At 44.5% G+C, this 136,258-nt stretch overlaps 2 protein-coding genes, 1 long non-coding RNA gene and 8 other non-coding genes across 12 annotated transcripts; 5 read left to right on the top strand and 6 right to left on the bottom strand.

Moving 5' to 3' along the window:
• Positions 1 to 47,481: 47,481 nt before the first annotated feature.
• LOC139748672 (uncharacterized) lies at positions 47,482 to 92,959 on the top strand. Of its 2 annotated transcripts, none has more exons than XM_071661953.1 (8): positions 47,482 to 47,634; positions 54,594 to 54,760; positions 60,538 to 60,592; positions 62,652 to 62,735; positions 63,009 to 64,126; positions 89,201 to 89,321; positions 89,781 to 90,176; positions 90,742 to 92,959. In XM_071661953.1, the coding sequence occupies exons 5-8, from the start codon at positions 63,900 to 63,902 to the stop codon at positions 90,922 to 90,924; spliced, it is 927 nt and encodes a 308-aa protein (XP_071518054.1). In that variant the 5' UTR covers positions 47,482 to 47,634; positions 54,594 to 54,760; positions 60,538 to 60,592; positions 62,652 to 62,735; positions 63,009 to 63,899; the 3' UTR covers positions 90,925 to 92,959. The 2 variants fall into 2 exon arrangements, with proteins under 2 accessions (XP_071518054.1, XP_071518056.1); XM_071661955.1 differs by having other exon boundaries at positions 89,204 to 89,321; positions 90,742 to 92,958.
• Positions 90,059 to 136,051, bottom strand: LOC139748673 (uncharacterized). Its single transcript, XR_011712791.1, has 3 exons — positions 135,904 to 136,051; positions 134,727 to 134,955; positions 90,059 to 90,323 (listed from the first exon to the last, which is right to left on the bottom strand). It is a non-coding gene; the product is annotated as an uncharacterized lncRNA (long non-coding RNA).
• LOC139748671 (uncharacterized) lies at positions 101,050 to 107,674 on the top strand. Its single transcript, XM_071661952.1, has 7 exons — positions 101,050 to 101,244; positions 102,895 to 103,114; positions 103,621 to 103,746; positions 104,766 to 104,855; positions 105,913 to 105,998; positions 106,516 to 106,979; positions 107,022 to 107,674. The coding sequence occupies exons 2-7, from the start codon at positions 102,920 to 102,922 to the stop codon at positions 107,162 to 107,164; spliced, it is 1,104 nt and encodes a 367-aa protein (XP_071518053.1). The 5' UTR covers positions 101,050 to 101,244; positions 102,895 to 102,919; the 3' UTR covers positions 107,165 to 107,674.
• Positions 110,226 to 110,388, bottom strand: LOC139748817 (U1 spliceosomal RNA). Its single transcript, XR_011712826.1, has one exon. It is a non-coding gene; the product is annotated as a U1 spliceosomal RNA (small nuclear RNA).
• On the top strand, positions 112,205 to 112,368 carry LOC139748823 (U1 spliceosomal RNA). The gene has a single exon (XR_011712832.1). It is a non-coding gene; the product is annotated as a U1 spliceosomal RNA (small nuclear RNA).
• Positions 115,663 to 115,825, bottom strand: LOC139748825 (U1 spliceosomal RNA). The gene has a single exon (XR_011712833.1). It is a non-coding gene; the product is annotated as a U1 spliceosomal RNA (small nuclear RNA).
• Positions 116,980 to 117,142, bottom strand: LOC139748819 (U1 spliceosomal RNA). The gene has a single exon (XR_011712828.1). It is a non-coding gene; the product is annotated as a U1 spliceosomal RNA (small nuclear RNA).
• On the top strand, positions 120,197 to 120,359 carry LOC139748821 (U1 spliceosomal RNA). Its single transcript, XR_011712830.1, has one exon. It is a non-coding gene; the product is annotated as a U1 spliceosomal RNA (small nuclear RNA).
• On the bottom strand, positions 126,953 to 127,115 carry LOC139748820 (U1 spliceosomal RNA). Its single transcript, XR_011712829.1, has one exon. It is a non-coding gene; the product is annotated as a U1 spliceosomal RNA (small nuclear RNA).
• Positions 129,105 to 129,222, top strand: LOC139748832 (U5 spliceosomal RNA). The gene has a single exon (XR_011712840.1). It is a non-coding gene; the product is annotated as a U5 spliceosomal RNA (small nuclear RNA).
• Positions 130,270 to 130,432, bottom strand: LOC139748818 (U1 spliceosomal RNA). Its single transcript, XR_011712827.1, has one exon. It is a non-coding gene; the product is annotated as a U1 spliceosomal RNA (small nuclear RNA).
• Positions 136,052 to 136,258: the final 207 nt, after the last annotated feature.

Below are 136,258 nucleotides of genomic sequence, written 5' to 3'. Positions count from 1 at the left end.
CATTCAACACATGAATATGATAATAATCCAAAGAATGAAGAATAAAATCACATTGTCATATAGATCTGCTCGAATAATGAAATGCTCTTTTGATAATACTTTACATAATTAACTTTTTAATCATGTGAGCAAAACATATGAGAAGCTGCTTAGGAAATTAGGTTGTCAGACAGCTCACTATCTCACAAGGAGAGACAAAATATCTTTAAAAGACTTTTTCCTCAGAAGAAGAATTAAACCTTATCTATATTCATGTCAAGACGTGTATAATAAATGTGGTGACTCCACAGAATGAATAATCAATGAATTATCGTGAAGTTACAGTATGATATTAATCTTGACTTATGGCAGACTCAAGTGGGTGATAACATTGCTGAGGAAGGAGTTTCTTGTTTTTTGTTTCAAGTTATAACTTGCAGTAATGTTTCCTCTCATGTAACTGGTTCCGCACTGGAAGAAAAAAATCATGTAAATATTATCTGTCGACAGAAATGACCCTCAACACACAAGGGTTTGGTCCGTTAGCTGTACAGACTGGCGGCCTTAATGCTAACGAGCTTCTCTGGCCTTGTTACAGAGAGAGAGAGAGAGAGAGAGAGAGAGAGAGAGTAGCATCAGTGATCGTGAGGACAATACCTGCCCCTGACACAGGTCAACCCGACAGCCAGGGTCAGGCAGTCACTACATACACCAGGAGGAGGAGCAGGTGGAGGAGCAGGAGGAGGAGCAGGAGGAGGAGCAGGAGGAGGAGCAGGTGGAGGAGCAGGAGGAGGAGCAGGAGGAGGAGCAGGAGCAAGAGGTCCTCATGTGTCGCCAGTGGGGAGGGAGACTCCTTCTATATGTCGCCAGGGAGATGGAAACGCCCTCTATATGTCGCCAGGAAGATGGAGGCGCCTTCTATCTGTCACGAGAGGATGGGATAAGCTTCCAAATGGTCGACATAGAAGGATGTATTCCTTCCAGACACATCTGGTCGTCCATCCTGGCTGGCAGATCCTGACGAAGGACGCGTCCTCCACTCTAGGATAAGAGGGACGCCTGAAGGAGAGGATCCTTCAGTGTACTGTGGTCACAAGATAACTGGCTCAGGTTCAACACATGACCTGAACACATGACCTCCGGTTCAACACATGACCTCCGGTTCAACACATGACCTGAGGTGATCATCAATGTTTCTAATGTGTATGACGAGTCGTCACACCAGCCACATACAACTCCACCAAGCAACGTCTCTGTAAACTGATGAATATTTCAGAAACATTGTTACTTTATCTTCATTGTATGTTTAGAAACTTGTAATAGATCATAAATCTACAACTCACAACCTCCCACTACACGACCTGGAGGATCGTAAACTAATACAGAGATCATTAAGCTGTTCCTGCCTGTAACTATGGGGGAACATCCCAGTAAATAACACGAGACAAACAATTCATAAAAGACGTTGTTAAGGAAACCACGTCAGTAGAGCCCCTGGCGGCCCACCTGCCCGAAACACTTGATGATGACTGAACCAAATATGATAGAAAGCTTCTCCTCCACCACTCTGGCCTAGCACATCTATATTGACTTGGGCTTATAACATATTTTCAGTTGATCATATGATCTTTAGGCCTATGGAACTGTGAGGGCTCGCCTCACTCCTTACACCCCAGTGAGGGTTTACCTTCCCTTCCACACCCCAGTGAGGGTTTACCTCCCCTTCCACACCCCAGTGAGGGTTTACCTCCCCTTCCACACCCCAGTGAGGGTTTACCTCCCCTTCCACACCCCAGTGAGGGTTTACCTCCCCTTCCACACCCCAGTGAGGGCTCCTCTCACTAAGGGAAAAAATGTCCATGAAAGTGTAATTAAAACAATTTCATGACAGCAAACAATGTGACATATGGTTCACAACACCAGAAGCTGTGCTGAGGAGTGACACACACACACACACACACACACACACACACACCCCACACACACACACCCCACACACACATACACATACACACCCCACACACACACACCCCACACACACACACACACACACACACACACACCCCACACACACACACCCCACACACACACATCCCACACACACACACCCCACACACACACACACACACACACACACAGTCAACATACCATATACCGTGTGTCTATATGAGATTCTCTTATTACAAAGACATGTAAAAGCGTCTGTTGTGTACGTTCCTGGTCTTTGTTAAGAGCAGGTCTGGCTGGTGCCTCGTCCGACTGAATATTGATCTGCCCACAAACTCCCACCCCACTGAATACTAATATTCCGCGGGGTCTCTGTCCCCTTGAATATTGACGTCACACAGTCCCCTCTGCTCGACGGAATTTTAACATACAAAAGACATTTGTTCTTTTATTTACCGCCTTGCATGAGATCCAGGCCTACTTAAGTGTTGACAGTGAGATGGATCCCGCTGAACACAGACCTGTGATGGCGTCTTAACGTCACTGAATATTGTCTCTTGTAATCCTCTTGACCACGACCACACGACCCTTGACCACGACCATACGACCCTTGACCACGACGACACGACCCTTGACAACGACCATACGACCCTTGACCACGACCACACGACCCTTGACCACGACCACACGACCCTTGACCACGACCATACGATCCTTGACCACGACGACACGACCCTTGACCACGACCACACGACCCTTGACCACTACCACACGACCCTTGACCACGACCATACGATCCTTGACCACGACGACACGACCCTTGACCACGACCATACGACCCTTGAGTATAGATGGCACGGCCCTTGAGCACGGAAGACATAGTAAAGAGTAGAGAGAGAAGATTAGAACTAATGAGAGAAGAATGGAAGAGAGAAGAGTAAGAATATATGATAATAAAGGAGACAATGGGTGGGTGAAGGGAATAAGTGAAGTGCGAAAGATGACGAAGAGAGACGAAAATCATAAGAAAGTTGAGAGTGTAGAAGTGGAGAACGACACGAGAGGGGAGAAGGTAGAGAGATATGTTGGAAGATGAGACTCGTGAGAAGACATGGCAGAGGGTGAAGGATAACAGTGGGGGAACCAGACAAGACCCACGTACGAGAAGACGAGGACCAGACACACGCTGAACTGACAGGTCATCATTAGGTTCTAGACCTGTATAAGACCAATACAGGTCCCTACAGATAACCAGGTCATCATTAGGTTCTGAACTTGTTATAGACCAAGATAAAGCCAGGTCATCTTCACACGAGTTATATAATGTATCCCAACACTGGAGAAGGTCGATGTATCCTTGACTACAGTATGGTAACCCATCATATCTCTAGTGTTGGGACCATGATGATAACCCGACGAGCGAGCTACATTGCTGGCTCTCCAGTGACCTAAAGTGACCAGAGATGTGGTTATCCAGCTGGTTCTGGCCTCTGTAGCTCGTGGTTGTGATATACGAACCAACTACAGCATCTATGTCTCGTCCAATGATCCATTCTAGTCTATGTCAATTTTGGGTATACGAGGGAAAGCTCTGAGTCTTTACATACATATTATATAAAATGTCTTCATAGATGTATTATGGAAAATGATTTTTCTATGATAATTTCTAGACTTGTTATTGTTTATTTCTAGTTTGATATTATCATATTGTTTGCTGATGCTAGTGAGGCTCTGTTGTTTGTTTGATGAGATAATTCCCAAATATTGAATATGTTTACTATTCTTAACATAAGAGTAAATATTTGTGCAATAAAAGATCAAGAATCTTTTGTGCTTCTGAAGTATACAGACTGTGGCCATCACAGCGGGAGACCCGCATCACAACTTTAGCCAAACTTAGCAAGAAAAATTGTTGAAAATATGATTGATGAAGAAGTGAGTATAGTGGTATGAGGAGGAACACGGAAGGTCCACTCATCTATCATCTTGTGAAGAGGATTTCATCCTTAACTTATGTGATACATAAGTTCACTTAACGTTTACAGGAACTCATAATACAATATAACATAGTATAACACAATACAATATAATGTTACTATGATACATAACATATCTAAGATAAACAGATTCATATAACTGTTCTATCTTGTATTCTAATTTCTTAAATATATGTTCTTTATTATCATACATTTGTCAGACATGTGTTCGTACATAAAGATTCGTCTGTTGTCAATTAAATATGATTTTAACATTGGAAGTCGTGTTAATGTGGCCACATTGTTACCTCCAGCACCTGGGTTCGACTCTTCCCGTTGATGTTTAAATAATTTTGTTTCAATCATTTACTTTATTTTCATTTTTTCTTACTAATTCAGATGCAAGAAAAAGTAATTTTTCTTTATATTTGTCATTATTTGAAATTTAATGTTTGAATTTTTCTTTCCAGCATTCTTAATTGCTGAGTCAAATTAGCAATTAAACTCTGAATGGAATTCTTACAAGTTAATTCATTGGAGCAATTTATCCTTTCTGAATATCGCTACTTAAACAATATAAGTGAATGAAAAGTATGATCATAATGCAAATTATATTTGAAAGTTTTTAGAGAAAATCACAGTAATTTGCACAAAATATCAACGAAGTCAAGACTTATGAAACATTTCATTTAACAATACATATAACTACACACTTAGAAAACGAAAAGTGGCTAAAAGATTGTAGTTTATATATATATATATATATATATATATATATATATATATATATATATATATATATATATATATATATATATGTATATATATATATATATATATATATATATATATATATATACATATATATATATATACATGACTGCACTTCTAAAATCAAGATAAGATTGGTAAATGACCTTTGGGTGACGTATGGCATTGCCTTGGCCCAAAAACCTTACTTAGAGTCTATTACCAGATCATTAACGTCGACTTTCAGGCTAATAAGGCTAGATAATAACCTCTCCTGAGGTATGGCAACAAGGGCGCAAGCCACGGAAGAAAGATTAATCCTCTATATGATAATAAATCCTTCTGGTAATCCATCCACTTCACATCGGCCTGATTTATGGACCATTTAAATCCAATACATAACTTGTTGCAGTGCGAGCCTCTTGGTGGATTACATAAGCAAGATGGTCAGGATTACATCTGGTGGATTACATAAGCAAGATGGTCAGGATTACATCTGGTGGATTACATAAGCAAGATGGTCAGGATTACATCTGGTGGATTACATAAGAAAGATGGTCAGGATTACATCTGGTGGATTACATAAGCAAGATGGTCAGGATTACATCTGGTGGATTACATAAGCAAGATGGTCAGGATTACATCTGGTGGATTACATAAGCAAGATGGTCAGGATTACATCTGGTGGATTACATAAGCAAGATGGTCAGGATTACATCTGGTGGATTACATAAGCAAGATGGTCAGGATTACATCTGGTGGATTACATAAGCAAGATGGTCAGGATTACATCTGGTGGATTACATAAGAAAGATGGTCAGGATTACACTTGTGAATGACGTATTTATATATATGATGAGCATTACTTATATATAAATGACAAGTGATAGTGGTGAGAGGAGGTAAGAAAGCATTATATATCCGCCCTTACGTCTGCCAGAACGTATCACCAACCATTGTGGAACCTACATTGCTGGGTCCAGCAACAAAGGCTAAATTTCCTTTGTGAATATTAATGTTATTTCTTCGTCTGTCTGGCTGGCGGACAGACACGAACATACCACACAGCAAGGAAATATTGCTTGATATCCTATACACGGTTTTTCATGGCCAACCATCCTTATATATATATATATATATATATATATATATATATATATATATATATATATATATATATATATATATATATATATATATACACTTGCCCTGATATGATAGGAAAGGTTACATCACGTTTGTGCAATACGATGATAAAATCGAGATTCCAATATTCTGCTCCTGAGGGATATGGGCGTAATGCCCTTGTTGCACTGGAATGGATTGGCAAGGTATGTATGAGGATCTTATTGAGGGGGGGGGAGGGGGGTGGATAGTTGGAGGGGGGGGGGGGTGGATAGATAGAAGGAAAGTGGATAGGAAAGAAAAGTGAATCATCACTCTCTTCAAGTGGAAGGTTTCCATATCTATCTCTCCAGCAGCAGACATATCTATCGCTCCAGCAGCAGACATATCTATCGCTCCAGCAGCAGACATATCTATCGCTCCAGCAGCAGACATATCTATCGCTCCAGCAGCAGACATATCTATTGCTCCAGCAGAAGACATATCTATCGCTCCAGCAGCAGACATGTCTATCCCACAAGGAGGGAGACAGAGACACACAATCTATCCCTGGCCTTACCTTTGATCTGCCTGAGTGAGACAACAACAAACATGGAATATAGGAATTATGTTATGAGGATGCAAGGTCTTGTGTGTGATGGTGAGCCATAGCCCGACCATCTGTTGCATACCACGTCTGTTCCCTACGTCTGTGTCTTCTGTGTTCCTATTCACGTAAGGCATTTCCTGGTCGTTGGCGAGGTGTGTTTAAACATCGTCTTAAACAACAGAAAGACAAGAAGTTAATGGTTTCTATGTCATGTGTTTCTGTTACCCAACAAGGTCTATGTCCTCCCTCGTCTGCTTCCTTGCTGTGATGAGCAACAGATCACCCAAAAGCAGAAATAGTCAACAGACCGAGAATGTCTGTTGTCCAGAGATGACACATTATCTGTCGCTTTATGTACGAATACACTGCATCATACTGTGCTACCCACCATCTGGCAGACCCACAGTCTGGTCGACCCACCATCTGGCAGACCCACCATCTGGCAGACCCACCATCTGGCAGACCCACCATCTGGTCGACCCACCATCTGGCAGACCCACCATCTGGCAGACCCACCATCTGGCAGACCCACGATCCGGTAGACCCACCATCTGGTAGACACACAGTTTGGTAGACCCACACTCTGGTAGACCCACTATCTGGCAGACCCACAGTCTGGCAGACCTACAGTCTGGTAGACCCACCGTCTGGTCGACCCACAGTCTGGTAGGTCGACCCACAAACGTGACCATAATGTAACTTCGCCAGTCCAGTGTATCAGCAAGTTAGCCACGTCTACATTAATAATGCTTCATGCATCTTAATTACTGTAACTCACTATCGCGTTAAAGGAACTTTGGTCGATGATTACGAAGCACTTTTAATGAGTGTCATTTTTAGTTTGACCTTCCAGGACACGTGCTCAGACACGTGGACACGCGTGTGTGTTGAGACTCCCTCACAACGCACTGCAGGACAACCAACCTCCCACGGCAGGTCAGGTCCTGCTGCACGACCCATCCTGCAGCTCCTACGAAGGATCTCACACACCCCAGACGGTCAGGTCAGCTGACACAGGTCACAGCTGGACTGGGTCAGGTCAGCCGACACAGGTCATAGCTGGACTGGGTCAGGTCAGCCGACACAGGTCATAGCTGGACTGGGTCAGGTCAGCCGACACAGGTCACAGCTGGACTGGGTCAGGTCAGCCGACACAGGTCACAGCTGGACTGGGTCAGGTCAGTCTTTTACTGGTAATGTTCTTGTGGAGGATCACCAAATGACGAGGACAACCCTTGACCTGGCCCTAACCCCTGGCCCTAACCCCTGGCCCTAACCCCTGGCCCTAACCCCTGGCCCTAACCCCTGGCCCTAACCCCTGGCCCTAACCCCTGGCCCTAACCCCTGGCCCTAACCCCTGGCCCTAACCCCTGGCCCTAACCCCTGGCCCTAACCCCTAACCCTAGCCCCTGGCCTTAACCCCTAACCCTAGCCCCTGGCCCTAACCCCTGGCCCTAACCCCTGGCCCTAACCCTACTCAGTCAAGGTCCAAAACTCCTTCTCTCGCTCTCGTCACAAGCGCAGGATATTATGTGTATTTCCCTCTGTCGCTGGCCACCGGAATCACGACCATACTGTAGTACTGCATAAGGTCGAGAAAGCTGTGTGTGGAGTGCCAGCCTTGTGTCATTATTCCATACAAGCATCACCAATAAAGGTGAAAGTCGCATGAACCTTTTTTTAATGTCAAAGACCATTTTTCCTGCGAACGAAACATCTTTTTTTTTTATTAATGGCCAACTGTAGTTCACATTGCCTCCCAGTGAATGACTCTTAATGACACAAGAATACTGCCATGCTATCATGTTCCTATATCAATGGTTATATATATATATATATATATATATATATATATATATATATATATATATATATATATATATATATATATATATATATATATATATATATATATATATATATATATATATATATATATATATATATATATATATATATATATATATATATATATATATATATATATATATATATATATATATATATATATATAAAACACACACGTGTAAACATACATATATATATCCACAGTAATTTCCTTTACCAAACCATTGAATAATTTCATACGTTTAAGAAATGATAAAGTGTCGAAACTGGCAATTAGTCATTCCACATTTCCCAGTCAGATTAACAGGTCTGGCACATGTTACTCTCCAGATGAAGCCAATACACAAGCCCTGGCCTAGGTTAGGTGGGGAGGGGGGGAGTAGAAAGGGAGATGGAAGAGAGAGAGAAGAGCTGCTGGTGGAATGGGAGGATGAGAGACAGTGAAGACTCATGATGATATACTTGTGATAAGGACAAGATGGTAAAGCAGGAGGCTCCTCCTCACCCACCAGAAGGCTCCTCTTTACCCACCAGATACCTCCCTCACCCACCAGATACCTCCCTCACCCACCAGATACCTCCCTCACCCAGCAGACGGCTCCTCCCCCATCCTCCACTGGGACATGTTTCGAGAGCATTATTTCAGATCTCCGGGTTTCTCCATGAGACTTGTTTGTCATCGAAGAAATTAGTTTTTTCTCTTCTCTACATTCCTTCTATCTATCTTATCTATCAAGAAAGAGAGAGGGGTGGAAAGGTGGATTGGGGGATCTGGAAGGGAAAAGGAGATATGAAAAGGGTGACAGAAAGATATGGATGGGAAAGAAAGAGGTTGTAGGAGAGGTGATGGGAAGGAATGATGATGTAAGACGACCCTGGAACCATATCTGGATCCTCTCTCATCACACACCGCCCATTCCATCACACCATCCCTTCCATCACACCATCCCATTAAGTCCCTCCCATTCTCCCTGCTCTTCTGTGCTCCGTCCCATCAATCTTCTTCACTGACAAACTCTCCCGAGTTCAACTTCCAACAAGCTGTGAAAATCCGCTTATCTTGTGGTGTCTCACGCCTTCCAGCTTGCTGCCCTTATCAGCTTGATGCCAGAGAAGCTAAGCTGGCGTGGGGCTTGAGGGGAAACAGGGTAATATCCTGCAATATCCTAGGAGACAAGATCGGTCCAGGACCCCACTTAGAAGCGGTATCGCCAGATGCTCTGCCTCCACTCACACAGCTCTGTGATCCACTGCTTCATCTCCCTCCACTCATACAACTGTATGCTCCACTGGCCGTCTACCTCCACTCATACAACTGTATGCTCCACTGGCCGTCTACCTCCACTCATACAACTGTATGCTCCACTGGCTGTCTACCTCCACTCATGCAACTCTATGATCCACTCGTCCCTGCTTCCACACATATATTCACCTCACACATCGGTTCATGAACTCTAAGGACTTCCAAAGACCTTTCCAGCTAAAGCTGGTGGAGGAGTCTTCATAAACTGTTGACCTCTGGAAACTTGCCCCTGGAGCACTCTTCGTGGAGAGTCCAGAGACACTTCCAGCAGGAACTCCTGGAAAGTCAACATTCACGACAGACTACGAGACGTCCTCTCGGAAACCTTCTTCAAACACCTTCCAGAGACCCTTCCAGAGATCCTTCCAGAGACCCTTCTAGAAGACCCTTCAGAGACCCTTTAAGAGACCCTTCCAGAAGCCCTTCCAGAAACCCTTCAAGAGGCCACTTCCAAGGTCCTTCAAGAAGCCTTTCCAAACTCACTTCCAGGTAAATCTTGAGGCATTACTGACCTTTCGGGAGTTTCTTTAGAGACTTGTTAAGGCACGTTCCAGGGACATGTTTCCAGTCCTCTTCCACGAAGTTTGAAAACTCCAGCTGAGTCAATTGAAATTACGTTTATTTACAAAACCGTAAAAGGTGCGTCTTACCAAGGGAAAAAATAACTGGGTAAGAGCTGACGTCATACGAAAAAAATCCATCATATTCTAGAGCAAAATGATCACCATTCTGGAAACATACAAACAGGAATTTTGATACCGACCAAAACCATTTTCTAACCTGAACAAGAACTGGCTGTTGACCACCAACATGTATGGATCTGGAACGATACAACAAGATCCGGAAATTAACCAAATTTGGTTTTTTTCCAGGCTGACCATGTCAGTCTGTACTGACTCATCCTGGCATTAACAACGAAATGGATCTCTCGTCGAAGTTCTACGTCAAAGGTCAGAGGTCAGAGGTCAGCTGCCATCGTCTTCGGTGTCAAAGGTCATCACTTCCTTGTAAACAGCCTCATTCCATGATATTCAGCAAGACTCATTACAGGTCAGAGTTTCGTGTGAGAAGTCAAATCAAGATATGAGAGGTCAACTACTTTTATCAAAGGTAAATCAGTTATTCTTCTTCAGTCAATAACAATAACCTTCAACTGATGAACAGTAACGTAAAGTTTTATAGTCAACACCAGATCTGATCATGACATAAATGTGCACATGTGAGGTCACGGCATCACACTGGTGAAGGTCACACTGGTGGAGATCACACTGGTGGAGGTCACACGGTGGAGGGAAGGAAGAGGTAAACTTGATATATCTTATACCAGATATGTCACATGTCTGTATAACATTAATTGTGTTACTTCTACTAATGATATAGTAACACTGATAATAATGACAATAATGATGACGACAATAATGATAATGATAATAATAATAATAATAATAATAATAATAATAATAATAATAATAATAATAATAATAATAATAATAATAATGATAATAATAATAATAAGACAATTTGCGAAAGACGTATAGGAAGTCCTATAAGTTGACAAGAAAACTCTCTCTCTCTCTCTCTCTCTCTCTCTCTCTCTCTCTCTCTCTCTCTCTCTCTCTCTCTCTCTCTCTCTCTCTCTCTCTCTCTCTCTCTCTCAGGATGGAATGTCCTGGTCTCCTCCAGTGAAGATTTCCTCTGGCTTGGAATGTGGGAACGAGGAAATCCGGGAATTTTGGAATGTTGGAATGTACTCGTTGGTAAGACAGCGGTCGACGACTCAGTGTGTCTTGAATAATGGCAAGTCTTGCTCACTTAGAGAGAGAGAGAGAGAGAGAGAGAGAGAGAGAGAGAGAGAGAGAGAGAGAGAGAGAGAGAGAGAGAGAGAGAGAGAGAGAGAGAGAGAGAGAGAGAGAGAGAGAGAGAGATCATAACCACAGGTACTTAGTAATGTTAGTTTTCACTCTCGTTGTGAACGTGTTTCATGTAGTTAATGAGGAAGTTGGTTGTTGTGACCCGGTCATGACCTGGTCATCATGCTGGAGGCCGCTGTTGACCCACTTCATCATGGTGATCTCGGCCAGACTTTGAGGGATAATTGACAGGTTAAACTCCCCAGTGAGAGAGTGGAATAAACCTGACCCACCACGTAGCCAGGCAGGCCGTCAACAGTGCCACACAACAGTGCCACACAACAGTGCCACACAACAGTGCCACACAACAGTGCCACACAACATTGCCACACAACAGTGCCACACAACAGTGCCACACAACAGTGCCACATAACAGTGCTACACAACAGTGCCATTCTTAATGAGGCAATCTGTGAGGTCAGCCGGGGGTGGGGGGGGGGAAGATCATTATCATTCAATTTAAGAAACAATATTCCTTTTGAATTGACCCCCAGTGTTGTGACCCCCAGCACTGTGACCTAGCACTGTGACCCCACTATGACCCCAGCACTGTGACCCCACTATGACCCCAGTACTGTGACCCCACTATGACCCCAGTACTGTGACCCCACTATGACCCCAATACTGTGACCCCACTATGACCCCACTATGACCCCAGCACTGTGACCCCACTATGACCCAGCACTGTGACCCCACTATGACCCCAGTACTGTGACCCCACTATGACCCCAGTACTGTGACCCCACTATGACCCCAGCACTGTGACCCCACTATGACCCCAGTACTGTGACCCCACTATGACCCCAGTACTGTGACCCCACTATGACCCCAGTACTGTGACCCCACTATGACCCCAGTACTGTGACCCCACTATGACCCCAGTACTGTGACCCCAGGAATGTTTTCGCTGGAAAATCATTAATCCAGGCCACACTCATTTTCCAGGTGTGTTCATTTTACTGCTTTAATTATCAGATTATTACCTTCATGTTTGATGTGCAGGTAATTAATGTGTGTGTGTGTGTGTGTGTATGTGTGTGTGTGTGTGTGTGTGTGTGTGTGTGTGTGTGTGTGTGTGTGTGTGTGTGTGTGTGTGTACCACACAACCAGGGATATTTAGCTTCACGTGCCATAATCCACGTTCCTTTATATTATCATATCAGGTCGGGAGAGTTTAGTGAGGAAGGTCTGTGTGAGAGGAGTGAGAGTGGGAGAGCATACCCGGGTGGGTGGGGGGGTGGGGGGTGTTAGAGTGAGGGGGGGGGGGTGAAAAGTTTCTCCAAGACTTGTTCATTACAAACTTGTTCCTGGTTGGTCAATATTGTCATCAAGGTGAGAGGCTCTCCCTCCCTCCCTCCCTCACTCCCTGCCTACTCTCACTCACTCTCCCTCGCTCTCATTCTCTAACCCTCCCTCCCCCCTCCCCCTCCACCACCACTAACTCCCTGGAACGACAGGTCAGAGGTCAGGTCATCATCCCCCAAGAGTCACCTCATCATGTTTGAGGGTCGTACCGTCGTGTTCAAGGGTCGTACCGTCGTGTTCAAGGGTCGTACCGTCGTGTTCAAGGGTCGTACCGTCGTGTTCAAGGGTCGTACCGTCGTGTTCAAGGGTCGTACCGTCGTGCTCAAGGGTCGTACCGTCGTGCTCAAGGGTCGTACCGTCGTGCTCAAGGATCGTACCGTCGTGCTCAAGGATCGTACCGTCGTGCTCAAGGGTCGTACCGTCGTGTAACGCATCTGGTCACACTAATGACCTAATTAGCTGGTTGATGTGATTAGCGGTGAGTCTTGATGACGTCTGGGATTCATGTCATCTTTACTCATATTTTCCATACATTTATTTTGACCACAACTCACTGAACTAACCACACATATATGATACCTAGGTATACATACATCCACACATGATAACATGGGATGTATAGCTATGTAAAGGTCGAGTATACAGAAGGACACGTATGTATACAGAAGGACACGTATGTATACAGAAGGACACGTACGTATACAGAAGGACACGTACGTATACAGAAGGACACGTATGTATACAGAAGGACACGTATGTATACAGAAGGACACGTAAATCCTACAAGAGAAATGATGTCAGAAAACATGTTATAAAGAACAGAGTGAGGGGTGAGTGCTTCACTGATGTGAGCAAGACATGGGAGTTTTAATGATGTGGTTCACAGAAACGTCACATCTTGCTCTTTGACGTGGAGCCATCTTGTCCTGCTGGGATCAGACACAAACCAGAAGAGAGGTCATTCATGCTACCGTCCAACATGACGTTCTTTTACGTATTAACTCATGAAATCTGTCGTTCCTTTACCATTTTAAGATTTTTTTTGTTGTCCCAAATAAAATCGTATCATCATTTGTGGTTCTTTTATAATCATTGAGATTTTTGTGCGCGTTTGTTGGGACTGAAATTGAATTTCAGTCCCTGTAATTGATATGCAAATTACTTTATTACAAGAGTATGGACGGAAAAATGATTATAAACTCGTACATACATAAACACACACACACACACACACACACACACACACACACACACACACACACACACACACACACACACACACAGAAACACATCATGTACACACACATTGTTATGTGAATGTTGTGTGTGTGTGTTAGTGTGTGTGTGTGTGTGTGTGTGTGTGTGTGTGTGTTCCCCACCACAGACTGGACCTCCCTCCATCATCCACTAACCTGGATGATGGAGGGAGATTAAAGAAAAAAATGTGTTGGAGAGAAACAAGAGAGAGATAGTGTAGCGGAGATATAACCTTCCTACTGTCTCCCAGCTGGTACCATAGGTCTCCACCTGCAGTAACCATCCTTGGAGAGACCTTGTGTGTGTGTGTGTGTGTCTCGCAGCTGGTACCATAGGTCTCCACCTGCAGTAACCATCCTTGGAGAGACCTTGTGTGTGTGTGTCTCGCAGCTGGTACCATAGGTCTCCACCTGCAGTAACCATCCTTGGAGAGACCTTGTGTGTGTGTGTCTCGCAGCTGGTGCTGGGACCAACATAGTGAACCACCTGCCTGTACGTACAACCTGACCTATCATGGAGACACATCAGCCCCGGCAGGTCACGCCACACCTCGAACTTCCTCTCCCACCTACCCCTTGTCTCAAGACGCCTCCTCGTATATGTTCTCACGACGCCTCGTATGTGTCTCACGACGCCTCGTATATGTCTCACGACGCCTCGTATGTGTCTCACGACGCCTCGTATGTGTCTCACGACGCCTCGTATGTCTCACGACGCCTCGTATCTCGTATTTACACCTTATTATAATTTATTTTTCTAATAAGATACTGATTTTGGGGACGAGACTTTTGTGATCTTTAACATCTGTTTTGCTTGCTTCCCTCTCTCTCTCTCTCTCTCTCTCTCTCTCTCTCTCTCTCTCTCTCTCTCTCTCTCTCTCTCTCTCTCTCTCTCTTGTTTGAGATAATTCCTTTAAGCGGAGAAAACTTTCGTTGCACAAAGAAAAATTTGCTTCTAAACTTTTGGTTGGGAATATTTGTTTTGTTAATTTTACCAGTGAACCTGTGTGTGTGTGTGTGTGTGTGTGTGTGTGTGTGTGTGTGTGTGTGTGTGTGTGTGTGTGTGTGTGTAGATGGTCTTGTATGTCTGAGTGTACATCTGCTGCTCTATGTACGTTTTACATATGTATACGTGTGTCGTGTGTACATACAAGTATTTTTCCCCACATACACTATGTGCACCAGCTTTACTTAGACGCACATGTGCGTATATCTTTCCTCACACACACACACACACACACACACACACACACACACACACACACACACACACACATTGCTGTTCAAGGATAATAACCATTTAGAAAATTAGTTTGTGGGCAACATGCAATAAAGGCATCCACCCTGTTCTCTGTTCTTCAATATCCAGTGTTTGTTCTTCGCTGTTCGCTTGACCAAACACCCTTCCCATCACGGAAGGGAGAGAACAGGGAGGAAGCTAAATAAGGAACAGAGAGAGAGAGAGAGAGAGAGAGAGAGAGAGAGAGAGAGAGAGAGAGAGAGAGAGAGAGAGAGAGAGAGAGGGAGAGTCTTGAACCGCCAGTGTGGGAAGCCAGCAGATGGATTCCTGGAAATTAAGGCAGGATTTTCGAGCTATATATATATATGGTGGGGAGAGGGGAGAGTGGGGGGAGAGGGGAGAATAGGTATATATATGTATATATATATATATATATATATATATATATATATATATATATATATATATATATATATATATATATATATATATATATATATATATATATATATATATATATATATATATATGACATAAGAAGAAAATGGATTAAGATAAAGATGGATAGAAAATGAGATACTTGGTCCACTCTTACGTGTGGGAGAGCAGAAGATCCTCAGACAGACCTTTAAACTTTCACACATGACCTTTGAACCTGAATGACAAATGACCTTTGTGAGAGGTGTGACCCCAGCCTTCTGAATATTTTACTTCTTTGCTTTTTCTTTCTTTGTTCCTCATATTTGTACCACAATCTTTCAGCTGCAGCTTTTTCAGAGTTTGGAATACTGAATTCTTACAGGAATATTATATGAATGATGATGATGATGATGATGATGATGATGATGATGATGATGATGATAATGATAATGATGATGATGATGATGATGATGATAGCGATAATATTAATGTTGATAATGATAATACTGATAATAACGATAGTACTATTAGTAGTTGTAGTACCTAATAGGATATATGTAAGTATTATTCTACGTTTAAGTATATTCAGTCATGAATCAACTTGCCTCTGTGTACATACATGTGTTCACACGTATTTGTTTGTGTGTATGTAAAGCTGTGTGTATGTGAAGCTGTGTGTATGTGAAGCTGTGTGTATGTGAAGCTGTGTGTATGTGAAGCTGTGTGTATGTGAAGCTGTGTGTATGGCAGTAAAGTGTTAGAGAATCATACATACACAGTGTAGGAGTCTCGTGTTCGCTGATGTGTACCAACTTGGCAGAGATCAAACGTGAGGTAATATCCTGAGCCAGGGCTGGAGTGACGTCATCATGACAGTGAGATGTAAACATGTATCCATGTAGGCATGTATCCATGTAGGGGGTTGTAACATCCATGTAGGGGGTTGTGACATCCATGTAGGGAGTTGTGATATCCATGTAGGGGGTTGTGATGCTCATGTAGGAGGTTGTGACATCCATGTAGGAGGTTGTGATATCCATGTAGGGGGTTGTGATGCTCATGTAGGGGGTTGTGACATCCATGTAGGAGGTTGTGATATCCATTAGTTAAACATTTCTCATATTTTCGTCATTATATGAATGATTCTATGGCCCATTAGTAACCTTGGAAACACTCTATGTAATTCCATTCTCTAAGCAATGAATGATCCTATCATGGAAGTCTTACTGTAAGTGTTAGTTATCGTCTTTATATCTAAAGTGTTTTTGTTATTATCTTACAACTCTGAATAACAATAACTGCTGGTTCTCACGGGAGAAAAGTTAGCTCTGATGTGTGTGTGTGTCTGACACATGATTTATATCACTTCTTAAAAATGCTTCACTTATAATACAATATCAATAATGATTCTCTGTACAAATAAACAAACAATAGATCTATTCATAATATAAACATTTATAGTATCTGTCATCTGCCAAGATATAAAGAGAACCTCATATATACCACAACATATAAGCCATAAACATGTCCAGTTCTATTCATTTCTTTAGTGTACATCAAACTCGCCTTTAGTAAATACAACATCGTTCTTGAAACCTTAGCCGGATCATCTGTTTAGTCTCGCCTCACGAACGCTACATCAATCCGTCTTCACGGTATGTTTGCAGCTCACGAGGTCAAATGTGGCTCTGTCTCCAAGACTTGAAGCTTCACAGGTTCGGGAAATTGTTGAAGACGTTCCATGCGATTGAGTGTCAGTTGTTTTGTGACATATTGATAGCCGGAGGTTCGAACACCAGATTCTGACGGAAAAAATGTTGTTCCTTCAGGTATGTAGAGCAACACATGAAGCTTCAGGTATGTAGAGCAACACGTGAAGCTTCAAGTATGTAGAGCAACACATGAAGCTTCAGGTATGTAGATATGTAGAGCAACACATGAAGCTTCAGGTATGTAGAGCAACACATGAAGCTTCAAGTATGTAGAGGAACACATGAAACTTCAGGTATGTAGAGGAACACATGAAGCTTCAGGTATGTAGAGCAACACATGAAGCTTCAGGTATGTAGAGCAACACATGAAGCTTCAGGTATGTAGAGCAACACATGAAGCTTCAGGTATGTAGAGCAACACATGAAGCTTCAGGTATGTAGAGCAACACATGAAGCTTCAGGTATGTAGAGCAACACATGAAGCTTCAGGATAAATCTGCTTCGGGATAACTGCAACGTAGAGAGTAGATCCGTTTTAGTGATGACATGTCATAACAAACATTACAATTAGCAGGAAATGTCTCTGATGGAGCCAGATATTGTCTCTACCTTGACAATATTCACCACAATAAAGATATATATTTGATATCAACTGATGACATGGACTTTTACAAATGTGTATATATAGGTATATATGTTCTGAATCTATCCAAACAAGACTATAAGAAACGTACATTACAGAAGACGAAAATGAAATACAAAATGTATGACGACCACATATTCATGTTTCCCAGATGTTACAACTGCTAGTGTGGAGGTCAGTGTTGTGTACAAGGTCAGTGTTGTGTACTGGGTCATGTGTGGTGTACAGGGTCATGTGTGGTGTACAGGGTCATGTGTGGTGTACAGGGTCATGTGTGGTGTACAGGGTCATGTGTGGTGTACAGGGTCGTGTGTGGTGTACAGGGTCATGTGTGGTGTACAGGGTCATGTGTGGTGTACAGGGTCATGTGTGGTGTACAGGGTCGTGTGTGGTGTACAGGGTCATGTGTGGTGTACAGGGTCATGTGTGGTGTACAGGGTCATGTGTGGTGTACAGGGTCGTGTGTGGTGTACAGGGTCATGTGTGGTGTACAGGGTCATGTGTGGTGTACAGGGTCATGTGTGGTGTACAGGGTCATGTGTGGTGTACAGGGTCATGTCGAAGATGAGTCTTGGAATATAACAATGAAAATCCCTGAGAATCCTGGTGAGAGTTCCTCACTTGTGTGGTGTTGGGAGGGACCTGTGATGGAACGCTGGCCAGGCTGTTCCACCCACCCCGCCACCACCCCCTTCATGTTGAATTAGCCCAAGTGATTATTTCATGTTAATCTTGTGATGTGATTAATTCATGTTAGTCATATGAAGTGATTAATTCCATGGAATTCCAGGATTTCCCAAACTCATCCAATAACACAACAATCAAGTTGGTATTTACATGATAATCATCTTCATTATAATCGAACTAGTTGTCGCAATTATCATGATAATCTGTCATTATCTTGTGATGTCATGGAGTCATCGTAAATGACGTAAAGATCAGATATGGAACTCATAGACGACCTCCAAAAGTTCTATTCTTAACCTCCAAACTCCTCGTTAATGGATTCCTGGTTTATTACTCAGAAAAAGCCACGTTTGTGGCCTCTTTATGCCCTCATTAATGGCCTCCAAATGTTCTTGTTTATGGACTACAAACGTGGTAGAATATTGGGTCATCTTTGAGTGAAACACATTATCATAATTTGATTATCTGATTCCTTAATGATCACATTTCGAACAGTGTATAATGAAGTCAATGAATACGAAAATGAAAAAAGAAGTTGTAAACAGTTGTCATAAAATGAATAATGCAGTTGTCATTATGAATGCCATACATCTGCATAGTGAGGTGGACGCTAGAAACTCCCTCTGTTTACTACACTTTCTATTTCCTGTGAATACACTGGTCATGATGACGTCAGGGGTAAGGTAACTCACCTCACACAGGTGCTGTTCATGTAGGAAGGAGACGGGCAAGAAGAGAAGAAACATGATGGTAGACAGATAGACAGATGGACAGACAGACAGACAAATAGACAGGGAAACAGACAAACGGATTAATAGAAACTTGAACCGAAGCTTCTGACGATAGTTCATGTCTTAGACAACTTACTCGATAATCTCTTCCATGTTAGAGGACATCTTCCAGGTTCCAGGAAATCTTCCATAATCCAGGTCATCTTCCATGTTCCAGGTCATCTTCCATGTTACAGGACATCTTCCAGGTTTCAGGAAATCTTCCATGTTTCATGACCTCATCCAGTGTTCCAGAACCTCCTCCAGTGTTCCAGAACCCCATCCAGTGTTACCAGAACCTCTTCCAGTGTTCCAGAACCTCATCCAGTGTTACCAGAACCTCTTCCAGTGTTCCAGAACCTCTTCCAGTGTTACCAGAACCTCTTCCAGTGTTCCAGAACCTCATCCAGTATTACCAGAACCTCTTCCAGTGTTCCAGAACCTCTTCCAGTGTTCCAGAACCTCTTCCAGTGTTACCAGAACCTCTTCCAGTGTTCCAGAACCTCATCCAGTGTTACCAGAACCTCTTCCAGTGTTCCAGAACCTCATCCAGTATTACCAGAACCTCTTCCAGTGTTCCAGAACCTCTTCCAGTGTTACCAGAACCTCTTCCAGTGTTCCAGAACCTCATCCAGTGTTACCAGAACCTCTTCCAGTGTTCCAGAACCTCTTCCAGTGTTACCAGAACCTCTTCCAGTGTTCCAGAACCTCATCCAGTATTACCAGAACCTCTTCCAGTGTTCCAGAACCTCTTCCAGTGTTACCAGAACCTCTTCCAGTGTTCCAGAACCTCATCCAGTGTTACCAGAACCTCTTCCAGTGTTCCAGAACCTCATCCAGTATTACCAGAACCTCTTCCAGTGTTCCAGAACCTCTTCCAGTGTTACCAGAACCTCTTCCAGTGTTCCAGAACCTCTTCCAGTGTTCCAGAACCTCATCCAGTGTTACCAGAACCTCTTCCAGTGTTCCAGAACCTCTTCCAGTGTTACCAGAACCTCTTCCAGTGTTAGTTCTCTGCTACCACCACCAGGAGCTGATGTAGGGAGGAACAGCATAGGTCATCATCATGAAGGAGATTGATGTAGTGATGGAGGGAATCATCAGTGTCAAGCTGGGTCAAATTGATGACCTCACCCAGTGTTGATGTACACACACACACACACACACACACACACACACACACACACACACACACACACACACACAGACAAAATACAAACAAGTAAACAATAATTACAGTAGGAAGATTAATAGTATAACACATCAACAAGACGTAAACCCTGGCAGTATACACAGAGTTTACATATGTATTCATATTGATCCATACACACACAAGGCTTATCTTGAGATATGTATAAATAGTGATCTATATGAATACCGTAATATAAAGAATGTATATTTTTTAACTTTGCAGAAGTATAAAGATATAATTCGTCCAAAATGTTTTTGTAAAGGTTAATGAAGAAAAGAATTAATCTTCTCTGGTCTCCTGCTTCATTAAGAATGAGTGTCACTCCAAAGTGCACAGAGCACTTTGGAGGGAAGGGAGAGGCGACTGCGAGGTCCTCCAAACCTCACTCCAAACCAGAGGCTTTTGAGGAAGATTTGTATCCTACTCCAAGTTGTTGAAGGATCCAGTACCAGGACTGCTCTTGTTCATGTCTCTCTCTCTCTCTCTCTCTCTCTCTCTCTCTCTCTCTCTCTCTCTCTCTCTCTCTCTCTCTCTCTCTCTCTCTCTACTTATCTAAACTTCCTTTCTTTACATTTTCTAACTAGATACCAGATGGTAAAACGCCAGATAATCAGATCATAATATCCTTCTAATCATTTATATAAACAGTAGATAATTTAGCAACATATTATTTACACACATGATCTTGTGGTTTACGATTATCTTGCCACAACAGTCAAAGAAAAACAATTTTCTCTCAACCAAAAATATAACAAGCTGATGCAATTTTGGGACCGTAGGGACGCTCATTTACCTTTTTATGTACGGAAAATGACCTTAAATGACAGAGAATAAGGTCCTTATTGGCATCCTGGTGCTGGAGTTGCCAGGTGGGTTTAGTAACAACAATTCTAAGTTATTTCAGCCAAGAAAGTGTTCAAGGGTCGTACCGTCGTGGTCAAGGGTCGTACCGTCGTGGTCAAGGGTCGTACCGTCGTGTTCAAGGGTCGTACCGTCGTGTTCAAGGATCGTACTGTCATGCTCAAGGGTCGTACCGTCGTGTTCAAGGGTCGTACCGTCGTGGTCAAGGGTCGTACCGTCGTGTTCAAGGGTCGTACTGTCGTGCTCAAGGGTCGTACCGTCGTGTTCAAGGGTCGTACCGTCGTGTTCAAGGGTCGTACTGTCGTGCTCAAGGGTCGTACCGTCGTGTTCAAGGGTCGTACTGTCATGCTCAAGGGTCGTACCGTCGTGTTCAAGGGTCGTACTGTCATGCTCAAGGGTCGCACCGTCGTGTTCAAGGGTCGTATCGTCGTGTTCAAGGGTCGTACCGTCGAGTTCAAGGGTCGTACTGTCGTGTTCAAGGGTCGTACCGTAGTGTTCAAGGGTCGTACCGTCGTGTTCAAGGGTCGTACCGTCGTGTTCAAGGGTCGCACCGTCGTGTTCAAGGGTCGTACTGTCGTGTTCAAGGGTCGTACCGTCGTGTTCAAGGGTCGTACCGTCGTATTCAAGGGTCGTACCGTCGTGTTCAAGGGTCGTACCGTCGTATTCAAGGGTCGTACCGTCGTGTTCAAGGGTCGTACCGTCGTGTTCAAGGGTCGTACCGTCGTGTTCAAGGGTCGTACTGTCGTGTTCAAGGGTCGTACCGTCATGCTCAAGGGTCGTACCGTCATGCTCAAGGGTCGTACCGTCGTGTTCAAGGGTCGTACCGTCGTGTTCAAGGGTCGTACCGTCGTGTTCAAGGGTCGTACTGTCGTGTTCAAGGGTCGTACCGTCATGCTCAAGGGTCGTACCGTCATGCTCAAGGGTCGTACCGTCGTGTTCAAGGGTCGTACCGTCGTGTGATGCAAACTTTCCTCAAGAAAAAGCCTGAAGCTTACCTGATCATGTGATGGGTAGGTAAGCTGATGCCAAGCTTTTTAATTCCCGTCTTGCTCGAAAACTCGACATACGTTTCACATGAAGTTTCTCGAATATGTCAGTCTTCCATATATATATATATATATATATATATATATATATATATATATATATATATATATATATATATATATATATATATATGTATGTATATATATATATAATGTGTGTGTGGCTGGAGTTTAAATCTTGCTATATCATTTTCATTATAACATGATAATCACTTGGGTTGTGAGTAATGAGGAGGTTGAATTGTGTCAGTTAAGTTGTAGGTGAATTATGAGGATAATCTCATTAAAATTGATGAGTGTGATGAAGACAATGCTATGATGATTATCACGGGTGATGACAATGATAAGGTCAACACCATCTACTCCTCCTCATACTTCCCCCTCATACCTCCTCCTCATACCTCCTCCTCATACCTCCCCCTCATACCTCCTCCTCATACCTCCCCCTCATACCTCCTCCTCATACCTCCTCCTCATACGTCCTCCTCATACCTCCCCCTCATACCTCCTCCTCATACCTCCTCCTCATACGTCCTCCTCATACCTCCCCCTCATACCTCCTCCTCATACCTCCTCCTCTTACGTCCTCCTCATACCTCCTCCTCATACCTCCTCCTCATACCTCCTAGTATCCCTTCCTTTCCTTTATATGAGAACGCGTCATTATCCACCCTTCCATCATTTCCTGCCTCGTAAACATTGTCTCTTCCTTCTACAAACTCTTCTTTCATTCTTGCTTCATTCTTGCCTTCTTCTGTCTTCCTTCCTTCGTCTTTATGGTCATGACCCTCGTTTTCTGCGCACTCTTATCCCGCTCTTCCCATGTTCACTATTCTTAATGTCCTCCTGCCCCATAAACACTGCTCGCACAGTAAAGTAAGTTGTGAGTGGATTACTTAAGTGAAATATACTACAACAAAAGTCTTTCAAGTGAGTAAAAATGGGTTTATGCAAATGTATATCTTCAAGAAACTGGAAAGATTAAGACAATGTGTCGTGTTTTGTACTCTTGAATATTTATTGAAAAATATTACCTGAAGTTACATATGTCATATTGATATAAAGATCATCATAAATGTAATTATTCATAACGATGAAGGTCAGGTCAGGTCAAAGGTCAATTAACAAAAAAGGTGTTAGAGGTTAATGAAACATATGTATCACCAACACGTATCATTCACTCCAGACTTGTTTCATACATGTACACAATCTAAATGTCTTCAATATAAATCTGAAGATAATATAAATCTGAAGACAATATAAATCTGAAGACAATATAAATCTGAAGACAATATAAATCTTCTGTGTTATTTTCACTGTTGTCTCGACACCGTTGAGGAGCGGGTCCATGTTTACCTCACGTGTGTGTGTGTGTGTGTTCTCACTCAGCCTCGTGTGTGGGTAAGTGTAAGTGTAGTTGTCTCGTTGTATCGTACAGGGAGGGAGTGCTACACTCGTGTGTGTGTGTGTGTGTGTGTGTTCTCACTCAGCCTCGTGTGTGGGTAAGTGTAAGTGTAGTTGTCTCGTTGTGTCGTACAGGGAGGGAGTGCTACACTCGTGTGTGTGTGTGTGTGTGTGTTCCTGGGCTAATGGTCGGCTGTGCTGGTCATCAACTGACACCATTCTCCCACCAGGAGCTTCTACCCTCACCCCGGGAGGCTAGCAGCCACGAACTACCAGCCAAACTCTCCTTGCTATCAGATATATATATATATATATATATATATATATATATATATATATATATATATATAGTTAGTGCAGTTGTAGGGGTGAGGATTGTTGACCGTCCTGGTGTATTGGTTGTTACTCGAACGTGTTCGAGACATCATCCGGATCAGCGAACCCCACTAACGAACCCGTGAGCCCTGAGGCTTTCCCGGCAGCCCAGACCCGGGCCTGCTGCTGGCGGCCCTGGGGGAGCGGGGGGGGGGACTCCCGGTGACCCTGGGGGATTCCTGGGGGCATGAGCTGGTGGGGGGAGGAGGGGGGATCACGGCAACCCCTGAGGGAACCACACAAGGTAGTGAACAATGAAATGAACCCTAGTGTCCATGTTGCCCAGGCCCACCACACAGGCCCACCACCACCACACAGGCCCACCACACAATACCCCAGCTCCCAGGGGACATGTCACCAATATTTACAGTATTTTTTCCCAGCCACAAAGTCCCAGTGGCCGCCATGTTCGCCCAGATGAGATGGTTTAGATGTGTTTCATGTGTGTTCCTCGATGACTCAAATTGTTGTTTTGAAATTATCTGGAATAGTTCCGTCAAGGGTTTCCAGCTGTTATTCCAGGCCTGTGGTTCCAGCCGACGGGAAAATAACGAAACTTAGAGAAATTATGAAGCAAAAGTTGAGGAAAAAATCAACTGGAAGTTATGTTCGTGGGTAAATAATTTTTGGTTCAGCTGAGAATTAATGGTTGTAAAACCTTATGTGTTAATATGTTTATGGTCAGGGCTCAGTTAGGGCTGAGAGCATACAAGCGGGAGGCATGTGGGGCTGGAGGAGAGAGAGAGAGGATGGCAGGCGATGGTTGGGATGGGGTCACATTGTGATGGGGTCAGCAGTAACAACCCTTCGGTCACACGCTTGTCAGCAACACGAGCAACGGTTTTCAAAGACGAGGTGCTGGTGTGATATTGTGGAGATCTTGTGCCGATGTTGTGCCGATCTTGTGGAGATCTTGTGCCGATCTTTTCTGTATTTTATTTCACTACAATAGTGGCGGTGGTCGTGCGTCATGACTGAGGATTAGAGAGGGATTGGGTCGTGTTTGGGAGGATTGGGGTTTAGATTTGGATTCATTGAGGTTTGCAGAAGAACTTGGGGTCAGGTTTGCAGAGGATTGGACTGGGAATAGAGGAAGGATTGGGTGGAATGTACAGTAAGTAGGATTGGGTGGAATGTACAGTAAGTAGGATTGGGTGGAATGTACAGTAAGTAGGATTTGTAACGTTACACAAAGATATTATCTCTGGTGACGTCATGCACCTGACCCCCTCCCCTGGTGATGTGCCCCCCCCGGGTCAGTGGGTCCCCTCCCCCCCCTGGGCCACATGCCAGCTTGCCCAGGCATCTTGCCATATCTGGCAACTCTCCCAGCGTTGGCCGTCGCCGGAGGGACTTGTAAGTTTCTCTTCTTCCTTACACAATGTGATGATGAAGACGGAGGCGGGTCCACTTGCAACGAGCAGTTGAGTCGTTACGCACTTGATGATCAGTGATGACGTCAGCTCCAGTGTGTCTGCCTGGCTGTCACGATGACAACACACGAGGACCAGGGATCGAACCCCTCATGGTAGCGTTGCCAGAACTTCTGCCTTTTTCTCTTATATATAAGTAGTGTCTCAGACCCCCGGGTGAACTAGGACAAACCCATATATTAACTCTGGCTTGAGCTATGCACAAGACACTCCCAGACGTTGGCCAATCCTTAAAACACACCCCTCCCCCCTGCCAACACACACATACTACCCGTGCCAACACACACTCCACCCCTGCCAACACATAGGTTAAAGTAGACTACACTATACACCTGGACACCCCCGACGTCACCAACCCCTACATCGTCCACAGAAATCATATCATGATGATAAGAGACGTATCACCCTGTAGCGTGGCCAGCCATGTGACGACCTTAACTACACGACCCTTACAGGTAACACATTGCCTCAGCTCCGTCCATCGTAGGGAACATTAAAGTCTGTCCAGTGAGGAAACCTCCTCACAACGTCCAACATTCTGACCCCGAACTGTCTCACAGACACTTCACCAAGACAAACGCCCAGTCAAACACCATTAAACCCGATTTAGATTAAAACTTATCTCTTAAACCATGGCATGGTACACTGTGCTGGCTAGGGCCCAGATACCAGCCGGGCCTTCTGGTGCCACACACCACTGAGGCTGGAGGAACCTCCAGACTGTACCGGGTCTCACATGGACAAATAGACAGGTGGATGAATAGATAGATAGATAGGTAGACACAGAAAGACAGATATATAGATGGACAGACAGACCCAGACGGGTACATAGATCCTCAGCATCTGACGTCTACCGTGTTCATGTTGTTTCAGATTCCAAACTTATTTACAATCAACATTGTCGAATGTAGAAGCTGCTAGACGAGGTATTATGTGTTGCTTGCCTAGACTACGAGGGGTGTCGCTCTGCTGGTTTGTCTGTATGTTTACTTTGTCACTTACAGTGTGTGTGTGTGTGTGTGTGTGTGTGACCCCGGGACACCAGTGTTGACCACACGGGGTCAACATTATCACAGGAACATAATGAATTTCTCAGGTGAGCCACAATGACGCCTGACATCTGACCCACATTAGAGAGAAGTTTGGGCTATCACACAGTCAGACACACGTCCCAGAACACTGAACCCCCCACCTCTCACGTCATCACAGGAAACACCAACTTTTATAACTGTAAAGTTTTCCAATACATTAGTCATATACTTTTTTTTTATTCAAACGCAATAAATTTCTTATGAAACGAGAAAAGCTTTAGAATCAGAATAATTCATATCGTGGAGAGAAACTTTGCATATAAAACTGTATTTTCTCGGTCCATATCAAATATATGGAGTGCTGTCCTTGTCTCGAGATTTAAGGATTCCATAAACCCGGTCAAAATAATTCCTTTGTTTGTCTGCTGTGAAAAATAATGTTATTTTTTCCGCCGTAAGGTATGTCCCTAAGTTGAGCTGAGGCTCGACGGATAGCTAGACGCTCCTGGCAGAGCTAAACGAGTCTCCCCTTGTTTATCTTGATGGCAGCTTGCCCATAATAGTTACACATAACTATAATCAAATTTCGTGAGTATCCATACATTCTCTTGAATGTATTTTATGATTATATTCACCCTAACGATAACTGAGATCTTGATATATATCTGGGGTTTGTCAACGTCTGACGTAGGTGTGTGTGTGTGTGTGTGTGGCTCGCTGTGCCAAATGAATCAATCGTCAACCATATGGGACCTGGTTAATACGTTCTGATGTGTGTGTGAGAGAGAGAGAGAGAGAGAGAGAGAGAGAGAGAGAGAGAGAGAGAGAGAGAGAGAGAACAATAAGATTATCATGGTCGACAATAACATGTCACACACGAGGGCAGGAAGACCTCCCACAACACGGTTGCCAACATATGCAGGAAATGCTCAATCATTCTGTCATGTACGGACCACCCAGCCCAAGGACCAGGATCTACCTGACGCAGCAGGAGATCCTTCCTTGTGTTGTAGGATATCGTCATGGCTGCAGGACTGAGCCTCTGACGCCGGCCTTTGAAAAGCAAGACAAAATATGTTGCAAACTATCAAGGCCAGAGAACATCGTGTGTGTGATTGTGTGTGTGTGAGTGTTGCGGGGGTTTGTAGCTTGTGTTGACCCGTCACAACTGTGTACATACACCGTGTCTCAACCTTAGGTACACACACACACTCACACACACTCACACACACACACACAGACACACACACACACACACACACCAGCTTAACTCAGGTATCCAATGTCGATCATTCTCAAAGGAGAGGATGAACACCTGGGTTGCCTGTGGGCTGGCTGACTTCTGTTCAGTCCTGGACTCGAACCTTGACCTGACCTGACATATAAAAGGTCGACGGGTCACAGAACCTTGACCTGACTTGACATATGGAAAGTCTGACAATTGAGGTCAGAAAGGGGTCAGCCATCCCCCTGGCTCCTCCCACTACAGGATCATGGAGGACGAAAAGTTTCCTTCACACAGAAGGATTGTGAGACACGGGCGCTCCCCCCCCCCCCTCCTGCTGCAGGATGTAGCCTGCAGCGGGGGGGGGGTTAGGGGGCGGGGGGGTATATCCTACTGAAGCTGACATTTTGAAGAGGATTACTGGCGTCCTGGCGGTGGGAGAGGGACGGGGAGAGGAGAAGGATGGCGTTGTGAGAGGAGAACCAAAGGTTAGGAAGGAGGGAGAGGAAGAGGGAGAGGAAGAGGGAGAGGAAGAGGGAGAGGAAGGAGGGAGAGGAAGAGGGAGAGGAAGGAGGGAGAAGGAAGACGATGATAACAACAGAGAAGCCATTATACACAACAGCTGAAAACCTGATCAATTATTATCATTATTGTCATCATTACCAGCCAAGGCTGAAGATAAATGCAGGATAGAGACAACAAAACACGTTGGACTGTAACAAGGATATGGGAACTCCAACACGTCTTTATACAGACATTTGGGTAGTTGAGAGTGGTTACGATGGGACTGTTCCAGTAGCCGTCTATACCAGCTGGGATGTACAGTTGTGGTGCCGAACTGCAACCTGGGAACGAAGGATCTCTGGTGGCAGGAGGTGATGGTGGCGAGAATGGTGTAGTACCTTCTTCCTGACTGTAGGACGAGGTGCAGGTGATGGCTGGAGAGACCAGTGTGTGAGGGGACGAGCATGACCAGGTATACTACTGCTGACCTAACTACCTGGTTGACCAGTTGTGTGTTGGACTGGGAGGAAGATCAGGCAAGGGAGACATAGCTGAGTCCAGGAGGAGTTATCATACACATTCTCCTGTCTCCCTCAGTATGTATACTGTCTCCCTCAGTATGTATACTGTCTCCCTCAGTATGTGTACTGTCTCCCTCAGTATGTGTACTGTCTCCCTCAGTATGTGTACTGTCTCCCTCAGTATGTATACTGTCTCCCTCAGTATGTGTACTGTCTCCCTCAGTATGTGTACTGTCTCCCTCAGTATGTATACTGTCTCCCTCAGTATGTATACTGTCTCCCTCAGTATGTATACTGTCTCCCTCAGTATGTGTACTGTCTCCCTCAGTATGTATACTGTCTCCCTCAGTATGTATACTCCCTGCAGATTCTGTCTCCTCCAGTATGTATACTGTCTCCCTCAGTATGTATACTGTCTCCCTCAGTATGTGTACTGTCTCCCTCAGTATGTATACTGTCTCCCTCAGTATGTATACTCCCTGCAGATTCTGTCTCCTCCAGTATGTATACTCTCAGTAGATCTTTCATTCTTACTGGTACAAAATTCTCCTGATCATACATGACTTATATATGTATACATAACCTTTCTCATCATCATCTGACTTTCTAATCAGTCTGACATTACCTTTTGATTGAAGTTTTAATTAATCTATCAATCAAACAATTTAACCCTTTCCCGCGAAATGATTCCCTCTGGCAACACCATAATTGGCAGTTGATCTTGTTAATGTGATGGAGTTCCATCATTGGGATGAACTTTCATTAGAGTTAGCAAATTGCGTCTACCTAGCTGATAGGAATGCAAATTTGATCCATAAGTTACGAGTCACTAACGATCACATTCGTCTATCCATGGTTGGAGGTTCAGACACGCTAAGTTGACTTCGATACTGCTTCGAACTATTGAAACATGAGACTCTGATACCTATACTATGGTTCACGAAAGACTAGACTCGCTCACTCTGTTGACAAACTTTGAACTGGTAGAGAATTTAACCTGCTTCACTACAACTTCGAAACTGTTCCTAAACATGAATTACATCTGTTTAGCCTCAAAAGTTCACATTACTTTCGAATTCAAAAAGGTTTATCACGGCTCCACGAGGCTTCGAAAATGTTCGAACACTCGTGTTTATCTCGTTCATACACACATTCCAGAACCTGACCTGACCCCATGTTCAGAGGTACAGATGAACATGTTTGCAGCAGTCAGTGGTGCGTCAGGAGAGTGAGGGAGAGACTCTCCAACGCACAGTCTCGAATCTCTTCAGTTTATCTCTCTATCTCTCGCTAATCCCCTGCGTAATCCCCTCCTAAATACTTGGTAAATCCCCGCGTCTTGGATTCAATCCCTTGTAATCCCCTTACCCCCCCCCCCCCCCCCCCCCCCCCCCCCCCCCGCCGGGTATCGTCATATAATTGCTGCCATGACGAGGATTATTTCCATTTATAGAATTATCATTTGTCTCAGAATTATCACTTCGTTTAGATGATCAAATCTTACACATGAATTAACGTGATTATCACAAGATTTTCAAACGTGGTGGCGTTAATTATTATACTGACTTCATAGATTATCACAGAGGCAATACGATTCATGAAAATGATTGCAAGGTTTTATATTGATAATCGGATTAGTGTAATTGGTTCTTAACTAATACCCAGTTATCATAAGAATTATCAAGTCTTATTACAACAAACATAAGATTACCGAAATGGTCAGAAAAATTACCATAAGTATTTCATATTATTTCGGAGAATTATCACAATTACCACAGAGATTATTGCAGTAGTTGCGGGAATTATTAGAGCAGCTTTGAGAATTATGACACAACAGAAAATGTCATGTTGGTGACGTACCGAATTATCATTAATGATAATCACTTTATCATTATCATCAATGTTTCGTATATCGAGTTCCCTTCCCTAGCCCCAAAGGTAAATAACAGCCTTTTTTATTGTTAATATGAACCTGATGTAGTAAATAATAACTAATAAATGACACAACAAAGATCAATGGATAAAATGTGACGGAAGAAAAATGAATCAAAGTCTGGTTTATATGTGGGTCAGACTGATCAACCACCACCGTATGACACCTCAAACATAATATGAATAAAACAGAAATATTAATAAAAATCTTTAACAAAACAGAAAATAAACGTTTTATTTCAGCTAAAGCTTCCCTATGTACGAGAGACCAATACAGACATTTAGAAATGAAGCTTTGTGTGGTTGAAGCTGTGCACAGTGTCAGGTCTGCTCACGACTCGAGACAATGAAAACAAAACAAGATGAGTCAGATACTCGGTTTATCTTGCATTATTCACTGTATTGCTGCCTTTGGCTGTGGGAAGATCTGCGTGTTGGTTCACTTGCACCGAAGCGTTTCATCCACTGGTACAGTTGCCTGTGATTTTAATGCTTCAGTCTGGTTCGTAAGGAACTGTGAAGCAGATCATTCGAGGCAACGAGCTTCATGTGTTTGGTTCACATCTCCATATATATCAAATAATTCATAGGATGAATTAAAAGACTCTCTCTCTCTCTCTCTCTCTCTCTCTCTCTCTCTCTCTCTCTCTCTCTCTCTCTCTCTCTCTCTCTCTCTCAGCAGACATACAAGACACAGACCAACAGACACACAGACCTAAGACCTACCACACACCTGGCCAGGTCTCTGCCACACAAGCAGTGTGTGTGTACACCAACACAACGCGTGTTTCATCTGATTCTAACTTGAGTGTTACGTCCACCATCATCTGTGTTGCTGTACAGCATCAAACATAATCATTTTATTTTCGTTGATATAGATAAGTGTAGATAGTTGGCAGTTTTCTCATCTATCACAAGGCAAACAACACTGCAGGTGTTGTGTTGTTAGTGTTTCCACTCCTCTCTACACCTTCCATCAGCCTATAACCCCCCCTCACCCCCAACCCACCCCCAGAGAGCTCAACTTGAGCCCCACTAGACCCTCCCCCCCCCACGTGAGACCTGGGGCTTAAATACCCCGCCCCCAGACAACATAATCCCAACTCCCATCTTTGTTCGGCTCTTGGCTGAGTCGCGCAACAAACAGGGTAGCCAAGGAAAATCCTCCTTCTTGACACGAACCTCGATGCTCTTGCCTCTATCTCCCCTAACGTTGGGATCTGATCCTAAGTATAGCATCAGACGCCACACAGGACTGTTCCCTTGTGATCCTGTGAGACAACTACACTCCAGGTTGCTCTGTGAGATTGTGTCATCGTCAATGAACGTATAGAAGTACACTCTCGTCTGGGGTCCTTCATTTCCCTGCTCCTGCGTGGAGTGCAGCCTTGCAGCCTCACAAGACTCATAATCAGAGATCCAGGGGTTAGGTTAGGTTAGGTTAGATTAGGTTAGATGTGAGTAATCAGAACATATGATCAACTCCACTTGTGGAAGCCAGACGTATCAAACAAACAATTACACCACAAACACAAACAAAAACATTATATTTGACAAAAAGAATAAACAAATCGTAAGATAAATGATCCTAGGAACATAAAACAAATAGAGTTTCACAAAAAAAAGCCTCAACAAACATGCAAAACAATCAATCAATTATTTTCTTTGTTCTAAAACCATAAGTTTCTTGCTGTGTCCAGCCCATGATGAGCGAGCACTAGGGTCGTGGCCTTACCTACAACGAAGGAACGTTATATCTTTCACACAATGTAATTAAATCTTCAATAATTACATCATTAACAAGAAATCATTTCCAAAAAGGCGATATGATTAATTTTCGTGGATGATGAATAATTGTTGGAAACATGGATACGGTAGGGTTTAATACCATCAAAAAATAGCCAACTTAAAGACTAATTAACCAAATTATTAATGAGTGTTGGACAATTGGTAGAAAAATGAAAAGCCAGGTTAAAAAAGTCAAAGTTAATGACCTAAATAGATGATTAAGGAAATATTAATTAACGCCTCCATTACTGCACGTGATTGGTGGCCCTGGATCTTGTTAAATATTTATAATGATTATATTGTTCGTACATTGATAATGATAGTTAACAGACTGGTTTACTGGTATTATCAAAAATGATTGGTTACCTGTTACTTCTAGCAGAGGAGTTGAGTTGATGTTGTAGTGGGATGGAAGACATCAACGGCTTCTAACAGTAGAGACAGTGGATGTATATAGATCTTGAACTCAGCAACCGATATCTACACCAAAGTAGGTTGATGTCAGAACTGAAACACGTCAGTTGATTCCGGCAGTGAGGAGAGAGTGTTGACGTCATCAAGGCTAGGAGACATCAGCTGTTGGTGGCCACACTAGGGAGACTGAAGGTGAGGCTGTAGATATGAACTGATGATAAGACTAGACACAGTTACTGCCACTGTGAGCAGATGTCACTCAGTTCTGACCTTAAGTTCACGTCAGGATAGAGAAAGTTCACTCAGCTCTTAGAGGAAGTTTTCTGGTAACACTGCCACGTAGGTACGTTCACTTCACCCACACATACATACACATGATCTAACTACTTACCATTGATCAGAAAACTGTAGATATCTTACACACGTGATGTGTTGTCTTATGTAGTTTCTACATGAAGTCCGGGTCTGAAGGTTTAAGATGTCCCAATAATCATCATAGTTGATGAGTCTGACACCAGAACATCACCTTGTGGAAACACGTAGTTTAGGATTCGATAGATTGTCAACAGTTTATCTTGTAATTACTGACGAACTAAACAGTGAAGTGCCAGTGAGACAGAGACTCTCGCCTGGGGAGAAAAATCAACATTGGCAACAAAGTTTTGTTGCCTCAATAACGTTAAAAATAACAGCAAAACGTAATGTAAACAATTGACCACTGGAAGACCGGGATTCGAACCCGGGTCGATTGAAATGAGGACCCAGTCAACAGAATGTTAAAGTAGGAATGTAGGTAAATAAATACATGACTGGAGGAGAAGGTTGAACGATCAGTAAAGGAAATGATATAATGTTTACATTTCTACAAGAAGCGTTGATCATCACTTTACGACATACATCAAACCTTTAGGAAATAAATACGAGAAAACTGATTATATTATCCATCTAGACATCTTCAGCTTTTCCATCAGCAGCTGAGACAGACAAGAGAAGGTGATCTCTCCCATATCAACAACGTATGGAAGGGAAACTCCTACAGCCGCCTCTTCCATGAAGAACAAATTATCCAATTCCTTTGTAATATCTTAATTAAAAACTTTCATCCAAAGAAAAATGTAGAACAAATTAAGTTTTACAAGTTTTATGAAACTGAAAGTCTTCTTTCATCACCTGATACGGAGATAAGATGTACTTACAGTAAAGTTGGCAATTTTTTATTATTGTAATTATCTTTATTGAATTACGAATAACGTGCAATATTGTGGTAGGTTTTCCTTGAGGAAACACAGACTAACACACAGACACAGACACACAGGCCCACACACACACACACGCGCTCACATCATGTCTTCCTGATTATGCAAAGTTTAAGTATACATAGGATCATACATATACATAGGATCATACATATTCCTGTATACCGACATACACTTCCTCCTTACCCGTGGCTGTCGCTGGCAGACACATCTCCTCCTTTCTTGTGAGGATTTGTGGTACATTAAGCTGGTGGCCGGGGGAGCTTCTGCCAACAGCCACCAGAGGGAAGCACCTCCTTGACTCGTTGTCTGTCTTGGACAATCACATGTTTACCAAATGGCGTCCTACCTACGTCTCTTCCATGTATATCAACTGACTGTTATATTTCTCCCTTGTGTCCTCCTCATGATGATGTGATTATTACACGAAAGTGCACTAGGGAACTTATCCTGTTTCATTTTCCCCGTGGGCTCATAGGAATATCTTGATCACGCGCAAAATTGTGGCCCTTTCCAACGCATATATATATATATATATATATATATATATATATATATATATATATATATATATATATATATATATATATGGTCGAAATAAACTATGATTAGAATAAATTTCATTGGGTAAATCCCTCCACTTCATAGAAAATAAATAGAAAAAACACATTACATCCATATGTCAAGTATGTATCGTATATCCTGAAAATCAAATTAAACTCTTAATTGAAAATTATTCATCTGGAATGTGGATTAGGCAATCTATTCCCAGGGCGAGCGTGGGTCCAGCTCGACTACTGACACGTTCAACCTAGGAGGAAAAAAAACGAAATATTTGGCGAATATTATGTTTCACGGGAATGGTATTGGTAGCGTATATATTACGCGATCTGTGAACTTCGTGAACCTGTAAATGATAACGAAGTGTGTGACGAGAAAACACTAATAGTGATAACAAATGAAAACAGACACCGGCTGCCTGTACAGTTTAGTAACTAGTTAACAAATACATGTTTATAGAGGAATGAAAGACTCTCTCTCTCTCTCTCTCTCTCTCTCTCTCTCTCTCTCTCTCTCTCTCTCTCTCTCTCTCTCTCTCTCTCTCTCTCTCTCTCAGCCACAGGTCAGCTGGGTCGTCTCATGTGTTCATGGTCGTGTTTGCTTTACGTAATGAGACCTTCTAATTAGCTTACATCATTTCCCAACTTGCCACGTGATGGGTGACTGGCCACACAGGTGAGGCTGTCAATTATGTTGTGTGGAAACCCAGGCAGACACAACACTGGACCACAACACTGGACCACAACACTGGACCTGGCGAGATGGTCCAGCTTCCAGTGTGATGCGGTCCATTGTTTTGTTTCTCACAAATTGGTTTGGTAGTCATCAGGAAATTCCCGAACAGTTCAACCATCGCAGGTTGGGTGGAAGCCTCCATAGTTCCCGGGGATGGTTCGTGAAGCCCACACGGACCACAGTCTCCCACACGGACCACAGTCTCCCTCACGGACCACAGTCTCCCACACGGACCACAGTCTCCCTGGAAACCCTCCTGGTGCTGGAGGGAGGGTGAGGGGGGGACAGGGTCGGCCGGAAGCCCCCCCCTCCCCCCCGGGCCTGGCACTGCTCCAGACACACTCAAGTGCAACAAACTGCTGTCTCTTCAACCCCCCCCCCCCCCTCCCCAGGACACCCCCTCCCCCCGTTGCATTATTCATCCCACGTTCATCACCTCTATGGAACATATGCCATTCTGGCTCTCAGCTCCCGTAAGAAATGGGCCCTTCTTACAATACCTCCGTGGAGAATGGTCCCATCTTGCAATCACCTCCCTGGGGACTGTGCCGATTTTACACCAGAAACATTACTTTCACTGGTGCTTGAATCCGTTCACTGGGTCCTGGGTCCCGTTCACTGGGGTCTGGGCCCCGTTCACTGGGTCCTGGGCCCCGTTCACTGGGGTATGAGCCCCGTTTACTGGGGCCTGGGTCCCTTCACTGGGATGGTAGATACATAAGGTCTCTACATCTCTAGATAGACATATAGATGAGATATACACAATAGATGGAAGAGTTGATATGAAAATATGACTGAATATTATCATCACAAGATGGAAAGTTCGTTATGGAGTCAGACGAGAGAGAGGACATGATTGAGGCTCTCATGATCATATTCCAGACACCATGAACATCATGACCTGCATACCAGGCCAGGGAGGAAATGTGCCACAAGTGAGGAGGAATGTCCAGCCAACTCGATAGAAATTAGTGAGGTTGTGAAATGGCTTCCAGGAAATTGGAGGTCAGGAGCATCAGCCCGCGCAGAGAAAAGCGGAAATTTGATCTACCGAGCGAGGCTGATGTGGCCAGGGAAGTGTGTGTTCTGGAAGGTCAGGACAGGTCAACATTCCTCCAACTGCTGAGAAAGACGGTCTGGAAGCTGAGGGGTCAAGTCCTGGATCATCTGTGCCCTGGAGGCTTCTCACTAGTAAACAATCTGCACTTCACCTAACCTGATGAACGGCTTCCTGCAGTCGAGCAGTTTGTGCTCACAAAAGGTGCGACGATATTATCCTCTGAGGCAAATGTATATATGCTCACTGGCATGTACATCTGTGTGGGGGGGGGGGGAGGTAATATATGTTTATGATGTGCGTGTGTGTGTGTGTATGTGTGTGTGTGTGTGTGTGTGTGTGTGTGTGTATGTGTGTGTGTGTGTGTGTGTGTGTGTATGTGTGTGTGTGTGTGTGTGTGTGTGTGTGTGTGCCACTTGGGAAATTCCGCAACTCTGCCCCAAACTTTACAAATGACCCTCGCTTAACTTTCAAAGGAGTAAATTAAAAACTTTTTAACACTTTCTGAAACAACGAACCATTTGAGCTTTTAGATATATTTTGAACTATTCGTCTTTATCATCTAGAGGAAAACGTGGATGGTTATGCTCATCATTGTGGGTGATGACCCACACTCCAGCATCTCTCCATCACCCGCACTTCCATTTCTTCTGCAATAAACAACTTATGTGCAGCCATGGTTTATGTTAATGACCATAGGGAAGATTAACTACGTCATTAAGCCTCTGTCTCGTGAGTTGAAGTTCATTTAAGTTCATTTAGGTGTACATTATCATATATATTACGAAGGAGAATAACAGATGTGGGGTGGCCTCCTTACCTCATTAAGGCAACATAACTACTGAATAAAATAATCACATAAAAGAAGGTAATTAAACGCCATATTCCAGGGTGTTGTATCAGTTCCATACATTATTTACTCCTGCTTTTTTCCAAGTGACACATAATTTCCCCAACTTTCTGCAAGGATTTCATAAATGCTTTTTCTCTGACCTTTTCTAAGTCAGGGATTCTGTACTGCCGTCGTATATATGTACGTACGTATGTACGTCACAATGACAATCAGTAACTGTTGACCACATGACACTATACAGACACACGTACGTTATATACGACACACATACTACACGAAGTTTGTCGTCCACCACCAACACCAGGCCACACATACAACGTGATTCTTGTCTTTATCTTAACATAAATGTGGAGAGAAATTAAGCTTATGTTCATCATTAGGTTCTCAACTTGCCACATACACGACTGTGTATAGTGTATACAACATACAGGTGTGTATGCGTGTGTGTAGGTTTCACTACGTAATTACGAAATATTGTTTTACCTTCCTCAGTCAACCCTGGTACTGCTACATTGTACTGGGAATCTATTGTTTTTTTTTTTTATTTATTTATATCCTGGACGAACGTGTCTACCAATCAGGTGTCAGAGCAACAGTGGTTTAAGAATATGTAAAAGATCATTGGTGGTGGCGCCACTGTTCCGTCACGTGACCACCGTGCGTGTGTGTGTGTGTGCGTGTGTGTGTGTGTGTGTTCTATAATGCCTCCAGGGGTGCCAGGCAGCAAGGTGAGGTCTGCTCACTCCAGTGTTCATGTCTGGCTCTCCATCATCGTCCCAGCGGGTCACACTGCCGTCTGAGACTCCTTCATCCTTGTCAGGCGCCCTACTCCATCACCCTTCCTACCTCTGACCTTTGACCTAACCCTTCAGGGCCGGGTGAAAGACCAGGGTGGCGCCCTGTATTGACGTGTTCAGGGGGTCAAGTTTCTCTGTGCCTGTGAGCCCTCACAACCCCTGGAGCCCTCACAACCCTTGTCCTCCCCTCGTTGCATGACTCTCCCAGTGCCTCTGTGAGCCCGACCACTCCCTCTCATATGAGCCGTGTTCAAAGCCCTCACAAGTATAGTACTCAGCCAGACCCCCAGCCCACCAACAACCCTCATACGAACCCAGGATCTCATATATTATCCTGACAACATAATCCACTGTGCCATCTTTACCTCCCGTCTCCAGGGACGCCACCCTGGCCAACCAACAATCCAGGTGGCCTCGTTCCCTTGTGATCTTCATTTGTTTCGCTCCTCAACCACGGCGGTTCCTGGGGCCTAATCCTTCTTGCCACATATTTTTTTCCTTCCAGATTTCTGCTGTTTTCTGGAATTTGGAATAAACTAGTGTTTTCCCTGATACCCCCAGGGTGAGGTGAGGAGTGGCCAGGGTAAACTGTTGTTTGCGTTTCTTGTTCTTATCTTTATTAAGGGTTGTGTCTGGTACGTTTCTTGTTCTTATCTTTATCAAGGGTTGTGTCTTGTTCTTATCTTTATCAAGGGTTGTGTCTGGTACTTATCTTTATCAAGGGTTGTGTCTTGTACTTATCTTTATCAAGGGTTGTGTCTTGTTCTTTATCAAGGGTTGTGTCTCAGACCAGGATCTTGGTTGATAGCATTTGTTTTTCTCACGTTAGGTTCACGTGTCTTGACGCCCCCCCACCACAACCTACCCATCCCCAGTATCTTACTTTACTCACAAGAAATACAACATATTTTCATGTCATCTTTATGTGATTATTTCCTATCTATAGAGACACATTTGTACCGTTCGGGGGTGGGTTTTTTTTATACTCGTGGGGCCACATCCTTTGTACATTTTCCTCTGTCATACAATTTCTGTATACTGTGTGTGTGTGTGTGTGTGTGTGTGTTCCTATTCGTTATGACAAATACAGCGTCAATCACAAACCATTATTTCTTGTCCAAAACATAACAGTAATCATATCGAAAACAAACATAGAAAACCTCTTCCTTATTGTTTCGTGTTCCTTATGTTTAGTTCGTTAAAACCACTATTTGTTATGACAGTTAATTCTCGAATATGAAAGCCTTTACCTTGTGCATTTTGCTGAGTTATATGTCAAGAGAAAACCACGCTGGCACAAATATAATACAACGGTGATGATTGGCATCATAACCAGATGTCAGTGTAGGTCAGGACCACACTCTGCCACTGAAGGTGGTACAACATCTCCTGGTCTTTATGAAGGAAGGATTACATCTTACAATCAGTTGTGACCAAGTAAGAAGGACGTGAGCCACTTAGTTGTGAGAGAGAACAACCATGGCCAGACTAGTAGGCCACAACATTAGGTGACACCAATAGAACACACCACACAGGCCACAACACTGGCCACAACACCTCAGACTATGGTTCTCAAGTTTGGTCACCACACTTGTACAAGCACAAACAAATAACACAGAAGGAGGACAATAAAAATGCCACTAGAATTGATGGAGCTCATTTATCAGGTAAGGTTAGAAACTACAAGTTTGCTCTTTGTGGAAGAGAGAAGACTTAGGGATGACTTCATCACAACAGTTCAGTTGTTAACCAGTCTGATGACGTCAATAGTGAACAGTTCTTCGAGAGACGCAAACATAGAACAACTGGAGGATGTAACATGTTAGAAAGACGTAAACGCATATCTGTATTGCCCAAGATGGTAGAAGAATGTTATAGAATTGTCACTGTAAACAACAGATAGTAGTTTAAAATGGTGTATGATAGGCGAGAATACTGGCCGCCACGAAATTACAACTCCCTACCCATACAGTATCAATACATAATGATAAACAGTTCATTACAGACGTGGACCTACACACAAACACAAATATATGGATACAACTCCAGACATATACCTTCTTGACTTATCTAATTAATAATCTTCTCTAAAACACAAAACATTACTATCGACCACAATGGAGGCATTGTATTTACATAGAAATGTCTTATTATATTCATGCAGGTTTATCAAAGGTCGTCTGCAACTGCTAATGTTGGTGCTAGCTAGCGAGCCTCAGTAAGGGGCAGGCAAGGTAAACTCACTTTGTCTTGGTGAATAATTATAATTTGTACGTCAGGCAGCGCCGTCACTGTTTTGTCGCCGGGATCAAACTTTAGAAAATAGGTTCGAAATAGTTTCGGAACACAAGTGAGTCATGAGGCGGAAGGTGAGGTGGAAGTCATACGTTGTCTGTCTCGTATTTTTCGTGGATCACTCGAGGACGTCACAAGGGCCTGCTCTGGTGCTCGCTACACAACAAGGGAAGGAGCAGAGGTGTGCTGCACAGGTCGACCCGTCACTACAACAACGCCAAGTAGAGACGACACGAGTGTCGGGCAACATCACAACCGACGCCGGAGGAGGAGGAGGAGGAGGAGACACGTGTTTTGTGAGGAACCTCGGGAGTGCAGGGTAAGCATTTTGATGATTGCTTGTGTGTGTATTGCTGTGGTTTGTGAAGTAGTTCGTGTTTATGAAGGGTGTCAGGCAAGTGTGTCATCGTCCACCAACGATTCACAATTTGATTTTGACTTTGTGTAACGTGTAGACTGAGCCATGTGGTCCATCCTCCCAGTCTGATGGTGGAACTGACAAGGTTAAAGAGAGATTTACATTCTCTGTGGTTTTTCCTCTTTATGTTTTTTTCTCGGTCATGTAATTAGTGTTGAAATAAGGTTTAGAATTGACTGTGATTATGAGGTCTGGTTATCACTAATGATCTAATTAATCCATCAAGGTGAAACTTGTTCTTATAACATGAAATATTCCAATCATTATCCGACGTTTTCATTGATTTTCAAACATTTTTTGACGCGTAGGAAGGGTTTTACTCCTGCCAGTCCTTCGTTCGGATGACTGAATTCCCCTAATGGCCTTGTTCAACCATCGTTACTCACACAGTCTTCATTATTTCCCCAAGTCTTCACTCAACACCAGCAACAACCCTCACATTGTCTTTGTAGTATGTACAGTGAGCAACCGAGAATGAAATACCTTAGTTTGGTGTTGAGTTAATTGATGTATTGCTTGTTGTGTATTGCTAATAAGGTAGTTACCTCAGTCGTTGGATATGTTTACTTGATTATTATGACGCATTTTCCACTGTAACCAACCACCCAAACCCCACCCCACGCCCTGCCGTCCTGCACTACCCCACACGACCTACCGTCCTACACTACCCCACACGCCCTGCCGTCCTACACTACCCCACACGCCCTGCCGTCCTACACTACCCCACACGCCCTGCCGTCCTACACTACCCGACACGCCCTGCCGTCCTACACTACCCCACACGACCTGCCGTCCTACACTACCCGACACTCCCTGCCGTCCTACACTACCCCACACGACCTGCCGTCCTACACTACCCCACACGCCCTGCCGTCCTACACTACCCCACACGCCCTGCCGTATTACACTACCCCACACGCCCTGCCGTATTACACTACCCCACACGCCCTGCCGTATTACACTACCCCACACGCCCTGCCGTATTACACTACCCCACACGCCCTGCCGTCCTGCACTACCCCACACGCCCTGCCGTCCTGCACTACCCCACACGCCCTGCCGTCCTGCACTACCCCACACGACCTGCCGTCCTACACTACCCCACACGCCCTGCCGTCCTACACTACCCCACACGCCCTGCCGTCCTACACTACCCCACACGCCCTGCCGTCCTACGCTACCCCACACGCCCTGCCGTCCTACGCTACCCCACACGCCCTGCCGTCCTGCACTACCCCACACGCCCTGCCGTCCTGCACTACCCCACACGCCCTGCCGTCCTGCACTACCCCACACGCCCTGCCGTCCTGCACTACCCCACACGCCCTGCCGTCCTACGCTACCCCACACGCCCTGCCGTCCTGCACTACCCCACACGCCCTGCCGTCCTGCACTACCCCACACGCCCTGCCGTCCTGCACTACCCCACACGCCCTGCCGTCCTACACTACCCCACACGCCCTGCCGTCCTACACTACCCCACACGACCTGCCGTCCTACACTACCCCACACGACCTGCCGTCCTACACTACCCCACACGACCTGCCGTCCTACACTACCCCACACGACTTGCCGTCCTACACTACCCCACACGACCTGCCGTCCTACACTACCCCACACGACCTGCCGTCCTACACTACCCCACACGCCCTGCCGTCCTGCACTACCCCACACGCCCTGCCGTCCTGCACTACCCCACACGACCTGCCGTCCTACACTACCCCACACGACCTGCCGTCCTGCACTAACCTTTATTTTGGCTACGTGACAAAATTCGATTATGTGGAGCCCAACGCAAACTTTCCCAGGCCACGCCGTGGCCAGTCCTCCCAGGTCACGCCGTGGCCAGTCCTCCCAGGTCACGCCGTGGCCAGTCCTCCCAGGTCACGCCGTGGCCAGTCCCCCCAGGTCACGCCGTAGCCAATCCCCCCAGGTCACACTGTGGCCAATCCCCCAGGTCACACTGTGGCCAATCCCCCAGGTCACACTGTGGCCAATCCCCCAGGTCACACTGTGGCCAATCCCCTCAGGCCACGCCGTGGCCAATCCCCCCAGGTCACACCGTGGCCAATCCCCCCAGGTCACACCGTGGCCAATCCCCCCAGGTCACATTGTGGCCAATCCCCCCAGGTCACACCGTGGCCAATCCCCCCAGGCCACACCGTGGCCAATCCCCCCAGGCCACACCGTGGCCAATCCCCCCAGGCCACACCGTGGCCAATCCCCCCAGGCCACACCGTGGCCAATCCCCCCAGGCCACATTGTGGCCAATCCCCCCAGGCCACACCGTGGCCAATCCCCCCAGGCCACACCGTGGCCAATCCCCCCAGGCCACACCGTGGCCAATCCCCCCAGGTCACATTGTGGCCAATCCCCCCAGGCCACACTGTGGCCAATCCCCCCAGGCCACACTGTGGCCAATCCTCCTAGCCAATAATGTAACGTGAGGTGGCGTTTGTTTACATGTGACGTCATAACTGGATTTTCCTGTGCGCCAGAGTGCTCTGGAGAGGAAGTGGTTCACCCGCTGGCAACACTGGGCCTGGTCTGTGCCACACGGCACAGAACACGTTGGTCATGTCTACTTATCATACGAGCAATAACATGCGTTATACTGCTATATCTGAAACTCTGGCCAACCTTCCACTGAAGCCAACAAGGCGAGGTTTTCAGTAGTGTTCAGATGTTTCCTTGCTGCTCGAAGCATCTGCAACTGAAGCAGTGAACTTTCACTTCGAACATGTAGAAGTGAAGGCGTAAAAAAGACATTCATTTAACTTTTTGAAGTAAGTGAACTTTCTCAAGCTATTAGATCCATAGTACTGAAACTATTCTCAAACATATAGAAATGAAGTAGCGAACTTCTGCTAGTTTCTAGCACTGAAGCAAGGAATCTTTCCTTCGAGCTTTTGAAAATGAGACGGTGAAACTGTACCCGAGCTTTCAGAAATGAAGCAAAGAATCTTCGAGTATTTGAATCCTGGAGCGATACTTTTATTCGAGCTTTTAGAAATGAAGCAGTGACCATTTTTTTAACGTTCAAATGGAAAACTGTTAGAACTATACTGGAATAAATCATATAAACCTTTACTACAACTGTTTCGAAATCAATTTCGGTCTGCTTCACGATGACACTATCAGCTGTCTACTTATAGTAAACGTGTTGACATAACTGTAGCAATTATGATTTATATGTTCGTGTTAAAGATTCATTCATAGTTGATATTCGACTCTTGTAAGTGTCGAACACATTGTGAGATGAACACACAAATCTCAGTCTCTGTCCTCGTGGAACATCAACACTGGGTTTTGATTGGAGATGTTTCGGGGAAATGCTCTTACTCAACCATTCTGAACATTCGTCTTTTTATATATGTATACACTTCACATATATATGTATACATTTCGCATATATATGAGTTATTGTAGAGCGTATTATGCCTACACTAAGGATAATAATGCTTATTGTAAACAAGTAAAGATTTACATATGTTTTGTTATATTTGTTTATGGTAAATACATCAATACATGTTTATATCCGCCTCAGTACAAGTCTGGCTGTAGTGTTGAGAGGCACAAGATATGTAAACAGTTTAGGTCAAACACGATTCTTGGCCTGTACATGGGAGGCGCACTTTTATTTTGTCTGAAATATTTCGCAGTCACAGCTGGGTAAAGTGATATATATATATATATATATATATATATATATATATATATATATATATATATATATATATATATATATGTATGTATATAATATACAGAGGACGTCATTTCCCCATTCAGAGAATTTTACTGTATAATATAATGAAGGCACAACACACGTATTCAATATAAAAAATAACATTAACAGACCATATGAAGGAAATATTCCTCGTCTAATAATGAAAGGTTCTCAGAGTCAGGTAATCAAGTCATTATTATTATTAAACTCGTCACAGTTTGTGGGTTATGGTTGTAAATGTTTCTTCACGAGGCCAGGTTGTGCTGTGCTAACTGTCGTCTGATTAATGACATCACATCCCCTGAAGTGGGAACCCCTTACTCTGGGGCTGCTGTCGCCCCCTCACTCTGTGGGGGCAGTAAAAATTACAATAAATGAAACGGCAACAGAAAATGAGGACCATTAGTCTTTATGTGAGGGGGGGAGTTAACAGGAAATGGGGGGAGGGACAGAGAGAGAGAGTAAAAGGGAAGAGAATGTGTGTGTGTGTGTGTGTGTGTGTGTGGTGTGTGTGTGTGTACACCCATGAAAGCCAATAATTATAGTACAACCTTCACTTCTGCTAAAGAGAAGCCCCCCCCCCCCCCCCCCCGCACCCCCAGCTTACCTCATGACAGAGATAAGCCTTATCACACACAGTCCCTAAGACACAAACGTACATTGAACCACAACAAGGATATCGCCCTTGAGGAAGACAGGCTTATTACTATCTTCTCGTGTGCCTTTGAAGCCACTTGGGAATGATATTGTGAAACCCCAGTTATTGACCCATCCTGCTGGGTCGTACCAGTCGTTCCCAGGTCGTACCAGTCGTCCCCCAGGTCGTATCAATAGTTCCCCAGGTCGTCTTGGGGGTCTCTTTTGATCTTAGACGACCCCACCTACATGTGGATCAGGGGACGACCCCATCCACATGTGGACGAAGATGCACGTCCATATGTGTGTGTGTGGGGGAAGGACGACCTCACGTGTGTGGGGCGGGTACGACTGTTTCAAATCCCGGCCATTAAACTGTATCCTACAGGATTTAACGGGTCGTTTCCTGTCCTACAGCAATATAAGCCTTAATGGGTTTCGATTCCCAACATGTAGGTTAAAGGGAATTGAACTCGACACTGAAGACAACAGAACATATGTGCTCGTGCTGAACTCCCTCACCTACCATGACTGAACGCTGCTCCTGGTTAGGTTTGAACCTTGTGTTGCTCATGGATGGTAGAGCGCCGGTCCCAGGGATGGTGGAATGATGGTCATTAAAGAAACTTAAACTGTTCCTCAGAGATGATTGGACGCTGTTCTTTAGGATTGACTGATGACTGGCTGTGTTGGAGGTAGATAGGTCAGTATGTAGACACCAGGACTGAGAAGTAGATACGGGTATGTGAAGAAATAGAAATACGCAACATCATCAAACAACACCTAACCTGACTACACTCCTGGGCCACACACACGACCAGTGCCACACACATGACCAGTGACACACACACACGACCACTAGTGTCACACACACGACCACTAGTGTCACACACACGACCACTAGTGTCACACACACACGACCACTAGTGTCACACACACACGACCACTAGTGTCACACACACACGACCACTAGTGTCACACACACACGACCACTAGTGTCACACACACGACCACTAGTGTCACACACACGACCACTAGTGTCACACACACGACCACTAGTGTCACACACACGACCACTAGTGTCACACACACGACCACCAGTGCCCCACACACACGACCACCAGTGCCCCACACACACGACCACAGTCGACCACAGGAAGTGTGACCAACATTTTCATCATCTCGTGAAGGAAGACAAATTAAGTTGGTATTAGTGTTTTTGTAAGCGACTTTTGGCTACGTTTGTTGGCAACGTTGGTGGGGCTATCCTGACGGAAACGTTTGTCAGGTCTGGCCAGGAAGGGAGAGACGTTTGTTGCGCATCCGTGGGAGGGGAGGAGGGGGTAGTGCCAGGGACATCAACCGTGGGGGGGGGGAGGGGAGGAGGGGGTAGTGCCAGGGACATCAATAGTCATCAACTGTTGATGAGTCACTCGGGACTCCGGCCAAACGATACTTCATAAAAACTGAAATTGGAAGAAAAATTGAAGATGTATCCTGGCGTCGGTCCTGGTGCCGTCTACCTGATCACTCCCTCCGCCATATTGTGACATGTTTATCGTATCTTCTCTTCCCATTTTTCATTTAATTCCTCAACTTCTTGAATGTTTTTCAACTGATGTTTTCCTTTCATTTTTGTACAGCTAACACAATCTCCAACGGTACAAGTGTGTTCTTAGCCTGAGAGTTGCATTGACTTAGATTACATTATATTACAGTAAGATTACATTATACGACAATGAAATCTCATTAGAATTATATATTTCAACTCGTCGTACATGCATTCAGAATTGATGTAATTGTTCTAACTATCAGTCAGGCCTTTCTTGGAAACTGTCGACTGATTCTATTGTTTACATACAAAATATTTATTAGACTATAATCCAATGATTACAAGATGTGATCATTATTAATGTATGTTATTAAACAGGTCCCAGTTTGACTTCTTGATCACGACGGTACGGCCACTGAGCACAACGGTACGACCACTGAGCACAACGGTACGACCACTGAGCGCAACGGTACGACCCTAGAGCACAACGGTACGACCACTGAGCACAACGGTACGACCCTAGAGCACGATGTTAAGACCCTTGAGCCTCGACCTGTTAAGGTAAGTCGTTGTGGTGTCTTCCTTCCTTCCTTACATGGCTAAACTTTGGAACTGTTTACCTTCTCGTGTCTTTCCTCACACCGACCACCTGACACTGTGTCAACACATGTTTTCTTCTGCTTCAGTAACTTATAGATTACTGTGTTAAGACAAACAAATAACATACATAAAGATAAGATTATAACGCAATTATTTTCATAGATCTGGCCCTCATCCCATTTCCTTCACATACAGGAAAACGTAGGAGGATTTGCCACATTTTGAGAGATATAAAATGTTTCTCACCCCCAAAATATCGTTTGTATGCCTCCCGCTGTCATTAATAAGACACGTCCACGCCTCCAGATTAATTAGCCATGTTTTAATTAGTTATGGTGTTTTCTAAATAGTTTCGGCTTGACTAATGAGGTGTTAGTGTAGGGGAATTCCACGGTGCCATGTTCAAGTGTTGGCAAGGTGAATGTCGACATGACTCAAATATCTTGTATATTAAAGACAGAGAGACAGACAGGGAGGACTCGTTACAAAATTATCAAGTTTTATTATTCCATAAACTCAATTTTTCACACACATATCCTTCTCAAGTCCTGCATGTAGCGAGGAGGTAAATGATAACACACCTCAGTGTACGTTACCTTAGCAGGTTGTAACACTATAATTCCCACACCAACACTTTGACTCGTTTGAGAACATGAATGCAAGTATAGTGTCCCCCTGGTGATCGTTAGCGCTGACTTCATTACCCTACAAAATTCCCTCCACGTGTGTTTTATGTACATCTTGGCGACCATGACCCACTTGGGAATACCAAATTATATGGCTTACGCTGTGTAGACATTGCGTCTGATGTATGCATAATACATCGTAGTGTGCTGGTGTGTGTGTGTGTGTGGACCTGGACTTGATGGTTGGTTAGTGCTAGACGGTCATTTAGTAAGCGCATACAACATACAACTCGTGTATACAACACTTCTCCCACATTTATAGTGTATTACTACTATTGTATATTGTATTCTTTCTTTATAAACAATCTTGAATACAATACATTTAGGAAGAGCTCACGCCGGCTATATCTTTTAAATGTTGTGTGTATATATTTTAGTGTTCAGTTTTGATGATCTGTGGCCACATCTGCTGCACTGTGGTAACATAGATCACAGGAGGATCCACACAAGTCGGGTTCACGTAATCCATTATCTATGCAAAAGAAAGTGAAGCAACGAGAGGGTTATTTACACATCCCACGCAGGTCCCAGTACACACCACGGGATATATAACCCACTAAAGTTGCTTCCCAACCCCGGGTACACACACACACACACACACACACACACACGGAAATATCAAGGCAATAAAGAGGGAAATGTAAATACAGTGACTAGCCAGCGAGCCTCCAATATGGCTGGCGGCTGCCCTGAAGCAACATTTGGTACGAGTCTACCAGGCTCAAGTTCCAACCCCTCTGGCGTCGGGCAGATATCTTGACCTTTTTAATTATATATATATATATATATATATATATATATATATATATATATATATATATATATATATATATAATACCGATTATTGAAGGGAATGATGAATATTAAGATAGAGCGGTTGAGTGGTGATAGTGATGATATATTGATGTGTAGTGATATATTGATGTGTAGTGATGATATATTGATGTGTAGTGATGATATATTGATGTGTAGTGATGATATATTGATGTGTAGTGATGATATATTGATGTGTAGTGATGATATATTGATGTGTAGTGATGATATATTGATGTGTAGTGATGATATATTGATGTGTAGTGATGATATATTGATGTGTAGTGATGATATATTGATGATAGTGATGACGGATTGTGCCAGGAGATTGATGGTGACGATGATGGTTGATGTCATCAAGTGTCTCCCGTCCCATCACCTTCCCTTCCTGTGGTTCATCTCCCCATCACCTGTCACCCCCATTACCCCCTTCTCCCGATCCGGTTGCCCCCTCAAGTCAGCCTTTGGACCAGTTAATAAGGCAATTAACTTCACCAGGAAAAAATAAACACCATCTAATTGCCAATCTAGTAGAGTAATTAAGCATGTAAGGTGCAGGAGGGAACCCCAGAGGCTATAACCAACAAGGCAGTTGGCTCGTTAACCAGGTGCTGACTAATCCAGACAAGACCAGAAGAATACCTGTTCTAAACCTGTCTGGTTCTTATAAGACCTAACAGGGTTAGCTTGTTAATTATCCTGGTTGATCACACTCGTATCACAGTCTATATCAGTCTCTTCATATTATACTTATTAGATCTCTCTCTCTCTCTCTCTCTCTCTCTCTCTCTCTGGAAAATGGTACCATCATCAACATTCCTGGAAATCAATACAAAAAATGTATTGTCAATAATCTGGCCCACTCAGCTTACCTGATACTGGTTATGATAAGCTGGAAGACTCAGCTTTACCTGATACTGGTTATGATAAGCTGGAAGACTCAGCTTTACCTGATACTGGTTATGATAAGCTGGAAGACTCGGCTTACCTGATACTGGTTATGATAAGCTGGAAGACTCAGCTTTACCTGATACTGGTTATGATAAGCTGGAAGACTCGGCTTACCTGATACTGGTTATGATAAGCTGGAAGACTCAGCTTTACCTGATACTGGTTATGATAAGCTGGAAGACTCAGCTTTACCTGATACTGGTTATGATAAGCTGGAAGACTCGGCTTACCTGATACTGGTTATGATAAGCTGGAAGACTCAGCTTTACCTGATACTGGTTATGATAAGCTGGAAGACTCGGCTTACCTGATACTGGTTATGATAAGCTGGAAGACTCAGCTTTACCTGATACTGGTTATGATAAGCTGGAAGACTCAGCTTACCTGATACTGGTTATGATAAGCTGGAAGACTCAGCTTTACCTGATACTGGTTATGATAAGCTGGAAGACTCAGCTTTACCTGATACTGGTTATGATAAGCTGGAAGACTCGGCTTACCTGATACTGGTTATGATAAGCTGGAAGACTCAGCTTTACCTGATACTGGTTATGATAAGCTGGAAGACTCAGCTTTACCTGATACTGGTTATGATAAGCTGGAAGACTCGGCTTACCTGATACTGGTTATGATAAGCTGGAAGACTCAGCTTTACCTGATACTGGTTATGATAAGCTGGAAGACTCGGCTTACCTGATACTGGTTATGATAAGCTGGAAGACTCGGCTTACCTGATACTGGTTATGATAAGCTGGAAGACTCAGCTTTACCTGATACTGGTTATGATAAGCTGGAAGACTCGGCTTACCTGATACTGGTTATGATAAGCTGGAAGACTCAGCTTTACCTGATACTGGTTATGATAAGCTGGAAGACTCGGCTTACCTGATACTGGTTATGATAAGCTGGAAGACTCAGCTTTACCTGATAATACAACTTATAAGCTGGGCCAGGAAGATTTGGGTGATGGAATCTATAAACATTTCATTGTACCTTTTCCATCACCATTTCCCGTACTCATTCCATCATCCCTTCCATTACTATTCTTCCACTTCGTCTGTCACCCCCACCCCCAAACATCACCCCTTCCAGTTCCACCTCACACACCCCGGTCACCACTCCAGCACAACCCCATCCTCACCCACCACAATAATAACCTCGTTCCTTCATCATCATTCATTAAGATGACAGATATTCATCTGTTACCAGTGTTAAGTATATATGAACGACTGTGTTCATTATACATGATACATGAACGACTGTGTTAACACCGCATCATCCTGGCTTTGAAATCAACATAATTCATATAATTTTAGAGTTAAGTTACTTTTTTATAGTATAATATCCATATAATCTATTTACATTGCTGCGTGTTGACTCGACAAATAATAAATCAATGCCAATACTAACTTTCTATTTAAATTGGAATAACTAGAACTAAATGACCAATACTAACTTTCTATTTAGATTGGAATAACTAGAACTAAATGACCAATACAAAACTTTATATCAAAATAAAACAAAATATTTAAATGTTAACATTAAGATACAAGTTTATCCTCAAGACATTACCTCGACCTCTCTCAACCTACGATGACCTCCCCTCCCTCCCTCCCTCCCTCTAGTCAACCTCTTTTAAGCCAGGTCGACCTCCCCCAGGCCATGTTGACCTTCCCAGGCAAGGTCAACCTTCCTCAAGTCACGTAGACCTCCCCCAGACAAGGTCGACCTCCCCCAGACAGGACAGGTCGATGGTCAAACACGAGTGTACACCACAACCAGGCTCTCCCTGCACGACTCCATGAATATTTTACACAATCATCAGAAACACGCACGCTAACACACACTCTCTCTCTCTCTCTCTCTCTCTCTCTCTCTCTCTCTCTCTCTCTCTCTCTCTCCTCTCCATAAAGTACGCATATATACATACATACATGTGTGCGTGTGTGTGTGTGTGTTACCGGTTATATCATTGTTGATGGGACAACAAGGAGTGGAGTCCTTTATTTCCCTGCTCCTGGATGGAGCGCACCTTCATGTTCCGGAAGCCCCACATAAGGTATCTTGTTACATGATAACAAGAACTAACAAACTTCTTCAGTTTGTTCTCAAACTGACCAGTTTTCCCTGACCTCTTCTCACCTGAGTGTTGTACTGGATGTTGTTCATACAACCTCAGGTCAACCCTGACCATCGTGGCTGATCTAAAAGGTCAACTTTGATATGAAAACAGAATGCTCACCTCGCTGGCCACGAGACTGTACTCTGGCTATCTTGCCTCGTACACTGGCTTCGATTTGCATTGTATAATCACTTCCCAAATTGCTACTTGTGTAACAATTTTTTAAGGAAATGTTATAAGACATGTACCCACGTGTGCCGCCAGAAACTGGTCAAACCAAACTCTGGTCCCAGATCTGAAACGTTTCCTCTATCTTGGCAAACCATCGTTGACATAGACGTAAGTAACAGTGGTTGTTGGGCTGTTAAGGTGAGAGCCGCAGGTCAACTTCTGGGAGATTGTTTGATTAGGTAGGAATACAGTCGTGTCCAGGATCGTCTTGCTACAACGTGTCTGAATGACCCCTTCATTACTTCATTCATTTCTATCATCTCTTCATTCACGGACACCAAAGTGGATATATCATTTCTTTTAACATGGCCTCTCTTTTTCCTCCTTCCTTTTACTTCTTCGAGAAGAGATAATGTTGATTTTTTTACTCATAGACTTACATATATCGTGTTTCATTTTCCCCGTGGACTCATATTTACCATTTTCTTGGTTTCCTCTTCCGTGTTCTATGTGTTTGCTCGGTCTGGCCTCCAGCTTCACTTGGCTCAAGCCTCCCACACGTCTTCATGTGAAGCTTCACCGTTTCTCCTCCTGAATCACGTAAGATCTTCTCAAAGCTTCATTTGAATCCTTGGCATGTATTCCATTCCCGGGAGTCCAGACACCAACGGCGGAGTCTCTCCTGCATTTAAAAAAAAAAGTATTTCATGAGGTCCTTATTTACCCATTAATGAGGCTTGCCTGAGGGAAAGCGTCTCGACCCATGAAGCAGTCTGGGAGGAACTTGGGTCGAAAACGCTTCAAGCTGCTTCGAAGCACGCGAACCCCGAGTACCGGACTTAAAGTATAGTGGTCCTTAAATTACTGGGATAATCTGCCTTCTGGACCGTAATGGACCAACGACTCGGGACATGATTGAAGTCCCATGAATCCCGGAATGCGCTTGAAGTCCCAACAAAGTCCCGGAACACATCTGGTCGAGGCAGTACCGAGATAACTGATTCAGACAGAGCTCGGTACAGCCTGGACCATCGGTGTCCCGGACTGTGTGTCCCAGTGTTGTTCACAGGACGGCAGGGACCTCTCTCTACCCCCGCCAGTGTACCAGCAATATAAACAGTAAGCAGTAACAGTTCCTTTGGCCACAGTGATAACAGTAGAGCAGTTATGTCTTGGGCTAATTACTCTTGAGTTATGATCACTGTTACATTATCCGTGTTGTGCACCAGGTGTGTGTGTGTGTGTGTGTGTGTGTGTGGACAACATGGTGGCAGGTTACTCAGTTATCAATACAAACGCAACTTGTAAATATTTCACCACAACCTCATCAGTTCTTGGCCCTAAAGGAGATGTGGAGTAGAGGGTCATATGATTCTCGTCCCTCTGTTCATACTACATTAAGATCATAATACTTTCATTCATTCCTTACCTAATATCTGCTGTTGTTGAGACATTTGTTATATGATTCTCGTTCTTCTGTTCATACATCACAGAGGTTACATTCCTGTCTTATAATTTCATTCCACATCCGTTAGGAAAGTGTATCACGTGAACCTCGCTCTTCTGTGCCCCGATCATACGGATGATACTTCACTGTGTTCCCTAATAGGGCTGCCCATAGCCCAATAGATCAATAATACAGTTTCTTCATCAGTTCTCAGGTCAAGTTACCGGGGGTCAGGTGTGACTCAGGTCAAGCTGTTGGGGGTCAGGTGTGACTCAGGTCAAGGTGTTGGGGGTCAGCTTATGATCAAGTGTTGCCTAATTATATGACCATTAAAGACATCGTCTGGTATCAAGAAATGAAATAATAACCCACTTAGGCCATAATGTCATGTTCCTACTTACACAGTATTTTGATGTTTATGAACATAATTACAATTATGCACTTTACAGCTTACGTCCATTACTTAAATGAACATGAACTTACTTTTCTCTACCTTGAGATTCATGTTATAAAGTAAGACAGACCAAATACGAGTCTTAGATTAAAGATTTGTCTAGAATGTATGATGTATAACCTCAGAATTATCTTGTATTTTGTTGTATATCATACACTCGTGACCTAGTGCTGCTCATGACATACCCAGCGCCTCCTCCTCCCAGCGCCTCCTCCTCCCAGCGCTCATTTTCCGACCAGATCCTTAAACCTTCTCATTCAACTCGTACATCTACAGGTCGAGATGGTCGAGCAGACCAGACTAGGGGGAGAAGTCGACCCATATCTACCACAGGACACAAGCAGGTCGACGTCGACCACACCAGGCGGGTAGATGGAGCGGTCGACAGGTGGGGGTCGAGTACATAACCTCGATGCTATCGACCAGTGGGGAGAGAGAGGCAGGTAGGTAGGGAGGTAGTGTGTTAGTGTACACTAGTGAGGGTGGGTCTGGCCGCTACTTCACTACAGCACCTCACTACTCCTAGTTAAGATACTTTCGAAGATACTTTACGTGCATGTGAGAGTAACTTACTTCAAAAAGTGTTGCTTTTATAAGTGAAAAAAGTTGAGAAAATAGGGATATTGATCAAGTGGGTCCGAGGTGTTGGTTAGTGCTGTAAGAAATGTGGTTATTGTGGTAGAACTGGCAATTGTGGTGATAGTAGTGTGGGAAATCTAGCAGATGTGGTCCTTGTGGTAAAATGATGCTTATCACAGAAGTGAGGCAAAACAGTGTCAACCCCCAGTAACTATAGGTAAGCAAGATAATGTTATACCACAGTTAAGGTTTTACACTAATACGTCTTAAGATTTTAACAACCTGAGTTCCAATTTAACATTATCACCACGAGCCCAGATTTTAACAATGGTTATTCATAAATCAACATAAACATCTTGTTTATCAGTTGACTAATGAAGAAGTCTTATGAATAAGTTTTATGAATGATGTTTTACAAAATTTACACCATAAGTGTAAGTGAGCTATAGCTTGTTATAGCTCTGCACTAGAGCTATAACCTGTGATATAGCTGCACCAGAGCTATAACCTGTGATATAGCTGCACCAGAGCTATATAGCTGTAATATAGCTATTCCTACGTTATGTACCTGAAATCATGTTGTACCGGAGGTACATATTTACAATGTTACATACATTTGTTGGCACAGAAAATATATTCCCCTACACACAGGACAATACAGTCTGATCCATGAAGTTTTATAAAGCTATGGAAAGCTAAAGGTTGCGTCAGCTTACTGGACAACAAAGCTTTATCTCTATACGTGGGAGAGTGATAGCAGGGTAAGCTGTTTATTGTGATGGGAGTGAGAGGTGGAGGGAAGTGAGAAAGAGGAATACAGATGATGTTCGTGTCCTCCAACAATATTGGTGGAGGAGCTGTATGTGTTGGAGATGGTGACGGCGGAGATTATGATGGTGATGCGTTATCTTTCTCGGTAGGCTATTACACACACACACACACACACACACACACACACACACACACACACACACACACACACACACACACACACATACGTCCAAAACGTAAAGGAATTTGTGTCATCCGCTTAAGTGTTGTCGATGAACGGATTCGTGTGGATGGACCATGTGAACGGCTCCCCTCCCACCCCCCCACCCCATCCCCCCCCCACCCCCACCACCCGGAGCAAACAATGATGGTGGACAGCCCTCCCTCCCTCCCTCCCTCCCTCCCTCCCTCCCTCCCTCCCTCCCTCCCCCGGCTCCCGCCCAGGCTTGATTTATGGCACTTTACCCGTGTGGGGCGAGAGAGAGAGAGAGAGAGAGAGAGAGAGAGAGAGAGAGAGAGAGAGAGAGAGAGAGAGAGAGAATGAATAACAGAATTTAGATGAGAGGTAGAGAGAGAGCCATACAGAATGCAGGAAGTAAGAAGAGAGTAAAGAACATGATGAAACAAGAAGGAAAGATGTCATAGTGAAAGTAGGGAAGATAAGTGTGAGCCAGGCTGGTCTGTCTTCCTCACACGTCAATATAATCATTAATTCACAAAGCGACAACTGCAATAGGAATTCTTGCCAGACATGATTTGGTGGGCACTTTGGGTGTGGTGTGTGGTGTGTGGTGTGTGTGTGTGTGTGGGTGGGTGGGTGAGTGGTGTGGTGTGGGTGTTGGTTGTGTGTGTGTGTGGGTGGGTGGGTGGGTGGGTGAGTGGTGTGGTGTGGGTGTTGGTTGTGTGTGTGTGTGGGTGGGTGGGTGGGTGAGTGGTGTGGTGTGGGTGTTGGTTGTGTGTGTGGGTGGGTGGGTGTTGGTTGTGTGTGTGGGTGGGTGGGTGTGAGTGGTGTGTGGGTGAGTGGTGTGTGTGTGTGGGTGAGTGGTGAGTGTGTGTGTGTGGGTGAGTGGTGTGGTGTGTGGTGTGGTGTGAGTGGTGTGTGGGTGATTGGTGTGTGGGTGATTGGTGTGTGGGTGAGTGGTGTGTGTGTGTGGGTGAGTGGTGTGGTGTGGGTGAGTGGTGTGGTGTGGGTGAGTGGTGTGGTGAGTGTTGTGTGTGTGTGTGGGTGTTGTGTGTGTGTGTGTGTGACCTAGATTTGTGACCAATGTTGGTAGTTGCCCAGGTTGGTGAGAGCAGATATGCTCACATATCTTGGTTATGCTCGGCAAGGCTTGGGTATATTTGTGCAGTGAGGCAGCAGAGCGGAAGGGAGGGAGAGATAGAGAGAGAGAGAGAGAGAGAGAGAGAGAGAGAGAGAGAGAGAGAGAGAGAGAGAAAGAGAGAGAGAAAGAGAGAGAGAGAGAGAGAGAGAGAGAGAGAGAGAGAGAGAGAGAGAGAGAGAGAGATACAAAGAAAAAGACGTGAGTTGAAAAGAGAGAGCATTGTCAGTCGCCCACTTTACCGCCATCAACCTCTCCCGAGAAAACAAAAGAAGGTCGTGTTGGGGGAGGGGGCGGGGGGGGGGAGGAGAACGACCTAATATAACGACTACAAGACGACCAAAGGAACGACCAGAGCAGCTGAGCATCCTCCCAAGTGTGTTGTCTTCCCTGTGTGACGCGCACTATGTTCCTATGGTCTACAACCACACACACACACACACACACAACTCACAACTGTTTGTGAAATGGACAAAAATCTACAAGATATTCATGAGAAGTTGTCTGGCCACTGCTGGCAGTGTGACCAGGAACATGGGCACCTACAAGGAAGGTCAAAGGTCAGGGTCACAGGGTCATAACCTCTCCCACTCGCCAGAAACAAGAGAAAAATCGCTTTGGGGTTCACAAGTGATGGAGGCCAGACCCCACACATATATTGGTATGTTCCTTTTCCTCTCTCTCTCCAGCCCAAGCTATCGTGTTCAAGGTATAGATTATGTAAAAAAGATTGCCAGATCTTTCTATCCAGCACAGAATTTAATAACCAAGAAGTCTGTGTCAGATCCGGAGAGAAAGATTCACACAAACAAATGTAACATTAACCATTTGATCATAATGATTTATAATTGTTAGCATCAAACATTTAACATAAGCCATACATCATAGTACCATTGTGTTCTGTTATTGCTTCACGTAAGTCGTCAGGTTGTGTGAAAATATCGAGTGATACAACGAGAGGTTTGGGGAGGTTGTGTGTGTTGTTGACAATGAAAGACTACACAATACTGGTGTGGTATTGTGACCCCCACCTGCCTCTACCTGCTCTACAACTGATGGATGTTCTCAGTTTCCATAACCCTCGTCCTGCCTCCCAGCCTCACACTGTCTCCCTCGTTTGATGAACAAACTATATTGTGGTCACAACCTGTTGTTCTCCTTAATACTATCACAACACAAGACAGGAATGGTTGTACGTAGGATTACAAGCGGGTTAAGGTATACCCTCCTTAATGGAACTCCAAGATTCGTCAATATTACCACCATCTGTTACAATGAGAACATAACAATGAGAACATACAGGAAATTTTATAATTTGTGTAAAAGTTGGAATGTTTCACAATGTTGGAATGAAACGTATAACAATGAAATAGCAATCAGATAATGTGGCCGGGATCTGAAATTCAGATTAGTAATCAAAAACATTTCAATTACACGTAAGTGTAATCAGATAATTGTATTCGTATTTCATGTCAAGTTTGGTCGTCACCCTGAGCCACATATGTAACTGCTGTGTGACCACTACGTGGAGCGTAACGACCAAGTGAGACAGAGTTTCATTAAGTTCCTCGTCCAAGTTTCGAACTTGGACTCGTATGCTTAATGTTCATATTCACGTTGGAAATTCTCGTAAGTTAAGACAATTTGCATTGATTGGTTGGATGATTCCGTCAGAAGCGGAGATGATACATTTTTACCCACTTGTTCATAATCTTCCTCCAACACAATCAGGTTTTACATCACTTTCTTTCATGACGAGAATATTGATTCGTAGAGTAAATGTAAAGAATATGGGATGAGGTTGGGATTTTAAAAGTAAAAGAAAAATGAAGAAAAATGCCAAATTCCCACAGACACGTAACACAGTCGGAGTCGCAATGTTCATTTTGAATGGCATCAACATTAGGGGAGTAGCGGTGCTGTGTGTGTTGACCTGACCTGACCTGACTACCAAACCAATCGTGACAGTTTACCTAAAGCGTCAGTGATGTTTCCATCATCATAATACCAACACCAAATATCGAGGGAACATTTTTTGTTTTGGTTTTCCCTGTTTCCCAAGCCTGACTACCCTCACCTGTCCCTCTCCACTGTGGTACCTAGCCCTTCATCCTACACCCCAGTTGTCTACCCATCCCATCCTCCATCAGAGACTTCGGATATAAATATCAAAATTCTGTAATGTCTGCCAACGTTAATGTCCGACAGAGGTAACATTTTTCAACGTTTTATATAGAGTAAAATGTTTGATATGTCACTTGCTCACAAACGTTCAAAACGCTCAAGTTCAAAACGTTTGTTTTTATATCAGCTATAAATTACTGACGCTTTCAGACAGTTCAGGATGTAGAGAAAAACTGCAAAATAGATTAAACTTGCAAGAAACACTTGCAACACATGTGTTGCTGAGGGAAGGATGTTCAGCAAGCTCACAAGATTCTCTTTAGCTTACCGTAGTCAGTCTCCCGGAGAGAGAGAGAGAGAGAGAGAGAGAGAGAGAGAGAGAGAGAGAGAGAGAGAGAGAGAGAGAGAGAGAGAGATCAACGTCAGGTAACACTTGGGTCTCGGTTACCTTAGCAACAGGCGGGACCTCCCTCCCTCCAGCCTCCCTCCCCCACGCCCCTTCCCTCTCACTGACTCTCCCTTCACTTCTCCCTCGACCCATCTATCTCACTCTCTCTCCTGTCTCGCTGCCGGATTTGTAGCTTCCTATTTGACTTACAGCACACACACACACACACACACACACACACACACACACACGTACGTCCTAAGCCCTTAAGTCTATCATGTGTCTACTTGGTATATATGCTGAAGTCCAACATTTGTCAGTAGTGTGTTGTTCAGTCAAGAATAACACAGAACTGTTCAGTACTGTCACAATAATTAGTTTGATTCATAATGGTCGTAGAACTAGTATTGATAATATAATAATAATTAAAGTACACTAGTCAGAAGGCCTAGTCCAAGTGGACCATACAAGGACACAGGACCATCCTACACTGTTCATAAGACCATACAAGTATACAGGACCATCCTACACTGTTCATAAGGACCTGCAGGCAGTCTTGTATCCTTGATTAAGGGTGGGTCATGGTTGTAACATCATCCACGACCCTTCCCATGACTAACACAACCTTGTAACAACATACAACACAAACAGAATATGTTGTAGTCTCACCTCCGGCAAGAACTCTGTATATAAAGCACTAACCAGACTTCACAACCAGGCTTCACAACAGAGGAACATGTTGGCATTATCAATATATTTGTGGCTATTTATGTCTGGATTGCACGACATTATTACCGTTATCGGTAATCAATGACGCCAAATATATTTCTTAAGTTCCAGATATACACGAATACAGCAGAGTGGGTCGCCTCGTGTTGGATAAATTCCATAATGTATAACTGGTGTATTTATAATCTTCTTGGTTGATTATGTTAAGTCTACGTTTACATGATATTGTCATAGACAACAGGACAATATTTCTCATGTATATTTAGAAGATAAGATAGAAATTGATAATCATTAACAATTAGTTTCTCAGCTGCTTCCTGAACTGTGTGTTCGCCAGTGTGGAGCGTCGTACCAGCGATCATAAGGTAACGTATTACGTCATACACAGTTGTGGTTGGTCACTAAACCTTCCCACAACTTGGGTTGTTAACTAAATTCCTGTGATTTGCATATTGCTTTATGTAACTTGTATAGACTTTTTCCTATATGTAATATTTGATGACTGTATTTGAGGGTAATCATGATGCATTTGAGGGTAATCATGATGTAATTTATATGGTTAGTGACGTGTGATGTTTTTATAACATTGTATAGTATACATATGTCATCATCAGTTTTTGTGTCGGCCAGTTTGACTGTCTCAAGAAGTCCCCCCTGAACTCGCACCACAATTTCTCTGTAAACAATGCTAAGGTTTATTGTTCTTGGTGATAGAATGTTACACTCACACACTTGGTCTACTGGCTCACAAGCTTTGGTTTGTCTAGGACGAAGGTTCGAACCCCAGACCTCACCAGGGTTTCCACTGTCTCTACGTCGAAGCTTTTCATCGTCAGATTTCTATGTTTACCATTTGTTTAACAGTTGTGTAGAGCAGATATCTAAGACACTATCGCCAGACACACACATAGCAAACACAATATTATATATTACGGTCTGATTGTATGATGGTGGTCTGTAAGCACACAGGAACATACGACTGGTTCAAGTGTTGAGTTGTATCTACATTGCATCAGTTCTCCAGATCTGTTCATCATCAGACACGAGCTATATTAACAATGTAAACAACAGATAACCCTTCACTCTACATAACACTAAACTGATCTCCAACATGGCGGGGGAAAAAAACGTATTTTGACCTGAAATTTTGGTGAGCGAGGACCAGGGGAGCTATAACTAACACCCCAACATGTCATAAATCTCCCCACCTCCCTTCCTCCCCACCACCATGCTCCACCACTAACAGAAAATAAAAAAAATGATTTATAACCTTGTAAAATTTGCCGTGTGTAAAAATCAAACAGAAAATTCATCTCGTATAATTTCCTTCTTGGAACAATGATTGTGTTCCAACAGATGGACGGTCTCCCCAGTCTGATCACCCAGTGTTTCCTCCCCAGTATGATGATGCCCTTGTTTCCTCCCCAGCCTGATCACCCAGTGTTTCCTCCCCAGTATGATGATGCCCTTGTTTCCTCCCCAGCCTGATCGTCCCTACGTGCTTCTCCCCCTCCCCTCCCCTCCCCCCCGGCAACTTTAGCCACACGTTACAACAAACACACATTTTACACACATTAGAGGACAGCGATAATGGAAATAATCCATAATTTGGAAAATGTACAACTGTTGCCAAACTTTTCTTCTCTGGTCACAAGGTATTTTTATTTTATATTTGTTGGGATCGCTGCTCTAACAATAGCTTGAAACACAAACAAAAGATTCAAACATAGAAGTTGGACACGTTGAGCCAGGCGTTAGATCAAACGCAACGTAAGCAATGATCTTACTCATTCACTGGACAAACAATAGTTGGAAATACAAACAATCTGAAAGGTCGTTCACCAATGAAGACTTTGGTGCATTAGTTCAGGTACAGCTGACGTAGGTGACAGGGGTCATTATGGTCCCGGATGGAGAGGGGTTCATTATTGACTAACTGAAATTATAGGAAAAGTTCACAAGATAAGAACACGAGGGATTCTAATGGTATTCTGCCCCAGTGTTTGAGTCACTCTCCCCCTAGCTGCAGAGTGTAGCACTGTGATGCCCCGGCAATATACACACTCGCCCCAGTGTTCTCATAATGTGTTACACTTCATCCATTATCTCCTCTATGATCATCTCGCCTTTAATTCCCTTTCCTTTATCTTCCATCACCCTTCCCATTAACTCCCCCCCCCCCTCGTTGAAAGCCTAACTACCTCCCACAAACACTTGATGATGACCTGATGATGACCTGTAATGATGACCTGATGATGACCTGTAATACCTCCATCAAGTTATCATGTATCATTTATATCAACAAACAGATGAAATGTTTTGTGTACTGTCTGGAGAGTAGGCAACCCTTAGTTTCTCTACCAATCATCGTGTAATTCGTAATCATCCAACCATCATTAATCTTGTTTGTATTGTTACCAACAGCCACTGGACCTCGCTGGCCTGTTATGTATGGGTCAGCCTTATCTTCCCATGTTCCATACAAGCCCAAGCAATGATCAAAACCACGTAAGCATTTCTATGTTTTCAAAATCTTACAATAATTCAAATTTGCCAAGTATGTCATCCAAACTACGTTTATATTAGTTGCATGAAAATGGTTGTAATGTTTGGATGATCTGCCAAAAATTTATGTAGATATTATTTACCGAAATTCCGTTACCATTTGATCACCAAATGTATCACACTGATGGTAACAATCAAATATTCATCTTAGTAAACACTTCAGCAAATGTTACCAAATGCATATATTTCTTTCTTCCCTGCATGTTCCCTTGGTAGAGACTGGCAAGACTGCGTCATCTGTGGCGTCATTACTTGGCAAGACTGCGTCATTCTCAACGTCATAACTACGTCACGTCTGTCACACGCCTGTTATTGCCAAGTGACGTCGTGTTCGTCAGTCATGTGTTTGGTTGAGGGTCGTTCTGTACCTGGAGTGTGAAGTGTCTCTGGTTTGACGATTCGTTCACATGAACCCAAGTTTGTAACAGACAAGTAACTGCTCAAAAAATGTTCAGAAAATGCCATGTAAACAAACAAACGAATCTACAATGTTTTGAAACTGTGAACCGAAAGCCGAACCCATGAACTGAGATAGTAAAGCGCGAGTTGAACCCATTAATTAAATCGTTTCTGGAACATGGTTTTTATCGGGCAACAGTTGCAGTATTAGGTATGTAATCTGCCGTATAACCTAGAACTATGGGTTCATTTGGCTCGTTACCTGAAAGACAATTGAGGAAAAATGTAATGGAAAACGTAGTGAAGCAGTAGAGTGAAGCAGTAGAGTGAAGCTGTAGTGTTGATGACGGGATTTACAGAATCGCACAATGAAGCTTTACGAAACATTTGAGCTCGAATTCGCAGTAGTGAATATTTCCGTCCACAAGTGATGCAGGTGTGTGTGTGTGTGTGCGCTGTACAAATGGTTCGTCTTTTTAGTTTACTATACAAGTAAACAACGAAAGGATTTTGTGCTAAAGACGTTAGACGAGACAATACTACCATGATAAACAATGATGATAAGACGAAGATAACCACAGAACACAACACAATAAACATATATGAATAGAAAATAATTCTTGCCAGAGCCAATCACCTCACGAGCCTGGGAGCGGCTGCTTGAGGCAGTTAGAAGCCGTTAACGATCATTAACGGCTTTGATCGATCATGAACCTGAAAGGGCGTCAGCGGCAGCAGGGGAGACTCTCCAACATCAACAGACCGTTGGGGAGGGGAGTCTCCAACAGAATCTCCAGCACGTTAGAGAAAAGGCGATCACGTAGCCTCACCAACAGGAGGGTGGAGGGAAGAGGGAGCAGGCCTTCCGTCAGCACCTTCTCCAACACCATCTCCAACACCATCATCACGAAGCAGAGAAGCAGAAGTACTGACAGGTTAGTAGTACAGTTGTTACAACCACTACTTGTACCCCCACCATCACTGCCTCGCTTCCTTCTTTCCTTTTTCTCGATTTCTATTTATAATCACCACTTCCTCTGTGATCACCACTTCCTCTGTGATGACCACTTCCTCTGTGATGACCACTTCCTCTATGATGACCACTTCCCCTTGCCCTGGTCTGTGATATAGTCGTCACATTTGATGTGAACTGTGTCGTAGGTTTAGTGTGTCGTATGAGGCGTGGCCGAGCGTGGGTATGAGCAGTGAGAGTGGAAACTGGCCTCCTCATGTGAAGATGTGTTGCTGGAATCCTTTTATGTTCGCTGATGAAGTTTCCGGTCTGGGTCACAAACCATTGTCGCCCACAACCCCCCCATTTTCTCTGTCATTTTCCTTTCAAATTTAGGGTCCCTTCGTCAGTATATTTTGGTTATTTCTTCCTCTATTTACTCAGTATTGTGTACGTTAGATGATCATTATGGCAGAAATGTGACTGTATTCCTTGTTGTCAATCATATAACTTTATCAGACAACCAAGCCTCTGTAACGGCCAAGACTGACGTAATACAGTTAAGGTTTTGAACGTCAGGTTTTGTGTCTAGACTTAAGGACTTTTTATGACCCATAATGTGGCGGTAGTGAAGATTGTGAACCTTCAACGTCGAATATATAGAGAAAATATGGAGAGATTTACAGCCCAGACCTTCCACGGTGATTGCTCGCTGTATTACGTTATGTATTTTTCTGTTTTGATTATTATTCTTATATTATTAGATCCATTTTTCCCTTTTTTAGATAAGTTTATACTTTTTTCATTTATTTTTGTTTATAGTCTACGTAGTTACTGTGTGTGTGTGTGTGTGTGTGTGTGTGTGTGTGTGTGTGTGTGTGTGTGTGTTGGGATACGCCCCTAGTGGCACACTTCATCATCATTCCATAAACTGTTGTCATTAATCATAAGATCCCAGCTACCTAGGGCAGCCGGCCTGGCCAGGGTTGATCATGATCCCAGCACTCCAGCCTCCCTAGGCCCTAACCCCTAGCAGCCATAGCCTCTATGGCCTGGGTCCTAGCTCCTAGCCTTAGTAACTAGCCCCTAGTCTCCATCCCTTAACCTCTGGCCCCAGCCACCTAATCTATACGTAGATCCTGACGTATACACTGCACACACAGACATGCCCACGTACATATACACTGCACACACAGACATGCCCACGTACATATACACTGCACATAGACATGCCCACGTACATATAGAGGGACACAGGGATGTGAATAGATCAAGAATTACCATACTCAGTTTATCAACTCCTATAGTCTAGCACTCACCACAGCATCGTCCAGGGTAGAGATGTGAGGTTTAGGGACGGGGGACAACATGGATAACGAGACAATTCTTGATTGGATTAGGTCAGAGGTGATGGCGGTGCTGGATGAGGTAGGAAGATGAGTTGAGGTGAGGTGGCATGATGAGGGCAGGGTGGCCGAACCGCTGGTCCAGGTGCAGGAGGTAAACCCAAGATGCTGTTGCTGCAGAGGCGAGTGTGAGCCGTTGTGTGGCGCCAGTGTGGACGTAAGGTATCTTGAGGCAGATCCTCCGAGTTAGAACTGCTGGGTCTCGTGGTTCTTCTCTTGAAGGGAAGACACATTCTCGAGGTCCTAAATCAATGGACAGTTGTAGGTCTTGCAGTTAAGGTTGCTGCAGGAGATGGGCATTAGGGATAGCCTACAGGCTCTCCCAGGAGAGGACCATGGGAGAAATATGGCAGCACAAAGCCCCTGCCAGAGGATGATGAGCCAAGAATTACTTAGTGGACGTTTCCAGGCGAATTTAGCGTCTTGGCTTCTGAGCCAGACACATTGTGACGTAAACACAGATATTCGTGAGCCAATCGGGTCAGCCACGTCGATAGTGTTAATAGTGTATGACTGCCATGTTCATTGAAGAAGTGGGCCAGGTGTTTGTCTGGCCATAGCAGTATAATGTCATTAGTACCACATGAGTTTTGTGTCGTGCCACCAGGAAGACCTGATACACAAGCTTCAATTTCAAGTTTCTATAACGAAACAAAGAAGCTCATTGTTCCCATAATTGACTTTCTTTCAAAGTTCCATCGATCATTGAACCAGACTCATAAAACATTCTGAGGTTTTCACATTATCAGTAAAGCATCTCATATTTTGACGTTGTTAGAAAGTATTGGTTTATTCTGTCCAATATTATTCTTTTCAATGAAGAAATCCTCAGTACAGAAGAGATGGCGCACTTTTGACATTGTGTTAATATTTGTATGTAGGCGTTTAACTTTGCTTTACGTGTCTGGCGTTTAATAAGGATATTGATAACCATTTAAATAATGATAGTGATAACTATGATACCAAATCCTATGAAAGCTATCAGATGTGTAAATCGTAAATAATCAAGTCCACAACCCAATACAGTTGTAGAATGTTTCGGTAAATCCTTTCATGCATGTTATGACCCACAATGTAGACAGATCCTCACGTGATGGTGTCTCGTTAAAACAGTGGGACAGGAAGGAACCTCGCCACCTGTGGTCGTATTACCTGCGTCCCAGCTGAGGTCAAGAGGTCTCAGCTGAGAGGGTATCAGGTCATTATCTTGAGACATGTTTCACTCTTGTTGGCCACGCTAGTTATTACAGCCAGACCCCGATATTACCACCGCGTTTGAATGGCTTGGTGTGTTGAGGTTGTGGTTTGAATCGTGTGTAAGAAATGGATTGCTATATAGATAGATAAAGTAGAGAACTGTGTTGTTGATTTCGTTTCTATCATACATCAGGCACCTCCTGCAGTACTGGTTTCAGTAGTTCCCGGCGCCAGGGTTCGTATCCCACGTACACCAAACCTTCCTTGTATCTCTCACTAACTTTCTTGCGTTTCCACAAGTTATCCCAATATTTCACACCACATTTCCTCTCACTTGTGGTATGTCGTCCGTAAACCACATGATAAATCCCTGAGGCACGGGAGGGGGGGAAGGGGGTCCCTCTCCTCTCCTAACTAGCGTATAAATCAAACTTCTCACATCAGATCTTCCAGTAAAACATTTTAATAATAAATGTTGTTTTGCAGCAAAATCATAAATTGCAGTAAATGTTGCCAAAAATAGAGACGGGAAAAACGAATTTCCTCGCCAAAATATAGATTGAAAATTGTTAATGTTCTCGTCGTTAATACATAGAATATGGCAGGTTGTCCTCCATAACATACATCACAAAATGATCATTTTCTTACCAGCGTTTAACATGGAAGTAGTCAACCCGCCAGCACATTTAAATCTCTCCAGTGAACTTTTACTGATAGAGTATTGTGCACTCAACCCTCACCAGAGCCAACATGGCGTCCATAATCAATAACGGATAAATGAAGTGTGCAATAACGGATAAATGAAGTGTGCAATAACGGATAAATGAAGTGTGGAATGTGTTAAATTAATGAATCGTGGCCAACGCCAGCCATCTGGACAGATATATTGCTGGTGTATATATAGAGAAGGTGTCTGTCATCTGCAGATAATGGTCCTACTATTATCTCTCTCTCTCTCTCTCTCTCTCTCTCTCTCTCTCTCTCTCTCTCTCTCTCTCTCTCTCTCTCCCTGGTCGAGAGCCGGGGGGGGGGGGGGGGGGGGGGTCCTGGATATGGTGAGCGTTGGTGAGATGTACGTTGCCAGCAGGGGTTCAATGGCTGTCAAGTGTGGCCCGTGTGACCCAGAGATCTCTCTCTCATCTCTGCCTTACCCACACATGGTCTCCTGACTCTCCCTACACACACACACACACACACACAAGAACACACGCGACACACACACACACACACACACACACAAGACCACACGCGACACACACAAACACACACACACACAAGACCACACGCGACACATAACTGCGGTGATCGCTACCCGTTAACCTTGCTATCTGGCAACATCTCCTCGTGAGTTCGCGTGCGTTGGTAAGTTCTCTCTCTCTCTCTCTCTCTCTCTCTCTCTCTCTCTCTCTCTCTCTCTCTCTCTCTCTCTCTCTCTCTCTCTCCTCCCTCCCTCCGCCACAAATGAAGCATCATTATGAGCGGCAGCTGGAGTTAATGGTAATAGAGTTGCTCGTTATGCTTGTATTCGGGGAATAATCAGCCTTCCGTCTCCATGAGGAATAGCACTATAATCCCCGCCTCTTACCGACCCACTGAGGAACACTTACTATGAACCTTGACAACACTGCCATGATAGTCATCTTGACCTACCTTGGCAACGTTGTAATCATCATCTTGACAGCGTTGCCAAAGTGTTTAACTTGTCATACCGCTCTACCTCAACTTGACAACGCTGGCTTTTAACTTGTTCCTCTGGCTAATTAACGATAGTTCGCTCTGGCACGGACGAGAGATAACCGTCATTAATATCTCTGTAATCTAGGCTAATTAGCCCGCATTTGGCGCTCATGTTGTGGCCAAACTGTACTTATTGATGTTACAGGGCGCATCGACCGAGTCCCCGGGACTGGTAGTGTGTGGGGGGACTGGTAGTGTGTGCGGGGACTGGTAGTGTGTGGGGGACTGGTAGTGTGTGGGGGGGACTGGTAGTGTGTGGGGGGACTGGTAGTGTGTGGGGGGACTGGTAGTGTGTGGGGGGACTGGTAGTGTGTGGGGGGGGACTGGTAGTGTGTGGGGGGGACTGGTAGTGTGTGGGGGACTAGTAGTGTGCGGGGGACTGGTAGTGTGTGGGGGGGGATCATTAGAATGCAGTTCGCAACATAAAGTTAACGTACGTCATGAACTATTAATAGTCATGACCTATTAATATTCTACTAGACAGCTGGTGTAACCCCCTCCCCCCCAGTGTTGTGGTCTTCCTCCCCCAGCACAACTGGTGTAAACCCCCTCCCCCCCCCAGTGTTGTGGTCTTCCTCCCCCAGCACAGCTGGTGTAAACCCCCTCCCCCCAGTGCTGTGGTCTTCCTCCCCCAGCACAGCTGGTGTAAACCCCCTCCCCCCCAGTGTTGTGGTCTTCCTCCCCCAGCACAGCTGGTGTAAACCCCCTCCCCCCCAGTGTTGTGGTCTTCCTCCCCCAGCACAGCTGGTGTAAACCCCCTCCCCCCCAGTGTTGTGGTCTTCCTCCCCCAGCACAGCTGGTGTAAACCCCTTCCCCCCCAGTGTTGTGGTCTTCCTCCCCCAGCACAGCTGGTGTAAACCCCCTCCCCCCCAGTGCTGTGGTCTTCCTCCCCCCAGTGTTCGTGGTCTTCCTCCCCCAGCACAGCTGGTGTAAACCCCCTCCCCCCAGTGCTGTGGTCTTCCTCCCCCAGCACAGCTGGTGTAAACCCCCTCCCCCCCAGTGTTGTGGTCTTCCTCCCCCAGCACAGCTGGTGTAAACCCCCTCCCCCAGTGTTGTGGTCTTCCTCCCCCAGCACAGCTGGTGTAAACCCTCCCCAGTGCTGTGGTCTTCCTCCCCCAGCACAGCTGGTGTACAGGTGTAATGTACTGTAATGGTTCTGTGTACAGTTGTAATGTGATGATGAGTTACCACTGAAGATTGCATTTGACCTGAACCATACATGTCAGGTCAAAGACTCTGGACAAGGGACTAAAAAGTTCAATACAAAAGCCATTAATATCCAGAGTGTAGTAAAGATAGTGTAGTGAAAATGACTTTTGACCTGACCCCAGAATGATCCACGCCAGGTCAGCTGCAGAGGTTGTTAACTGTGAATATTCAATATCATTGTCTTTCCTGGAGGTAACGGAACTGGATTACACAACATGGGAATTACCGTAGTCAGTCATCATCCAGGATTACACTAACCGTAATTACTCAGAGGAGAGATTAACCATGTTGTTATATTACCAGAGATTCATTAATCATATTTACTCGACGAAAGATGGTTCATGACTTTCATGAGACTGTATGCAAGGCGCCTCTCACGTCGTTTTCAGTTTTAGAATATTTCACGTACTATACATCTCTCTACGCAACATGTTGTTGCACTTGCCTGGTGAACTCGTCCTTGCGATATGTATTTAGGCCAATATTTAGGCTGGTCATGTACCAGTCCTGTCTCTCTATCGTCCTTGTCTATGTGGTCATTTACCACAAAGTTGAAGTCAATTTATAAAAAGACGAGTGTTACCAACACCAGGGGTTGTTTACCTTTGACACGGTCACTGTTTAGTTGTTTGTGATGATAATAACTACTGAAGTGTCGTACCGTCGTGCTGGAGGACCAAACTGTCACAAGGAACACCTCGCTCCGGTCAGTTAAGTAGCGTCCTGGTTAAGTGTCGCAACGTCTTACTCATTCGGTTAAGTTACCATCATTCTGAGGATACAAAGCTTTGTGGCTCCTATATACATTATGTTCAGTAGTATTAGACGTTTAATACACTTATGATACAAGACTATTGTGATTAACTTTGGGAATAACGAACACAATATTGTGTAAAACATACGATATAAGATCATCTTACAATACCATTTCGTAATTTTTATAAATTTTCTCATTTCCTACTTATCTTTTGTTTTTTGCTTTTAAAGGGACGTTATCTACCTTCGTAATCCCATCCTCTACGACATTTTGTGTAAATACAATACTTTTTACCAATGTTATAGATTTAATCGAAAATTGGCTGAGTTACCCCTTTAATATTTCAGTTTTCTCTAATATCTACCAACGACCTGGTTTTCTAAAATCAACCCTCAACTTAGCTATTTATACGATAAACGACACCTACGTAGATTATATTCGGAGAAATGAGGCGTTTATCCCTATGTTATGAACAGCAACTTTATACAGTAATGATTTAAGACTATTACGATTGTCTGATGATAACAAACCTTATCAAAAAAACACGAGGTATGAAACCTTAACTGACAATACTATTTCGTCCATTTTTCATTTTTCTCTCCATTTCTCTCATTTCTTTTCTTTTTTCCTTCTAAATATGTTATCAACCTTTATAATCCCATCATCTAACACATTTGCTGTGAATATGATATTTCCTGTTGATGCTATGAACTTAACTAAAACTTGATTGAGTTATCCATAGTAAATATTTCGTTTTCTGTAATTGTTTGCCTCAGTCTTGGTTTTCTAAAAATCAACCCCCAACTCAACTATTCTTACGACAAACGGTTCATTTTTGTAGTTACATTGGTAAAACAGAGCCAAATGAGCAATTTTATGAATTCTTAGGCTACTACATATTTTGTAAAAGCTTCAGAGATGGGTAGGTCAATAAAATGACTACTTGGCTGCGTATATGTAGTAGATATATAGCGTAATTATATGACCTGATTACGGGCCTCAGTTGCCCGTCCCGTCTCTGCAAATATAAAAAGAATATTATTTCTAGAAGCATTAAATCATCTGACGTGTATCGTCTTTACTTCAGCGCGTACCCGCACGTTCAACAAGATCGGTACATTTTTCATACCATGATGGGAAGACTACATGACGCACTAATTACAAATGCACGACTCTTGGTCGACATTATACCTTATACTTGTATCGATTTACATTACCCAACACCCTAGACGATACATGTGTACCCTAGTTATCTATCTTACCCTCCCAACACCGTAGTTGTTACCCCTGCACGCTTTCCCAATATCTTGATCACCCTACATATCCTGTCATGTCAACACATCTGACAATTTAACCATCCTAAAGTTGCATTGCATCATTCCCAGACACCTTCACTGCATTCTGAACTGCCTTAAAGACGATAGATTCCCTTTGATAACCTCAGCACCTTGTGAGTACATGACAGGTCTTGCTGCCCTTATTGGCATCCTTGCATCTGCTCCCAGCGTCCTGACCCTCAGCCATCCAGTCACAATCCTAGAACCTTTCCAGCTCCAGAGACGCACTACAAACACGTACACCCACATGTAACACCCTGAACATATTGCAAGCACCCAAGACATATTCCAAGTTTCTCAAACATGCCCAGGGCACCCCAGACATACTGAAAGCACCTTCGACATGCTCCAAGCACCCCGGACATAATTCAAGCACCACAGACATCTACCAAGTACTCAAGACATACTTAAAGCACCAACATGACCCAGACACACTAGGTAGACAGGCACCACACACACACTAGACGTTCTCCTGGTGTCCTCAATATGGTTTGAACAACCTAAACATATATACATCACCACACACACTTACCTGGCTGTCCAGATGTATTGTACCACCATCTCAGACACTCGTCCAGCTCACACACAACCTCACAATACCTGGCAGACCATGTAGATGATCCTCGACACGATCCGTAAATCCCTGATCCCCGGAGACTGGTCATCAAGGTGTAATCTCCCAGGAGCATCTGTTTCTCAGTCGTCCGGTAAATGAATCAAGGTTTAGGACAGGAAAGACGTAATTTGGTCATGATGTGAATATCATCTCGCGTTAGGTATACTGTACACCATCAGTAGTTTACTATCCTTTATTGATGTCAACTCGTGATGGACAGTTCGTACAGAAACAGCCGATGATAGTCAGACAACACAGGAAAAATTAAAGTGATGTTACCAGAATCAATCCATTAACGACTTTGATTAGCCGAGTTAAAATGGCCAATTATTTCACCTGATTGGATGGATTGGCCAATCACGGGGTATTGTAGTATCGTAGTGAAAAGCCAGGGATTGTTCACTATAGCAATATATCGTAAGGGGAGGAGGGCTGTGTACTGTGCCTGATGTGGGGTGGAGATGGATGGTTATATACTGTAGTGGTGTGTTGTAGGGGAGGATTTAGGCAGGTTTCTTCCGTTTATTGTTGTAGTTCACGATAAGGTTTAGGTGGGAGGGTGGGGTGGGGTGGGGGGTTATTGTAGCATGTGGAGGGGAGATGAGGAGCGGCAATAGGGTACACACAGGAGGCGGTACATACAGAGATAAGGTACATTTAGGAAGGTACATCAGTGAGGGTATATGTAGAAGGATCACATGCAGGATAGAGTGTATCTAGACGTACAACTGTGAGGCAGGAAGGAAAGGGAAGGTTAGGTTGAGCTCGAGTCTTCCTCCAGAGAAGTCAGGTGACCTCATCCTCCGTCAAGGATGAGCAGAGACCCTTATTACCTAACTTCGTTGAGGGGAGGAAAGTCATACAGAAGGAGCAGGTGGGAGAGGAGGAGGAAGGGGATTTGTCTACATCATGACCTTTGATTTCACTCTTGTATGTGATACGTTCCTGTATGTATGATGGCTTTATTGTCACTGTTCACTAGTTCTGCTCACAGTGAGGCGAGGTGAGGTATATTAGACATGTTTAGGCGTCATGTGAGGCAGCGTAACATTTACTGTCGTGGTGAGTGACGAAGGATCTCTCGATCACCAAGGATCCTGCAGGTGCACGTGGGTGCAGGATCACGTGTGTGTAGGCACGGGCGTGCGGGGGAAAGTAAGGGGGTGAGTGGGCGACCCGAGCCCACCTGAAGGGACCCCCACACCAGACTGGAGGTGATCAATAAACCTGGTCAGTCGCGTCGCAGCTGTCATCGTGGCACCACGCTCGACCCGCTCTCTCTCTCTCTCTTGTTTACATAATCGAGGGAACTTCGATCTTGTCTCCTGGACACACTTGACATCTTGAGGGCTTCATCCAGGGAGCTGGCCACATCCTGCCTGTCTAGGATGTTCACGACCTCAGGATGTCTGTGATTTAGGACTCGCTCGGAGCTGGACTCGAGACGGTACGAGTAAGTTGTTCTTGCCAGTGTGAGGTATGTGAGTAATGCCTGACACTCACTATTTTCAGACATTAACCACACGTTGCTACCACGTCTTCATGTTGTGCTCTGACCATATTTGCTTCCCTGTTCTCTCCACGAACATTAAGACCACAAAGGTCAACAACAACAACAACATGTTTCGTGGATATTCATCAAAAGTTTTGACATTTAGAAATTCTTTTAGAATCAGAAGGTTTAACACGTTGTTGTATACACACAGTCCTCTTCCTTTCCAGACTTGTCATCAAACATTCGGTCAGAATATGGTTCAAAATTAATTCAGACTCGATCAAACATTCATACAACTACACCTAAAACCACTACAAAAGACTGAAAAATATACTCGATAGATAAATCTATTATGCGTAACGATTGGCGTGCTTAGGATGTACAGACGGGGGGGAAGGAGGGCGTATTGCGTATCGTACACAGAGCCGGGCACTGGACGACTCCAGTCCTTACGATGATATCGACCAGCGGATTGCCAACTCTCGAGGGGGACGTGGAGGTCTGGCTGCTGGAGGGGGACGTGGAGGTCTGGCTGCTGGAGGGGGACGTGGAGGTCTGGCTGCTGGAGGGGTGTCTGTGTTGTGATTATCATTTGTTTTTGATGTTACTTTGTCTCATTGGTATTTTCTTTTTATTTTTACCATACTGAAAGGTCGTACCGTCGTGTTCAAGGGTCGTACCGTCGTGTTCAAGGGTCGTACCGTCGTGTTCAAGGGTCGTACCGTCGTGTTCAAGGGTCGTACCGTCGTGTTCAAGGGTCGTACCGTCGTGTTCAAGGGTCGTACCGTCGTGATCAAGGGTCGTACCGTCGTGATCAAGGGTCGTACCGTCGTGTTCAAGGGTCGTACCGTCGTGTTCAAGGGTCGTACCGTCGTGGTCAAGGGTCGTACCGTCGTGTTCAAGGGTCGTACCGTCGTGATCAAGGGTCGTACCGTCGTGATCAAGGGTCGTACCGTCGTGATCAAGGGTCGTACCGTCGTGTTCAAGTATCATAATAACTTACCTGTTGTTGACATGCCCGGGATGGCCAGGGTTCCAGGCTCTCAACTGTGACTGATGTGACGAGGGTCAACACACACTCAACTGTGACTGATGTGACGAGGGTCAACACACACTCAACTGTGACTGATGTGACGAGGGTCAACACACTCAACTGTGACTGATGTGACGAGGGTCAACACACACTCAACTGTGACTGATGTGACGAGGGTCAACACACACTCAACTGTGACTGATGTGACGAGGGTCAACACACACTCAACTGTGACTGATGTGACGAGGGTCAACACACTCAGCTGTTGCTCTCACGTCATAAGACAATCGATTGGCTCACGAGCCTGACATTGTGGTGTGAGGACGCTTGATGTCACCATGATACACTGATGTCACTATGGTACACCAGTTGTCACAATGGTACACCTGAGGTCACCATGATACACCTGCTGTCACCATGGTACACTTGAGTCATCATGATACACTTGATGTCACCATGGTACACCTGATGTCATCATGATACACTTGATATCACCATGGTACACCTGATGTCACCATGGTACACCTGATGTTACCATGGTATATTTGTCATCATGATACACTTGATGTCACCATGGTACACCTGTTACCATGGTACCCCTGATGTCAACACGGTACCCCTGATGTCAACACGGTACCCCTGATGTCACCACGGTACCCCTGATGTCGTAATCGTACACTTGATGTCTCCATGATATACCTGATATCCCCATGGTACACCTGATGTCACCATGATCATGGTGACATCAGGTGTACACGTAATATCACTGACATTGCCACGGTACACCTGGCACGTCTCCCATCAACACTTCGTGGTCTGCCTGATAACCATGGTACAGTTGACATCAATGGAAGACGCCTGACATCACCACAGTATACTTGACATCACCACGATAGTTAACATCACCGCGGGACGCCTCACATCACATTATACTTGACATCACCACGATACAGTTGACATCACTGTGATACGCCTGACATCACCAAAGTATACTTGACATCACGATACTGTTACATCACTGTGGGACGCCTAACATCACCACAGTATTCTTGACATCACCACGATACAGTTGACATCACTGCGGGACGCTTAACATCACCACAGTATACTTGACATAACCACGATACAGTTGACATCACTGTGGCACGCCTGACATCACCACGACACAGTTGGCATCACTGAGGGACGCCTGATATTGCCGCAGTATACCTGACATCACCACGGTGCAGTTGACATCACTATGGGGCGCGTAACATCAGCACAGTGAACGTGACATCACGGTACAGTTGACATCACTGCGGGACGCCTGACATCACCACAATACACTTATCATCACGGTATAGTTATCATTATGGGACGCCTGACACCACCACAGTGTACATGACATCACCACGGTACAGTTATCACTGCCTGATGCCTGACATAATATATTGACCACTATGTTAAAGATGACATCACTGTGGGACACCTGACATCACCACAGTATACTTGGCATCACCACGGGACAGTTGACATCACTGTGGGACACCTGACATCAACACAAGATATTGGCATACCATGGTACAGCTAACATCACTGCGGGACGCCTGACATCACCATGGTACTGTGGACATCAATGTAGAAAGCCTGACATCAACATGGTACAGTTGACATCACTGTGGGACGCCTGACGTCAGATCAATATGTTGACATCACCACGGTAAAGTTGACATCACTGTGGGACACCTGACAACACATATTGACATCACTTCCGTCCAGCTGACATAACTGCAGGACGCCTGACATCACCACAGTATACTTGACATCACCATGATAGTATCACTTCCGGACGCCTGACATCACCACAGTACACTTAACATCACTGCGGGATGCCTGACATCACCAGAGTATATTGACATCACCACGGTACGGTTGACATCACTGCGAGATGCCTGACATCACGACTGTATACTTGACATCACCACGGTACAGTTGGCATTTATGCGGGATGCCTAACATCACCAGAGTATATTGACATCACCACGATACAGTTGATATCACTGCGGGACGCCTGACATCACCACGGCACATTTGACATCATTGCCTGACTCCAGACATCACGATAGTATACTTATTACTACGGTAAAGCTGACATCACTGCAGGATGCCTGACATCAGCAGAGTATATTTACATCACCACGGTACAGTTATCATTACTCTGGGACACCTGACATCACCACGGTACACTTGACATCACTGCGGGATGTCTGACATCACCTGGGTATATTGACATCACCACGGTACGGTTGACATCACTGCGAGATGCCTGACATCACGACAGTATACTTGACATCACCATAGTACATTTGACGTCACTGCCTGACTCCAGACATCACCATAGTATACTTGACATCACCACGGTAAAGTTGACATCACTGCGGGATGCCTGACATCACCGCGGTACATTTGACATCACTGCCTGACTCCAGACCACCATAGTATACTTGACATCACTGCGGGATGCCTGACATCACCAGACTATATTGACATCACCACGGTACAGTTAACATTACTGTGGGACACCTGACATCACGACTGTATACTTGACATCACCGCGGTACACTTGACATCACTGCGGGATGCCTATCATCACCAGAGTATATTGACATCACCACGGTACGGTTGACATTACTGCGGGATGCCTGACATCACAACAATGTACTTGACATCACCACGGTACACTTGACATCACTGCGGGATGCCTGATATCACCAGAGTATATTGACATCACCTCGGTAGTTAACATTACTCTGGGACACCTGACATCACGACAGCATATTTGACATCACCACGGTACACTTGACATCACTGCGGGTTGACTGACATCACCAGAGTATATTGACATCACCACGGTACGGTTGACATCACTGCGAGATGCCTGACATCACAACAGTATACTTGACGTCACCACGGTATCCTTGACATCATTGCGGGATGCCTGACGTCACCAGAGTATATTGACATCACCACGGTACGGTTGACATCACTGCAAGATGCCTGACATCACGACAGTATACTTGACATCACCACGGTACAGTTGGGATTAATGCGCGATGCCTAACATCACCAGAGTATATTGACATCACCACGGTACAGTTGACATCACTGTGAAACGCCTGACATCACCACGGTACATTTGACATCACTGCCTGACTCCAGACATCAACAGAGTATACTTGACGTCACCACGGTAAAGTTGACATCACTGCGGGATGCCTGACATCACCAGAGTATATTGACATCACAATTGTATATTGACATCACCACGGTACACTTGACATCTCTGCGGGATGCCTGACATCACCAGGGTATATTGACATCACAACGGTACGGTTGGCATCACTGCGCGATCCCTGACATCACGACAGTATACTTGACATCACCACGGTACATTTGACATCACTGCCTGACTCCAGACATCAACATAGTATACTTGACATCACCACGGTAAAGTTGGCATCACTGCGGGATGCCTGACATCAGAGTATGACATCACCACGGTACAGTTATCATTACTCTGGGACACCTGACATCACGACAGCATATTTGACATCTCGGTACACTTGACATCACTGCGGGATGCCTGACATCACCAGGGTATATTGACATCACCACGGTACGGTTGACATCACTGTGCGATCCCTGACATCACGACAGTATACTTGACATCACCACGGTACATTTGACATCACTACCTGACTCCAGACATCACCATAGTATACTTGACATCACCACGGTAAAGTTGACATCACTGCGGGATGCCTGACATCACCAGAGTATATTGACATCACCACGGTACAGATATCATTACTCTGGGACACCTGACATCACGACAGCATATTTGACGTCACCACGGTACACTTGACATCACTGCGGGATGCCTGACATCACAAGGGTATATTGACATCACCACGGTACGGTTGACATCACTGTGCGATCTCTGACATCACGGCAGTATACTTGACATCACCACGGTAAAGTTGACATCACTTCGGAATGCCTGACATCACCAGAGTATATTGACATCACCACGGTACAGTTGACATCACTGACACGCCTAACATCACCACGGTACATTTGACATCACTGCCTGACTCCTGACATCACCACGGTACACTTCACATCACTGCGGGTTGCCTGACATCACCAGAGTATATTGACATCACCACAGTACGGATGACATCACTGCGAAATGCCTGACATCACAACAGTGTACTTGACATCACCACGGTACACTTGACATCACTGCGGGATGCCTGACATCACAAGGGTATATTGACATCACCACGGTACGGTTGACATCACTGTGCGATCTCTGACATCACGACAGTATACTTGACATCACCACGGTAAAGTTGACATCACTTCGGGATGCCTGACATCACCAGAGTATATTGACATCACCACGGTACAGTTGACATCACTGACACGCCTAACATCACCACGGTACATTTGACATCACTGCCTGACTCCTGACATCACCACGGTACACTTCACATCACTGCGGGTTGCCTGACATCACCAGAGTATATTGACATCACCACAGTACGGATGACATCACTGCGAGATGCCTGACATCACAACAGTGTACTTGACATCACCACGGTACACTTGACATCACTGCGGGATGCCTGACATCACCAGAGTATATTGACATCACCACGGTACAGTTAACATTACTCTGGGACACTGGACATCACGACAGTATACTTGACATCACCACGGTACACTTGACATCGCTGCGGGATGCCTGACATCACCAGGGTATATTGACATCACCACGGTGTAGTTGACATCACTGCGAGATGCCTGACATCACGACTGTATACTTGACATCACCACGGTACAGTTGACATTAATGCGGGCTGCCTAACATCACCAGAGTATATTGACATCACCACAATACAGTTGACATCACTGCGGGACGCCTGACATCACCACGGTACAGTTGACATCATTACGGGACGCCTGACATTACAACAGTATATTTGACATCAAAACGGTTCAGTTGACATCACAGCGAGACGCCTGACATCACCACCGTACAGTTGACATCACCACGGTACACTTGACATAACTGCGGGACGCCTGACATCACCACGGTACAGCTGACATACCTATGAAAGACCTATCACCACCACGGTACAGTTGGCATCACTGCAAGACGCCTGACATCACCACGGTACAGTTGACATCACTACTGGACGCCTGACATCACCACGGTACAGTTGACATTACTGCAGGACGCCTGACATCACCACGGTACAGTTGACATCACTACGGGACGTCTGACATCACCACGATACAGTTGTACCATTGCGGTACGCCTGACATCACCCCGGTACACTTGACATCACCACGGTACGCTGTACCACAAGCAAAGGTAGATCGTGTTCGTCAACTATCATCAAGTGTAGCGCGTAATGCTACATGTACACTGCGCGTCTCATATTGTCTAAGTTCTCAAGGTTACAAGCGCGCGGCGCGCCATTTAATCGTCTGAGACGCTCCAACGTTAAAACTCTGTGGCGGGGCATTTAATCGCGCGACGCTCGAGGTTTAAACGTCGCCGGCGCGACATTTAACTGTCTGGACGCTCGAGAATTAAAAGCCGCCGGCGGCGCGACATTTAACTGTCTGGACGCTCGAGAATTAAAAGCCGGCGCGACATTTAACTGTCTGGACGCTCGAGAATTAAAAGCCGGCGGCGGCGCGACATTTAACTGTCTGGACGCTCGAGAATTAAAAGCCGGCGGCGGCGCGACATTTAACTGTCTGGACGCTCGAGAATTAAAAGCCGGCGGCGGCGCGACATTTAACTGTCTGGACGCTCGAGAATTAAAAGCCGGCGCGACATTTAACTGTCTGGACGCTCGAGAATTAAAAGCCGGCGGCGGCGCGACATTTAACTGTCTGGACGCTCGAGAATTAAAAGCCGGCGGCGGCGCGACATTTAACTGTCTGGACGCTCGAGAATTAAAAGCCGCCGGCGGCGCGACTTTTAACTGTCTGGACTTCGAGGTTTAAATGGCTACGCGTCGCGCCAAGACCCCGTTTTTACACACTTTTCGGGTTTTCTCTTATATTATACATGGATGACGGTAAATTTTACTTATTATTATTGTCTTTTGATGACATTATCGCAGACATTAGATGAAATTACGTCTAGATAATACAAGAACACCGTTTTCTGTTGTGACTACTTAGGAAAACCGTATTTTTTTTCTAGCCCAGACGACACCAGCAGCTGAGGCCATAATCACCGCCATCTCTTTAACCCTTTATATATATATATATATATATATATATATATATATATATATATATATATAGATATATAGATAGATATACGTATAGATAATATATATATATATATATATATATATATATATATATATATATATATATATATATATATTATTATACTTTGTCGCTGTCTCCCGCGTTTGCGAGGTAGCGCAAGGAAACAGACGAAAGAAATGGCCCCCCCCCCCCATACACATGTATATACATACGTCCACACACGCAAATATACATACCTACACAGCTTTCCATGGTTTACCCCAGACGCTTCACATGCCTTGATTCAATCCACTGACAGCACGTCAACCCCGGTATACCACATCGCTCCAATTCACTCTATTCCTTGCCCTCCTTTCACCCTCCTGCATGTTCAGGCCCCGATCACACAAAATCTTTTTCACTCCATCTTTCCACCTCCAATTTGGTCTCCCTCTTCTCCTTGTTCCCTCCACCTCCGACACATATATCCTCTTGGTCAATCTTTCCTCACTCATTCTCTCCATGTGCCCAAACCACTTCAAAACACCCTCTTCTGCTCTCTCAACCACGCTCTTTTTATTTCCACACATCTCTCTTACCCTTACGTTACTCACTCGATCAAACCACCTCACACCACACATTGTCCTCAAACATCTCATTTCCAGCACATCCATCCTCCTGCGCACAACTCTATCCATAGCCCACGCCTCGCAACCATACAACATTGTTGGAACCACTATTCCTTCAAACATACCCATTTTTGCTTTCCGAGATAATGTTCTCGACTTCCACACATTCTTCAAGGCCCCCAGGATTTTCGCCCCCTCCCCCACCCTATGATCCACTTCCGCTTCCATGGTTCCATCCGCTGCCAGATCCACTCCCAGATATCTAAAACACTTTACTTCCTCCAGTTTTTCTCCATTCAAACTCACCTCCCAACTGACTTGACCCTCAACCCTACTGTACCTAATAACCTTGCTCTTATTCACATTTACTCTTAACTTTCTTCTTCCACACACTTTTCCAAACTCAGTCACCAGCTTCTGCAGTTTATATATATATATATATATATATATATATATATATATATATATATATATATATATATATATATGTATATATATATATATATATATATATATATATATATATGATCACTAATCCGTGATGATAGTAATGAAGTGGAATCGCACTTCAGAGTAAGTTTATAAGATTTTAACATGTAATTTTTCACATGTTTCGTGGAGACAATCCACCTCGTCATCATCAGAACTTAACAGTTATCTAAATCCCAACATCACAACGGAGGATCGCCGTCTAGAAGCTACCATTACAGACTACATATGTGGCCTATAATGGTATGTATATCCTAGCTTGAGCCAGGTACCCATTCATCGACCGACCCCAATGGGTGGATGAACAGCTGGGTTGAATGTGGACCGACTGTCGCAACTAGGATTCGAACCTATTCTCTCGACCCTAGGTGGCTATACTCATTTCTCCATTAAGTGGATTTTGGACTTTATGAAGAAATTGTGATAATTTGCTAAGAATTTTGACAGACTTGTGTTGACTTGTTGGTTGTCACAACAGTTGTTGTCATGGATGAGCCAGAGTGCAGACTCTACCCTGAAGATGACTAATAATTCATCAGTATTGGTTGTACCATAACCTGGACTGTTGTTGGAAAGGTTATATTGCTGATCACTCGTCCCTCCTGAAGTTTTCTTCTTCAGAAACGTTTTATTAACATTGATGTCTTTCTCTTCTCTCTTCATTATTGTTTTTTGACAATTATGGATGCCAGTGATTCATACTAATTTGTTTACCATCAGTAAATCGTTAAACTCAGTTCTGAAGTTAACATCTTCACCTTCCACTTACGTGGCAATTTTATTTCCATTTGCGTCTTGACCTGTGTATCTGTGATGCCATCTTGCTGTCTACATTTTCTTGTCACATCTACTTGTGTCGCTCCTCCTCCACTCCACTGTGTCATCTCTGATATGACTTTGCTTCTCTTCAAGTACTAAAGTATCATCACATATCTGTATATTTTCTATTTCACTGTGTAAACAATCATTCCGTGTGTGTGTGTGTGTGTGTGGTGTGTGTGTTTACACACACATGAGCAACTTGTATCATACTTCAGGCAGTGTAGACAATGTGTGGTGCAGCCACCTTCCTCGGTCAGACTAGGTCATTGTATCGTCTGTAAAGGTCAAGGAGAGTTTAAAATAACCTTTGGCCCAAAGATTCACTTCCTCTACCAGTCTCGCGTTTACAGCCAGGTTGTGCCAGCAAGTCTTCCTTCACTATATACAAACTGCTTCCTCTGTCAGCTTCCCGAAATAAACTTTTGCTCAAAAATGTTTTTAAACGTTGTAAAATAAGGTTGGTTGTCTCAGCAGACGACAGTACGACCCTTGAAGCTTGAAGCTACGACCTCTGTTTATGATGGTCTTCAGGGTCAGGTCATTGTCCACTAGGGTCGTATTCGCGTACTCAGAGGTCGTACCATATGTGGTCTGGGATCTTCCTCAATAACGAAGACATTAGAGCAAGTTGGCCATAATGTTGGCGTAAATATTTCCAGATTTCTTGTTTAATATGACCATATTAACTAACAACTCTCCAATACGCACTTGCTCGAATATATGCGTCAGCGCAACATCCTTAGATACACACACACACACACACACACACACACACACACAACATGGCGTCTGTTCTCGTGATTACAACCGACTTGATGTACACGTTAATCCTGTATAATGGCTACGATCTTTCAGGCAAGTGAGTGTGGTCCAGGCCGACAATGGGGTATTAAAGGCATTACATTCGGGATTTACCACATGTTAAATACAACTAAGTTACCAACACCCAACTACAACTTCAGGATCTCTTTATTTAATAACTTTTCTATTTTTCTCTTCCTTATTATTATCCATGTCTTCCTCTCTTTCTCTCCAATATCTTATTTATTTTCTATTCACTTTCTACTTACCAAATGTCTGTTTTCTTCGTTTTCATTCTATGTACCTCATTTACTCTGTCCTTACGCTCCACCATCGCCTCCCCTCACTGGGTCTCATCATGACATTTTCCTCATATAAATGTTTTATAATGAGGAACATTGATCTGGGTCACAGGATCAGAGCCTTCCTCTCCAACCTGTACACTCCAGACGAATGGAAACATTCACACTGAGACAAGATCAGTCTCCACTTGTCTTCCACAACCTTGACAGATATAAGTTGTTCCAAATCTTCCAACACACAGTATAAGGTATACGTGACGGGCGAGTTCCTTCCACAAGTTAAATTAAGATCACTACGGTGGATTATTCAAGCTTGGCGCAACTGTTACTCTCATTTTAATTATGCTAAAAGCGTGCAGGAGAACGTGCTTAGAGAAGACGTACGTTATTGGAATCTTATCTGAAAGGTTTCAATCATTATGGAGTCGACACGATGATAGGCAATGGAAAACGTGATGGGAGTCGATGTGTTGTGTTTGTCACATGTAATATGACGGAGTTGTCTGGCGTACTGTAAGGAGGTAACCTGGTGGCTTGGTTGTGAGATGTATGAAGAAAATAAGATAGTAGGTAATAAAACGCCAGCAATACTCGTATAAATATATATTTAGTATATATTTTACTGTTCTAATGGACGATACCTGGAAAGAAATTGAGAAGCAGTAAGGAAGAATATATATAAAGGGGAACTACAAGTGAGCCATGATGGGAGAGGAGAGTGTACGGGAGTGAGGACCAGAGTGTCATACAAACCAAATTTATAAACAAATTAGGATCAAGGATGTCAAATTGTTGTGAAGTATTGTTGGGACGATGGAATGTTCAGGAAGGATGACATGGATCATGCAAGCCTCTGGGTCCAGTAGATGGAGGGTAATAATGGCTATCGAGTCCTGAGTTCAGATAAAGATTTTCAACACTGGAGTTTCCTCAACCCAGTCACCCATCACCATCAAGATGGTCCACCTCCTGAACCAGTGTTCACGTCCCTCAACACAGCGAGTATCGTCCAGCATGACCCTCACTCCAGAACTGTTCTTCTGGTCCAAGATACATCATGGCACAGTCTTTTGTTCTCTGTATGACGTGTGTGCTGACCTCTGACCTAATGTCATCACATGAAACACAAGAGGAAACGCTGCAATACATCCAGTAAGTAGAAGCCAATTACAACGGCTGAGTTTGATGTCAGCGACTGCAGCACTTACCACTTGTGTCAAGTCTACCACCTTGTTAGGTTGTGTGTGTGTGTGTGTTGCATCACAGCTAGCTAGCCAAGTGTATATTGTCTGCTGCAGTTAATTTACTGATAACGTCGCGTCATCTTACCAACCTGGAGAGTCAATCATTTCATTTTCTTCCGTCCTGCTTAGAGAAGATATCAACATATCAAGCTCTGCAAACTTGGTATATGTGGATCTTTTCACCTACATCTGCCATACACGCTACAGCCAGTAGCAGAGTGATGTACACCGTCAACACTAGATGTTGCCATAGACGAAACGGTGTGTAGCATCGCCTCCCACACCTGCTGGTCTTGGATGAACCAACACCACACTCTGCCTGGCCTCCTGGACACAACATGTGGGGAAATCATTATAATCACTGTACACAAACTCATGGTGAAAGATCGAATGATAATCTCTACTCTTACTACTAGTAGTAGTAATGGTAATATTGAGTTTATAGTGAATATTGAAGATATTATAAACATCACTACATCAATAATTGTGGCTGACGATGATGACGTAAACATGAGAGTCTATACATGGCCAAGAAACACAAGAAGTCTGGATTACATGTTGAGGAAAATGTTAACTCGATGTTTAGTTGATGAACAATGGACATGTGACCTGCAAATTGATGAAGCCACAAGACACGAGACTTGCACTAGCCTGGAGCCAAGTGATGGAGACAAACAACCACTGAAGGAGCAATCTTGTGGTTCATTACCGTAAATACTTATATTTTCTGAAGATAAACTGGTCTCCAGCCAACTCTAGATTTCGGTAATTTTCTTAAATTTCACAAGATTTTTAAATTATGACACGAAATCACAGGGGAAGGCAGTTATGTTGTGTAATTATTCTATATTTCTCTCTCTCTCTCTCTCTCTCTCTCTCTCTCTCTCTCTCTCTCTCTCTCTCTCTCTCTCCTACACATTACAGTTCACTAATTAAGAGTAATATGGTTTTATCACCAATGATCCGTTTTACTGTGTTGCTTACATACAACATACAACAGTAACCACAACCTTTTGTGGTATTCAGTGATGTTGTGATTTAATCACCAGTAGAATAATGACAAACACATTATTGATTACTTTATCTACTCTCTATTTTGATAATCCTCGTCTAATCAGTCGCAGAAATTGTTTGATTATTCGTTATTACTATGTGAAATTTTAAGAAATCCATAATAACATGTTGGTATAATTATCATAATAATTCTCCCGCTAGTTGCTAGTCCAGAGCACTCACTTACTCAACTGTAGTTTGTTTATATTTAAGAATCATTTCATAAATCATACCAGAATCAATTATGATTCTATATAATTCAAATATAAAATACACTTTCACCTATTGTTCAAAACTCGATAACTAATACCTAATAAATAAACCATTTTCACATTAATATATGTTTGTAACAATGAACAAAATAATTGGATGAGAACGTCACAATCAATTAAAATAACCCTTGAAGCTTCTAGTCACATTTCAGGACAGTTTCATCAATGTTTATTTCATAACTATAATGTTAAGTGTTTATATAAAGATAAAACCAACTTTAAGCTTAACATGTGTTTAGTGTTCACTTGTCACCGCTGCTTATATGGCTTTTAACGTTGTATTTCTGTATATTTTGATTAATATTCTCGTCAGTTTACATTTAATTGGTCAGTGAAGTTAATTGCCAGTGTGTTTCATCCCTAACCTCCCAATTCCCGTAACTACTGATCTCTGCTTTGACCTCTTAACATTTGAACTCTCGATATTCAACCCGTGACCTTTTTGACCAGTTGGTCTTTGACCTCTAGTCCTTTCATCCTTGACATTTGAATGCGTGATTTCTGACCCCAGAGCTTTGACCTCCTTACCTGTCACCCCTGACCTTAGATGAGAGTGGATGGTTCTTCCTCCCCTCATGTATCAGGTGTTGTTATCTCGAGTTTCTCCACACCAGCTTTATCATCGCCCCCCACCTTCCACCTTCGTATCATGTGCCTTTTCCTCTCAACATTCATGTTGACCTTCCCAGCACTACCATGATCACTTGTCTTACCTTCTACTTGCTGAACCAACTGATGTACATATTCTGACCTTTTCAGATAAGTCTTCCTCCAGAGGTCTTTGTCACCTTCAATCCCAAGCCAAAAGAAATTTTCAGTTCTTATTCATTGTGTATTGAAATGGTTTGGACATCTGGAGAGGATGAGTGACGAGAGCAAGAGAATGTATGCCCCGGGTGTACAATGGAAGGGTAGACTGAGAGATGGAAGGATAGAGCGAAGGAGGGTTCTGGGGACTGAACATTCAGATGGGCGAGAGGCAGGAATGGGAGGAAATGAACAGGATCGATGTGGTGTATGGGGGACGACATGATTTCATTGAGTGGAACTTAGAATACGAAGCGATCAAAGTAAACCATGAAATAGTTGTGGGACTTAGTGTGTGTCTGGCGGGCTGTGGTTTCACTACATTATACATGACATCCAGAGGGTGGACATGCGCAGGGAAACTTGTTCCTCTGTTGACGTTTTTCTTGTAACACACAACTTTTTCAGTGTAACTTCCAGGTACTTGTAATCAGCCTTGACATCATCATCAAAAGTGGGTTTTTTATTCTGTAAGTAATACAGTCGTTGTTGTGATTAACCATCAAACTTGTACAACGGGGAAAACAGAACAGGTCGGGCCGGCAACAGACAGGACACAGAACTGACATTTCCAACAACAACACAACTAAATAAACAGACGACCTGTCTGTCTGTCTGTAAGCAAGATGGACTTTGTGTCATGCAAACCGCGACCCTCTCCTTTAATACATATCCATACATTTATATGATAATGTCAGCCGTGTCTGCTGGACTTTATTAATGTTCATAACTCAACATTTCCGGTCACTTCCCAGGTAAGTCTTGACCTTTCCGCTGCAACGTCGACCTCACACACAAGACCCCGACCTTTCCTCTGACTTTCAGTATTTCCGGGTTTCAATAATTACTCTCCCAGGACCCGAGTTCAGCCCTGCTCCTCCCCAGGACCCCGAGTTCAGCCCTGCTCCTCCCCAGGACCCGAGTTCAGCCCCGCTCCTCACCAGGACCCCGAGTTCAGCCCTGCTCCTCCCCAGGACCCCGAGTTCAGCCCTGCTCCTCCCCAGGACCCGAGTTCAGCCCCGCTCCTCACCAGGACCCCGAGTTCAGCCCTGCTCCTCCCCAGGACCCCGAGTTCAGCCCTGCTCCTCCCCAGGACCCGAGTTCAGCCCCGCTCCTCACCAGGACCCCGAGTTCAGCCCTGCTCCTCCCCAGGACCCGAGTTCAGCCCCGCTCCTCCCCAGGACCCCGAGTTCAGCCCCGCTCCTCCCCAGGACCCCGAGTTCAGCCCCGCTCCTCCCCAAGAAAATGTATTTGTAAATTGTTAATGATAACTCTCAGGCTTCTGGGGGGGGGGGGGGGGGGGTGGACCTCCGGGGTACCTGAGGATCTGGAACGACTCGGGTCTCTGGAGGTAACTCTGGGGCTTCTGGGGGATCTGTGAGTGCCTAGTCTCTGGAGGTCTTGGAGGATACTTCTAGAGGTGTGGGGATTGTGTGGAGTCTCATGAGTGTCTTCTCTGAGCCACGTTTTCCCTCGTGTGTTATTGTCTTGTTTGTGTCTTAATGACGTGTTAACCATTGTCTTGCCCAGCAGGCCTGCCCAGGAGGGTCATGTGATGGGTGGTGGCCGACCCAGCGGTGGGGAGGAACACAGGCGTAAACCACACAGCCTCCCGCCCCTGGCACAGAAACCACGAAGCCCTGTACTTGCGGTGAGTAACACACACGTCTGTGGTGGTGGTATATTGCCACATCAATAATCATAAGATTCTTCAGATAAGAGTCATGTCGTCAGGTTCGTCCTCAAGGCCGTAGTTAATTGGCTTAGCTTTTCAGAGTCCAATTTTCTTTTAATGGGACACCCATGAAGGCTTCCAATTACCCCAGAATTCAAACCAATTACTGTATTGCGGATTCGATTTAAAGGAATAGGTCGATATTGCAAAGTCTGCTTCATGGCGTCTTTATTTGCATATTTATGAATACATAACTAGATTCCTTCTGCAGCAAAACTGTACATTTCTTCTTACATGTGTCAACTGTGTATAATGTCCTCCAACAAATTGATAGAAATAGTTGAAATAAAGTTGACACTGATGCCTTCCCATCACGACTGACCAGCACAGGTCACCAGTAGTGTTGACCCGTCTGACACCAGTCCTTCCCTGCAGGCCACTCCCCTGGATAGGGACCTCAACTCCGCCAGGTTCATCGGGTCGCCTCCACCATCAGGGCTCCGTCGGGACGACGATGGCAACACTGACGTACGTCGAGGGAGCGTGTCGGCCAGTGAGAGCGGGGAGGAGGAACGCACGGTGTACCGGCCAGCCAACCCGGCCCTGGAACTGTCGCAGCCCAGGATCACGCTCCACACCGCCCCTAGGACGGGCTCACCGCCCCCACCACACGCCATAGTCACCGCTGAGAACGCAGCATCCTCCTCCTCCTCGCTCTCTCTCCGCTCACTGGCCTCGGCCGCGAGTGAGAGCCTCTCCCTCCGCCAGGCGCTCACTCCGCCCCCAAAACTAGTCTCCTACCGCGCCGAGGGCGGAGCGGAGGCTGTCCAGGTGAGTGTTACCAGCCACAGGTGAGTCTTCTGGGAGTTGTTAGCAAGGGAGTGGCGGGCGAGTCCTGGGGTTGCTGCATCCACAACGTCAGCTGGACGCTGGTGCCCCTCATGACCGGTGGCCAGCATGTTGCTCGGCCACCAGCACCTGTGGAGGACAGCGACCATGTATGAGCAGCAGACCCGACTTAGTGGACGTAATAAAGGTTCACATAATGAGTTATATTAACTAGAGATGATACAGACATGTGAACTGGTAGAGATAGTCAAGCCAGTAAGAGAAAATAATGCAGTATAATATAGTAAAGGCATCAGTAATCATAAATAATAAAGTATACAAAACCAGACTCAAGTATGACACTGGGAAGACATACCAGGTTCAGACGAAGTTATTTCATTGTGATTTCTAATCTAGTTAAGATTCTTACCCTTTATTGAGCAGCTGAAAACAGACAAGTTATGAAGTGTCTTTCCTCCAACTTCGTGGTTGAAAAAGTATATTTGCATACGAGGTAAAGCTAAATACTTGTATGAGAATGTTCACTGATGTCTGTCCTGCCCTGCAGGAGTGGGTACCTGACGAAGACGGTGTCGGGATGGCTACTCCGCCTCGCAAGTCCTCCTCGCCCTCCATACGTGATCTTCCCTCACCAATCATGGGTCGTCATGCCCTCAGCCGCCCACCCCCGCTCAACCAGACCAACCGTAGGACCAGGTCAACTGTTAAACTTTCGCCCATCAACAAGTAAGGTGGTTAGGAGCCACCGTCGCCTGGGTCACCTCCAGTTGACGTGCTACAGTTTCGCCTCCCGAGTCAAAGGTATCTCAGAGAGGTGACCGTTATCATCAGGTGGGAACCTTAGGACTCGTGACTGCCACTTGATACTACGATAACGACACATGTTGACTTACTGGTGACACGTCGCTGCTCCTTACCCACCTACAGATCCTTCACAGACGTGCACCTGGTCCTGCTCGAGCCACTAAAATGACTCTCTAAACTTTGGACATGAAGACAAAGATCAAAATATATCATTTTTCTTCATTACTTGACATGTTCCCTGGACTGTTACTGACAAACTCGTTATCTCGTCGACAACTTAATCATACTACATCACACTCAATCATCATCATTACTATCAACAAGTCGGTCACCACAGCATCAATCTGAAAAAATATAAATCTTTCATTCCAATATATATCAGGAAATAGTTAGTCTTTACTGATAAAGTTCACCGTAAAGTTAACAGTTTCCCTACAGAAAACAGAGGCCTCTGGCCGTCGTAACAGAAGCGCCTCGACTCATAACGGATGCCCTCCAATCTAATCATTAGTTCCTCCAATCAAAGCCTTCCTCCAGCCATACGTCATAACAGATAACCTCCAGTCATAACAGAAGTCCCTCCAATCACAAAAGAAGTTCCTTCAGTCATAAGTTTTTCTGACAGTCTGTTGTTGTCCCCAGTTAAGGTTTTGCTTAGCGAGAACATTTCCACGTCACTCACCGGTCAGTGCACTTACCACATAATAAATCGATATCTTTAAACATCATGACTTTACCTGTAGGTGTTAGATAAAGCTAACATAGACGAGTCCTTTATGATGTAAGACTGACTTCAGTGTATTGTGAGACTCGAGCATGACAGTAACGATCACAAGAATCCGTTCGTGATGAACAGTTTTTGGACTGTCGGATCCGGATGCCTCTAACAAGTTGAGTTTCCGTTTTGCTGGTCAAAACGTCTAGACCAAACTGCAGCTGTCACCACTGTGGTACAACGAGTCAAGTCTCTTACAACATTACTAACGTTTGCACAGTTATGTAATATTGATCTCGGTATCACTATACTTACTTGACCAACACTTACAATATACTATTACCTTACCTGCTTGACCAATATTCTTCATACAGTAGACCACAATCCTCATTACCAGACGTCTCCCTATCCGAAGATACAATCACCTTAGGCGGTTTTCTTCCATTAAGTCTTGATCAAGACAACAAGATCCTTCGAGCAGTAGGTCACTCTCTCATATCCAAGGGTCATGTTGTCGTGCTCAGGGGTCGTAGCGTTGTGCTGAAGGGGTTAAGCCTCGACTTGTTTACCTTAAGGCAGTCGAGACAACCCGAGCCAACACTGGCCCTTTATCGCCTGATGGTCGGCCTGACCCCCACCTCTCTGATCACAACACAATATCATCCATGTTTCCCATCTCCCACACACTGATGACAACATTCCCTCACAGGCAACCTCCCTCCCTCAACATTCCCTCATCTTCAAAGCAACATTAAGAAACGCACCAAAATCTGACCCCGACCCGTCCCGTCCAGACCACATGCCCAACATTCAGATCACCGTAAGGGTTATTCCCAATCATTTCTCAAGGGACCAATGACCCCAGAAGACACTCGACCGACTCCGAAAAAACCTTCCCCGACTTTGTTAACCGGACTAATGCTGAAAGACTTCGTTCCTCACATTGACTTTATGAAATTCCAAAATACTTTAATTCCTCACAAACCTTCACAGACCTGGACACTCCTTGTTGAACCTCCGATGGACGAAATATTCTGAAAGTCTCCAACAGACACCACCAGAAACTGACAGACCCCCAACACGGCCAACAAGCTCCGACAGACCCCCAACAGGGCCACAAGGCTCCGACAGACCCCCAACAAGGCCACAAGGCTCCGACAGACCCCCAACAGGGCCACAAGGCTCCGACAGACCCCCAACAAGGCCACAAGGCTCCGACAGACCCCCAACAAGGCCACAAGGCTCCGACAGACCCCCAACAAGACCAACAGACTCCGACAGACCCCCAACAAGGCCAACAGGCTCCGACAGACCCCCAACAGGGCCACAAGGCTCCGACAGACCCCCAACAGGGCCACAAGGCTCCGACAGACCCCCAACAAGACCAACAGACTCCGACAGACCCCCAACAAGGCCAACAGGCTCCGACAGACCCCCAACAAGACCAACAGACTCCGACAGACCCCCAACAAGGCCAGCAGGCTCCGACAGACCACCAACAGGGCCACAAGGCTCCGACAGACCACCAACAGGGCCACAAGGCTCCGACAGACCACCAACAGGGCCACAAGGCTCCGACAGACCACCAACAGGGCCACAAGGCTCCGACAGACCCCCAACAGGGCCACAAGGCTCCAACAGACCCCCAACAAGGCCAACAGGCTCCGACAGACCCCCTCCTGGCCTTGTTGGGGGTCTGTCGGAGCCTGCTGGCCTTGTTGGGGGTCTGTCGGAGCCTGTTGGCCTTGTTGGGGGTCTGTCGGAGCCTGTTGGCCTTGTTGGGGGTCTGTCGGAGCCTGTTGGCCTTGTTGGGGGTCTGTCGGTGCCTGTTGGCCTTGTTGGGGGTCTGTCGGAGCCTGCTGGCCTTGTTGGGGGTCTGTCGGAGCCTGCTGGCCTTGTTGGGGGTCTGTCGGAGCCTGCTGGCCTTGTTGGGGGTCTGTCGGAGCCTTGTGGCCCTGTTGGGGGTCTGTCGGAGCCTGTTGGTCTTGTTGGGGGTCTGTTTGAGCCTTGTGGCCCTGTTGGGGGTCTGTCGGAGCCTGCTGGCCTTGTTGGGGGTCTGTCGGAGCCTGTTGGCCTTGTTGGGGGTCTGTCGGAGCCTGTTGGCCTTGTTGGGGGTCTGTCGGAGCCTGTTGGCCTTGTTGGGGGTCTGTCGGAGCCTGTTGGCCTTGTTGGGGGTCTGTCGGAGCCTGTTGGCCTTGTTGGGGGTCTGTCGGAGCCTGTTGGCCTTGTTGGGGGTCTGTCGGAGCCTGTTGGCCTTGTTGGGGGTCTGTCGGTGCCTGTTGGCTTTGTTGGGGGTCTGTCGGAGCCTGCTGGCCTTGTTGGGGGTCTGTCGGAGCCTGCTGGCCTTGTTGGGGGTCTGTCGGAGCCTGCTGGCCTTGTTGGGGGTCTGTCGGAGCCTGCTGGCCTTGTTGGGGGTCTGTCGGAGCCTGCTGGCCTTGTTGGGGGTCTGTCGGAGCCTGCTGGCCTTGTTGGGGGTCTGTCGGAGCCTTGTGGCCCTGTTGGGGGTCTGTCGGAGCCTGTTGGCCTTGTTGGGGGTCTGTCGGAGCCTTGTGGCCCTGTTGGGGGTCTGTCGGAGCCTGCTGGCCTTGTTGGGGGTCTGTCGGAGCCTGCTGGCCTTGTTGGGGGTCTGTCGGAGCCTGTTGGCCTTGTTGGGGGTCTGTCGGAGCCTTGTGGCCCTGTTGGGGGTCTGTCGGAGCCTTGTGGCCCTGTTGGGGGTCTGTCGGAGCCTGTTGGTCTTGTTGGGGGTCTGTTTGAGCCTTGTGGCCCTGTTGGGGGTCTGTCGGAACCTGCTGGCCTTGTTGGGGGTCTGTCGGAGCCTGCTGGCCTTGTTGGGGGTCTGTCGGAGCCTGCTGGCCTTGTTGGGGGTCTATCGGAGCCTGCTGGCCTTGTTGGGGGTCTGTCGGAGCCTGTTGGCCTTGTTGGGGGTCTGTCGGAGCCTGCTGGCCTTGTTGGGGGTCTGTCGGAGCCTGTTGGCCTTGTTGGGGGTCTGTCGGAGCCTTGTGGCCCTGTTGGGGGTCTGTCGGAGCCTTGTGGCCCTGTTGGGGGTCTGTCGGAGCCTGTTGGCCTTGTTGGGGGTCTGTCGGAGCCTGCTGGCCTTGTTGGGGGTCTGTATGAACCTGTTGGCCTTGTTGGGGGTCTGTCGGAGCCTGCTGGCCTTGTTGGGGGTCTGTCGGAGCCTGCTGGCCTTGTTGGGGGTCTGTCGGAGCCTGTTGGCCTTGTTGGGGGTCTGTCGGAGCCTGCTGGCCTTGTTGGGGGTCTGTCGGAGCCTGCTGGCCTTGTTGGGGGTCTGTCGGAGCCTGTTGGTCTTGTTGGGGAATGTCAGAGTTGGACAGACAGACAGACCCCCAACAAGGCCAACAGGCTCCGACAGACCCCCAACAAGGCCACAAGGCTCCGACAGACCCCCAACAAGGCCAACAGGCTCCGACAGACCCCCAACAAGGCCAACAGGCTCCGACAGACCCCCAGCAAGGCCAACAGGCTCCGACAGACCCTCAACAAGGCCAGCAGGCTCCGACAGACCCCCAACAAGGCCAGCAGGCTCCGACAGACCCCCAACAAGGCCAGCAGGCTCCGACAGACCCCCAACAAGGCCAGCAGGCTCCGACAGACCCCCAACAAGGCCAGCAGGCTCCAACAGACCCCCAGCAAGGCCAACAGGCTCGGACAGACCCCCAACAAGTCCAACAGGCTCCGACAGACCCCCAACAAGGCCAACAGGCTCCGACAGACCCCCAACAAGGCCAGCAGGCTCCGACAGACCCCCAACAAGGCCAACAGGCTCCGACAGACCCCCAACAAGGCCAACAGGCTCCGACAGACCCCCAACAAGGCCAACAGGCTCCGACAGACCTCCAACAAGGCCAACAGGCTCGGACAGACCCCCAACAAGTCCAACAGGCTCCGACAGACCCCCAACAAGGCCAACAGGCTCCGACAGACCCCCAACAAGGCCAACAGGCTCAGACAGACCCCAACAAGGCCAACAGGCTCCGACAGACCCCCAGCAAGGCCAACAGGCTCCGACAGACCCCCAACAAGGCCAACAGGCTCCGACAGACCCCCAACAAGGCCAGCAGGCTCCGACAGACCCCCAACAAGGCCAGCAGGCTCCGACAGACCCCCAACAAGGCCAACAGGCTCCGACAGACCCCCCCAGCAAGGCCAACAGGCTCCGACAGACCCCCAAAAGGGCTAACAGGCTCCGACAGACCCCCAACAAGGCCAACACGCTCCGACAGACCCCCACAAAGCCAACAGGTTCATACAGACCCCCAACAAGGCCAGCAGGCTCCGACAGACCCCCAAAAGGGCTAACAGGTTCCGACAGACCCCCAACAAGGCCAACAGGCTCCGACAGACCCCCCAGCAAGGCCAACAGGCTCCGACAGACCCCCAACAAGGCCAACAGGCTCCGACAGACCCCACAGCAAGGCCATCAGGCTCCGACAGACCCCTAGCAAGGCCAACAGGCTCCGACAGACCCCCAACAAGGCCAACAGGCTCCGACAGACCCCCAAAAGGGCCAACAGGCTCCGACAGACCCCCAACAAGGCCAACAGGCTCCGACAGACCCCCAACAAGGCCATCAGGCTCCGACAGACCCCCAACAAGGCCAACAGGCTCCGACAGACCCCCAACAAGGCCAACAGGCTCCGACAGACCCCCAAAAGGGCCAACAGGCTCCGACAGACCCCCAACAAGGCCATCAGGCTCCGACAGACCCCCAACAAGTCCAACAGGCTCCGACAGACCCCCAACAAGGCCAACAGGCTCCGACAGACCCCCAACAGGGCCAACAGGCTCCGACAGACCCCCAACAAGGCCATCAGGCTCCGACAGACCCCCAACAAGTCCAACAGGCTCCGACAGACCCCCAACAAGTCCAACAGGCTCCGACAGACCCCCAACAAGGCCATCAGGCTCCGACAGACCCCCAACAAGGCCAACAGGCTCCGACAGACCCCCAACAAGGCCAACAGGCTCCGACAGACCCCCCAGTAAGGCCATCAGGCTCCGACAGACCCCCAACAAGGCCAACAGGCTCCGACAGACCCCCCAGCAAGGCCATCAGGCTCCGACAGACCCCCAACAAGGCCATCAGGCTCCGACAGACCCCCAACAAGGCCAACAGGCTCCGACAGACCCCCAACAAGGCCAACACGCTCCGACAGACCCCCCAGTAAGGCCATCAGGCTCCGACAGACCCCCAACAAGGCCAACAGGCTCCGACAGACCCCCAGCAAGGCCAACAGGCTCCGACAGACCCCCAACAAGGCCAACAGGCTCCGACAGACCCCCAACAAGGCCAACAGGCTCAGACAGACCCCCTAACAAGGCCAGCGGGGTCAGAAAGACCCTCAACATGGCCAGCAGGCTCCAAAAGACCCCTCCCCCCAGCAAGGCCAGCAGGCTCCGACAGACCCCCAACAAGGCCAACAGGCTCCGAGAAACCCCCAACAAGGCCAACAGGCTCCGACAGACCCCCTAACAAAGGCTAATTGGCTCCAACAGACCTCCCCACTGAGCCAGCAGGCTCCGACAGACCCTACTAGACCCTAACAGCTCCAACAGGCACCTTCTGCTCCGTCCAAAAGTAGTGGTAGGCAGAGCTACGAGTGCCTGGTGCGAGTCATCATACACCAACGTCTACAATATCAACACAACCTCTGTTCACTACAGATCATCACTAGTTACAACGTTACACTAGACGACCCCATCCGCTGGCAGACTCAACATACTATACATATCCTGCCTAACTTGTGTACACTTTGTCCACAAAAATCCACAAGAGCAAAGATTCAGACAAGTACAGGCGAGTCACAGAGACTTTACAGTACCACAGACTTACATACAGACCATGACTCGATGTAACATTTGATGACAACCCTACCAGATAACTGCCTTCTGAAACAAGTCTACAACCTTACATACATATACTCCAGCTAACTAAAGACTACAACCCCATATAGCCATACACTGGAGACTACAACCCCATATAGCCATACACTGGAGACTACAACCCCATATAGCCATACACTGGAGACTACAACCCCATATAGCCATACACTGGAGACTACAACCCCATATAGCCATACACTGGAGACTACAACCCCATATAGCCATACACTGGAGACTACAACCCCATATAGCCATACACTGGAGACTACAACCCCATATAGCCATACACTGGAGACTACAACAACTATAGAATGTAACTTGTGACTGAATCCAGAGCCTATGTCACCGTCCTGTGTTACCTGCTGCCCACTAAACATCCGATCTTCTGGCGACTACAACTACAGTTGCTTCCTACAATACAGTTGAAGGTCACGACTGTAACCCTATCTAGGGTACTTGAAGAAATTTCCAGAGACAGTTTGTGTTGGAACTTGAGTGTTTTGTAAACATATGGACTATAATATACTCCCAACGTACACTGCCTTGTGCAGATAACATTATTGTTGTTGTGTCATTACTGAACTTATTGTTCTTATAACGTGATGAATATTAAGGAAACATGTTGAAAGTACCGTACCCTCCTCACCCATGCTCCTCTGTGCACACATTTTTTAAAATACTTAACGAAGAGAGATACTACATGTGTACTGTTTGTCAAAATTAGTTCACCAAATGACATGTGATGTGTTCAGGTTTGACCTTCCTATTTCACGAAAATTTACATTTTCATCTTGAAACAATTTTTCTTTCAACAATTACTGAAATAATTCACAGTGACAGTAATAATGTTCTTGATGTATTGTGTACCTCTCGCTAAATTTAGAATTAACCTACTCAGCCTACATCAACATAGTTAAATGATATACGAGTGAGTTTAATACCCCATATGGCTTTATAAAGACAGCAGCGTATTGTCTAAACATTGTTCACGGATATTACTACACTGTTAAAGCTAGACCAGGATCATTGGTCAACCTTCACCTGGAGTCTTCACGTGGTTGTTTCTGTTTGACAGACACACGAGGTTTACCCGAGGTACACCGAGCATCGTCCAGACCTGACCACACTTGTCATATTCTCACCAACATGTACAAACTGAACGTCTTTAAAACAAGGGTTCTCCACTTCTTACAAAACTCTATAATGGTGATTACTTCTCGTCTTCTGTAATGTTATACACTATTGTATATACGGTCTGTCCTCACTCATGACTTACTGCACCTGATGGCCAAACTCATCATTTCCTAATGTTTTCGTTTTTGCCATTACAATATCATAGCTATTATTATTATTATTATTATTATTATTATATCATTATTAATAACCATCTGGTTCCTCAGGTCAATGTCAATTTTATCTCTAATATCAAAATCATCTTTTATGTTATGACTAAACATACAGAACATTAACCAGAGTTATTTAACAAATATATATATGGCCATGGTGTAATATGCCTCACTGTATATCGTAATGATATATAATTCACTGTATATGTTTGTGCTGTTGTATTACATTTCACTGTACATGGTTATAATGTTATAACCTTCACTGTGTATTACAAATATCTGCTTTTCGTTGTACACGGCCACAATAATGTGACACGGATCAGTGTTTTCAATCAGTGATATAACGGGTTATATAACGAAAAACATTTCCATGTTATATGTACCTACAATAAAATATGTTTACGTTTAAACGTACAATTCAATGTTCACATAATTCAGGTATCCAAGAGTTGAACTTGAACTTGTGTTCCTGGTAACTTTTGGTTATAATGGTGATTTAAATACAATGAACATGTCAATACTCGCATATCATACATAGTCAACACAACACAGGTTCAAATGCAGTTCTCTGTGACCAAAGTGTTCAACAATAAATCTTTGTATGTATTTTGTTTATGATTCCTACTGCATAAAACAAAATACGTATAACATGTTTTCTGACGAAACACACATCACCTGCTCCTCTACTTTGCCTCTACAAAAGCATTTTCTCATTCTTGAATCTAATTCGAATACTATGAAAAAACTCGAATATTCGACACATTTTCCCAGAACTCCTTTACATGTAACATATACACCAAGTATCACTATACACATAAGAAACAAAAACACAGGAAATTGTTATGCTTTTGGTATACACTCTGTATCCCTATACACTTAAGATATACCAAACCAATATTCTGGTACACTCTGTATCCCTATACACTTAAGATATACCAAACCAATATTCTGGTACACTCTGTATCCCTATACACTTAAGATATACCAAACCAATATTCAAGATTTCTGTACACATACACTCAGTATTCCTAGACACATGAGAAAAGTTTAACCCATTAACAAACCATCACAGTTGATGATACGTTTCTCTGTGAGGTAAACAATGCTGCTCCAGCTTGCTGCCATTACCTTTGTTTCCTTGTGTTAGTCAGAGTTCCATAATGTGGTGTACCCCATCCTTCTAAGGTACCATATATAACTGCTTATGTTAACAAGACTTAGCTAACCTAATATACTACCTTCTTGTCTACAAGATATACCTGTTCGCATCTTATGTCAGCACAAGTTAGCTGACAATTTATCTTGACTCTATAAAGTGTATACATTGCATTATACCACAAAGTTAACAATGTAATACACCTTAAACTTCGCTATAAAGTGATTATGGTCCCATGTTGACACAATGAATCCCTTGCAATATCATAAATCAATACACATCAATACAAAGCTTATGACTATGTAAGAAGAAAACATATGTATCTCGTACACACATGAGCAAGATATTCATACAGACTAAGAATCAGTTGTATGGGCCATATAAAGACATCACACCATCTACTACCAAACTGGAAAATAGAGAAAATTGCGTCGTTTGAACTAAATATATGGAAACTGAACAGACCAAGGAGCAAGTCAGCAACGAAGTTCATTGTAAAATATACAGTAACAAAATTGTATGACGTCATTCATTACGTAACACACACTACAGCAGACAACCAGAAGCTTGTAGTGTGGGACGACAACAGCAGACAAATCTTCTCCCATTTTCTATACATGTTAGCGTATGTTGCACGTGTGGTAGGTGTATGATGCTGGCTTACTGACCCACTGTTGTGTACCATAAACAACAACAACATGTCAGGCGCCTGGTGGTGGCACGAAGAAAGATGAACCTCTCCACTGGGACGACATTCAACCCACCCTCCACCCTTCCCTTCCATCACCCTCAACCCCCTCCATCAAAGGGAAGGTTTCACCCATTCCCCCCACCTAACCCGTCACCCCCTAACACTCCCGCTGGCACACACACACACACAAGGGCACCACAGTGTTGTGACGAGGCCCTTGGGACAAGTAGTGGGGGTGGGGGGGTGATCACCAGTGGCCAGGCCTGGCGCAGTGCCGCAGCTGACGCAGACCAGAGCGCACACATCGCCTGGCGCAGTGCCGCAGCTGACGCAGACCAGAGCGCACACATCGCCAGGCGCAGCCCAGAGCGCACACAGCCAGTACGACCCCGGGCCACACACACACACGCACGCAGATCTGACGTTCTTAAGGACATGTGAGTATACCTCGTCAACATTATACACTGTTGTACGATCATGTTACACTGTTGTACGATCATTATACACTGTTGTACGATCATTATACACTGTTGTACGATCATTATACACTGTTGTACGATCATGTTACACTGTTGTACGATCATGTGTAAACTCAAAATCAGTCCAGTGGATGAAAAAGACCAAGTGATTATGAACTGAATACGACCAACCAGAACCTCTCTCTCTCTCTCTCTCTCTCTACGTAACCATACATTTTTCTGCTATGATCGCTAAGTGTCAGCCATGTTCCTGACCTTCCCTCGTCCAGTGGTAGTCATGATAAACTTCCTTTGAGAGCTATGCACTGCTGACCTTCCCCTCTGGTCACCACTACCTCTACATAAGCCACACACACACACACACACACACACACACATGTACAGTCTTACACATGAAATTCTTCCTCGAAAAAACTCCATAGTTTCCCTCCTGCTGAATCGACTTTTTATATACTTAGATGTAATTTTGTTCCTTCGCTTAAAATGTTCACATATTACAAGAATGATGACCTACACAAGTAAACATAACCACCAGTGCATATGTGTGTGTGTGTGTGTGTGTGTGTACGTGTTCTTCCCCACCACCATCCCCCACCCCCACCACATGATCCCGTCCCACACCCCTACCACAAGACCCCACCAACCCCACCATCAGTGTGGACAAAGTGAGAATTGTGTGGGTAGGATGAAACAACCAGACTCTTGACACCCTCCTGTGTGTGTGTGTGTGTGTGTGTGTGTACAATCTGTATAGTATATACTTCTGTATCATCAGTTCACAAGTGTACATATGCCAATATACATACATTTTATGATGTGTATACATCAGCATCCACACAATGATCTAAGAGTATCTAACTGTATTCCAGTATGTATACATGTATATCTACACGCAACCCAGATTCATGCAGTAAACGCGGGTCTCTCCCTGTGTGGCCGTCCTTGTTCGTGTGTTGTTGTTGTTGGGTGAGGTGAAGTCAACATGATCCTCTGCGAGAGAGTCACTTGCTTCTCCTCCTCCAGCTGTGATCTTGTATTTCTAGAACACTTCTAACACACATATATCAAATCCATTCTTCTCTGACGTCCTCTACGAAATCAGTTACTTTAACCTACTTACAATAACTCAACGATAATGATAATTCTTGAATCTTTTTGAGCACGACGGAACGACCCTTGAACACGACGGTACGACCCTTGAACACGACGGTACGACCCTTGAACACGACGGCACGACCCTTGAACACGACGGTTCGACCCTTGAACACGACGGTACGACCCTTGAACACGACGGCACGACCCTTGAACACGTCGGTACGACCCTTGAACACGACGGTACGACCCTTGAACACGACGGCACGACCCTTGAGTGTCCTGGTGTTACCTCGAACCTTTCTATTGGCTCCTGAAACCCAAAGATGCGCCGCTTCCAGTAGTAGGGAAATACAGACTCCTTTGGAGTGAGCACTTCTTTGCCGGAACTGCACAGTGAGTGGCACGGCCCCATCAAAGGTGACACTTCACTGCTGATGTAGCCTCAAGCAGTCCAGTACATGGCACGTGTGTGGCGTGTCTGCCGCATGATATTATAATCATCTTCACTTGCAGAAAAACACACACACACGCATCAGTCATGTGCGTCTCCCGGCCCTGGGCCGTCACCCTCCTGCTGCCGCTGCTGTGGGCGTGTCTGTGGGTGGGGACAGCAGGTGTGGGCGGCCAACAGGAGCAGTGGGGGTCGTGTCATGACGTAGTGTGTCGGGAGGTACAGAACCAGATGGAAGGCATGACCAGACTCAAGCGAATGAGAAATTATATAATACAAACGGTAAGATGAGGTTCTCTCTCTCATACATATTATATATATATATATATATATATATATATATATATATATACACACACACACTTGTAGACTACGAGGGTAAATCAAAGCAGGAAAATTTGCTTAAGCGCTTTCATGTATTTGAAAACATCAGAAGCAAATAGTAAGAAATCATAGATGGAGGACAATAGTCACCAGGAGATGTTAACATCTCCAGGTATCTTGGTATATTGTCCTCCATCTGTGTTTCTTACTATTTGCTTCTGATGATGTGTTCAAATACACGAAAACGCTTAAGCAAATTTTCCTGCTTTGATTTACCCTCGTGGTCTACAGGTGTATGTGATCAAGCTATCCCTTACCAGGTCAACAGAGTCTACATTCTACATACTTATAGTCGTAGTTCTGATAACATTCCTGACAATATAAAACTATGGTAGCAATAACACTACACTCACTGTCTGCACTGCATTCAAATACTGCCTCTCGTTGACGTCACCTGACGTCAGATGCACGTGATGAAGACCTTGTTGGCGTCACTGGACGAGGAGGTCTTCGACACGACGCAGGACATCACAAGGTTCATAGGACATCGGTGTCCAGCGGTACACGTCTTACTGGAGGAGTTCCAGCAGGTAGGTCATGTCTTACTGGAGGAGTTCCAGCAGGTGGGTCATGTCTTACTGGAGGAGTTCCAGCAGGGAGGTCATGTCTTACTGGAGGAGTTCCAGCAGGGAGGTCATGTCTTACTGGAGGAGTTCCAGCAGGGAGGTCATGTCTTACTGGAGGAGTTCCAGCAGGGAGGTCATGTCTTACTGGAGGAGTTCCAGCAGGGAGGTCATGTCTTACTGGAGGAGTTCCAGCAGGTAGGTCATGTCTTACGTCACAACGAGGTGATCCAGCTGTTGGCAGGAGATTGTAGGTACACTTTCCTCCAACTTATTGTTCAGCAGAAAATGGGATACGAGATCTTGCAACTTGTGGCTGGTTAGATCTACAATCATACATACATAACACCTTCACTCTCCAGTGCAGGCAGGTCCAAGTTGACTGTAGCCTCTCTGGAAATGACGGTAAGTTTCTGATGATTAATCAAGATCTTGTGTCTCCATCTTGATACCGCCAGAATCAGGGCAGTTCAGCCATGAAATAATCATAGTTTTACTGTAATATTTCCTTAACAGGATCAGGTGTCAGGACCGCATCGCCAACCACCCCACTTCTGGCTCCCGTCCCTCTGTGTATGTCATGTGTGATCGTCTGCCACAGTTGTTGTCTCGTTACCAACACTGGTGTACCTCAGGGTTCTGAACTGTCTCCTACATTCTTCCTCATTTCCACCATCAAGATTCATTACTATTACACTTTAGTGAGAGTTTTATTCTCTACTTTCAAATCAGTTCCATCTCAGGTTTCATCTAAATCCCTCTAAGATATTTCTGTAACTATATTGCGGCCGAGTCAAAATGAAATCCTTATGATCCTTAGTGGGCGATGAAGGTGTGGGTTACAGGTACGTTACAGGTGTATAGTGACCTTCCGTCAAGGGATAAGTACAGGATTATGAACTTTAAAGCCACACTACAGGACCATGTTACTGTCCTCACATCTTCCGCCGTACAGGATTGTGTTAACATGAGCAACGTTGTTACAGGAGTTCCATGACGACGACCTGCAGACCACTACACAAATCCAGGGTTCTCCCGGGTACACCACCTCACAAGACCTCACCGTCACACAAGAGGTCAGTCTGTCAGTCAGTCAGCCAGTCAGTCCTCCACTGTAAGATATCGAAAATTATATCAAGTTTTTAATGAATGTTGTCTATCAGTCTTACTGTCCGTCGGTACGTGTGTCTGTATGTATGCCTCCTTACATATGTCTACGTATTTTGTGTGTAGCTGTATAATTACTTGTATTTACCTAAGTGTAGTGCAAGGGGAGGGAGTTGTACACTTGTGGAGCCCCATTTCTTGAACCTTCAGTATCATGAAACTTTTCAGATTTCTGTATGTCCCTAACACAAATTTATCATTCAATTTATTCCGTTCATACTTTCTAAATTCTTTTCTAACCAATCTCTTGCTTAGTTCATGGTATGTTCTCTGGTGGTTCTATTCCTACATCTTATGAAGAACTGTCCACAGATGATTTCATCAAAGTGGGTTAAAAACAGACACTGTGTTCTGATTACCGGTTTTGTAAGGAGGAGACGTCTAAACTTGCATATACCAAATGTTTTTACTCCAGGGGGAACAAGTGTGTGTACTGATAAGGTTAGGTTCAAGTTACTATACTGTAGTTAAGTCTGTATAGTTAGGGTAAGTAAAGTTACTTACCAAAGTTGTAGTCAATCACGTTAAATACAGTGAAATTAGTCACTAAAAATTATCAAGATTCTTAACGAAAAAAAATATTCACTATGATTCATACAATCTTGCTTAACCCAGACATAGGCTCTTACAAAGTTTTGTTTCTAACTATGAAATTAATAACAAAGTTCTTTTTCCTCTTCCTCTCTTCACATTAAACTTGAAACGTAAATAATTTCGAATCAAAGTGACTTCCAGGCTCTAACATGCACACATACAAGTAGTCCTCCAAATTTTGTAAACAGACTCAACATTTGGTTCACCATGCTGTAACCTACACTACAGACACCCAATTATCAACACAAACACACCCATTCCCTTACCTCAAACTACCTCTAAATCTATATAGTCAACATGCCTTCCTGTTCAGCTTACTTTCCCTCTAGTGCGCAACTATGTAAACTATAGTTTCTCATTTACTCATTCCAGAACCAGGAGACAGATGATGAAGACGAGGATCAGTCTTGGCCTCGGATACATCAGACCACAGGATCGTCGCACAACAATATACATGGGTAAGGGTTCCAGTGTTTTATTTCTCATGATTTTACGTCGTATGTGATACTATGGGCTTGAACCTTGCCATGCATTCTCTCTGTATATGACTTGGATTTCTAGCTCCGAATGACGTGCATTTTGTCTTTCATCACCATGCATTCCAACTCTTGTCGTCCTTCATACCTGCTTTTGATGTCATTTCTAAGTGCAGACGTCCCCCTCACTAGTGATGTCAGCTCAAGTCATATTCTGGCCCTGAAGTCAGTTATTTCATTTAGTCTGGAAGTTATGCATCGCAGCTCAGCATGCTACGCACCCCAGCTATAACAACACCACACATCTATAACAACGTTACACATCTATAATCAAAACATTCCAGTTGGAGGTTCATTACTTTCTAAGATTCAGTTTGAGGCACATCTTCCCGTGTTGCGTTGATCGCCTCTTCAAAAAGCTTCTTCCTGCCTCAAACACTTCCCTCGTCTACTTGCTCATGCAGTTTCCATTGGATTATATCTCTTCCTGTTCTAACAGGTCTGGAAGCATCCTGGAGGTGACCAGCCCTCAGAATAACGGAACCAGTGAAAGCGGCGGTTATTACACCAGTAGCAGCAGTTTGGACAGCAGCAGAACTACTGATAACATCCACACAAACGACGGTAGACAAAAACTGACCAACAAATTTGATGAAACAGCTACAAGTCAACAGCAAACCACAAAACATCCTAAAATGTTTACTGGCAACCCCGGCAGGGGAGGGACGGTACCCGGCTACAACAACAATGGAGGAACGGGATCTGGTTACGGTGGAGCCGATAGTGTGAGCAGTGGAACGGACTCCACCTGGGGAACCTCAGGAACAGTGTGGAGTAATAGAGGACCAGGGAGCGGGGGTGGTCATGGTGGACCAGGTAGCGGGAGAGGTCATGGTGGACCAGGGAGCGGGGGAGGTCGTGGTGGACCAGGGAGCGGGGGTGGTCGTGGTGGACCAGGGGGAGGTCGTGGTGGACCAGGAGGAGGTCGTGGTGGACCAGGAGGAGGTCGTGGTGGACCAGGTGGAGGAGATGGCAGCATGTGTCGCGGTGTGTCGCGAGACAGTCCACACTGGGTGTTGGGGCTCGACACTTGGTGCCCAGAGAACTGTGCCCTTGGTTACTGCCCAGCAGAATATTGCGTGTGTTGAGGGCGAGCATCAGGCCTGACCTGACCCACACGAGCAGGTCTTTCCCTACACCAGGATATATAATCTTTTAAACTGTAGGTACGACGGTACGATCAGGGACTACGCCATTAAGACCCTTCGATATGATGACCCCCTAAAGGTCAGGTTAAATGACAATCAGTCTACCAAGGGTCGTACCGTCGTGCTGAAGAGCTTATACCAACTCCAAACTAAACAGCCAGATAGACAGATAAAGAAATAGATATTAACACAAATAGACCTACAATGCATCTAATAAAAATTCACAGCCAATAATTTAGCACTTAACACCATCACATATTTTAATGCTATATAATAACACCAGCAATGTTACTGATACATAACAATCCCTCCAACCCTGTGTTCTAAATGTTTAACACAACACAAAGCTTCTTGTCTATATGATACTTCAAGGTGAATATTGTTCCTTAATCACCTATCACAGGTTCATAGTGTGCATTTTAAAACGAAAATAAAGATAAAAGTGACACATTCGAAGTTTTAAACGAGGAAAACCGTGTGGATCAATGTGATTACATTACCCGTGTGAATCAATGTGATTACATGACCTGTGTGGACGAATGTGATTACATTACCGTTTGCACGAATGTGGTTACACTACTTTGAACTCCCAGACGCTTATTTCTCTGACAGAACAGAAGACGCTCATCAATATGGCCTAAGAAATTCTATTTCATATCAATTTCACACTCAGGTTTTAATCATGCCTAAAATCGATATCATTCATATATATGCATAACATATATATCAAAGACACATATAAGAGTGATCGAATAATGAATGATTGCGTGAGCCATGTTATAGAAAGATGTGAAAGCAAGACGAGTATGATGAAGATGGTTAGCTGATATGGTTTGGACATGTGTACAGGTTAAGGGAGGAGAGGCTAATTATGAAGGAACATGTGTCGAAAGTGAAGGAAGCAAGTAGACGGGGAAATCGAGGCGATGGTGGTGGAAGGATGGAGCAAGAGAGACTTTGATGGGGCCAGATGTAGGAGGGAGAGAGGCGACCCTAGAATACAATAGGGAACTGGAGTCGTATGTTATACATGACATGACCTGCTGTCACTGGACTCAACCACGGAATATGAGGCTGTCTGTGGAGTAGGACTGTGGAGAGGAAGCTTTGGTTTCGGTGCATTACGAGCCAGGTAGAGGGGGGATGTGAGCGAATGAGGAAGCTCATAGTCTGTTCCTAGCGCTACCATAACCCTGCAGGATACGGCCAACAAGTACGGAGAAACATCTGACTTCAGGCTTGCCTGGTGGCACAAACCATTCCAGGATAATCCTGGAAGTCATCTTGCTACAGATCAAAGTACGATACTTGTACCTCTCTCTAAATCCTTACGAGTCTTAGCAACTATTAATAATAACTCATTATAAGACTATGGTCTACCATAGTTATATACACCGGTAATCCCCATCACAAACTACTACTGTCTGAAGGAGCAAATCTCAAATATTGATTCAATAAAAAAACTGGAAAAGACTACAAAATATAAAATAGATACCCAAACATCTTATTTTCTTTGATTTACAAACGGAAGTGTTCATGAGGAACTATAATAAATGTCACAAACCAGGAATCAGGTGTAAACAAACACTACCTCCAGCCACTTAGGTAGAGATTTCAAGATCGTTGGGCCTCTGCTTGGCCCGACACGGGCACTTGGCGGCCCGTTCCTTGGTTTCTATGCATGGTCTTCCGAGACGCAGGAAACTTCTTGTGGAGATGGTCCTGGGAGGCCTATTTTCATCTAGGAGGTCGGGGGTAATGACCTATGATCTAGAGCAGGTGTTCCATATGGGTCTTCCGAGTCTTGAAGCAGTGAGGCCGCTGGAAGTACATGGTCTTCCTCACTGAAGTCAGTGAGTCTTGAGCGTAGACTATGTCACTTGACAGTCCAGCATGTACGTTGTCTTCCAGTAGGCACGTTGACGGCTCCTGACAGAAGACGCACTCTCTCATGACGTAGTCAATTTTCTGCCAGCTACATTGGTACCTCAGTCGTAGACGGTGTAGACTGACTAGGGCTTTCCTGCTCATGTCTGTCGTTATATGATGGGTTCCAATAACGTGGCCACCACGTACCACTTGAATGACATGGATCCAGCATTGTAAGTCTCCAGGAGATTCATCTCGGCCCGGAGCCTTGCTGCTTTCTGTAGCTGGTGATTCATTTATTGCAGGCTCGCTGCAACATGCACCTGGAAGTTGCTAAAACGTGTAGCTGCGTTAGCTGCCTCGTCTGCTGTCTCGTTTCCCTCGATCCCAACGTGACTGGGGATCAGTGTATGGTGACGGGACGTCCCTGTCGCTGCAGCCCTTGGAGTTGAGCGAGGATCGAGGTGACAAGCTTGATGTTGTCCTTTGGGGCGACCGTGTTGCAGCGCTTGCACTGATGACTTGGAGTCCGAGTGTGTTATCATGAGCTTCGAATGCGTGGTGGCTGCATGTTCCAGGGATCTGGAGATGGCAACCAACTTCGTCAATAGTGAGGAGCAGCCATCTGACAGCCTCCAGAGGCGAGTATGACCTTGGGTGTGGAAGGGCGCCGCCCCCGACCTGCCCTCATCTGTCTGGTCCACTGAGCCGTCTGTGAAGTATGCTACAGCCTCAGCAGATGTCTCAGCCATGGCTCTCAACGCCAGTCTTCTCAGGTCTTCCTACTGGAGGCTGGACTTCTTGTCTCCCAATGTTGTGACTGCGAAGGTGGCTGGTGGAAGGTCCCATGATGATGTGGTGTATCCTCCGCCTCCAGTATGGATGCCGCCGCTTGAAACACTTGGATGTAGTAGGTCTTGAGCACCTCCAAGTTGGCCCCAGCATCCCGTCTGTCCTCGTGAAGCAGAGGGCCATCCATCGCCCTTATTTTGGATGACAGATGGATGAGCAAATGGGATCTTTCTTCGTCTGTTTCTGACCTTACCTCAACCAAGCGTGATTACAAGGCAGAACACCAATACAATATACCGCATCATCTTATAACTCCATAACTCAGACATAAAATTATTATAGGGGGACAGCGCGAACGCAGTTCCCCGCTACCAAAAATTACGCACTCGAGTTGACCACTTTTGGGTCAATCGCAGGGGTCAACGCCACCGGGGTGCAATGGTGGGCCTCGCCCCGGGGGAACCACCTTCATGATCATGGTATCCCCTGTGCCAGGTAAGTATGCTGCAACATTGCAATACCATTGCCAGGCTGCACTACACTGAGCACAAAGTACCGAAGGTCTTACGTTTATGTGAAGAATTTCAAATTATTGAGGCATAACTGCTGTAATGTCTTCCCAATGTACTTAATCATCCTTTACGATTTTGCGAAACAATTTCGTAAAGGAACAAGAAAAAGTAAGTATCAAAATACACATTGCACACCACAAACATTTCCACACAAGATGGAAATTGTAAACAAGAGCCGGACATCTATCCCCTTAACTATATTGTTTATCATTTTCATTGCAGTATTATGTACAAAACGACTCCATCAAAAAATTAGTCACTGTTATTCCCTCTCTTCATTACCAGCACGAAACCTGTTACAATATATGTTACATGATATCACAAACACAACTTAAGATATACCATAATTACATGACATTTTCTCTGGATTTCTTCACAAGTTCGATTCAAAATATGTGAGGGACTCATGTAATATGTGACTTTATAACTAGATGAAACTAGCTGTAGTTTCGGTGACGAGGGTGCGATGTGTAATATCAATTGAAAGTTTGTTATAAATGTACGGCAGTGCATTAGTGTTAATGCTATACAACGTAAACACCCCTGCCATGGGGGCCCTGCACCATCAACTCCGCGCCCCAATCAGGAGCAAGAATATGAAGAAATTCGTTACATTTTACATAATGCACACGTCCACCTACGTGCATAATACATGGGCAGCTCTGTGCCAGTTCTGGCATCACGAGGACACACACTCGACCAGTGCCAGTAATGACACACACAAGAACGGATTGTCAATGACAAGATCTCGCACCAAGTCAGGTCCTCGCGAACCTTCATACACACACACACACACACACACACACACTGATGTTCACTGTCAATTATCTACGATAAAGATGAGAACAGAGATCATGTCTGAACAAGAGTTGAACAACTTTTAGATAAAGAATGAACAGTGTGTGTTATGCAAAGCTTCACCAAGGACAACACTAGCAGGAACTTTGGTCAATAACATTCCGTCATTTTGGTAAATAATGGAACGAAGATGACGACTATTTCTCATACCTTTCATTCCAATAGACAACCTTATATTTCGCAATATATAAATTCAAACAGGCATTTCTCTCTCCTGACTCTCCAAGGTAATGAATATCTACGAAATTTGTGTAGCTAAACAAGTAATTCATTTACGACATAAGCGCCTGAAATAAATTCAGGACCGACTTTTACAAAAGTGTCAAACATCTGAATGACTGATGAATCCAAGCGAACCTATTAATCCTAAAAGATTCATGCTGTGAAAACCGTCCTAATCTGATTCCAATAAAATCAGATGCCAATACAAAGGTTCCAACTCGAATATCACGATAACTTTGGCGTGATCGGAAAATCAAATGTGATCTTCAATAAAACAGTTTGTAATATGAAATGTTATCCAAAACTACATTTTCCTTCAATATGCTGCTAAAAGAAACTTTGCTGAATAAGCTTCACAAGGATAAATACAATAAACAATATATTCTTAAATGCACTTACGTAAATAGGTAAATATATACACATGTGCACCTCTAGATTGTGAACAAAACAACTGCTTCCTACAATAACCTATAAACATTTTAATATGTTACAGGCTTCATATAATTTAGAACCAATATAAGGGATTATATTTGAGATTATTTTAAGCAATGAATGTAAACTGAAACTTCATTTTCCACTGTAATGTTCAATTACTTGTATAGAGATAAGTAACCAGTGTGGTGGTACTCAGTGGATCGCGGTGTACCCCGGATTTTCTCTGGCAAATAAACTTACCTTGCACAGGAGATACCGTGATCACGAAGGCGGTTCTCTCAGGGCGAGGCTCACCATTGCACTCCGGTGAAGCTTGACCCCTGCGATTAGCCCAAAAGTGGTTAACTCGAGTGCATAATTTTTGTTAGCGGGGGACTGCGTTCGCGCTATCCCCTAATGATACAATCATCCAAGATAAACCCATCACATCAAAGACTATCAATGGTTCTGATGACCTACGTTATGTAGTCTGGTGTATTACTGTCTATGGAATGAATGTCCGCATTTCGGTGAAGCTGCGTGTTGTGTACTGGTTAATAGGACAAGTGGTCACATTCGGATCTTCGTACGTTCCTTCAAACTAGTGTACCATGTCTAGGGTACAGTACACAACACATGAAAACTTGTTTTCAACTACCGAATATAATCAAGATCGAAATAAATAACTATGCTTTATGGCAAGGTTTATATAAGCATAACAAGTATGAATAAATGAGACTATAAATATGTAAATATCACTAGACTACCTTTGCCCGTTATAACATGCTAAATGCAATACCACTTCTTTCCACTTCATGATCAACAAACACTTCAAGACGCATCTTACCGACGACTCTTACTTTAGTATTCATTTCTATACATGATCACTGGGAAGGTACAGAGCAGATCTCTGGTCAGTAAGCGTTTACTAATCGTCCCCAACTCTTGGACGTGGTCAGGTTCGGAGTGGTGCGTCTCCCAGGAGTTTGGGGCTACATTTTCCGAGATACGAACTTACCGGGAATATTGCTTCTTCCTGGATGGAGGATATGTTACGATGACCAGGAGCAGCAGGTGTTACCTATGTTGGGTCTGGCTCCTGCAGATTATAGTGATGATGTCACTGGTAGTGTGAGCTCCTCTTGTCAAGTCCCAGATCATGTCAAGAAGGTAGTGTTCCAGTGGCTTGGCGTCGGCTCCTGCCAGTATATACATCCCCGATAATCTGTCGACAACTGTTGTACATTTGTATCCGTCCTGATCGAGGAGGACTGAACTTGGGTCAGTTTCGACAAGGTCTTATCAGTGTTCCGTGGTTCATCGCGCCTGGCCAACAGGTACCATCTGGCAGAAATGGACATTTCGTTCAAGGCGTTAAATAATTTTTTCTTGTGGAACCTTGCCATTTTCTTGCGTTGTTCATGTTTTCCTTTGGCTCACCAGAACCTGTATGCTTACGTTGGCGAAACACATAGCTGCCTCAGCTGCCCTGACCGGGATCTCATTTCCCTCAATCCTACGTGGCTGGGAATCCAATGGAGGATGAGCTGACGATCCTGAGGGTAAAACCTCTGGAGTGTGGCAAGGATCAAGGATACGAGTGTGATGTCATCTGTCTTGTGACTGCTACAACGTTTGTATTGCTCTCTTGGAGTCACTGTGTATTACGAGAGGGTTGGAGTATTCCTTCAATATATCGTGCAAAGCTTTGGATATCGTTATCAGCGATATATACAGCGGAGCAGCCCTTCCTTAGCCTGTACAGGAGAGTCTGACCCTGGGTGTGGAATGCCCCTCCGGATCCTCCTCCCGTCAAGTCCACTGAGGTCGAGTCGTCTGTGAGGCACAATGGTGTTTGAGGTGGCATCACAGCGATATGGCTTCCAGGGACAGTCCTTCCAGGTCCCCCCGCTGGATACTGGACTTGCTGGCCCCCAGTGGTGTGACTGCAAAGGTGGCTGATGGCGGAACAGTGCACTCGTTGCTGTGAGCGTCTTATACGTTCCTGGTGTATCAAGTCGCCTGCATATGATGAATAACGTTGGCCTTCACGTGTGACCAAGCGGAACCTCGCACCTCAGGTCATGGTGGAGGGCGATACTGATTGTCTCTCTGCAGACGTCTGCACGTCCAGTCACCAACTGTTGGTCAGGAAACCGGTTGTCATCTGTCTGACTCGTAATGCAATGGATGACGACTCGGTCTCCATCTTTTGGTTACAGATCCTGGTCCAAATATGTCCACCAATCATGGTTCTGAGGGCGCCACTTTGGATGACCTCCAACATGGTCAGCTGTTCGTTCCTCAATGCGACGAGCGGCGCAGTGACCGAGAGATTTGATGACGGCAGTGTAATATATTTTCAGGTGTGAATGTTGGCACCCACAACTGATGAGTGACCTCAGGATGTTGTGTCCGAGGTACCCGAGATGTGGTCTGAAAGTCAGCTTCTGGTCTAGCCACACTCCAAGGTGTTGACTGTCGACCCAGGCTACCGGTGTGTGTGTGTGTGTGTGTGTGTGTGTGTGTGTGTGTGTGTGTGTGTGTGTGTGTTGTGCAGGGAGAGTTTCCTGTCTGGTGTGGCTCAGCAGAGCCATCGACTCTCCAGTTTGCTGGGCTGATCTCGAGGTCAAATCAGGTGCACTGATTTCCTCTCGAGTCGAGCGCACAGTGCACCTGCCAATCCAGCGAGCTTCTCTTATTATGAACTGAAGGTCATCATCTGTGTAGCAGAGGTGCGTTCCACTTGGCCTCAAACGAAGCTGAACTAAATTTTCCATCAGGACGTTGTACAGTGTCGAACATAGGATACCTCCTAGCAGGACGCCATGTTGCAGGTCTATTTAGGTCAATGTGATCCCCTTAAAGCGCACCATTGCTTCTCTCTGTGTCAGGAAGTCCTGGACCACTTCACCTCGGACACCTTTTTGCGACCAGCGTCGCCAGTGTAGCCATTGGAGTACGCAGATCGAAAGCTTCCTCCGGGTCCAGGAGTACCACATCGGCTGGCTTGTTGTCCACTACCAAGAGTATGTGGATGATGGTGTTTGCTGTTCCTCTGTTTTCGATGCATGCGAATATGCTAGGATGTAGAGGGCAAGCTTTCCACATGAGCTTTGTGAGAGAGGTCCATCCTTCAGTCTTGGCTTTGGAGCTACGGAGGGAGCTAAGGACTTGGCTTCTCAGGCATTCTGAGCTTCAGAATGGCCCGTATGTCTGCTTCTTTTCATTTCGATGGAAGTCTTCGTGTTGTCCACGAAGCAATAATTACGTACAGTAATGTGTCGTGTCCAGTTACTCCAGCGTGGCGAAACATGGAGCATGTCACCGTGTCGGATCCCAGTAATGCGTTTTGTGCATCTACTGCAACGAGAAGAAGCTTGGAGTTTGTGAGCCTGTTAACAACTTGAAGAAGGGGTCACGAAATATCTGATTATAAAGAGCTTTCTCATAGTTTGATCTGTGTGTAGTTCCTGTGAGGTAATAAAGTCATGGTAGCAAGATCTTAAATCACTTGAGATGAAGCAATTCATCACATCTTACACAACACAATCCGCCTAAGAGCTAACTGCACAAGCTATACATGGGTCGCCCTGTGCTAGTAATGGCTTTAAAGACACAAGGTACGTATGATCAATAACCGAAGTCTACAACAAATTACAAGACTCTAATCATTCTCTTACATGTGTCAGTTTACAAAAGCAATTATATAGAGGGACGGCGCGAACGCAGTCCCTCGCTAACAAAAATTACGCACTCGAGTTGACCACTTTTGGGTCAATCGCAGGGGTCAACGCCACCGGGGTGCAATGGTGGGCCTCGCCCCGGGGGAACCACCTTCATGATCATGGTATCTCCTGTGCCAGGTAAGTATGAATGCTACTTTACAATCTACAAGCAGCCAACTTATACTGAAGAACAATATACCTCACTGTTATCTTTATGTAAGAACACCAATATGATAAAGCCGTATTCTAAGACATTCAATCAAATTTCATGAAGTCAGTTTTTCTGAAAGTCTGTAATTTCATTAAAACGATTGACAATTTTGCAAACTTCAAACCACTTAGTAATCTAATGTTTACTTTTCTCCAAGTAACAATTTTCAAGCAAGTACTATACTAGTTTATCCTGAAGAACCGAATTTATTTGGTATGAAGCAATCTTATGAGATCTTACATGAGACAACACCACAGTTACACATGGCACAATAATGGCACACATGAGGACCTTCTGTCATTAAGAAGAGCCCACAAGATTACTTTTACCCACACATAACCAACACATCCTCGAACTGATCACTCACTTTACCCACACATAACCAACACATCCTCGAACTGATCACTCACTTTACCCACACATAACCAACACATCCTCGAACTGATCACTCACTTTACCCACACATAACCAACACATCCTCGAACTGATCACTCACTTTACCCACACATAACCAACACGTCCTCGAAATGATCACTCACTTTACCCACATATAACCAACACATCCTCGAACTGATCACAGTTTAGAAAGAATAAAGTACTTCATCACAATTTACACAACAGACATCCACCTAAAAGCTCACTGTACAACGTGTAGAAGGTTCGCCCAGTGTCACTCATGGCACTGTATGCAATACATCCGACTTGTACAGTTTACATGAGGGAAAGTGGGTGTGAACTGGAGCTACTTCACACTGGGCCAACAGGAAAACTAAATTTTGAATTCCGAACACTGGTCTTAGTGTGTCGAGACAAAGTAATTCATACATAGCATAGAAGAATACAAGGCTTGGTATAGTACACTTCCCTTCCATATGTATGACACACTAAGAATAGGCAGTCAACGACACGAGCCAGGCTTTGTCTTGACAAATATTTATACACATGAAAACACACACGCTAAAGCTGGACTACACTTTACTATTTCAGAATTGTCTAAAATAATCCTTATGTATCATAATCGACAGCAACAGTTTAATACTGATTGGTAATAATTTCATAATATTTTCGGAAGACAAGATGAAATTATATAGAGGGACGGCGCGAACGCAGTCCCTCGCTAACAAAAATTACGCACTCGAGTTGACCACTTTTGGGTCAATCGCAGGGGTCAACGCCACCGGGGTGCAATGGTGGGCCTCGCCCCGGGGGAACCACCTTCATGATCATGGTATCCCCTGTGCCAGGTAAGTATGCTTGACTACTAAGCCATCTGACACCAACAAATCTTTACTGAGGAAAACTGAACTAGTTTGCCATATCTATGCGAGAACCTGAACACTTTGCTCTGGCATTCTTTCATATTTCCTTAAAATTCAAACAATTTCATTTTTCCTAAAGTACAAAGACTAGATTAAAAGATCAAACAAATAAATTACAAATTATTCAGTAATGTAACGCAATCATTTTCTGCACATGGCCTCAATGATCCAATACGTCCTCCTCAGTATTAAAGTGATAGCATCAACCTCGTCAAATATCAAAAGTTATCCACAGAACTTTATGTCTCTGATTTATGAACATAACTACAAGTAACATCATACCTACGTTCCCTGTGGTCCTGCATCTGTAACATTAATATCAAAAACTAGTGTTGGTGTGAGTGTTCAGTGTCTCCCTGACTATCATCGTGTTCGTCAACAGAAGATGAACGTCCCGTATTCCGTATATCCACACTCAGACATAAGAAGTGAAGTAGGATGACCAGAGGTACAGTGACTCATAACGGGAAGGTTAGCAAAGACTCTGCAAACATTATACTCTGCCTCGCTCTCAACCAATGACGCATGCTAACATGTTGACCACCTGGGATGTTTGTTCTTCTGGTCCTAACACCATCAGATATGAAAGTTAGTGCTGTCGTCAAAACCGGGACGAATGCACATATGTTTAACCTCCCACTCTGCTGGAAGACACATTCACAAACATTTGTTCTGTCAAGCACCAAGGTGGAGTCACCCACGGAAGCATGTACATAAGAGCCGTAGTCTAATTCTGATCTACTCTCGTACTAAGACACCAAGAATAAAGATTTTGTACCGTCACACAACGACCATACCATTCCAGGTTAAGAATTTATAACTTTTACATATTTGTTCACTAAGTGATGAAAATGTGCTTTGCAAGTCTTTCATCGAAGTATACTCCCAAAAATTAGATGATTTTAGAAAGGTATCAGATGGTTATATAGAGTTATATGCAGAGTTTGGATCTCAAACGTTTTTGGTAAAATTAACAATTCATTTGGCCGATGAAAATTTAAAACGTCTCTGCACGGACCACTGTTCAAGGATTCAAGGATGGCGCGAACCTTCAAGACAATATTACATCTGTGGACGAGCATCACACGATATGATTATCGCCAAACAGTACCTAACGATTCTAGGGATGGATGCCGTTGACAGAATTAACTGAACATTATCATTAAAAGAGTTGGACTTAGAACACTTCCTTGTGGCACTCCATTGTTCAATACAAAAGTGCCTCATGTAACGATTGTGGTCAAAAAAAAAACTGACAGTAAAAGTCTTGCCATCCAATAAATTCTGAATTGAAATCTGAAAAACCATATCACAAACCACGAGCCTGTGATGTTTGTGAGCCTGTTTTTTCAACATCAATAAAAACCACTTGAAAATTACTTTTAAGTGAACAGATTTCCTCATTTCACTTCATGGTTTAGTGTGCTTCTGTAAAGACCGAAACCACATTTCAAGAGCATTCAATAACTCTGCTGTCCTTACAAGAAAAATGAATACTTCAGTTTAACTTTCCCTCCATGATCTGCACAAGTAACTAGCCAGTGAAATAACTTAAAAATAAATTGGTTTTCGGGAAGCATTCCTCTCTTGTAGAGACGAGGCCATGCCTAGTGCAGGCGACTCTGTACACACACACACACACACACACTAGTATCATATCAAACATAATTATTGAGTGGGAACTTTGTAAAACTATGTCCTCTTGCCTAAGGTTAGATCACACAGTGTAATGGCCTTGTTACTATAATAAACAACCTATTTGGAATGAAGCACTTCTTCATATAATAACACACACATCCATCTACGAGTCCAATATCCAATAATCTACACTTAAACATGGACCGCCGTACCGATGATGGCACACTTGAGAATGATGGCACACTTGAGAATGATGGCACACTTGAGAAAGATGGCACACTTGAGAAAGATGGCACACTTGAGAATGATGGCACACTTGAGAATGATGGCACACTTGAGAATGATGGCACACTTGAGAATGATGGCACACTTGAGAATGATGGCACACTTGAGAATGATGGCACACTTGAGAATGATGGCACACTTGAGAATGATGGCACACTTGAGAATGGGGTCATCTAAAACATCCCTTGGCATATTGTCTTGAATCTTGACATCTTCACAAGCCAGAAACTGCTATTATGACCAAACCAGCCAGATTCCTGGGTGTGTCATCACTAGCACAGGTCAGGTGTGTGTGCTCGGGGTGCCATTACTGACCCAGGGTCACCCATATGTACCAGCAGTGTAGTGGGGTCGTAGGTGGGTGTACGTGTTGTGGAAAATGATAAATTTCTTCATTCAAATGAGTCAAGAAAAGCTAAGATTGTGCCCACTTGGCATATATAGGATCTTGGCAATGACAATCCGGTTTCAGGTGTCCCACAACTGGCACAGGTCGCGGGTGTGTACTTAGCATTCCACTACTGGCACAGGTGGGTGGGTGGGGAGGTGTGCCCTGGGTGCCTGTGATGGTACAGGATGACCCGTGTGTAGCTGTAGTGTGGTGGCCTCTACAGTAAATGTGGCTCGTGTAAGATATCATTACAAATAAATTTCATTCATGATTGACATCAGTCCTTACAATGTCTACAGCATGAAAATATACTAAATAAGCTGTATGAACTTATCATACACATAGATGGACAGACATACTGGTAAATGAATGATACGTCATACAGATACAAACACAGACAGACAAATTGTATGTAAAATGTATACACATTAGACTGCATGTTGAACTAGGCAACAGCTTCCACCAAAGGATTATTACATACATTCTAATCTCTTAATTCACAAGATACTTTACAATAATGTAAGTAAGAAATAAATAAATATCATTTCATGGTACTGAGAAGTCTTACAATTTCAGTTTGGTTAACAACGTTCTGAAACTTGTATAAAAAATCATCCATGTTTTGATAGTCCTGAGGGTAGCAGAGCCTGACCTGGGGTTCAAGTGTATCAATAAACTTACCTGGCACAGGGGATACCATGATCATGAAGGTGGTTCCCCCGGGGCCAGGCCCACCATTGCACCCCGGTGGCGTTGACCCCTGCGATTGACCCAAAAGTGGTCAACTCGAGTGCGTAATTTTTGACAGTGGGGGACTGCGTTCGCGCTGTCCCCCTATATGTACACATACATATCACGTCAGAAACTAAGAAAGATCGAATCAATACTGTAGAAATCTCTGCAAGTGTAAACTGTCCTAAACTATTCCATCCCAAAATTAAAAAGTTTACGAACTTATGAATTTCTTGATACTTTCTAGTCCTATATTACTGCAGAGCTCAATATTCTTGTATAGCGCGTCACCAAATGCAGAGTAATCTTCATGCAACACTGAACGAGCCATCATGTTGTGAGAGATGTCATTACAGGATTAACCTGACCATAATGAGCAAAGTGGAGTCTCGTGTTGCAAAGTTATAGTTATGTAAAGATTCTCGACAGACTGGACACTGCCAGGATTGGCATGAACTCTTGTTAACTGTACATGTTCCCGGATGTGTCATGACAGTCACAGGTCAGGTAAGTGCGGCAAACGTCGGTGTAACTCCACTGTCTAACAGGCTCTTAAGCAGATGTTTTGTGTAAAATGAAGAAAAGCTTCACCACAAATAAAGGTGCAACTCATGTTAGCCTGGAGGTTTTTCACTAGGCCTTACGGTAGTAATAAATATATATATATTATTTACCTCCCAATCGACTTGACCCTCAACCCTACATTATCTAATAACCTTGCTCTTATTCACATTTACTCTCAACTTCCTTCTTTCACACACTTTACCAAACTCAGTCACCAGCTTCTGCAGTTTCTCACATGAATCAGCCACCAGCGCTCTATCATCAGCGAACAACAACTGGCTCACTTCCCAAGCTCTCTCATCCACAACAGACTGCATACTTGCCCCCCTTTCCAAAACTCTTGCATTCACCTCCCTAACAACCCCATCCATAAACAAATTAAACAACCATGGAGAAACACACCCCTGCCGCAAACCTACATTCACTGAGAACCAATCACTTTCCTCTCTTCCTACACGTACACATGCCTTACAGCCTCGATAAAAACTTTTCACTGCTTTTAACAACTTGCTTCCCACACCATATATTCTTAATACCTTGCACAGAGCATCTCTATCAACTCTACCATATGCCTTCTACAGATCCATAAATGCTACATACAAATCCATTTGCATTTCTAAGTATTTCTCACATACATTCTTCAAAGCAAACACCTGATCCACACATCCTCTACCACTTCTGAAACCACGCTGCTCTTCCCCAATCTGATGCTCTGTATTCCCCAGAGTATTGTACCTAGTGTACACGGGGCACGAGGTACCGCCAAGCCTTATGCTATCATAAATATATCGTTTATCTACAAGAACAATTTGGTAAAGTTCCTTTTCTCATTTTCTGAGCAAATTAACTTAAATACATATCAAATCATTTAAAGTTATATGCAGTCGTATGAACGTGCATTTACAACATATCTTAAGATTATTTTCTTCTGTAGCATTGTTGTGTTGACAGTACCGATCACCTCGACCAAATAAAACAAAGTCTCTACTGTCACTTGTCTTACATTAACGTAGAAACTTTACTATACTGTAGAATGAAACCTTATCGTCGAAATCATTGTTACACTTACAGAAGGTACCATTTAAACCCAGCGCACCAGCGCCCTACGTATAACCTGACATGAGGTTGACGAGGGCCTATGTGTACATAACAACCGCACCTGTACTTAACAACCGCACCTGTTACATAACAACCGCACCTTACATAACAACCGCACCTTACATAACAACCGCACCTGTAATAACAACCGCACCTTACATAACAACCGCACCTTACATAACAACCGCACCTGAACATAACAACCGCACCTTACATAACAACCGCACCTGTACTTAACAACCGCACCTGTTACATAACAACCGCAACCTGTACATAACAACCGCACTCTACATAACAACCGCACCTGTACATATACAACCGCACCTGTACAAACAACCGCACCTGTAATAACAACCGCACCTGTAATAACAACCGCACCTGTAACATAACAACCGCACTCTACATAACAACCGCATCTCTACATAACAACCGCACCTTACATAACAACCGCACCTTACATAACAACCGCACCTGTACATATACAACCGCACCTGTACATAACAACCGCACCTGTTACATAACAACCGCACCTGAACATAACAACCGCACCTGTACATAACTACCGCACCTGTACATAACAACCGCACCTGTACATAACAACCGCACCTGTTACATAACAACCGCACTGTACATAACAACCGCATCTCTACATAACAACCGCATCTCTACATAACAACCGCACCTGTACTTAACAACCGCACCTGTACTTAACAACCGCACCTGTACATAACCGCACCTGTACAAACAACCGCACCTTACATAACAACCGCATCTCTACATAACAACCGCACCTGTTACATAACAACCGCACCTGTAATAACAACCGCACCTTACATAACAACCGCACCTGTAACATAACAACCGCACCTGTTACATAACAACCGCACCTGTAATAACAACCGCACCTGTACTAACAACCGCACCTGTACAAACAACCGCACCTGTACTAACAACCGCACCTGTACTTAACAACCGCACCTGTAATAACAACCGCACCTTACATAACAACCGCACCTGAACATAACAACCGCACTGTACATAACAACCGACCTGTACATAACAACCGCACCTGAACATAACAACCGCACCTTACATAACAACCGCACCTTACATAACAACCGCACCTTACATAACAACCGCATCTCTACATAACAACCGCACCTGTACTTAACAACCGCACCTGTAATAACAACCGCACTGTACATAACAACCGCTCCTGTACATAACAACCGCACTGTTACATAACAACCGCACCTGAACATAACAACCGCACCTGTACTAACAACCGCACCTGTAATAACAACCGCACCTGTAATAACAACCGCACCTGTACTTAACAACCGCACCTGTTACATAACAACCGCACTCTACATAACAACCGCACCTGTACTTAACAACCGCACCTCTACATAACAACCGCACCTGTTACATAACAACCGCCCTGTACATAACAACCGCACTGTACATAACAACCGCATCTCTACATAACAACCGCACTGTACATAACAACCGCACTGTACATAACAACCGCTCCTGTACATAACAACCGCATCTTACATAACAACCGCACCTTACATAACAACCGCATCTCTACATAACAACCGCACCTTACATAACAACCGCACCTGTAATAACAACCGCACCTGTAATAACAACCGCACCTGTACTTAACAACCGCACCTGTTACATAACAACCGCACCTTACATAACAACCGCATCTCTACATAACAACCGCACTCTACATAACAACCGCACCTGAACATAACAACCGCACCTGAACATAACAACCGCACCTTACATAACAACCGCACCTGTACTTAACAACCGCACCTGTTACATAACAACCGCACCTTACATAACAACCGCACCTGAACATAACAACCGCACCTGTACTAACAACCGCACCTGTAATAACAACCGCACCTGTACTTAACAACCGCACCTGTAATAACAACCGCACTGTACATAACAACCGCCACCTGTACATAACAACCGCCCTGTACATAACAACCGCACCTTACATAACAACCGCACCTGTAATAACAACCGCACCTGAACATAACAACCGCACTCTACATAACAACCGCACCTGTACTAACAACCGCACCTGTACATAACAACCGCACCTGTACATTAACAACCGCACCTGTACATATACAACCGCACCTGTACATAACAACGCACCTGTACATAACAACCGCACCTGTACTAACAACCGCACCTGTACATAACAAACCGCACCTGTACATACCAACCGCACCTGTACTTAACAACCGCACCTGTAATAACAACCGCACCTTACATAACAACCGCACCTGTACAAACAACCGCACCTGTAATAACAACCGCACCTGTACATAACAACCGCACCTTACATAACAACCGCACCTGTAACATAACAACCGCACCTGTTACATAACAACCGCACCTGTAATAACAACCGCACCTGAACATAACAACCGCACCTGTTACATAACAACCGCACCTTACATAACAACCGCATCTCTACATAACAACCGCACCTGTACATAACTACCGCACCTGTACATAACCGCACCTGTACATAAACCGCACCTGTACATAACAACCGCACCTTACATAACAACCGCAACCTGTACATAACAACCGCACCTGTACATATACAACCGCACCTGTAATAACAACCGCACCTGTACTAACAACCGCACCTGTACATAACCGCACCTGTACAAACAACCGCACCTGTACTTAACAACCGCACCTGTACATATACAACCGCACCTGTAATAACAACCGCACCTGTAATAACAACCGCACCTGTACAAACAACCGCACCTGTTACATAACAACCGCACCTGAACATAACAACCGCACCTTACATAACAACCGCTCCTGTACATAACAACCGCTCCTGTACATAACAACCGCTCCTGTACATAACAACCGCATCTCTACATAACAACCGCATCTCTACATAACAACCGCATCTCTACATAACAACCGCATCTCTACATAACAACCGCATCTCTACATAACAACCGCATCTCTACATAACAACCGCACCTGTACAAACAACCGCACCTGTTACATAACAACCGCATCTCTACATAACAACCGCACCTTACATAACAACCGCATCTCTACATAACAACCGCACCTGAACATAACAACCGCACTGTTACATAACAACCGCACCTTACATAACAACCGCACCTCTACATAACAACCGCACTGTACATAACAACGCACCTCTACATAACAACCGCACCTTACATAACAACCGCACCTTACATAACAACCGCAACCTGTACATAACAACCGCACCTGTACAAACAACCGCACCTGTTACATAACAACCGCACCTGTACATAACTACCGCACCTGTACATAACAACCCGCACCTCTACATAACAACCGCACCTCTACATAACAACCGCACCTCTACATAACAACCGCACCTCTACATAACAACCGCACCTGTACATAACAACCGCACCTGTACATAACAACCGCACCTGTACATAACAACCGCACCTGTACATAACAACCGCACCTGTACATAACAACCGCACCTGTACATAACAACCGCACCTGTACATAACAACCGCACCTGTACATAACAACCGCACCTGTACATAACAACCGCACCTCTACATAACAACCGCACCTGTACATACAACCGCACCTGTACATAACAACCGCACCTGTACATAACAACCGCACCTGTACATAACAACCGCACCTGTACATAACAACCGCACCTGTACATAACAACCGCACCTGTACATAACAACCGCACCTGTACATAACACCCACCTGTACATACAACCGCACCTGTACATAACAACCGCACCTGTACATAACAACCGCACCTGTACATAACAACCGCACCTCTACATAACAACCGCACCTGTACATAACAACCGCACCTGTACATAACAACCGCACCTGTACATAACAACCGCACCTGTACATAACAACCGCACCTGTACATAACAACCGCACCTGTACATAACAACCGCACCTGTACATAACAACCGCACCTGTACATAACAACCGCACCTGTACATAACAACCGCACCTGTACATAACAACCGCACCTGTACATAACAACCGCACCTCTACATAACAACCGCACCTGTACATAACAACCGCACCTGTACATAACAACCGCACCTGTACATAACAACCGCACCTGTACATAACAACCGCACCTGTACATAACAACCGCACCTGTACATAACAACCGCACCTGTACATAACAACCGCACCTGTACATAACAACCGCACCTGTACATAACAACCGCACCTGTACATAACAACCGCACCTGTACATAACAACCGCACCTGTACATAACAACCGCACCTGTACATAACAACCGCACCTGTACATAACAACCGCACCTGTACATAACAACCGCACCTGTACATAACAACCGCACCTCTACATAACCGCACCTGTACATAACAACCGCACCTCTACATAACCACCGCACCTGTACATAACAACCGCACCTGTACATAACCGCACCTCTACATAACAACCGCACCTGTACATAACAACCGCACCTGTACATAACAACCGCACCTCTACATAACAACCGCACCTGTACATAACAACCGCACCTGTACATAACAACCGCACCTGTACATAACAACCGCACCTGTACATAACAACCGCACCTGTACATAACAACCGCACCTCTACATAACAACCGCACCTCTACAATGATGGAACTGCAAACATAATTCTCACATTCAACACTGGATCTTACGACTGAAAACATCACATATATCTACACTGATGCTGGTCTTAACTAAGGCACTGCGAGGGTGAGCAGTGTAAGTCACTGTAATGATAAGTATAATGGTACGACAGTAGAGACGACTGGCAATTTAGAAGGGACTTTTATCTGACTCTTCTTCATCTTGCACGAACTTCCCAGGAGATTCGTATATTTTTCCTAAAGTACAATGACGATGCCAAAGACACGAAGCATTAGACTTTTCAATTTTCCCATCCATTAACAGGAAATTGATAAGATTTGAACTTTATAGAAGGACAGCGCGAACGCAGTCCCTCGCTAACAAAAATTACGCACTCGAGTTGACCACTTTTGGGTCAATCGCAGGGGTCAACGCCACCGGGGTGCAATGGTGGGCCTCGCCCCGGGGGAACCACCTTCATGATCATGGTATCCCCTGTGCCAGGTAAGTATGCTACAACTTCACAACTTCACTCCCACACCTGACCTGACTGAGGACACAACTTCCTGATATTTCTTATACAAGTTTTTACAAACGAGAAAATTACAGGCTTGAAAGAACCACTGATACATGACTATCTTTTACATTAATATAAAGCTAGAAATAAGCGTACAATACAGTTCATAAAATCAAGGAGAAATATTTACTCACAAAACAAGTTACTGTAAAGTAAAGCAGATTTTAAATCTGTCACAGAATAAATGATTGTTGGTATGTAACCCATCAGCCGATACAACTGATTTCAGTTTTGCTTTTACAACTTCTTACGACGTGACAAAATAGAACTGACTTTTATATTAGTTCTAGATCGCTAAAATATAACTGTGCTAAGTTTAGTCTTGACACACACACACACACACACACACACACACACACACACACACACGGATACCGTCTACGCGCCATATCTATAACGTACATCAAACAATGAATTAATCATGACTCATGAGGAGTCTGACATCATGGTGGAGGAGGCGTCATGTGGCCACCATCCCTGCATGTTAACCCCATCTCTGCCATCAACGTTATCTGTACATACCATCCACCTGTCTGGTCCCCTGTGGTGGCTGCTCATGTGTCCTATCTACGTAGGTTGACACCTAAACCTTCATGACCGATAGATATGACACCTAAACCTTCATGACCGATAGATATGACACCTAAACCTTCATGACCGATAGATATGTTTCTTTTTCAATATGGCGGTTATAGAAGGGCAAGAAGATGGACAGAGGAAAGCAAGATCTGAAATGTGAGAGTAAAGTGTGTAAGTTGTAGGTTTTGTGGTGTATGTGGAGATGGATTCTGGAGGAGTCTTGCTTCTTTTGCACAATTCACACATGACACACATCCACCCACCTACACATGACTCCACTACACTACACTTATACATGGGTCGCCCTGTGCCTCAGATAGCACTTCGATCATACACACGACCACTACACCTGAACACGTGTGTGTGTGTGTGTGTGTGTGTGTGTGTAACTTCTCTAAAAAGATTCGACCTTGATACATGCACCAGTGGTCATCGTCTGTGACTTATACAAGTAAAACACTGTATATTAAAGCAGACACCTAAAGCAATACACATTGGTAGAGCCGAAGGAAAATCAAAACCTCAGATTTCCATAATACATGTGTAGCACACGAACAAGTCTGGCGAGTGTTGATACACTACTCAACTACCATCATTACCTACACACAATAACCATTCAAACATCTAACAGTCTCAAACGTCTAATCTAACAATCATAGGATCACTTTATTTTGTTTATGTTTTGCATAACAGAGCTTTGTTCATTAACGTTCAACTTTGTGATGGAACATGTTATATACATAGTAAAAATAATGTTTAAAGAACATTTTTTGTATGAAGTTCGGTAACATCAGTAGCTTGTGTTCCTACAGACTGAACTGATTTTATCAAAGGAAAATGGTGTTACATTCTCAACAAATTCTGATTCAACTACTGGTGAAAAGGTAGTAATGAAAACGTCGTATGTGGTATGCACATGTACACTGCTTCTATCTTTTGAGAAGACAGATCGTAAACTTTTTCCTGACACACATCATACAGAGCACACGTCCACCTACGACAGAGAATTATATACCGGCCTCCCTGTGCCGCAACTGGCACTCTGAGCACACACACACTCGACCACCAAGAGCGTGTTGTCACAATATGAGCGCATGCCACGCTCACTCTTGGCAAATCTTATATACACACCAAATATTCTTACATAAAACATTGCCCAAATTTAATCAACCAAAAACTATCAAAATACCTACTCTAAACACTGGTTATTATGAGCAATACAGTGATAAGTGATGACACAAGTAAATACATTATTAGTATCTAGTAATGTCCTTCTTGACCTCAACACTACAGACATCATGTGTTCAGTCATCTAGGGTTGCCAGCGAACACCACAGACACACAGTAACTCTGGTTTCCCTTCATCACGCATAAATCTTTCGCCTTTTACTAAAGATTTCCGTGGAGGGGAACAACTCAATGAGTCTAAACTAATTTTTATCTTGGCCCATTAAGTTGGGCCGTATCAACTCCGGAAAAAGTCGAATACAGTACGTCTACCCAGCCTGGCTTGTGTGTGTACTTCTATAGTTAGATGTGTGTACAGATTCGTCAAAACAAAGCTTAACAAGGAGTGATAACAGCCCGTTCTCTGGTGTGCCATTACTGGCACATGACGGATGTATATGCTCGGTGTGCCATTACTGGCACATGACGGATGTATATGCTCGGTGTGTCATTACTGGGCGCCCCAGGTGTGGCTAGTGTACTGGGGTCCTAGGAAGGTGTGTGTGTGTGGAGTAATCTGTAATCATTAATTGCTTCATCTAAAAACAAAACCGATTTATCAATTCGACTTTGTGCTGTGTGTGAAGGTGTCGCGAAAGTTTTACTGATGTGGCAGTACACACCACAAACATCCACGTAACGATTACACATCATGTTGTATACCAACATATACACATACAGGAGAGTAGGAGGCATGCACGAGATAATGATGTGGCATACGTGGGAGCACCACTGGACATAACAGTCATTACTTGAAACATATCAATCGATTCTTTTCTATGTTAACCACAGAGGTAAATATATGATGGCCTGCATCAGTAGAACTTATACTTGCTAAATCATTAGATACACTTTGCTATTCGTCACACTGTTACCGGCGGAACTGAACTTACAAAATGCAAGTAAACTTGACCAACTGTGGAGTTCCTAAGTTTCCACACAACCTTTGCACTGAACCTAACAGTTTGGTATAACTGAGATACGATTATACATCTATGATCAAATACTTATCCAGATACGCTTGGCTTTCGTTAATACTGATATAGCAAATAAAAATATTAAAAGTTACAAAAAAAAATTCATGGTTAGGTATGAAACCACACATATGTCAATGGGACTCACTGATGAATTCCTTTCACATTGAAATGCGGACTTGTGAATTACATTCTCAACACACTGAAGCCACATTACGTGAAATGACCACAATCAAGTGAATGTCAGACTAATTAATTGTCAATAATACTGTCCTCAAAAACCATTTTAACTTGTGATCTTGATTATATAGAGGGACGGCGCGAACGCAGTCCCTCGCTAACAAAAATTACGCACTCGAGTTGACCACTTTTGGGTCAATCGCAGGGGTCAACGCCACCGGGGTGCAATGGTGGGCCTCGCCCCGGGGGAACCACCTTCATGATCATGGTATCCCCTGTGCCAGGTAAGTATGCTACAACTTCACAACTTCACTCCCACACCTGACCTGACTGAGGACACAACAAAGTGGATTGTAGTTCTTATACAACTAAAAAATAAACCTTGGTTAATTGTAAACTTCCTGACTACGTAAAATAGCAATAACTTCTTTATACATAACTTATATAATGTTAAAAGTAATCATTTACTGAATTTCATATAATCAGGAAAAAGCTATATTTCTTAGCACAAACGTAAGAGAGAGAGAGAGAGAGAGAGAGAGAGAGAGAGAGAGAGAGAGAATTTATTCGTGATGAAGAAATTCGCTATAATCTACACAACATACACACATCCAGCTACATATACAGATGGTTCGCCTTGTGCCAGTATTGGCACTTTGAACACTTACACCTGTGTCATTACACCCTACAACAACCTGGCATTGACGAACAGCCACTGTCATGCTTTGACACACACACACACACACACACACACACACACACACACACACGCGAACTTTGTGTGATGTGGTTTTCTTATGACATCATACAATGTAAAGTTTAATTATCAGTTTACATGTTGAAACGAACAAAATACAGCAAACTCAATACATCTCCGAATCCGACACACATACCAGATACAACCTTTACCCACACAACTTGTAAACAAATACAGTTATGTACCTATACTTGTATCAAATTGAATTACTCACAAAAGGAAAGTCTTATCTTCTTCCATTATAGAGTAAGAATACAGTTGACCGAGTCTCCCACCCCCTTCACTTCACCCTCTCTCTCCTAACAACGTTTTCTCTATTCAAAGTTTTACTTCCGTTCCTTTTCATGAGAGTTCTCTGCTTGTGTCTCATCTGTTCACATCAAACAGTACCTAACTTGTACGTTGAAGAGATCTGAAGTCTCCATTTATCGCTACAAAACTCTTGAAATTCATACGATTTACCAAACTTGTACGAACAGTCTTACTGTGTGTGTTCGGCCACACATCATGGTACGGGTAACTTGTATAACAAACTCTACCTTAATGTTGGCAACGCTGCCTGGGATTCGTCTCTCTTAAGTAAAGGTTGAAGGTCAACATGTTTCTGAAAGACATAAGTCATGCATCAAGGTAAGGTTGGTATGTGTAGCCATGGGATGTGGCGGTCCTCGATGTTACCATTATTAACTCAGAACACTTCCGTCCATGTTGAATGTGCCAACGATAATTTTCCTCACATAATCCTAAACAAAAATTTGTATAACAAAGTTTGAGAGTGAACCCACATGTGTAGTGCTGAAACTCGTGGAAGAACCATTTTCTTGTTAATTGTGGTAACAAAATTTACATACAAGTGGAGTACAACCTTCAATCTGGTTCTTAAGGATTTAAATATCAAAACATACAAGTTCAATCGTTAACAATTAATTCATTTCTTACAACATGAATGTGGCGGAGACCAAGTCTGGTTCAAACATGTATACTGCTTGGTGTACCCTCCTCAAGATCTTAAGAAAATAGAACAAAATGTTCAGCGTTTAATAAAAGAGGATTATATAAAGTTTGTCTTCAACAAGCAAAGTATCTAACATTTCTTGTTGAACTTGACCAACAATACGTCATCGGTTAATGAGCGATACAGACAACGACATTGTAGTATTTCGTGAAGCTCTTCGTAACTTCACAAGATGTTTCGTGTGTCACTCGTCTGGGAATCACCATGCAAACCATTAATTACGTCTGTGGTTCACAACGAATACATCTCACTTTTACTAAAGATTTTCATGGAGGACGACAACTCAGAGTCTAATCTCATCTTGGTCCCATAATTTGGGTCATATAAGTACATTTTCTGTTATGAACACAACGTTAGGAGTTTGTATACAAATTTCTAACAATATTATTAATGAATTGTTTACAATTAACGAGGTTTCGATGTTTTATGACAAGACTGAGCCAACAACTGCAACCCAACTAACCCAGACAGAGAGGCTGTCTGCTGCTGCTGCCTGGCACCAACATTACACTCGTCCCTCATACTTGGTTGGTCATCCACCCTCCGTGTACGTTTATGAAGTTGTACGTTTCTCAAAACGTTTTATCGTGTCTCAGTACAGCTACTGTGTGTGTGTGTGTGTGTGTGTGTGTGTGTGTGTGTGTGTGTTTCTATCTGTACTGTAAGTGAAGGGTCTTACAATCGTGGGACACCATCTCAAACATTTTCTACAATCGTACTCTTTAAATGTCTGTATGCTGAACAACTTAACTTATGACAAAACAAACACTTGATATAAAGTAATGTTAAGAGACATTCCAATATTCGTTGTTTCACATTAACCTCACTTTCTATACAGCTACTACCATAGCAACGATGTTATGGAAGACTACAGAACACACCCTGGCAGTGTTCACTGGGTGTGTTCTACGTCCATGTTATTACATCAATAACATGTTCTCAATCAACATAAGCGAAGTCAACCCTTATGTAGTCTGATCAAAACACCTGTTTTCACCAGTTAATCACCAAGTTGAGGACTGACCTGGACCTAATGAAGGTTACGGTCAAACTAAACAGTACAGGTACAGGTCAGGTCACAATTCATTACCACATCAACTCAAGTCCAATACTCGTTACACTGGGATACGAACCACTGACATGTATACAGGACCGAGCGTTTCAGCCAGCTAACCCATCTCTGCTATCATTGAAACAGTTCCCCTGGGATGGTGGTGGGTCATGTATACCTTATGTATACCAAATACTAGACCTTCCACCTTCCATAAACTATAAAACGTTTTCGGTGATAAAAATGAACTTCACAACCAACATATGTTTTCTCGTCATCCTGAAAACATTAATGACAAACCAAAACCAATGAACTGCTCAGCCTAGCGTGACCGCTAACTTTCCTCCTCTCGTAAAGCCGCTAACATTCTTACCTTCAATATCTAATGCCAGTTGTACATACAATGTGACATACACTCTAACAGATAACAATAAAACACTAATTCACAAGTGTAAGGGAAATGTAGTTCATGAACGTAAACACTTCAAAACAATCAACAAACTGTAATTCTTGCCCCTAAGCATAATACTGACTAGCGGCTCAGCTTAGTCTGTGTTGGTCAACTGAAGGCAGCCGCATCTGGTCACACATGTCCACCTTACATGATCATCTTAGCTGTACAGACACCTGGGAGCAAGGGCGTCCCAGCTGGTCACACATGTCCACCTTACATGATCATCTTAGCTGTACAGACACCTGGGAGCAAGGGCGTCCCAGCTGGTGGGAAACCTTGCTTAGTGAAGAGCCTCAACCTTCCAGCCAGGTGGCCCTGTACCTGCACTACACAGATGCAGCGATGCGCCCACCTCATGTCCTTGGTACAGCTCAGTTTCCCTACACACACACACACACACACACTGCTGGGATTCTCTGTAGGTTGACGCTGGTGCTCAGCCTCCACCGTAGCCTGGGATTGTGGTAGATGCTAGCGATAACCTAGCCTGGTACACACCAACTGTCTGGTCTCTGATGCACACTGATCCTCACGTCGTCTGTGTTCTACGTAATGTGTAAGATGCCACACCTGTATTACCAAGGAAATCATTTCAGTCTCCTTGGTTACTGACTCCACTAATTCACTTTTCCAAACTCGATACATTTTTGTTGTCACATTACCACTTTCATTATTCATACAATATCATGTTTTATTCACTACTAACTAATCAACTGCACAAAATTATCCTCAATGGGTGATGTGTGGATGGATGGGTGAGTGAGGTGGTGTGGTCGGGGTGACCATAGTCCCTAACCCTCACCACACACTCAGGTCAGCCTAATGTTTACACATACATTCAAACCACCAGATCTCCTAGCCTATTCCATCATGTTAAGATAACTGTACATAACCTAGCATTTGACAAAGATATCTATAAAGGTATTACCATTCAACAATGTCACAAAACTGGACAGACTTTGACATCTTTAAAACATGAAATTAACAAACGAGAGATTCAAAGTAGAGTGCAGAAATATCTTGGGTAGGTGGAGATGGCTGAGGTAGTGTTGGGAAAGCTAGGAAAGGCTGGGGTAATGTGGGAAAAGCTAGGCCAACAGGCAAGGCCAGATTAGCGTGAGGAAAACATAAGAGCGAGTGTGTGAGGTGAAGTTCCTCTACATGTCAGACTGTCAGCTTGAGGAGGAATCTTAACATTTTGATTAAAACCTCCAGAGCCACATATTCAGATTAAAACCAAACATGAAACAAAACTATATTACTAACGTGTCGGCAAGGTCAAGATTTCTGAATCAATACATCGACTGACCTGGAAGCGCCACGTCCTAGTATCGCTACGTCGTGGAAACTGAAGCATCATCTGAACCTGTATGTTGGGTGACCTGGGGAACGACGTCATCTGAACCTGTATGTTGGGTGACCTGGGGAACGACGTCATCTGAACCCGTATGTAGGGTGACCTGGGGAACGACGTCATCTGAACCCGTATGTCGGGTGACCTGGGGAACTACGTCATCTGAGCCCACACATCGAGTGACCTGGAAAGATACATGTCATTTGAATCCACACGCCGAAGTGACCTGGGGATCATAGGTCGTGCAAATCTACACATGGAATTAACAATATTACTAACATGACGATAACTTACAACCAAATGCTACCTAATGTTTATACGACTATCAAGAATATACATCCTCTACGTTGATTTTAGGTTTAAACTTCCGCTGAATGGGTAAGTCGGTCGTACCTAGCAAGATGGTTGTTAACATACTTAGCAACATCCATCCAGCAACAAGTAACTAGGTACATATATATCTATCATTTACCCAAAGTAAAAGCTGTTAAAATCCAAAACAAATCAACAAAATAGAGTCCTTCATTGTTAGAGCATGGTGAAGAAATACATCTGCCTTGTTATATCATTAATGGTTCGTTTCTTGTGAACACGTTTTCCTGCCACAACAAACTAATCGTTTCATTAATGTTATACAGTAAATAATTACAATCAAATGACACAACACAGTTAACTACCGATGTATCTACAACGACATATATGGTTAAACGATCATTGTGCAGTACACCAACCAGCCACGTTGGTCAGCAAACATACTCACGTCAGTATAAAACCTTGTATTGTTGTCAGTTCATAAAAATGTCTACAACATTAACAAAATGTCATCAACACAAGGTTATATTCCACAAGCCGTACATCAGACAGGCTTTTGCATGGCCAATTTTCTGATCCTTCCCTTAAATGTGAAACCACATGAAGTGCTGCTCTACTGTTCATCTTTACTAGTTTTAACAGAACGTATTAGATTAAGTTGTAAATGTGATGAATGCAAGTGTCTCATGATGGACATATGATGAATGCCAACGTATTCACACAATATTTGAGGAAGTCCACAGCAAACGACCCAACAGCACTACACAACGTGTTTCGGCAAACATTCGTTATTTCATCAAAAATATTACGTATCACTTACTTTAAAAGAATTATCCTCTTGCTGTGGTATATCGCTATGTGTTCAGCGTCACACGCAACGTAAAATAATGATGTAACAATCCACCAGAAGACCATAATGCACGTATGTTGAGCAGACACGTCCTTCCTCCTCCATGTTGACAACAAGAGAGGCCAGGCGTCGTGTGCCCGGCACCCGACCAACCCATGCTAACAAGAACACAAAAATACTTCATTTCTCTTGGAAAAGCATCATAAATACATGAAAATTAATATGATGCTATATTAAGAATGTTTTGTTAAGACTTATGTGATGAAACTGAAAAATAAAATATTTGACTTGGAATATGCGTCGTCTGCATGACAGCGTCGTTCAT

Source organism: Panulirus ornatus, chromosome 5 (genome assembly GCF_036320965.1).
Source record: "Panulirus ornatus isolate Po-2019 chromosome 5, ASM3632096v1, whole genome shotgun sequence".
In the NCBI taxonomy this organism is placed as follows: domain Eukaryota; kingdom Metazoa; phylum Arthropoda; class Malacostraca; order Decapoda; family Palinuridae; genus Panulirus; species Panulirus ornatus.
The sequence above is the reverse complement of the archived record's forward strand: the minus strand, read 5'-3'. Positions and strand labels throughout refer to the sequence as shown.

Excerpts from the sequence above, each read along its gene's own strand:
- LOC139748672 (XM_071661953.1), top strand. The coding sequence starts at position 63,900 with ATGAACCTGAAAGGGCGTCAGCGGCAGCAGGGGAGACTCTCCAACATC. Across the intron at positions 64,127-89,200 it reads AGAAGCAGAAGTACTGACAG|CAGGCCTGCCCAGGAGGGTC; the intron begins GTTAGTAGTACA and ends TGTCTTGCCCAG. Across the intron at positions 89,322-89,780 it reads CACGAAGCCCTGTACTTGCG|GCCACTCCCCTGGATAGGGA; the intron begins GTGAGTAACACA and ends CCTTCCCTGCAG.
- LOC139748671 (XM_071661952.1), top strand. The coding sequence starts at position 102,920 with ATGTGCGTCTCCCGGCCCTGGGCCGTCACCCTCCTGCTGCCGCTGCTG. Across the intron at positions 103,747-104,765 it reads TACTGGAGGAGTTCCAGCAG|GAGTTCCATGACGACGACCT; the intron begins GTAGGTCATGTC and ends ACGTTGTTACAG. Across the intron at positions 104,856-105,912 it reads ACCTCACCGTCACACAAGAG|AACCAGGAGACAGATGATGA; the intron begins GTCAGTCTGTCA and ends TACTCATTCCAG.